This window comes from Procambarus clarkii, chromosome 54, assembly GCF_040958095.1.
Source record: "Procambarus clarkii isolate CNS0578487 chromosome 54, FALCON_Pclarkii_2.0, whole genome shotgun sequence".
Classification (NCBI taxonomy): Eukaryota; Metazoa; Arthropoda; class Malacostraca; order Decapoda; family Cambaridae; genus Procambarus; species Procambarus clarkii.
Window position 1 is genome coordinate 14,686,156 of NC_091203.1, and position 144,179 is coordinate 14,830,334.

The following is a 144,179-nucleotide window of genomic DNA, read 5'->3' on the forward strand; positions in this document are numbered from 1 at the left end:
AGTTGAAGACGAGTGCAGAAATCTAAAGGACGAGACTTAAGGACAGGTTTACGAAGAAGAAAAGATTGGGGAAGATGAAGACCAGAGCTAACAGAAGAAAAGTGGGGACCCAGTACGGAAGCGACCTGCAACGGGTCTGCCAAAAGAGTATCATGGAGGTGAAGGACCGGTGAAACATCGGGAACGAATTTACCCGCTATCTTGCGGATACGATTCCAGATCTGGGCCAGAGGAGTTTCGGACGTAATTGTTGAGACATAAGATGCCCAACATTCACGTTTAGCCGTAGGGATGGCCCTACGGGCCACTGCACTCGTTTTCCGAAAGAAAAGAAAAGAATCGGTCGTCTGCCTACAGCGGTGCCTCTTCCAGGCTGCACGCTTACAGCAGACAGCCCGAGCACAGTCCGCATTCCACCAGGGAACGCACTTCCGTGGACCCCGAGAGGAAGAGCGAGGGATAGAGCGGAGGGCAGCGTTGAAGACAGTGTCATGAAAAAGGAGGAGAGCGCGAGAGAGAGGCCGAAGGGAGAGGTCAGAGAGAGTAGCACTGGGGGTAAATAGGATCCAGTCCGCCTTAGCAAACTGCCACCTAGGGAAAGAGAGGGAAGGGCGAAAAGAGAAAAAGGAAACAAGGATGGGGAAATGATCACTTCCATGGAGGTCATCAACAACCTGCCACGTGAAATCTAAGTAAAGAGAAGAAGAGCAGAGAGAAAGATCAGGACAAGAAAGGCTGCGAGTCCGAGAGTCCAAATGAGTGGGCTCACCAGAATTCAGAAGAGACAGGGAAGAAAAGAGGAGAAACGGCTCAAGAAGGCGACCCCGGGTATTCGTCAGAACGTCACCCCAAAGAGAATGACAATTGAAGTCACCCAGCAGGAGCACAGGCTTCGGCAAGGAGTCTAGGTGGTGTTTCAAATCAGGAAGAGAAAGCGGGTCACTCAGGGGGAGATAAATGGAACAAACTGTGTACCATTTCCCCACAAAGATACGAGCAGCAGAACAATGGAGAGGCGAAGGAAAAGGTAAAGGAACAAAGGGAACATCAGCACGAATCAAAAGAGCAGAAGAATTAGAAACCCCAGCAACGGCTGGGGGGAAGGAGAGAAAGGAATAGCCACGAAAACGACCAGGACGAGCACCAAGCATCGGCTCCTGGAGGCAGACACAAAGGGGCGAAAACCGCGAAATCAGAAGTAGGAGTTCGAGGAAATTGGCGTAATAACCTCGAACGTTCCATTGAAGAATGGACAACGACGAGAAGAGAAAGGACAAAAGCAGAGAACAAGGAAGAAACAAAGGCGAAAGAGCAACAGAGCACGTTAAAGAATATCAGGGTCGGGATCAGGGTCAGCAAAGTCAGGGTTAGGGGGCATGGGTAAACTGAGCAAAGACGGAGGGAAGGAAACGGGAGAACAGATCAGAGGTGGGCGGGCGGGGTCCGGAGGAGGAGGAGGAGGAGGAGGAAGAGGAGACAGCGGAGAGGAGCAGTCAAGGACAGCAGCAGGAAGAGGGGTAGAAAGAGGGGAGCGTACCTCAGCAAGGACAGCAACCGAGAGGGAAGCGGGGGCTAAAGAAGCCTCCATAGGAGGAACAGGGGGCGCAACCACCGAAATGGGAGGGGAAGGAGCGAGAGAGGCAGAAGTAGGGGCCGAGGAAGCAAGCGAAACCTCCTTACCCGCCGGGGAGGAGGAAGGAGAGGAGCCAGGTTTACGATTCTGACTTAAAGAGACAGGTGTCCCAGCAACCACGTACTGGGCAACGGATTCTAGCGTCTCAACAGGAAAAGCTGAACGAGAGCACACATGACGGCCGTTTGGAGAGCGATGGACATCAGCCCTCACCGACAGGCGGGGGGAGAGTCAAGAGACGGAGGGGAAGGACGGGAAGGAGGAAAGGAGGGAGACGAGGAAGAAGACACAGGGAACACGACAGACCGGGTAGAAAGAAGGGGAACCCCAGACAGAGGACCAGGAGGTAGATCCTTCGGGAGAGAACCCAAAGGAACAGAGGAGGGGGCAGTGGGCGTATCAGGGTCCAAGGCCCGGAAACGGTTGTGAGTCTGAGGAAGGCGGGAAGGACGAGGAGAGGAAGAGCGCAACACTGGAGCATAAGAGATATTAGCATAAGGCGGGCGCCGGCGAACCTGGGGTCTCGCTTCCGGAAAAGATAAACGCTCCCGGTGCTTCAAGTTGAGGACGGCTGCCTCAAGCTTGTAAAGGACACTCACGGGAGAAGGTAGGATGGGCCTCACCGCAATTGAGGCAACGAGCAATGGGAGAAGTGCACTCCGACTTAGAGTGACCTTCGCCACCACACAAAGGACAGAGAGAGTGTCCCAGAGCAGCGGAGGGCACCATGCCCAAACCTCCAGCACTTGTTGCAGAGCCGAGGAGAAGGAATGTACTCCTGGACAGAGCACCTGGCACCATCAAGAATGACAGAGGGTGGAAGGGTCCTACCATCAAAGGTAATATTCACAACCCGGAGGGGTTGACGACGACTACCACGAGGGGGACGAGTAAACGTGTCCACCAGGAGAATAGAATGGCCCTGGGCAGCGAGGATATGTCGAATATCATCGGGGCAGTCGCGCAGGTCCCGAACACCGGTCGCAACATGGGGCGGGAGCAGAATAGTGCAAACACTGGCATTCAACTGAGCGTTCTTAGAGACCCGAACAGGGGTCTAGCCAAGGCAGGATAAGGCAGCCAAGCGGGAAGCAGCATCCTGAGGAGCAGCAACGACACGTGTACCGAGACGAGTGGGGTTGAAAGTAATGGAGGCATCCACGGAATCAATGATGTCGATGGAGGGAGAAATCGTCAGGAGGCGCAGAATCAAGAGGGAGGAGATTAAAATATTTGGCCCACGAAGCGGGACCAAACAAGGCTTGATACGTAGCAGAAAAGGAAGGAATCGAGCGAGGGCGGCCGTGACGAGGACGGCGGTGAGAAACCCCAGAGAGAGAGGGGTTAAAAGGCACAGTAGTTACAACTAGAGAAGGAGCCGCGCCAGGGGACGAGGTAGTAACCACTGGGGGCTTGGGGCTCGACCCAACCACTGAGGGAGGGGAGCCAGGGGAAGGAGTCAGAGAGGCCAAAGGAGGAGTAAGGTCGGGGCCCAATGCAGCGGAGGCTACAGAGCCCGGTCTTCCAACACGGACTGACTCGGGGGTTTGGTTGCCCACCCCACGAGCCTGAGAAGGTAAATCGGAAACAGCCGAAACAGGGGTCATCATTATTACGAAAAGAAAAATTCATTCACGAATGTGCCCCCACACCCACCATGGAGCCACAATTAGAGGCAGGACACCCAACAAGAAGCTATCGCCGATCTTGCCGGGGCCTCCTAGGGGTGCGTCGTGAGTATACGCCCCACAAACGCCACCTTAAGAAACCGACAGTCCGTCAAGATCGGGTTCAGTGACGAAAGGGGGATTGGCTGTAAAAGGTTTCCCTCGCTTTCGACGTCGGGTACTACGGGTGCAAGAGTATGCCTCATCAAGCACCCGGTTGTCAAAATAGAAGTCCAAGGGAAGAACCATAACAAACAAAAGGTCGGCAGGAAACGGCAAGCAGATAGAAGAGGGGGGAGAAAAACGAAACAGAAGGAAAAGGAAAAGGTGCCCAGCAGAATTGGAGAGGACGGCAGCAGGAGCACAAGGCTACAGAAGGACAAAGGTTGTCCCAAGGAGCAACACACTCCGGCAGCCGCCCACCAAGCCCCCCTAACGGCAACAACGAGCTGAACAGGGAGAGGGGCCGTCAAGTAGAAGCTCAAAGCCCATTTTCACCCAAGCATTTCTAGTTTCATTCAGTTTTGCCACTAACGCGTCCCTGCGAATCACGCAATGAATTGCGATACAATTTGGCGAGACCGCTTGGATTTTCTTTACAATACCATTGATTACACCGACCAAAGCTTTTGCATCATCAGTAGTAACCGAATTGCATTTTGACCAGTCAATGCCCTCTTTAATAATGAAATCGTTAAGTTTATATAATGTGTGCCGTTTCTATGCCCAGTTAGAGGCAGCACAAATAATGTTCAGCAATGGTTCTCTCTTCCAAGTCTGGAAACAGACAGTAAACAATCAGTGCTTCTTTTACGTCTGGTTTCATCCAGTCGAATGCCAAACGAAGTGGCTAGACAATTTAACAAACTGTTCCTTCAGGTCATCTGCTAACATCACAGATCGACGACTTATTGTAGTACCAGAATCCACTTCACTGCATCTTTCCCTCCATATATTATGTCAGCTGCTACAAGACACGACAGTACAACATTTTCAAGTTCAGTGAATGGCTTTCTCAAGAAGTGTTTTCATCTTTAGAGAAGCAAGAGTAAGTGCTTTCATCCCGCCAAACACACCGAAACTACGACGTTGGTACAACGTTCGAACAAGTTTTAACACTTAACCAGTTATAACAACCAATATAGCAAGTTTTAACAACGTCCTCATACGTCAAACACGTTAAGCCAAGATGTAACAACTTTATTACAAGTTGTAACAAGCGGAAAATATATACAGTTTCGGTTTGTGTTTCCAGGTACGACAGATGGCATTACTAATTAAAGGTTACCGTTTATATATATATATATATATATATATATATATATATATATATATATATATAATTATATATATATATATAATCTAAAATATAAGTTTGTCCACCGTTTAAAGTGATCGCACAAGTATAGACCAAGTAACCCTAAGTGTTCTGTAGTAACTTAAATTCCTCAGTATAATGTATTTTAAGTTCAAAAAAGTTTATGCACCAAAACCAATTTAAGTAAAAAAACAGTGATGGTTTATAACATAATTTTATTTCAGCAAATACAATAAATTAAGCATAGTATCTGGCGGTGGTGGAAGTAACCGTAGTAGTTACAATTTGGGTGATAGTAGTTACTATATCCTGCACTAGTTCTTGGGTAGATACCACAGGGACCGTCTGGATCTGCAAATGCATACATTATTGACGTTTGTGTAATAAAGGTATCGCACACTGTCACAAGTTAGAGGCTACATAGTTACCTCATGAGTGACAGCCACGTGGGTGATGGTCTGCCAGTATTTAACAGTATCTGTTGTGGTGACGAACTGACTGTAGACGGAGACCATTGTGCTCACTGGGTAGACCCCCACCGTAGCCGTCACCAACACTACCGGTGTGGAGGTGACCCTTATCACAGAGGTCACCGTCTGTGGCTGCTGGGGAACAAACTCCCATTGGGTGGTTATCTGGGTGACTGTCAGGGTGATCGCCGTCTGCTCAGTAACCCAGACGTCAGAGGTTGTAGTTTCCCGCAGAGTGTGGGGTCAGGGTAGTCTGCAATATTATACACCATTAACAAATGTTAAAGTATTAATAACATGTTGGTTAAGAAAGGTAAAGCCAGTGTTACCAACCTCAGTGGTGACGGTGGAGGTTGTGGGGGTGACGACTGGCAGGGGCGCATGGGTGCCGTAAGGTTGGTACGCCTGACCCTGGATCTATTGGGAAGCAATATTTTAGTCCCTTTTGAAATATTTTGCTTATTATGTCCAAGAGTACAGAGCAAAATGTTAATTACCTGGGCGATATAACCAAGGAAGAGTAGAGCAAGTGCCATCATCTGTACCGAAGAAGAAAGTTTGTAATTAGATGCCAGACGCAATATTAGCTACCATGATCAAAGCCATCAGATTTTCTCAAAACTTGAGCACACTACAGGTAAGTCATGTTTAGACAACGAATGCAAGAAAGTTTTTAAACCATTAGTATGAAATTTTATGTAAATAGGATTTTTGAAAATAGTAAATATATTAAAGGTTGTTGGGAAGGTCGTCAGGAGTTTGAAGGGGTTGGGGGGGGGGGTATGAGCCTATGCAGAAGAGTGTTTAGGAAAGGATTTGCATGTGCCTAGAAATCAGATCATGTTCAGTTCAAAAGGTACAATATCGTGGCTTTAGTGTTAACCAATCCACTAGAAATTGAGGAGACTACGTCGTTTGTCAGTCCTGGACCATTATCAGGTCTTGACAAGATGAGGGAGGCATGGCCATTGATCAAGGCAAGAGGGGAGGAAGGCAGGGTGTAAAATTGGGTGCAATAGAAGAATGGGTATGAAAAATAGTTGGCGATGCGTAGAGCACTGAGGAAAATGGGAATAACAGAAGGAGGATTGTAGGAAAAGACATCTTACATGCGGTCTTTGCAAACCCATGTATAGAGGTAGGAATATGGACAGTTATGAACACGAGGAAAAAGGAGGGAATTAGATTCCTACTCAATTTTGAAACTGAAGGAGGCAGATTGTTAATATAAAAGGAAAGGCCATTGAAAGGTTAAGGTCATGAGGCCATAAAGGAACGATATCATCAACATAGCGAAGCCAGAGAGGGACGAGTATCAACAAAGGGAAGAATAGTTTCGAAATATTCCATGTTGAGATTGGCAAGAACAGGGTGAAAGGAGAAACCCACAGCGACATTGAAGTTTGAGATTAGCATTTACATTTTAAAGAGAAGGCGTTAGTCAACAAGGCATCTGATTAAGAAAACTTAGTAGAAAGAGGGCGAGGAAGTTCCTCGGTCGCCTTCCAAGGAAAGATTACATCAAAGTCAACTAGCTACATCAGGACTTTGTATTTTATAGAAGGGTTGCAAGTGCAGTCTTTCTCTGAAGTTCTGAGTGAGTGACGAAGGTGGGCAAGAGAAAGTGCCAAGATGAGGCATCAGTTACAGCTAACCAGGAGGCCAGAGGATAGCCGACGGCCCCCCCTCCCACCTTTAAAAATAAATGCTAGGACAAAGGAGCACAAGGTTTACGAGGCATAGGTAGACCATAGAAATACTTTAGAGAAGGTCAGATGAAACTTTACAAGATCGAAGTGAGGTGGACGAAGACTAGATAGCCATCTCAGTTTGCGGTTGCGGAAAGTTTAAAAGCGATCCAAAGGGGTATAGGTGCGAGTCAGAGCACGTCATTTGCTTTTCATGAGGTAGTCCACACGGTCAAGGACATACAGAATCGCCTTTGTTGGAAAGATAAGATGCGTTATATTTCAGGGATGCAAGGGCCAACTAGAAGCTACGAGGAAGGTGGCGATTTAAAGAAAAGCAATAGTCAAGAATGGAGATAAGGGTCCCCTAAAAACAGTCTGAATGATTATTCTAGTTAGAATTTACAATGCCATCAAAGGAACCGAGGTCTGTCAATGTGGGCTGGGGAAGTAGAGAAAAAAAAAAATTACGAAAAGTTCTTGCAGAGGGATTAGAGAAGGGAAGAAAGGCTGGCAAAAATACTTATCCGAAGGACTGAAATTTAACGTTGAAGTTATCACAATCTACTTTATACTGGTCCAGGACGAACCAACTGTCCAATTTCTAGCGTGTTTGGTTAACAGATCATGTTCGTTATAAACACTAGTGTTTAGAATATTCTATTAAATCGGCTTAGCCTTTTTATCAGAAATTTATATTATCTAGTAAATATTTGGTATTTAAACGCAAGAGCCGTGTTAAATGTTTAAGCATTTCATTAATCAATTGTTTGAAAAATTTTAAAGAGCAAAAAAGTACCTCTAGTACAGTTTAGTCACTCAAATTGCATTTACAAATATTCAAGTCCAATATCATATACTCTGGGCTTAAACCATTTAGGTTCAATGACCGATCGATATTATTCTGGCGAAGAACGCAACTTTTAGTTAATAGAAGCTGCCAATTAAAAGCTGTAAAACCCATTTTAAAGCGACTTGCTAGGTTATCAGAGGTTATATTAAGCCACCTTAAATTATAGTAAATATTTCGAAACAAATAACGTTGCCGTGGCTCAGCAATGCATCTGCTTTGCAGAGCCACAGCAACCTCTGTCGCCCAGTCCTACCCACCATTCGCCCTGTCACCCGTCTCCACGGCCTCCCCACTCCACTTTACCTCCCCACAATCCCAAACTCTTCATCGTACCCCACTATTACCCCCTCCCTTGTCCCCTCATCCTCCCCACTACCACTTCTGTTCCCTCATCATCCCCACTCCCTCGTCCGATGCCTTGCTAAATGGTTTGATGTTCATCAGAAAATTTGGAACAAAGTAATCTCATGTTCATCACCGAAATAAGAAAGACAGTTAAAAAATTAAATGTAATTAAACAATTTAAGAATAAACTATGCCCACGATATGAACAGTTAACATGTCAATTCCAACGCAATTCACACAAGTCAAAACGAAAATAAATCAAAATCAGAGACTTCAATCAATGCGATCAGAAACAAATAGAATTGCAACATTTACAATAGCAAGCGTGTTGCTCTTGCATCAAACAGATGGTACTGTTCACAAAATTTTTCCCGTCACAGGCGTGACATCTATACTTACGAAATTGACGGTATGGTAAACAGATCAGTTCCAACACAATCAGAAAATAATTTAATAAAATTTCATCTAAATTAATGAAAATAAAATTTATCAGTGACATCGGAAACATTGAAGTTGAATACTCGACATTTAGTATAGAGCGAGTGTTATGTGCAACAGACAACGCAGTTTTTTTAAAACGCATGTTTTTACCAGTCACTGGGGTGGCATTTTTATAGTAGGTATATAAAAATACGTACGTACTCGTATGCAACGTTGTGTTAAAGTTTCAAAGCAATCGGTAATGAGGTTGAGGATTTCCTTCGAATGAAAAACATGGTTTCAGAAAATGCATTTTTTTTTCCCCCAACAGACGTTACATCTATATAAAATTCCTATAAAACCTGGCTTGATGCAAATACAACTGAAAATTCCAAAGCAATCTTTAGAACTTTTGGAGATTAGCAATTTTGAACAAACAACATTTTCATTTATGTAGATTTAGTCTGCAATCGAGTAGGGCTTTATCATTTAAGTTTTATTATACTTATAAAGTAACAAACTGCGCTACATCCATTTTAAATCTATATTACTACATTTTGGGGAGAAGTCACGTAGTGATAGTTTCAGGATTTTGAAGAATAACCATGTTACTAATGGTTAAATAAGCTTGCTAGGATTACGCCCGACTACTAGTGGTCAGACTCATTGTTCAAGACAATTTAATTTGAAAAATGCATTACCATTTTAATCATGGTGAATTTGTACTACAAAAACTGTAGACCCAATTAAATACTATTAACTATAAATTACTCATGGCAACTACATCATTAAAAATATTACTAATAAAGAATAGAATCAATGCATGTTAAACTATCAATCCCCGATTTTTGTTTTTACAGTAAACACACAACGATATCCTTAAATAAGTTAAAATTTACAATAAACTCGAGACTAACCTTTCACAACACTTAAAGCAGGACAGAAGGTACCACACAGATAACAGTCAACTGACTGAAGGTTGAAGGCGGGCTGGGCACCTCGTTGACTCAACACCAAACATTTTAGAGGAAAGGTAGAACGTTCTCCACAAAAGCTGCTACGACACCATAACAGCGCCATCTATTGACTGAACTGTCAGCTACGCTCCCAGTGGAACAATATGGTGTGAAGACTCACGGAGCTTCAATATTGATTTATTGTGATCATTTCCAATAAATCTTTGCGTTTCTATTTTATAATTATGTTAAAATATTAATTTTATTTGCAGCCTTTCTATCGCGTTACTAATTATAAGCAAAAATATTAGTTTTGCTTAAAATATATTCTTTAGTCTTAGAATTTTTGATTATGAGTAATTGAAACACCGTAGCCCAAAATGTATATAGATGCTACTCATGGCCTACACTCACATATTGAGAAATAACACCGTGGCTTTAAATTCATATACTCAACACACTAGGTCTACACTCACATATTGAGAAAGCGCATTGTAGGCCTCAAAGCCTATATTTACAACCGTATGCCTACTTGTCTCCAATATTAGATATATGCGAACTGGGTTCACACATTTCGACGATTACCTCCAGTTCTCATCTTCCTCCCTCTTATCTTACTCTTAAGCCCCTTCTTGAATCTTGTCCCTTCAATTTTCACACATATCTGCAGCTCCCCCTATAATGACATTTTTTCTCTTCCGAAACTCCAGTCTGCCCTGGCCCTCTGCAGTTCGACGGCAGCGGACTCAGATGACATTACTTTTGGGATGCTTCTCTATCTTCCTCTATGCACTTTTCATCAATTACTGAATATTTATAGACATATCTGGAAGTCGTCGTCAGTCCCTGAGGACTTGCTTGAGGTTATTCTTCCTATTCGGAAACCAGGTTCTCTTGGAACATTCCATTAGGACTTCAGCCCTATTGCTCCAATGCGTTGCATCTGCAAACGTTTTAAATGTGTAGTCCATGACCGTCTGATGTGGTTCTTAGAATGCTATCAAATACTCTCGCCTTTTTAATTTGGCTTTCACAAGTGTCGCAGCACGACTGATGTCTTGGTGTACTTCGAGGTCAATATTTCTACTGCCTTTGCTGCGAATACCTCCTTTGTTGCTTTAATTTTTGACATGGAAAAGGCAAATGACACCACCTGGAGATACCATATGGTGTCCAAACTCCATCCTTCTGGCCTTCGTGGTAATTTTCCACTCTTCTTATAAAAGTAAGTAAGTAATTATCAAAAGAAGGCACCAAACCGGGTAGGCTATGTAGCACGATCAAATGTGCGGAATAATCAGAGGGCTCTAAATATCACCAAGGATGCAAATATGAGAACTGAAACGCATAAGGCGAAAGATATCAAAAGTATCCGATTCCCCAAGAATGCTATCAAGGGACAAGCAACCGCGAGGGATGGTCGGAAAACGAGACACACGCTCGTCCCGAAAGTCATTATATTCAACAAGGATATGCACGACCGTAAGAGGGACAATGCAATTAGGACAATAAGGAGTTGTGCGGCGCTCCATTAAGTGACCGTTTGTTTAGCGTGTATGGCCAATACGCAACCTCGCCAGAGCCGTTTCCATCGCCGGTTACGGTGGAAGGAGGACGGGCATGAGGACACACTACTCTTAAGAGTACGCGCTTTGTTACCAGTAACAGAAGACCAACAATCCTGCCAACGGGTAAGGATGGAGGAATGAATAGTTGGATAAAAGTCGGAATAAGGAATAACTTTACGGGAGATGGGACAAGAGCAGACAGCTACCCTAGCGGAAGCATCCGCACACTTATTTAAAGAGACGCCAATATGGCTGGGAACCCAGCAAAACTCAACTAACTTAAATTTACTGGAAATAAGCAACAGCCAATGCTGAATCTCGACAACTACTAGATGGAACAGATTAAAGGACCTGAGAGCCAAGAGGGCATTTCGAGAGTCAGCGACAACTATAAAGGAAGATTGAAAACGAGAAAGCAGGAGACGAAGAGCATAGAGAATAACATAAAGTTCCGCTGTGAAGATGCGAGTCTCCGGAGGTAGGCATCACATTTAAGTGCCGTCAGGAAAAACAAGTCTATACCGTCCACAGAATTAAACCAATTGATGAAGATGGGAATGGAGGGAAAGTGAGGAAAAAACTGCTCAAGGAAAAGGCGTTTCAGAACCGTAGGAGGAGTAAAAGCTTTAGTGATGCGGGTTAAGGATGTACAAAACTTCGGAAGATGGACTCTCCACAGGGGTAAGAAAGGAACAACACGAGGAGAAATATTAGAAATATGAACTGAAAGAGAATCCTGTAAGCGAGATAACCCGGACAGAAAGAGAGAGGTGGTGAAGAGGAACAGGAACCACGGGAGGGGTACAAGTTAAAGTATGACAGAGGCGAGAAGAAGGATGTTGTAAGGCCGGCGCAAGATAGCGAAGAAAGTAGCGATCACGGCGGTCCTGGAGAGATAGGAAGCCAGTGTCAACTACAAGCTGAGGACGGGAGTCAAACGAAAGGCACCAGAGCTGAGGCGCAACCCAATGTGGTGCAATGCATCAAAACGGTGAAGATTAGAAGGAGAAGCAGACGAGTAAGCAGGGCAACCATAATCGAGTTTTGGCAGGACGAGAGAGGAATGTAAAGCAAGGAGAGTGCGCCTATCCGCTTCCCATGAAGTATTTGAAATACCTAAACGAGGGTAAGGGCCTTGGAGCATTCAACTCGAAGGTAAGAGTTATGGGGCGACCAAAACAAACGAGTGTCAAAGATTAACTCCAAAAGCTTAATGGAATCCTTGTACACAAGGGGGGTGACCATAAAGTGACAAAGAAGGACGAAGAGAAACGTCCACACGTTTACACGCTTCCGAGTAAAATGCATAGCACAATTCTTAGACGCAAAGAAACTGAAACCATTATTGGTGGCCCAAGACGACACGGCATCAATCGCAAGTTAAAGCCGCCGTTGAGGGAGAGGCGAATTATCACCCTGACAGCAAATTGTAAGATCGTCGACATAGAGAGCAACCCGTTCTCTCACTTTCGTATAGTCAATATTGACTTATTAAATACGTGCATATGTGACATACTAAAGATACTAGTTTACCTTGAAAAGCTTCATAGAAAACACCGACCTTGCCTAACCTTCTTAGTATGTTAAGATTAGCATCTTATTGCTTCGTAATTACAATTATTACTTAACCTATTATAGGTATAGGTTAAGTAATAATTGTAATTACGAAGCAATAAGATGCTTATCTTAACGTACTAAGAAGGTTAGGCAAGGTCGGTGTTTTCTATGAAGCTTTTCAAGGTAAACTAGTATGTTTAGTATGTCACATATGCACGTATTTAATAAGTCAATATTGACTATACGAAAGTGCGAGAATGGGTTGTAGGGAGCGGAGAAGACGCCAGAAGGAAATGAGGAAAGAAGACCATAGAGGGAAACCAGGAAAAGAGTAGTGCTCAGAACACTACCTTGGGGTACACCCTCGTATTGCTGAAAAGTGGTAGAGAGAGTGGTACAAAGCCTCACTCGAAAGGAACGATGAGAGAGAGCAAGCTTTGGAGAAAGAGAGGGAGATTACGACGAAAGACAAATGAATGAAGTTCGGACAGAATATGATATCGCCAAGTGGTGTCGTAAGCCTTTTCCAGATCAAAAAAGACGGCAACAATGGAGGTCTTCGCAGCAAAAGCAGTACGAATATAGACCTCCAAGTTCACCAGGACATCTGTTGTGCTGCAGTACTTGTAAAAAACAAATTAAGAAGGGGAGAGGTGGCGATAGTGTTCTAAGAACCACATCAGACAAACGTTAACTATACGTTCAAAGAGTTTGCAGACACAACTCGTGAGGGGCAATAGGGCGAGAGTCCTTAGAGGTTATCCCCAGAGACCTTGGTTTCCGAACAGCAAAGACAACGGCCTCGAGCCAGTCCTCAGAGACTGATGACGACTCATAGACCCGATTAAACAGACTCAGTTAATACTGAGACGTGTACGGAGGGAGATGGCGAAGCATCTCAAAATGAATGCCATCGGAGCCCGCCGCCGTAGAACCGCAGAGGGCCAGGGGTAAACTAAAGTTCAGAGGGAGAGAGAAGGGATCGCTATAGTGAAGTCGAAGATGAGTGCAGAAATCGAAAGGACGAGATTCAAAGACAGGATTTCGAAGAAGGAAAGATTGAGGAAGATGAGAACCAGAGCTAACAGAAGAAAAACGGGAACCAAGTTCAGTTGTGACCTGCAAAGGGTCCGCCACAAGAGAACCATGGAAGTGAAGGACAGGCGAGACATCGGGAACGAACTTACCCGCTATCTCGCGGACACTCTTTCTCTGTGGCAGAGGAGTTTCGGACGTATTGGTGGAAACATAAGACTTCCAACACTCACACTTTGCTGTATGTATGGCTCTAAGGGCCACCGCACTCACCTTCCAAAACAAAAGAAAAGAATCAGACGTCTGCCTGTTTCGGTGTCTCTTCCAGACTGCACACTTACATTGGACAGCTCCCTTCAGCCCGATAGGCTGAAGGGAGAGGTCAGAGAGAGCAGCACGGAGGGTAAGTAGGTTCCAGTCTGCTTTAGCAAACTGCCACCTAGGGAAGGAGAGTGGAGGGTGAAAAGAGAGAAAGATAACATGGATGGGGAAATGGTCATTGCCATGGAGATCATCAAGAACTCGCCACGTGAAATCGAAGTAAAGAGACGACGAGCAGAGAGAAAGATCAAGACAGGAAAGGGTGCAAGTCCGAGAGTCCAAATGAGTGGGCTCGCCAGAATTCAGAAGAGACAGGGAAAAAGAGATTGAGCGATTTGAGAAGGCGACCCCAGGTGTTTGTCAGCACATCACCACAGAGTCTACGTCAACAATTAGAATCACCCAGCAGGAGCACAGGCTCCGGCAAGGAGTTCTGTAGGTGTTTAATATCGGAAAGAGAAAGCGAGACATTTGGGGGGAGGTAAATGGAACAAACCATTTACGCACAAAGACACGTGCAGCAGAACATTTGAAAGGTGACGGAAAAGTAGGGGAACGAAGGGAACATCAGAACTAATCAAATGAGCAGAAGAGAATCAGGCACCAGCAAAAGCTGGGGAGGAGGAGAGAAAGGAATAGCCATGGAAGATACCAGGAGAAGCACCAAGCATCAGTTCCTGGAGAGACACAAAGGGCCGAAAACTGCGAAATCAGAAGTGGGAGTTCATGGAAATTGGCGTAATATCCGCGAATATTCCATTGAAGAATAGACATCGACAAGAAGAGAAAAGACAGCAACAGAGGACAATGAAGAAATAAAGGGGAAAAAGGAACACAGCACATTAAAGAAGCGCAGGATCAGGATCAGCGAAGTCAGGGTTAGGGGGCATGGGTAAACTGAGTAAGGATGGAGGGAAGGGAGCGGGAGGACAGACCAGAGGACGACGAGTGGGGTCCGGAGGAGGAGGGGGAGGAGGAGGAGGAGGGGGGCCAACCGAAGGTCAAGGACAGCAGCAGGAGGGGCAGAAATCTGGGAGTGCACCTCATCAGGAACAGCAACCGAGAAGGAAGCAGGGGCCAAAGAAACCTCCATAACAGGAACAGGGGGCGCAACCACCAAAACGGGAGGGGATGGAGCACGAGTGTCGGTGGTAGGGGGAGAGGAAGAAAGTGAAGCCTTCTCACCCGCCGGGGAGGAGGAATGAGAGGAGCCAGTCTTTGCTTCTAACTCAAAGATACAGGCGTCCCAGCAACAATGTACTGGGCAACAGATTCAAGCATCTCAACAGGGGAAGCAGAACGATTGCAAACAACACGATGGCCGTTGGGAGAGTGACGGACATCATCCCGCACTGACAGGAGGCGTGGAGAGCCAAGAGACGGGAGAGAAAGATGGGAAGGAGGATCTGAGGGAGACTTGGATGCAGACACAGAAGACAAGACAGACTGGGAAGAAAGAAGGGGAACCCGAGACAGAGAACCATGAGGAGGACCCTTCAGAACAGAACTTAAAGGAACAGAGAAGGCAGTGGGCGTGTCTGAGTCTAAGGCCCAGAAACGGTTGTAAGACTGAGGAAGGTGGGAACGACGAGGAGAAGAAGAGCGCAACACGGGAGCATAAGAGACACCAGCGAAATGGGGGAGATGGCAAACATGGCGCCTCGCCTCAGAAAAAGAGAAACGTTCCCGGCTGCCTCAAGCTTGTAATGTATACATGCGCGGGAGAAGGTAGAGTGGGCCTCACCACAATTGAGGCCGTGAGCCCTCCGACTTTAGAGAGAACTTGGTCCCCACACAAGGGACAGAGAGTGACAGTACTGGAGCACCGGAGGGCACCATGCCCAAACCTCCAGCAATTATTACATACCCAAGGAGATGGAATGCACTCATGGACGGAGCACCTGGGACCTGCAAGAATGACTGAAGGTTGAAGGGTCCTATGATCAAAGGTAATGTTCACAACCCGAAGGGGCTGAGGGCGACGACCACGAGGGGGACGAGTAAACGTATCTACCTGGAGGACAGTAATGGTTCTGGGCTTCGAGGATATGCCACATATCTTCGTGGCAGTTCTGTAAATTCCTAACAGCGGTTGCAACATGGGGGTGGAAGGAGAATAGTGCCAGCACTGGCTTTCAACCGAGCGTTCATGGAAACCCGACCAGGGGTCTTGCCATGGCAGGATAAGGCAGCCAAGTGGGTGGCTGCATCTTGAGAAGGAGCAGCAACGACACATGTACTGAGACGGGTGGGGTTTAAAGTAACAGAGGTATCTACTGAATCAACAAGGTGCCTATCTAGGGAGAAATCATCCAGAGGGAGGAGATCAAAGTATATGGCCCACATGGAGGGACCAAACAAGGCCTGGTATGCATCGGTATTGGAAGGGATCGAGCGAGTGCGCAGTGGCGTGGACGGCGTAGAGAACCCCCAGAGAGAGGGGGGGGGTTAAAAGGTGCAGTAGTCACAATGAGAGACTGAGCCATGTCAGGGAACGAGGTGGTCATCACTGGGGGCTTGTTACTCGCCCCAACCACAGTGGAAGGAGGGGAGCCGAGGGGAGTACTCAGCAGGGTTAAAGGAGGAGGAAGGTCGGGGCCCAATGCAGCGGGGGCTACAGAGCCCGGTCTTCCACGGGCTACAGAACATGGTCCGACTTGGGGGCTTGATCCCCCACCCAATGAGCCCGAGAAGGTATAAGAGGAACAGAATGAGACATGAAACGAAATTTAATATTTTAAATCACGAATGTGCACCTATACCCACCACGGCGCCACAATTAGAAGCAGGATCAATCTTGCCGGGGGCCCTCTAGGGGTGCGACCTGAAAATATGCCCCACAAACGCCACCTTAAGAACCGTCAGTTACGTCAAGATCGGGTTCAGTGACGAAAAGAGGATTGACAATAAAAGGGTCCCTTTGTTCTAGACGTTGGGTACTACAGTTCTACAGGTGCTGGAGTATGGCTCCTCAAACACCCGGGCATCAAAAGAAAAGAAGGCCAAAAGAATAATCAAAACAGGCAAAAGGTCGGCGTGAAATGACAATTACAAAGGAAAAGAGAGGGGGGAAGAAAAACGAAACAAGGAAAAGGAAAAGTCGTCCAGTAGAATTCGTGAGGACAGCAGCAGGAGCATAAGGCCACAAAGGGACAGATGACTGTCCCATGGAGCAACACACTCCGGCAGTCGCTCACCAAGTCTGCTCATGGCAGCAACGGGCCGGACAGGGAGGGGGAGTATGTATACAAGATATGATCAGTGTGTAGGAAAATATAACCAGAGACGTAGAAGCTCAGCTGTGGGAGCGTTCTCTGCGGCATCTGAGTCCGGAGATCATGCCTAGCATTGGGATAATTAGCTCATTTTTTGTCACACATTACTTATTTAGAGCGTTATTTTGTTCTTGTTTCTTTTTCCTTTACCACTTGAAAACGTAGAATTTTACGTTTCACTTGCAAGATTCTTTCTCTGTTCCGGTTGCCAACATTTCTCCTCATGTCGTTCCATCCTTGCCCCCCATGGCGGGTCCCACTTTTAAAGTTTTGCAAAACCTTGACCCATATGGCAAAGGATTCTACCCTTCCTACAGTTCTGAAACACCTATTCCTTGAACATTTTTCTTCACACTCCCACTAAGTTTACCGACGGTGTAGGCTACTCTCTTGTATTTACTGATCAAACCTATATGAGACTCCCGGAGCCTAGCATCTTCACACCAGAACTTTATGCAATTTTGTATGATCATGGTCGTCGTAGGTGACTATCGCAATTCCAACATGGTTCTGGAGTAGTTTAATCCTATCGATCCTTAACGTTGTCGAAATTCAACAGTGGTTGTTTCTCATCTCCAGCAGATAAGACAGTCTTGTTTTGCAGGGTTCCCAGCCATATTGGTGTTTCCATAATTTAGCGTATCGATGCAGCCGCTAAGGAGGCTACCCACACTTGTCCTATTTTCTGCAAAGGCGTTCCTTATTCCGGGTTCTACCCAGTCATTCATTTCTCAATCAGTGCCCGTAGGCTGGGTCGTTGGTCTTCTGTTGCTGATAAGGAGGTGCGTGTTCTTAAGTGTAGCGTGTCCCCATGGCCTTCCTCCTACCACCGTAACAGGCGGTGTGATACGGCTCTGGCGAGGTTATGTATTTTCCATACATGTTAAACTCACTGTTCTTTTTTGTCCAAACTGCATTGTCTCTCTTATGATCGTGCATATCCTTGTTGAATGTCTTGACTTCCAGGATGTGCGTGTATCTTGCTTCCCAACTATCCCTCGCGGCTTCCTGTCCCTCGCGGTCTCCTGTCCCTTGATACAATCCGTGGAGAAGCAGATATCTTTGATATCGCTCGCTTTAGGCGCCAATTGTGCTCGTGACCCAGTATGTTTCTGTGAATAATTCAATTTCTCCCACCCTACCCATCAACATTGGTGTTCCTCGGGGCAGCATACTTGGCCCTCTCCTCTTTCTCATCTACATTAATGACCTTCCAAATGCCTCCCAACACCTCAAACCAATTCTATTTGCTGACGACACAACCTTCATTTACTCCAGTCCTGACCTCCTTGCTCTAAATGCCACAGTAAATACTGAGCTAAATAAAGTCCATCTTTGGCTAACTGCCAACAAACTCACTCTTAACATTGACAAAACTTTCTATATTCTGTTTGGCAATAAATCCTCTAATCAAATAAATCTCAAAATAAACAATACCCAAAATTGTAACAAATTAGTTGGCAAATTCCTTGGCATTCTCATTGACCACAAGCTGAATTTCCAGGGACACATTCTAAATATATCAAAAAAAGTTTCAAAAACTGTTTGCATTCTTTCTAAGATCAGATATTATGTACCCCGCCCTGCCCTGGTGACTCTATTACTCCCTCATCTATCCATATCTCAACTATGGTATTTGTGCTTGGGGTTCTACTACCCAAAATCATTTACGTCCTCTAATTACTCAACACAAAGCTGCTATTAGGACAATATCCAACTCTGGCCCCAGACATCACTCGGTACCCCTACTCAAATCTCTGAATATGTTAGATATTAAGTCACTGTACATTCTCTCATGTGTATTATACATATATAAAACGCTGAACTGTAATGCCAATCCTGACCTCAAAAGCTTCATAGAAGGTTGTAACAGAACCCATGAGCACCACACCAGAAATAAATACAGTTTTGATATTCCTAGAGTACGACTTAATCAAACTAGAAATGCTCTACCAATCAAGGGACCCAGAATGTGGAATGACCTTCCTAACCATGTTAATTAAAGACTGTACCTCTCTCAACCAGTTTAAGATAAAATCGAAGCTATACCTAATAAATTCCCTGTAACCTACCTTACCCCTCTATTGTCAACCAATGTCTGTTTTTTTTTTTTTAAATGACGCTGTATGTCGACAGAATTGTATTTGCGCTGCTTTTTCAGCCATGTTCCCCCCGTTTTTATTTTTTTTTTATTTCTTCTCAACTCATTTTATTCTATATGCTCAATTAGTATTAGGCTTTAGTCATTTAAGTTTTTCATGCCCGAAACGCTTTGCATAATAGTGGTTTTAGGAATTGTATGTACTAGCCCTATCTATAAATCCATCACTCTTTGTAAAATCTCTTGTATGTATGAACTTTACCTAAATAAACATTTGATTTGATTTGATTTGATTTGATTGATTTGATGTAGGAAAATTTAAAAATGTTAACAGGTACATTGAAAAAAAATTGAAAAAAAATAGTAGGTACATTAGGGTAAAATTTGAGGATTATCAACAGGTACATTGTATCATAATTTTAGGATTATTTCTATGTACATTGTAGTAAAATATGGGTTTAACCACTCTGCTGCTCGGGCTAAAAATATGGCAGCCCTTCCCCCCCCCCACTCTGTGAGCCGGAAATATATTCTTGTCATTTTTTTTTTTAATATTAAATACGCTCCCCCTGATCACATATGTGTAATAAACAAATCGAAATTGTACTTACTTTGGCCGCAATGGGGTCCGGAAAAATGGCGTGTAACGTCATTATTTGGTGGTCACGCGATGCGTAGACTCTCGGAGCCAGTCATGCACCAGCTTCAACTTGCGGGAGTTGCCACAGATAATTTTATATTCATTTTTTTCATACATTTCCAAATGCATTTGTTTTGTTTTTCTTGCAAACCCTATGTATAGTGACCACGTACACAATATTATGGCAGTAGAACATCCGTACCGTCCCAAGACACTGTGTTATATGCATCACAAATGTCTCAACTTATATTGCTCATATTTCCAATGTTTCATGTTCATTCATGTATATTTACAACATATTTACACTCTATATACTATCACACACTATATACATTCACCATCAACACACTCAGAACTCTGCGAGTGTGTAATATGCAGCGAAATAGTCGACAGGGCATTGTAGAACTTTGCGATCAACGCACCAGGTGGAGATTCATCATTGCTTGCGTTCTTTATGTTGAGTGTTCTTGCATACAACACAGGCACGTTTACCCTTGTCCCGTGATGCTGTGCCTGGCATATATTGGAGTTTGTGTACACCGAACATCTCGTTACCCCTCATTCTGTCTGGAACTGCGTGTGGCATTGTTGTTGGCACCCCACACGTTGGAACAGAGCCCTCCTTCCCATTCTTCACGAAGTAGTTGTGAAACTAAAGAAACACTGAATGTCCATATTGGGAGTCTCTTCTTGATTTCACTAGATACATGTTGACACAGTTGAGCACTGCAACAGCAATTAGGGGGAAAAAGAATTTTTTCCTCCACTTCACAGAGTTCCACACGCACTCGACGGCACTGAGCATCAAGTCACATTTATCTACGAGGCACATGTTCACGTTTATTCTATGACACAGTCGGGTTTATATATTGGGAAGTGTGTTTGAAAGTGCACTGTGCCACTGTCCAACATAGAACCTGTGTCAATTGTTGTCAACATATTCACCTCTCGTTTGTCCCTCCACCGCACTGATAACATCTTGTCACACTTTCGCTGCTGGCAATCACCCACTGCAATACCTATACCAAACACTAGCATTTCCCTCCTGTGGACTTTCACAGTGCCATATAAGCCGGTGTTGTTGTCAAGGAGGAATTCAGTCAACAAGGGGCTGGTATAGTAGTTGTCAGTGAACAGTATATGCCCCTTGTTCAGCAACCGTTCCATGAGGGTTTTGACTACACTGCCGGAGAACCCGTGTGGCTCTTGTGCTTGTATGTTTACGTCTGTACCTGAATACAGCTTCATGTCCATGACGATACCAGTTTCGCAGACGCTGAGCACGAAAATCTTTAGTCCAAACCGGTGCCGCTCTGATGGGATGTAATGCTTGAATGCAAGTCGTCCCTTGAAGAGGACTAACGATTCATCAATCACCACATTCTGTCCAAGTACAAAATAGTCACAGAACTTGCCTTTCATATCACTAAAAACCTTCCGCACCTTCCAAAGTCTGTCGTGTCTGTTCTCATTTTCATTGTTTTCAAAGTGCAGAAACCTGAGAAGCAGCAGGAACCTATCACGTGACATGTACCTGTTGAACACGGGGGATGGAACAAGGCTGTCTTTGTTACAATATTCCTGGATGACGTGCTTCTCAGAGTGTTTCATTATCATGCTCAATGCAAGAAACACGCAAATTTTGTCATTTTCGGTGTCCTTCCATCGTGTCATGTGAAAGGCAAGTAAAATGCCAGTGTCTATGAGCGTATCTGTTCGTCTCAGTCACGAGATGGTTCTTGAATTCGTTATTCAAATAAGGCAAAAAATAGTCGATTTCAGCCATATCATCACCTGTATAGGGGAATAATGGTGTCACACCAACAGTGGTACCATCAAAAGTTGGAATTAGTGGATCAAATCTCTCACAATCTTCCCACACAAGTACACCCGAGGGTTTGGTTTTGGCGCCAAAACCACGGCCAACACCACCACGAGCACCAAAAACATCGCTCCGTCGTCTTGTGCTAGACTCGCGTATAGGTATGGCAGAAGATGAGGCTGTTCTGCGTATCGTATCGTAGGTCTACCACGAACACCTAATGTGTGAGGGGAACACTATCGTCATTGTCCTCTGGTAACGTCGCATTGTCCTCCAAAAAAACCTAGCCCGAATATCAGCCAGAGTCATGTTACCGAAGAAGGCACCCAGTGCAACAAACTTACGAACGTCGTAGGCACGAGGATTCACCGCAGGCTGGCTGGACCGAATAACTCTGAAGACGACCTGGTAGACCAGAACCCTGCAACAGGGAAGAAGGGAAACTTGGATCATCCCAAAGCGCGTCTCCGGCTGTCAAGGCCGTCGTGCACAGGTAACAGTGGAGAGTCACAACCGGACACAACACATGATGTACCCCTGGCCTAAACAACCAAGCATCTACAATCAAGGACCCCTCCAGAAATCCAGAAAGCGGCAGTCTCATTTTTCGTCAGAAAAGAAGGAGACGGCTGCAAACGAACAAACCTACCACCAGGAGCAAAAAAGCAGAAACAGAAACGAGCATGAAACTCCCTCGCCCCGACCCTCAGACGCCAATGCCAACAGGAAAAGAGCCTTGGAAAAACTATCCTGAACCAAAGGGGCTACCCCAAACCATGAAGGGAAAAAGGAGAGCACCCTGTCCAACGACCAGGACGGCTCAGGCGGCGCATAAGCAGGCCTGAGGTGGAACAACACATGAGACATCTTGTGTAATGGTGCAGAAGAAGCATCAACGCCGAACGCAAGCTGCAGCCGCTCCGCCAGTGCCGCACAATACGAGGCGACAGTATTCAGCATAAGTTGACGGTCCTGGAACAGCCACGAAAGGAAGGACAAGACAATCCTATTAGAGACCGCAGTAAACCAACAAAGGATAAGAAATAACGGAAGGTCTACCAGGAAACTTCATGCTGCCAGAAGGACCACCAGGAAACTTCATACTGCCGCCGAGACGAAGCATACAGGTGAGACACATTCTACAAAGCCGCACTCTAACCCTACTTGAGGGGTGATAGACTCAAGTCAGAAAGACCAGACGCGAAGACTCGGGGAGAAGATCGAACCAGCCACGTAACGGACCGTACTGATTTGCTGAAAGAAGTGGAGCCGTTGGAAGACTCTTGGATTCGGACACTGAACAACCAGCGCTTGAAACCAAGGCTGGGCCGGCCACCAAGGGCCAGAAGGACAACTCTCGCTTGATAAGTCTCTAAGCAAGCTAGAACCAGGAGGAACAGCAGAACCAGGCGACAGAGGTACAGGTAATCCCACCTCGACCAGTCCTGCTAAAAGGCACTGTCTACAAAAGCCTCACAGTCGGACGCAACATACAACGGGAGACACCTCGACCTGGCCAACGCGAAGAGGTCCAACGAGGGGGTAGAAATAGCGTAACCTACTCTATCCTTTTGAGATGTAGTTTTTGTCACAGCATATGTACTTGAACTAGAAGAGGTCCAGTTCCGGAGGCCCATACATCTGGTAGAGCCAACTGAACCAGTCGGCATTGACCATCCATTTTGTGAATGGGGGCTGGGGGGATCCAGGGGGTGTCTGGGGGGCGAATGGGGTCTGGAGGGGTGCATGGGGGGGGGGGTAAATGGGGGCTGGGCATCTAGGAAGGTATGTAGGAAGATCTGTGGTAGGGCCTGGGTAGGAAGGGCATACTGTGTAGGTAGGTCTGGAGTAGGAAGGGCATACTGGGTAGGTAGGTCTGGAGTAGGAAGGGCATATTGGGTCTGAAAATTAGGGAGGGGTCTGAGAGGTATAGGGGGGTTGAGAGGTAGTATGAGGTTGAGAGTCAGATAGAGGGTGAGAGGTTGGGGGGGGGGGTGAGAAGAATAGAGGTGGTTGAGGGGTAGAAGGGGTAGATGGAGGGAGGGGGTATATGGAGCATGGATAGTGAGAGTGGAAGAGAGGTTGTAAAAGTCAGAGAAACTCAGGAGTAGGTGTGGGCATTGGGGCAGAAAGGGGGGAAGAGAGAAATGGAGGAGGAGGTGAGGGGTACCCCCGTCCCCCATTGGGGGTCCATGTGACCCCCTTGCAAGAGGAGGGGGTCACGTGGAAGGAGAGGTAAGGGCTGGGCGGGTTTTGGGGGTTGAGGGGATGAGGGCTGGGCGGGTTTTGGGGATTGTGGGGATCAAGGGGTCCTTGGAATGTGGGATAAAGCAGATGGATTTGAATGCAATGGGGTCAGAGGAGGTGTTGGGAGATAAGCAGGGGCAGGGGATGAGAGGGCTGATTTCGGGAGGATATGACCTGGGAAGCAAGTGTGGGTTGGTTAGCACGGGGTGGGGCATGGGGTGGGTTAGCACTGCGGTGGGTAACTACGCCCAAATAGGAAGAGTTGTGTCGTGGAGGTCGGCTCGCCCTGTGGGCTGTTTATTTTTTATCATGTATCTGTCATTATAAATGTTGTAATATTTTTCCCTACCTCTAAGTAAATGTTTGTGTTGCAGTATGTAATCCACTGGCTCTCCATTAGTGAACTGTACCTGGACAGGTATTTTCTTGTTACAGTTGTAAGCACGAATGTGGCGGTGGATTTTCACCTCATTCCATGCCATCTCGGCTCTTATATCTCTCAAGATCCTGCTGTAACTCAAAATCTTCAATCTCCATCCTTTCCTGCCTCGATGCTGCCTTGGCTTCGAGTAACCCATGACGTATGATTGACCTCCTCCTCAGTGAAGCACAGTCATGCTGTCGCCCTTTCCCTGGACACTCCCCATCTCCTCTTAAACTCGCTCCTCCATCCCTCACTACTCCCCCTTTCCATGCCATGCTTCTCTTATTCCTGCCAAATTCAGTTGCAAGCCAAGTTATTTCACTTTCCCATGCTACCCTGCTCTTTCTGATTTCTTCTTTTTTTCTTGAGTATAGTCCATAAACTCTTGTTTTTGTCTCTGAACCTCATCCTGTATCTTATTAAAGATTTTACTTTTAATCCCATTGATTAGATCCACTAACCAAACATCCCTCTTCTCTACAAACTTCCCAATTATCTTGTCCACAAACCTATCCTCTTCCTCAATCATAATACTTCTGGACCTAGACGCCCTTCCTGACCTAGTCATTGCTATAACCAACCTTACCCACAGGGGTTCAAAGTCTCGAAGCGTCTCCCCACGTGGTGTAGTAAGGTTGCTGCTTGGGTGAGGTCACGTTGGTCCCAATTTGAGGCTGTGAGGTCTCACATTCAGTGTGAGGTCTGTTCCACTCCTCACACTGCCACAATGCGTTCAACAATTATTTTCAATTACTCCATTTCTACTATTTTTCTTCACTACCTTATGGTTTTAATCAAATTCCAAGTTTTTCATTCACTCGTATACACTTTTTCACTTCGAAGTAGCCTGATTATCCCTCCCACTTCACTAGTGACCCTGGAGCTCCCAACCCCACGTCCATCCAACGAGCAGACACAACACAACTGTGTGTGTGAGAGTTTGTGTGTGTGTTAGTTTCTTTTGTGTGTGTGTGTGTGTGTGTGTGTGTGTACTCATTGACTCTTGGATCCCGCTTTTCTAGCTATCAGTTGTTTCCAGCAATGACTCCTGTCCCATTTCCATATCATACCAGTTTTAATATTTTGAATAGAGTTTGCTTCCACAACCTGTTCCTTAAGTGCATTCCATTTTTCCACTACCCTCTAGCTAAAAAAATACTTTTTAACATCTCTGTGACTCATCTGAGTTTCCAGCTACCACCCATGTCCCCTCGTTCTGTTACCATTACGTGTGAACATTTCATCTATTTCCACTTTGTCAATTCCCCTGAGTATTTTAAACTTTCCTATCACATCCCCCCTCTCCCTTCTTTTTCTTGTGTCGCAAGATTCAGTTTTTCTTCATATCCCAACTCTGGGACAAGCCTCGTAACTCTGGGACAAGCCTCGTCACAAACTTCTGAACTTTTTCCAGTTTCCTTATGTGTTTCTTCAGGTGGGGACACCATGATGACGCGGCATACTCTAGAACTGGTCTCATGTAAGCAGTGAAAAGCACCCTAAAGGCTTTCTCACTAAGGTTTCTGAATTATGTTCAAACTTTCGCCAGTGTAGAGTACGCTGCTGTCGCTATCCTATTTATATGTTCCTCAGGAGCTAGATTAGGTGTTACATCCACTCCCAGGTCTGTGTAAATGTGTGTACTCAACTATTTGTACTCACCTGTTTGTCCTTGCGGGGGTTGAGCTTTGGCTCTTTGGTCCCGCCTCTCAACTGTCAATCAACTGGTGTACAGATTCCTGAGCCTACTGGGCTCTATCATATCTACATTTTAAACAGTGTATGGAGTCAGCCTCTACCACATCACTGCCTAATGCATTCCATCCGTTAACTACTCTGACACTGAAAAAGTTCCTTCTAACGTCTCTGTGGCTCATGTGGGTACTCAGTTTCCACCTGTGTCCCCTTGTTCGCGTCCCACCAGTGTTGAATAGTTTATCCTTGTTTACCCGGTCGATTCTTCTGAGGATTTTGTAGGTTGTGATCATGTCTCCCCTTACTCTTCTGTCTTCCAGTGTCGTAAGGTGCATTTCCCACAGCCTTTCCTCGTAACTCTTGCCTCTTAGTTCTGGGACTAGTCTAGTGGCATACCTTTGGACTTTTTCCAGCTTCGTCTTGTGCTTAACAAGGTACGGGCTCCATGCTGGGGCCGCATACTCCAGGATTGGTCTTACATATGTGGTGTACAAGATTCTGAATGATTCCTTACACAGGTTCCTGAAGGCTGTTCTGATGTTAGACAGTCTCGCATATGCCGCAGACGTTATTCTTTTTATGTGGGCTTCAGGAGACAGGTTTGGTATGATATCAACTCCTAGATCTTTCTCTCTGTCCGTTTCATTAAGTACTTCACCTCCTATTCTGTATCCTTGTGTCTGGCTTCCTGTTTCCACTGCCTAGTTTCATTACTTTGCATTTACTTGGGCTGAACTTCAACAGCCATTTGTTGGACCATTCACTCAGTCAGTCTAGGTCATCTTGTAGCCTCCTACTATCGCCCTCAGTTTCAATCCTCTTCATAATTTTTGCATCATCGGCAAACATTGAGAGAAACGATTCTATACCCTCTGGGAGATCATTTACATATATCAGAAACAGTATAGGTCCAAGGACTGACCCCTGCGGGACTCCACTCGTAACGTCTCGCCAATCTGAGCCCTCACCCCTCACACTGACTCGTTGTCTCCTGTTGCTTAGGTACTCCTTTATCCAATGGAGTACCTTCCCTTTCACTCCACCCTGCATCTCCAGCTTTTTCACTAGCCTCTTGTGTGGCACTGTATAAAAGCCTTTCTGACAATCCAAAAATATGCAGTCTGCCCACCCTTCTCTTTCTTGCCTTATTTTTGTTGCCTGGTCGTAGAATTCAAGTAACCCTGTGAGGCAGAACCTGCCATCCCTGAACCCATGTTGATGCTGTGTTACAAAATTCTTTCACTCCAGGTGCTCCACTAGCTTTCTTCGCACAATCTTCTCCATCAGCTTGCATGGTATGCAGGTTAGGGACACTGGCCTGTAAAATCAGTACCTCCTATCTATCCCCTTTCTTGTATATTGGGACTACATTAGCTGCTTTCCAAATTTCTGGCAGTTCCCCTGTTGCCAGTGATTTGTTATACACTATGGAGAGTGGCAGGCACAGTGCTTCTGCTCCTTCCTTTAGTATCCAAGGGAAGATTCCAGCTGGGCCTATAGCCTTTGTCACATCCAGCTCTAGTAAACACTTCCTTACTTCCCCGCTGGTAATCTAAAACTCTTCCAGTGGTTCCTGGTTAGCCATTCCCTCTCTTATCTCTGGGATTTCTCCTTGCTCTAAGGTGACGACCTCCTGGAATTTCTTATTCAGTTCCTCACGCACTTCCTTGTCGTTTGTAGTGAATCCTTCTGCCCATATCTTTAATTTCATAGCCTGTTCCTTTACTGTTGTTTTTCTCCTGATGTGGCTTTGCAGCAATTTAGGCCGAATCTTTGCCTTGCTTGCGATGTCATTTTCGTATTATCTTTCTGCCTCTCTTCTCATCCTGACATATTCATTACTGGCATTCTGGTATCTTTCTCTGCTCTCCTGTGTCCTGTTATTCCTATAGTTTCTCTATGCCCTTTTACTTTGCTACTTAGCTAGCCTACATCTGTGATTAAACCATGGGTTTCTCATCTTCATTTCACTGTTTTCCTTTTGGGCTGGGACAAACTTGTTTGCTGCGTCCTTGCACTTTTGTGTGAAGTAGTCCATCATATCTTGGGCCGTCTTTTCCCTGAGCTCTGTTTCCCATGCTATATCTGTTAGGAATTTTCTTATCTCCTCATAGTTTCCCTTTATGTATGCTAACCTTTTGGTTTCGGTATCTCTCCTCGAGTTCAATAACCCTTCTTCAATCAGGTACTCAAACACCAATACACTGTTTTCGCTCATTCCTACTGGGGCCTCAAAACCGATTTCCCTTATGTCAGAGTCGTTCAGGGTGAAGACCAGGTCGAGTCTCACTGGTTCGTCATTTCCTCTCATCCTTGTGGGTTCTCTGACATGCTGGGTTAAAAAGTTTCTAGTCACCACCTCCAGTAGTTTGGCTCTCCACGTATCCTCGCCTCCATGCGGTTCCTTGTTCTCCCAGTCAATCCTTCTGTAATTGAAGTCCTCCATCATGAGCAGGTGAGATCTGTTTCTACAGGTAGCAGAGGCTTCCCTCTCATTTATAGTGTTAACTGCCATGTTGTTGTTTTCGTACTCTTGACTGGGTCTTCTGTCATTTGGTGGAGGGTTATATATTACTGCTACAACTATTCATGGTCCTCCCATTGTCATGGTGCCTGCTATGTAGAGTCTGAAACCCTCACAGCCCAGGATAGCCATCTCCTTGAAACTCCATTCCTTTCTCATGAGTAGGACCACTCCACCTCCTCCCCTACCTTCCCTCTCTTTCCATATTACTGTGTACTCCTGGGGAAACATGGCATTCGTTATGATTCCAGAAAGTTTTATTTCAGTGAGTCCGATTACATCTGGGTTCATTTCTTGTGCTCTTTCCCTAAGTTCACTTGCCCTGCTTGTGATCCCATCTATGTACTAGCACAATCGTGTGTGTGTGTGTGTGTGTGTGTGTGTGTGTGTGTGTGTGTGTGTGTGTGTGTGTGTGTGTGTGTGTGTGTGTATGTGTGTGTGTGTGTGTGTGTGTGTGTGTGTGTGTGTGTGTGTTTGTGTGTGTGTGTTGTCACGGGGGGTGGGCCGGGGCTCTGCTAGCACTCGGCTGCTAGGGGCTCAAAAGGCCGAATACTCAGCCCCTCCGACTCCCGGCATTCACCGGAGTCTCCTTGGTCACACAGGAGAGGACCAACAATGCCCACCTCCGCAGGTCTTTGCTTCCACCACAAAAGGGGGTGCCACTGATTCACCCTGGAAGTCCTTCAGTCAAACACGGGGAAACTACTGTTAACAGTTCCGGCCTAGACCTGTGGAGGAGTGAAGGAAGACTCAGGCTTACCTTATAACCATAATCTCCCCGAGTTTTGCCTGCCAGACAAAAAGGTTGCAGGAACTCCTTTCCTGCCTGTCTTCTCTATCTTCTTCTTAACAAGGTCGCAAGCTGGGTTATTATATCTGCACCCCAGCAATGCAGTTCAGTGGGTGTATTATATATTGTTTGTAGCCAGAAGATTGCTACTCTCATAGATCTGCTATTAGACTGTCGGCCCAGGGTACTCTCCCAGGAAGGTCTGTGTGGCTTTACCTCTCTCTAGCCACTACGTTACTAGTTGCCACCATCAGGCACTGATACTGATCGGATGGCTAAGGGTACACTTTTATATAAGTCTGTGCTGTTTTTTTTACCACTCTCCAGGCAATAAGAACCTCTATAGAGAACGTAGTGTTCCCTAGGTGGTACTATAATAACCTTCGTGTATGCTCATAGAGAAATATTCTAATGGAGGCACACTTAAACACAATGATAAAAGTGTGAATTTACTGATGCAAATTACATGATCACACATACAATCACAAGTAATACATGAATATGAAAATAAGGATAATAAATCTGGAGATCGTCAGCCTCTTCTTCCACGACCTCCAACGCTCCTTCAACTGGGCAGAAAGACAGGAGTCCCACACTCTCTCACAGGAGGGCCTCTTCACCACGTCGGCGCCTCTTCTTCACTGTCCTGCCATCCATACACACTGTCCCCTCTGACAGTCCTGGACACAAGCTGCCTTGCAGCCTATTCTGCTACTAAAGTATTAATCTCCTATTGCCACATACATAAGTAAATATTGTGGCCTACTAGCCTACTCACCTACTCAATACTAGCCTACTCACACAAGGGGTAATGGGAGGGAAAATGATCTACCTTACATTCCTGGCTCAGGACGCCTGTCCCTCGATGGTGTGAGGTACCCACGCTTCCTGAGTCGATCCTTGACGATCCAGGAACATTCCACAGGTCCTCAGGTGTCGTGGAGCCTTCGCGTCGTCGCCGTTCCAATCCCTGAGATTCAGCTACCCCAATCCTGGTACATCGATGGGCACTGAGCTAATCACTATTTTCCCACACTTGCCCCTTCCACAAGGCGTTGCTCCTTGTCCTAGGAACGGTCGTCAACCAAAACCCTCAGTGGATGTGATCCGGTCACAGCTAGGCCTGCCCGCCACATCTTTCCAGGCCCTCAATGTCTAGCGTCGCCGCCCAGCGTCGTCGCCGAATATTTTCCAAGTTTGGCACTCTTTTGCTCAATAAACTTGGTTCCTTTTTGCTTCCCAGAAGCGCGGGGTCTACAATACATAAGATGGGCTGCAATAGCCAGCTCTAATCCATTAAGAAAGGCTTGTAGAGTCTCAAATCCTTGAGAGCTGACCGAGGTACGTCCTCTCGCCTTCACAGTCAGGTCAACTCTGACGTTGGCGCCGCTCGGGGCACTCGGTGACGTCATGGCGGGCCCTGGTTGGTCGCATGCGACCTAAGTCGGCCAATCCGCGATCGGCTAGTGTCCCTTCCAAAACGTCATATCAGCAGTAGGGGATACTCTTTCATTTTATATCAGGGCGCCAATTTCCCCTTACTTACAACTTATAATGTAACTTTCTCCCTTAACTGGCAGCCGGTCTGCTCGCCACATATATCAATAGACTCCCTGAACCTCAGAGAATCAGTAGGGAGATCTGATATGACTCTTAAAGCAGGCAAACGAAGGAAATAGGAGAGGGCACCGTAACATACCCCTCCCCTTAAAATAAGAGTCATATCGGAAGAGCAGCACTCAAGAGGGCAACCTATACTCTTGCTCCCTCCGTTCCTGAAGTGTCACTCCTCCAGTTAGTGACGTGGCTCGTACCACCTTGCCAATTACTTGCCTCATTATATCTCCACCTCGCATAGGACCGGGTGTGATGGGTGTTCCCTGAACACCTACAAGAAATCCTCTCTCCGTGGCTACGAGTGTACTCCAATGGCTCGTTACCACTGTAAGATTCAGTGCATGCAGCGCTTCCACTGTGTCATGCACTCCGAGATAGTCTTGCACTTCCACTGCATCCTACAGGTAATCCATGTTTCCTCTGTGACGGTAAAGCGTTGGTGTTCGGCTGTTTTAAAAGCTAGGGGCAGGGCCTCATCACATGACAAAAAAAAAAAGAAAAGTTGGTCCTTTCGTCTGTGGTAAGGTAATGGGAAGACACATAAAACACAAGTATATAAACAATGAAATTTTAATTACTCTAGAAAACAAGACATGAATAAAGGCAATCTGATAAAAATATGCAGGATAAGTCAACAAACAAAATAACATGAATAATCACTGGCAAATGAAAAGTTACGCTAAGACAAGTAAGTTACAGTGATAGCAAAATAAAATATGAGTGCTGGAATACTGGCTTCGAGCTGCCACCTCCCTTAGTACACGAAAGCCAAGGCTTAGTCTACCAGCGAGAGATGTCAACTGCATGGAGCACTGAGATATTCTGACGAGACTGGCGCACTGCAGCCCAGACGTCGACTTGTGGTGGTGGCGGAGGGCAGGGGCGACGAGACACCAGCCAATCAGCAACAGGCAGGCAGAGGATGAGCAGTTAGCTGGTTACGGCGGTGGCCAGGTGTGCTGGGTACGATTTGCTCTCTGGGCAAAACGTTTGGCGATACTTGGTGAACGTATCTTGTATATAGTATCTTGTATTTTGACGTAATTATGTAGGGAAGAGCAGGCTCAATCTCTCTTGAAAGAGATTATCGTCACGCCTCTCATGAGCTCCTCTTCGCCAATCTTCTCTCTTCTCGGTTCCTCTTCTCCCATAGGTGCGTTGTCTCCTCACAGTGGCACTGGTCACCTGTACTCCATCCAGCAGCTTCCCCTCTTCCACACTAGGCTTTTGCGATGGCCCAATGCCCCTCTGGTTAGTCTGGCGCCTACCCTGAGTGTACCTATTCCCTGCTTTCTTCGTATTGCCTTTCCTATACCATTCGCTCCTTCGTTCCCGACGAACATTTTCACCCCTCTATAAGATTCTCTTCCCTGCAGACGTCTTCTTCGGTTCGTGGTTGGGCTCATCTACCTCCCTGTGGCTCACCTCACCACGGTGGTTCATCTTGCACCTACCACTATTCATCTGGCTGGCATAGGGTGCACTGCGTCGTGGCTCCTCCACTCTGCCCTTCACTGCCGTTCGCTCATCCACCGAGCTTACTTTATTCGCGTTCCTGTGTGGAGGGAGTGCGGTTTGCAGTCTCTTCACCGCCCCAGGCGTTTGTACAGCTGCTCCTCGCCACTCCTCCACACGCATCATCAGGCTTAGTCGGAGGTCCTCGTTGGGGTTTTCCACGACCTCTCTGCACTCTCGCCCTCGTTGTCGTCGTCTCTGGCGACGTTTCCCCTGGCGAAGTCGGCTACCTCACTACCATCTGGAACGACCGATACCTCACCTGGCAGGGTTGTACCGCTGCTTGCAACATAGGCACTCCTGGCCCAATCGGGTTGTATCCTGCCTCCTCCGAGGTCATTACCCAGCACCATCTGTACATGCTCTAGGGGTAATTTAGGGGCTACAGCTACTATAGCTTTCTCGACTCCGCAGTCGGCAATCAGCTGTACTTCGTGAAGTGGCAACCTGTATTCCTCCCCCACACTGCGTATCCTCACCACTCCCACAAGGGAATCATTAAATTCCTTGGGGAGAATACTCCTGGTTACCATACTTATGTCAGCACCCGTATCTCGAAGAACGGCAACCTCCACTGAGTCTGACTTTCCAAACTTCACGTTGGCCCCGAAAACGAAGGGATGTTCACCCAACTTCATTTCCCAACCATTCACGTTGGGTCCACTATAATATGAGGTGTGAACAAACACTCTCTCCTCTTCCAACATTAGTCCTATATTCCTTTGGTGCTCCTCACACTCGCGGGCATAATGTCCTCTCACACCACAGTTGAAGCATCGGCTGCCTCCCCTGGGCGGCCACTCGCCAGTCCCCCTGGCGGTACCACTTGCAGACGTTCCCTGGGTCTTCCTTGGACTCCCTGTCGTCGTGTCCGGGACTGCAGCACTTGCTCCCGAGCTAGGTCCACTGCTCACAGCTTGGGGCTTCCTTCCCGCGTCCCTTGAGCTCTTGAACCGGGTTACGTCATCGGGCACACTACTCTTGGGAGAGTCCCCACCCGTCCTCACTCCTCCTGAACTCCTAAGGTTCCCTCCCGACCTGGGGTAAGGCGAGTGTCTGGGTGGCCCCTCCCTCCTGAGATGTAGTGCCTCCTCCTGCATGTCGGCTCGGTCCGCTGCAGCCTTCAGGTCCTTAATACCCGCTTCTCTCACCCTTACTCGCAACTCAGGATGGAGCACTGACATAAACCTCTCCATCACTATCAGTCGTTTGATATCATCCGCCGGTCTGCCAGACCGGCTGCGACTCCGCTTCCTCCGCCTTCAACCATCGTAGGAATTTCCGTTCCATATCCCTGGCGGTCTCGGCGTAAGACTTCCCCGACGCTCTTGTACACTCTCTGAACCGCTTCCGGTACATCTCCGGAGTCAGCCGGAATAAGTGGAGCACCGCATTCTTAATCACGTCGTAACTAGTACACTCCTCTAGGTCCAGCATGTTGTATGCTTCCCGGGGCCTCACCAGTCAACCTGCCCTGGACCAGAGCAGCCCAATCATCTTCCGGCCACTCCTTCAGAGTTGCTATCCGTTCAAAGTGTTCGAAGAACGCCTCAGCTTCTTGTGGTTTGAACGTAGGTAAGTCACGTTCCCTTACCTTGAGGTCATCCCGCCGTGCAGGTAGTGGGGGCAGCCCACGCTCAATGCGACGCAATTCGACTTCTTTCTTTGCCTTTATCTCCTCCAGTCGCAGTTGTCTCTCTCCTTCTTCTCGCTGCAGCCGAGCTTCTCGCTCACGCTCCTCTCGCTGCAGCTCAGCTGCACGTTCCTCTCGCTTCAGCTCAGCTGCACTCTCTGTCTGCAATAATATTGGAGACAAGTAGGCATACGGTTGTAAATATAGGCTTTGAGGCCTACAATGCGCTTTCTCAATATGTGAGTGTAGACCTAGTGTGTTGAGTATATGAATTTAAGGCCACGGTGTTATTTCTCAATATGTGAGTGTAGGCCATGAGTAGCATCTATATACATTTTGGGCTACGGTGTTTCAATTACTCATAATCAAATATTCTAAGACTAAAGAATATATTTGAAGCAAAACTAATATTTTTGCTTATAATCAGTAACGCGATAGAAAGGCTGCAAATAAAATTAATATTTTAACATAATTATAAAATAGAAACGCAAAGATTTATTGGAAATGATCACAATAAATCAATATTGAAGCTCCGTGAGTCTTCACACCATATTGGTCCACTGGGAGCGTAGCTGACGGTTCAGTCAATAGATGGCGCTGTTATGGTGGTCGTAGCAGCTTTTGTGGGGAACTTTCTACCTTTCCTCTAAAGTGTTTGGTATTGAGTCAACGAGGTGGCCAGCCCGCCTTCAACCTTCAGTCAGTCCACTGTTGTCTGTGTGGTACCTTCTGTCCTGCTTTAAGTGTTGTAAAAGGTTAGTCTCGAGTTTATTGTAAATTTTAACTTAATTAAGGATATAGTTGTGTGTTTACTGTAAAAAAAAAAAAATCGGGGAGTTGATAGTTTAACATGCATTGATTCTATTCTTTATTAGTAATATTTTAATGATTTAGTTGCCATGAATAATTTATAGTTAATAGTATTTAATTGGATCTACAGTTTTTGTAGTACAAATTCACCATGATTAAAATAATGAATTTTTAAAATTAAATTGTCTTGAACAATGAGTTTGACCACTAGTGGTCAGGTGTAATCCTAGCAACATAATTTAACCATTAGTAACGTGGATTTTCTTCAAAATCCTGAAACGGTTATCACTACGTGAATTCTCCCCAAAATATAGTAAAATAGATTTAAAATGGATGTAGCGTAGTTTACTTCCAAAGTATAATAAAACTTAAATGATGATAAAGCCCTACTCGATTGCAGACTAAATCTATATAAATGAAAATGTTAATTTTGTTCCAAATTGCTAGTCTCCAAAAGTTTCAAAGATTACTTTGAAATTTCCAGTTGCATTCGCATAAAGCCAGGTTTTATATACATTCTATATAGATGTCACCTGTTAGGATAAAAAAAAAACATGCTTTTTCTGAAACAATTTCTCATGGTTTTTCATTCGAAGGAAATCCTAGAAACCTCTTTACCGATTGCTTTGAAACTTTAACACAACGTTGCATTTGAGTACGTATGTCTTTTTATATACCTACTATAAAAATGCCACCCCAGTGACTGGTAAAAAAATGCGTTTTAGAAAAACTGCGTTGTCTGTTGCACATAACATTCACGCTATACTAAATGTCGAGTATTCAACTTCAATGTTTCCAATGTCAATTAAAAAAATTTATTTTCATTAATTTAGATTAAATTTTATTTTATTCAATTATTTTGTGACGGTGTTGGAACTGATCTGTGTTTACCATGCGTAAGTATAGATGTCACGCCTGTGACGGGAAAAATTATGCTGCTCTTAACAGTACCATCTGTTGCACGAGAGTAACACGCTTGCTATTGTTAATGTTGCAATTCTATTTGTTTCTGATCATTGATTGAAATCTCGGATTTTGATATATTTTTATTTTGACTTGTGTGAATTGAGTTAGAATTGACCTGTTAACAATACTGTTCATTTCGTGAGCATAGTTTATTCTTAAATTGTTTAATTACATTAATTTTTTAACCGTTTCTTATTTCAGTGATCACTTTATTCCAAATTTTCTGATGGGAACATCAGACCATTTAGCAAGGCATCGGACGAGGGAGTGGGGAATGGCGATGACGAGGGAACAGAAGTGGTAGTGGGGAGGATGAGGGGACAAGGGAGGGGGGTAATGGTGGGGAACGATGAAGAGTTTGGGACTATGGGGTGGTCAAGGGGACGGTAGAGTGGGGAGGCCGTGGAGACCGGTGACGGGGCGAATGGTGGGTAGGACTGTGGGACAGAAGGTTGCTGTGGCTCTGCAAAGCAGATGCATTGCTGAGCCACGGCAACGTTTGGCCGGGTAATGTTAGCATTCATAATGTAAAAGTTAATCTATTCTTTTTGCATTTTCTGCCTATACTTAAATTTGCATTGTCGTACTAATTAAATGTTTCGAAATATTTACTATAATTTAAGGTGGCTTAATGTAACCTCCGATGAGAACCTACCAAGTAGCTTTAAAATGGTGTTTACAGCTTTTAATTGGCAGCTTCTATTAACTAAAAGTTGCGTTCTTCGCCTGAATAATATCGATCGGTCATTGAACCTAAATGGTTTAAGCCCAGAGTATATGATATTGGCCTTGAATTTTGTAAATGTAATTTCAGTGACTAAACTGTACTAGAGCTGATTTTTTGCTCTTTAATATTTTTCAAACAATTACTTAATGAAATGCTTTAACATTTAACACGGCTGTTGCGTTTAAATACCAAATATTTACTAGATAATATAAATTTCTGATGAAAAGGCCAAGCCTATTTAATGGAATATTCTAAACGCTAGTGTTTATAACGAACATGATCTGGTAACCAAACCACACTAGAATTTGGAGACGGTTGGTTCATCCTGGACCAGTATAAAGTGGATTAAAATAACTTGAACGTTCGATTTCAGTCCTTCAGATAAATATTTTTGCCAGCCTTTCTTCCCTTCTCTACTCCCTCGGCAAGAACTTTTCGTATTTTTTTTTCTCTACTTCCCCTGGCCCACATTGTGACATAGACCTCGGTTCCTTTGATAGCATTGTAAATTCTAACTAGAATAATCTTTCACTGTTTTAGGAGACCCTAATCTCCAATCTTGACTATTGCTTTTCTTTAAATCACCACCTTCGTCGTAGCTTCTAGTTGGCCCTTGCCTCCATGAAATATAACTCATCTTATCGTTCCAACAAAGGCGATTCGGTATGTCCTTGACCGTGTGGATTACCTCATGAAAAGCAAATGTTGTGCTGACTCCACCTATACCCCCTTTGAATCGCCTTTAAACTTTCCTCAACCGCAAACTGAGATAGCTCTCTAGTCTTCGTCCACCTCACTTCGATCTTGTAAAAAAATTCATCTGACCTTATTTCTATGGTCTACTTAAGCCTCATAAACCTCGTGCTCCTTTATCCTATCATTCATTTTTAAAAGGGGGGGGGGGTGGGCGTCGGCTATCCTCTGGCCTCCTGGTTAGCTGTAACTCGGATGCCTCATCTTGGCACTTTCTCTTGCCCATCTTCATCACTCACTCAGAACTTCAGAGAAAGACTGCACCTGCAACCCTTCTATAAAATAGTCCTGATGTAGCTAGTTGACTTTGATGTAATCCTTCCTTGGAAGGCGACTGAGGAACGTCTTCCTCACCCGCTTCCTACTAAGTTTTCTTAATCAGATGCCTTGTTGACTAACGCCTTTTCTTTAAACTGTAAATGCTAATCTCGAACTTCAATGTCGCTGTGGGTTTCCCCTTTAACCCTGTTCTTGCCAATCTCAACATGGAATATTTCGAAACTATTCTTCCCTTTATTGATACTCGTCCCTCTGGCTTCGCTATGTTGATATCGTTCCTTTATGGCCTCATGACCTTGACCTTTTAACGGCCTCTCCTTTTATATTAACAATGACTCCTTCAGTTTCAAAATTGAGTAGGAATCTAATTCCCTCCTTTTTCCTCGTGTTCATAACTGTCCATATTCCTGCCTCTTTACATGGATTTGCAAAGACCGCATGTAAGTTGTCTTTTCCTACAATCCTCCTTCTGTTATTCCCATCTTCCTCAGTGCTCTGCGCATCGGCAACTATTTTTTTTCATACCTATTTTTCTATTGCACCTAATTTTACACCTTGCCTTCCGTACCTTTTTCCTTGTTCTAGTTTTCCTCTAGAATTTAGGTGTCCTCCCCTCTTGCCTTGATCAGTGAATATGCCTCCCTCGTCTCGTCAAAAGACCTGATAATGGTCCAGGACTGACAAACGACGTAGTCTCCTCAATTTCTAGTGGTTTGGTTAACGCTAAAGCCACGATATTGTACCTTTTGAACTGAACATGATCTGATTTCTAGGCACATGCAAATCCTTCCCTTTAACACGCCTCTGCATAGGCTCATACCCCCCCCCACCCCCTTCAAACTCCTGACGACCTTCCCAACAACCTTTAATATATTAGACTGTTTTCAAAAATCCTAATTTACATAAAATCTCTACTAATGGTTTTATAACTTTTTCTTGCATTCGTTGTCTAAACATGACTTGCCTCTAGTGTGCTCAGTTTTGAGAAAATCTGATAGCTTTGATCATGGTGGCTAATATTGCGTCTGGCATCTAATTACAAAGTCTTCTTCGGTACAGATGATGGCACTTGCTCTACTCTTCCTTGGTTATATCGCCCAGGTAATTAACATTTTGCTCTGTACTCTTGGACATAATAAGCAATATATCACAAGGGACTAAAATATTGCTTCCCAATAGATCCAGGGTCAGGCGTACCAACCTTACGGCACCCATGCGCCCCTGCCAGCCGTCACTCCCACAACCTCCACCGTCACCACTGAGGTTGGTAACACTGGCATTACCTTTCTTAACCAACCTGTTATTAATACTTTAACATTTGTTAATGGTGTATAATATTCCAGACTACCCTGACCCACACTCTGCGGGAGACTACAACCTCTGACGTCTGGGTTACTGAGCAGACGGCGATCACCCTGACAGTCACCCAGACAACCACCCAATGGGAGTTTGTTCCCCAGCAGCCACAGACGGTGACCTCTGTGATAAGGGTCACCTCCACACCGGTAGTGTTCGTGACGGCTACGGTGGGGGTCTACCCAGTGAGCACCATGGTCTCGGTCTACAGTCAGTTCTTCACCACAACAGATACTGTTAAATACTGGCAGACCATCACCCACGTGGCTGTCACTCACGAGGTAACTATGTAGTCTTTAACTTGTGAAAGTTTGAAATACCTTTATTACACAAACGTCAATAATATATGCATTTGCAGATCCAGACGGTCCCTGTGGTATCAACCCAAGAGCTAGTGCAGGATATAGTAACTACCATCACCCAAATTGTAACTACTACGGTTACTTCTACCACCGCCAGATACTATGCTTAATTTATTGTATTTGCTGAAATAAAAGTATGTTATAAACCATCACTGTTTTTACTTTAAAAAATTTTATGCACCAAAACCAACTTTAACCTAAATTACATTAGTTATACTGAGGAATTAAAGTTACTACAGAACACTTAGGGATATTTGGTCTATACTTGTGCTTTCACTTTAAACGGTGGACAAACTTGCATTTTAGTTTATATATTATGTATAAAATATATAAGGGCTGTGACTACTTCAAAAGATGCTTTCTCGTGGCTGAAGATGTAATGACGAAACACCATATCGGAGCATTTGGAAACTACGAAATTCTGGTCTCATCTGTACCATTATCAGGACGTACTATGTTAAGTACTCCTAGAACACAATGATATAGAATAGTGCTCTTCAACCTGGGTATACAATCCCCCCTTAGTGGTAGAGATTAACTAGAGGTTGGACAACTGGTTGGGGGAGAGCTTCACCTGCACATGTTTGAATAATAGAATCTCTCTCAATCTCTCTCTCATTTCTTACAATACCTAACTGATTGCATATTTACCTATTGTAATATCAATTAAAAGTACTAAAAGATAGTTGGCAATCCTGAGCCTGCAAAACCTGTTACAGTTAATGCAGTAGTTGATACAAGTTTTAAATAGAGGGAGCTGCATCACTGGACCCAAGAGGAAAGAGGCTAACAAACAAAAGAATCGCATAAAAAGCGACGATGACATGATGAAAATTGTATTTAGATGCGTCCGGCTAGTACATGAAGCCTCGAAACACTTTACACCAGTAAAGTGCTAATTTTGTAATGCCACGTAGTGATGAAAATGGTGTTGCACTATAAATGCCGTGAAAGTTTTTAAGTTACTATAATGTATATCTATATATTATATATATATAATATACAATAGTTATGTATATACAAACATATATCTAACCAAAAAAACAAATGTTTTGGGGTAATTTTAGAAGCATACTTCAAGCAACACCCCCTGCTCAGCTCGTTGTTGCCGTGAGGGGGGCTCAGTGGGCGGCTGCTTGAGTGTGATGCTCCTTGGGACAGTCCTGTCCTTTTCTAGCCTTGTGCTCCTGCTGCCGTCCTCTCCAATTCTGCTGGGCACCTTTTCCTTTAACTTTTGTATAGTTTTTCTCCCCCCCCCCCCCTTCTATCTGCTTGCCGTTTCCTGCCGACCTTTTGCTCGTTCTGGTTCTTCCCTTGGACTATACGTTTGTGGGGCGTATACTCACGACGCACCCCTAGGAGGCCCCGACAAGATCGGCGATAGCTTTTTGTTGGGTGTCCTGCCTCGAATTGTGGCTCCATGGTGGGTGTGGGGGCACATTCGTGAATGAATTCTTCTTTTCGTCAAGATAACCCCTGTTTCGGCTGCTTCTGGCTTACCTTCTCAGGCTCGTGGGGTGGGCGACCAAGCCCCCCCGAGTCGGTCCGTGTTGGAAGAACGGGCTCTGTAGCCTCCGCTGCATTGGGCCCCGACCTTGCTCCTCCTTTGGCCCCTCTGACTCCTTCCCCTGGCTCCCCTTCCTCCCTCTGTGGTTGGGTCGAGACCCAAGCCCCCAGTGGTGACTACCTCGTCTCCCTGGCGCGGTTCCATCTCTAGTTGTAACTACTGCGCCTTTTAACCCCCCTCTGGGGGTTCTCACCGCCGTCCTCGTCACGGCCGCCCTCGCTCGATTCCTTCCAGTTCTGCTACCTATCAGGCCTTGTTTGGTCCCGCTTCGTGGGCCAAATATTTTGATCTCCCTCTTGATTCTGCGCCTCCTGACGATTTCTCCCTCCATCGACATCTCGTTGATTCCGTGGATGCCTCGATTACTTTCAACCCCACTCGTCTCGGTACACGTGTCGTTGCTGCTCCTTCTCAGGATGCTGCTTCCCGCTTGGCTGCCTTATCCTGCCTTGGTGAGACCCCTGTTCGGGTCTCGAAGAACGCTCGGTTGAATGCCAGTGTTGGCATTCTGCTCCCGCCCCATGTTGCGACCGGTGTTCGGGACCTGCGCGACTGCCACGACGATATTCGACATAACCTCACTGCCCAAGGTCACTCTATTCTCCAGGTTGACACGTTTACTCGTCCCCCTCGTGGTAGTCGCCGTCAACCCCTCCGGGTTGTGAATATTACCTTTGATGGTAGGACCCTTCCACCCTCTGTCATTCTTGCTGGTGCCAGGTGCTCTGTCCAGGAGTACATTCCTTCTGCAACAAATGCTGGAGGTTTGGGCATGGTGCCCTCCGCTGCTCCGGGACTGTCTCTCTCTGTCCTTTGTGTGGTGGCGAAGGTCACTCTAAGTCGGAGTGCACTTCTCCCCAGGCTCGTTGCCTCAACTGCGGTGAGGCCCATCCTACCTTCTCCCGTGCGTGTGTCCATTACAAGCTTGAGGCAGCCGTCCTCAACCTGAAGCACCGGGAGCGTTTATCTTTTCCTGAGGCGAGGCGCCATGTTCGCTGGCTCCCGCCTTATGCTAATATGTCTTATGCTCGCGTGTTGCGCTCTTCCTCTCCTCGTCCTTCCCGCCTTCCTCAGACTCGCAACCGTTTCCGGGCCTTGGACCCTGATGCGCCCACTGCCCCCTCCTCTGTTCCTTTGGGTTCTCTCCAGAAGGATCCTCCTCCTGGTCCTCTGTCTGGGGTTCCCCTTCCTTCTACCCGGTCTGTCGTGTCTTCTGTGTCTTCTTCCTCGTCCCCCTCCGATCCTCCTTCCCATCCTCTTCCTCCATCTATCGGCTCTCCCCACCGCCTGTCGGTGCGGGCGGATGTCCATCGCTCTCCTAACGGCCGTTGTGTGTGCTCTCGTTCGGCTTCTCCTGTTGAGACACTGGAATCCGTTGCCCGGTACGTAGTTGCTGGGACACCGGTCTCTTTAAGTCAGAAATGTAAGCCTGGCTCCTCTCCTTCCTCTTCCCCGGCGGATAAGAAGGCTTCGCTTTCTTCCTCAGCTCCTCCTTCTGGCTCTGTTGCTCCTTCCCCTCCCGTTTCAGTGCTTGCGCCCCCTGTTCCTGCTATGGAGGTTTCTTTGGCCCCTGCTTCCCTTTCGGTTGCTGCTCTTGCTGGGGTGCGCTCCCCTCTTTCTACTCCCCCTCTTCCTGCTGCTGTCCTTGACTGCTCCTCTCCGTTGTCTCCTCCTCTTCCTCCTCCTCCTCCGGACCCTGCCCGCCCACCTCTGATCTGTTCTCCCGTTTCCTTCCCTCCATCTTTGCTCAGTTTACCCATGCCCCCTAACCCTGACTCTGCTGACCCTGATATTCTTTAACGTGCTCTGTTGCTCTTTCGCCTTTGTTTCTTCCTTGTTCTCTGTTTTTGTCCTTTCTCTTCTCGTCGTTGTCCATTCTTCAATGGAACGTTCGAGGTTATTACGCCAATTTCCTCGAACTCCAACTTCTGATTTCGCGGTTTTCGCCCCTTTGTGTCTGTCTCCAGGAGCCAATGCTTGGTGCTCGTCCTGGTCGTTTTCGTGGCTATTCCTTTGTCTCCTCCCCCCCAGCCATTGCTGGGGCTTCTAATTCTTCTGCTCTCTTGATTCGGGCTGATGTTCCCTTTGTTCCTTTACTTTTTCCTTCGCCTCTCCATTGTTCTGCTGCTCGTATCTTTGTGGGGAAATGATACACAGTTTGTTCCATTTATCTCCCCCCCCGAGTGTCCCGCTCTCTCTTCCTGATTTGAAACACCACCTAGACTCCTTGCTGGAGCCTGTGCTCCTGCTGGGTGACTTCAATTGTCATTCTCTTTGGGGTGACGTTCTGACGAATACCCGGGGTCGCCTCCTTGAGCCGTTTCTCCTCTCTTCTTCCCTGTCTCTTCTGAATTCTGGTGAGCCCACTCATTTGGACTCTCGGACTCGTACCCTTTCTTGTCTTGATCTTTCTCTCTGCTCTTCTTCTCTTTACTTAGATTTCACGTGGCAGGTTCTTGATGACCTCCATGGAAGTGATCATTTCCCCATCCTTGTTTCCTTTTTCTCTTTTCGCCCTTCCCTCTCTTTCCCTAGGTGGCAGTTTGCTAAGGCAGACTGGACCCTATTTACGCTCAGTGCTGCTCTCTCTGACCTCTCCCTTCTGCCTCTCTCTCGCGCTCTCCTCCTTTTTCATGACACTGTCTTCAACGCTGCCCTCCGCTCTATTCCTCGCTCTTCCTCTCGGGGTCCACGGAAGTGCGTTCCCTGGTGGAATGCGGACTGTGCTCGGGCTGTCCGCTGTAAGCGTGCAGCCTGGAAGAGGCACCGCCGTAGGCAGACGACCGATTCTTTTCTTTTCTTTCGGAAAGCGAGTGCGGTGGCCCGTAGGGCCATCCGTACGGCTAAACGTGAATGTTGGGCATCTTATGTCTCAACAATTATGTCCGAGACCCCTCTGGCCCAGATCTGGAAGCGTATCCGCAAGATAGCGGGTAAGTTCGTTCCCGATGTTTCACCGGTCCTTCACCTCCATGATACTCTTGTGGCGGACCCGTTGCAGGTCGCTTCCGATCTGGGTTCCCACTTTTCTTCTGTTAGCTCTGGTCTTCATCTTCCCTAATCTTTCCTTCTTCGTAAACCTGTCCTTGAGTCTCGTCCTTTAGATTTCTGCACTCATCTTCAGCTTCCCTATAATGATCCCTTCTCTCTCTCTGAACTTCGTTCTGCCCTGGCCCTCTGCGGTTCTACGGCGTCGGGCTCCGATGGTATTCATTATGAGATGCTTCGCCATCTCCCTCCGAGCACGTCTCAGTATTTACTGAGTCTGTATAATCGGATCTGGGAGTCGTCGTCAGTCCCTGAGGACTGGCTCGATGCCGTTGTCCTCCCTGTTCGCAAACCGGGGTCTCTGGGTACTTCCCCTAAGGACTTTCGCCCTATTGCTCTCACAAGTTGTGTCTGCAAACTCTTTGAACGTATGGTTAACGTTCGTCTGATGTGGTTCCTGGAACACCATCACCACCTCTCCCCGTTCTCAATTTGGTTTCTGCAAGTGCCGCAGCACGACAGATGTCCTGGTGAACTTGGAGGTCTATATTCGTACTGCTTTTGCTGCGAAGACCTCCGTTGTTGCCGTCCTTTTTGACCTGGAAAAGGCTTACGACACCACTTGGCGATATCATATTCTATCTCAACTTCATTCTTTTGGCCTTCGTGGTCATCTCCCTCTCTTTCTCCGCAGCTTTCTCTCTCGTCGTTCCTTTCGGGTGCGCCTTGGTATCGCTCTCTCTCCCTCTTTTCAGCAATACGAAGGTGTGCCCCAGGGTAGTGTTCTGAGCACTACTCTTTTTCTGGTTGCCCTCAATGGTCTTCTTTCCTCTCTTCCTTCTGGTGTCTTCTCCGCTCTCTATGTCGATGATCTTACCCTTTGTTGCAAGGGTGATGATTCGCCTCTCCTTCAACGCCGGCTTCAACTTGCAATTGATGCCATGTCGTCTTGGGCCACAGGTCATGGCTTCAAGTTCTCTACTTCTAAGACTTGTGCCATGACTTTTACGCGGAAACGGGTTGTTCTTCGTCTCTTTATGGTCATCCCCTTGAATACAAAGATTCCGCGAAGCTTTTGGGGTTATTCCTTGACACTCGTTTGTCTTGGTCTCCCCATATCTCTTACCTCCGTGTTGAGTGCTCTAAGGCCCTTACCCTCCTTCGGGTCTTGTCCCATACTTCTTGGGGGGCAGATAGGCGCACTCTCCTTGCTTTACATTCCTCTCTCGTCCTGTCTAAGCTCGATTATGGTTGCCCTGCTTACTCGTCTGCTTCTCCTTCTACTCTTCGCCGTTTTGATGCTTTGCACCATACTGGGTTGCGCCTCAGTTCTGGTGCCTTTCGTTCGACTCCCATCCTTAGCTTGTATGTTGACACTGGCTTCCTGTCTCTCCAGGACCGCCGTGATCGCTACTGTCTTTGCTATCTTGCGCGGTCCTTGCAACATCCTTCATCTCGCCTCTGTCGTGCTTTAACTTTTACCCCTCCTGCGGTTCCTGTTCGTCTTCACCACCTCCCTCTTTCTGTCCGGTTATCTCGCCTACAGGATTCTCTCTCCGTTCGTATTTCTGATGTTTCTCCTCGTGTTGTTCCTTCTTTGCCCCCGTGGAGGGTCCCTCTTCCGCGGTTTTGTACTTCCTTGACCCGTATCACTAAAGCTTTTACCCCTCCTACGGTTCTAAAACGCCTTTTCCTCGAGCACTTTTCTTCTCACTCCCGCTCCGTTTCTGTCTTCACCGATGGGTCTAAGTCAGCGGACGGTGTTGGCTACTCTGTTGTTTTTCCTGATCGCACTTATATGTGTCGCTTGCCTCCAGAGACTAGCATCTTTACAGCGGAACTTTATGCTATTCTCTATGCTCTTCGTCTCCTGCTTTCTCGTTATCAGTCTTCCTTTGTGGTTGTTGTTGACTCTCGTAGTGCCCTCATGGCTCTCGGGTCCTTTAATCCTGTTCATTCAGTAGTTGTCGAGATCCAGCATTGGCTGTTTCTTGTTCACAGTAAATTTAAGTCGGTTGAGTTTTGTTGGGTTCCCAGCCATATTGGTGTGTCTTTAAATGAGCGTGCGGATGCTGCCGCCAAGGAAGCTGTCCGCTCTTGTCCCATCTCTCGTAAAGGTATTCCGTATTCCGACTTTTACCCGGTTATCCATTCCTCCGTCCTTACCCGTTGGCAGGCTTCTTGGTTGTCTGTTACTGGTAACAAACTACGTACTCTTAAATGTTGTGTTTCCTCGTGGCCGTCCTCCTCCCACCGTAACCAGCAGTGCGAAACAGCTCTGGCGAGGTTGCGTATTGGCCATACTCACTTAACCCATGGTTACTTGATGGAGCGCCGCCCTGCTCCTTATTGTCCTAATTGCATTGTCCCTCTTACGGTCGTGCATGTCCTTCTTGAATGTCCTGACTTCCAGGACGAGCGTGTGTCTTGCTTTCCGACCGCCCCTCGCGGTCACCTGTCCCTCAATAGAATTCTCGGTGACTCGGATACTTTTGATATCGTTCGCCTTATGCGTTTTTGTTCTCGTATTGGCATCCTTGGTGATATTTACCGCCCTCTGATTATTATGCGCATTTGACGGTGCTACATAGCCTTCCCGGTTTGGCGCCATCTTTTGATAATTACTTACTACTTTAAGCAACAGTCAACCTTTAAGTAGTAATGCCAGCTGACATCCCTGGAAACACAAACCGAAACTGCCTCTATTTTCCGCTTGTTACAACTTGTAATAAAGTTGTTTCATCTTGGCTTAACGTGTTTGACGTATGAGAACGTTGTTACAACTTGCTATATTGGTTGTTATAAATGGTTAGGTGTTAAAACTTATTCGAACGTTGTACCAACGTCGTAGATTCGGTGTGTTTGGCGGGATGAAAGCACTTACTCTTGCTTCTCTTAAGATGAAAACACATCGTTCTTGAGAAAAAAAGCCATTCACTGAACTTGAAAATGTTGTACTGTAGTGTCCTGTAGCAGCTGACATAATATATGGAGGGAAAGATGCAGTGAAGCGGATTCTGGTACTACAATAAGTCGTCGATCTGTGATGTTAGCAGATGACCTGAAGGAACAGTTTGTTAAAAAATTATGTCTAGCCACTTCGTTTGGCATTCGACTGGATGAAACCAGACGTAGAAGAAGCACTGATTGTTTACTGTCTGTTTCCAGACTTGGAAGAGAGAACCATTGCTAAACATTATTTGTGCTGCCTCTAACTGAGCATAGAAACGGCACACATTATATAGAAACTTCACGATTTAATTATTAAAGAGGGCATTGACTGGTCAAAATGCAATTCGGTTACTACTGATGGTGCAAAAGCTATGGTCGGTGCAATCAATGGCGTTGTAAAGAAAATCCAAGCGGTCTCGCCAAATTGTATCGCGATTCACTGCGTGATTCACAGGGACGCGTTAGTGGCAAAACAACTTAATGAAACTAGAAATGCTTAGGAGAAAATGGGCTTTGATCTTCTACTTGACGGCCCCTCTCCCTGTTCAGCTCGTTGTTGCCGTTAAGGGGGCTAAGTGGGCGGTTGCCGGAGTGTGATGCTCCTTGAGACAGAACCTTTGTCCTTCTGTAGCCTTGTGCAACTGCTGCTGTCCTCTCTAATTGTGCTGAACGACTTTTCTTTCTGTTTAGTTTTTCTTCTCCTATCTGCTTGTCGTTTCCTGCCAACCATTTGCTTGTTTTGGTTATTCCTTTGGACTTCTTCTGTTTTGAAGAAGTCTCCTCCTAGTTTGTAGAGTATGCCTCCTCAAGCCTGAGTGCTTGAGGAGGCATTCTCTTGCACCTGTAGAACTGTAGTACCCAACGTCTCGAGCGAGGGGAACCTTTCATTGTCAATCCCCCCTTTCGTCACTGAACCCGATCTCTACGGACTGACGGTTCTTAAGGTGGCGTTTGTGGGGCGTATACTCACGACGCACCCCTAGGGGGCCCTGGCATGATTGGCGATAGCTTCCTGTTGGGTGTCCTACCTCTAATTGCGGCTCCATGGTGGGTATGGGGGCACATTCGGGGATGAAATTCTCTCTTCGTATTTGTTGTTGAATATTTCTCTTGTACCCTCTCAGGCTCGTGGGGTGGGCGACCAAGCCCCCGAGTTGGACTGTATTGGAAGACTGGGCTCTGTAGCCCCCGCTGCGTTGGGTCCCGACCTTGCTCCTCCTTTGACCCCTCCTAACTTCTTCCCTCAGCTCCCCTCCCTCCTCTGTAGTTGGGTCGAGCCTCAAGCTCCCAGTGGTGACCACTTCGTCCCCTGGCACAGCTAAACCTCATTGTGACTACTGCATCTTTTATCAGGCCTTGTTTGGTTATGGCCCAAATAATTTGATCTCCTTTCTCTTCTCGTCGATGTCTATTCTTCAATGGAACGTTTGGGGTTATTACGCCAATTTCCTTGAACTCCAACTTCTGATTTCGCGCTTTTCTCCCCTTTGTGTCTGTCTCCAGGAGCCGATGCTTAGTGCTCATCCTGAATAGTTTCTTGGCTATTCCTCTCTCTTCCACCCCATCCCTAGCTCTTGTTGGGGCTCCTAACTCTTCTGCTCTCTTGATTGGCTCTGATGTTCTTTTTGTCCCCGTACTTTTTCCTTCGCCTCTCCATTGTTCTGCTGCTCGTATCATTGTGGGGAAATGGTACACCGTTTGTTCCATTTATCTCCCCCCCCCCTAGTATCCTGCTTTCTCTTCCTGTTCTGAAACACCTGCTGTACTCCTTGCCGGAGCCTGTGCTCCTGCAGGGTGATTTCAATTGTCGTCATTCCCTTTGGGGTGAAGCTCTGACGAACACCAGAGGTCGCTTTCTTGAGCCGTTTATCATCTTTTCTTCCCTGTCTCTTCTGAATTCTGGTGAGCCCACGCATTTGGACTCCCGGAATAGCACCCTTTCCTGTTTTGATCTTTATCTTTGCTCGTCTTCTCTTTACTTAGATTTCACGTGGCAGGTTCTTGACCTCCATGGCAGTGACCATTTCCCCATCCTTGCTTCCTTTTTCTCTTTTCACCCTCCACTCTCCTTCCCTATGTGGCAGTTTGCTAAAGCGAACTGGAACCTATTTACCCTCAGTGCTGCTCTCTCTGAGCTCTCCCTTCTGCCTCTCCCTCGCTCTCTCCTTCTTTTTCATGACACTGTTTTCGAAGCAGCCCTCCACTCTATTCCTCGCTCTTCCTCTCGGGGTCCACAGAAGTGCGTTCCCTGGTGGAATGCAGACTATGCTCGGGCTGTCCACTGTAAGCGTGCAGCCTGGAAGAGACACCGCCGTCGGCAGATGGCCGATTCTTTTATTTTCTTTCAGAAGGCAAGTGCGGTGGCCCGTAGGACCATTCATACAGCTAAACGTAAATGTTGGGCATCTTATGTCTCTACCTTTACGTCCGTAACTCCTCTGCCACAGATCTGGAAGCGTATCCGCAAGATAGCGGGTAAGTTCGTTCCCGATGTTTCACCGGTCCTTCACCTCCGTGGTACTCATGTGGCGGACCCGTTGCAGGTCGCTACCGAACTGGGGTCCCACTTTTCTTCTGTTAGCTCTGGTCTTCATCTTCCCCAATCTTTCCTTCTTCGTAAACCTGTCCTTGAATCTCGTCTTTTAGATTTCTGCACTCGTCTTCGACTTCCCTATAACGATCCCTTCTCTCTCTCTGAACTACGTTCTGCCCTGGCCCTCTGCAGTTCTACGGCGGCGGACTACGATGGCATTCAATATGAGATGCTTCGCCATCTCCCTCCGTGCACGTCTCAGTATTTACTGACTCTGTATAATTGGATCCGGGATCGTCGTCAGTCCCTGAGGACTGGCTCGATGCCGTTGTCCTCCCTGTTCGCACACCAGGGTCTCTGGGAACATTCCCTAGGGACTTTCGCCCTATTGCCCTCACAAGTTTTGTCTGCAAACTCTTTGAACGTATTGTTAACGTTCGTCTGATTTAGTTCCTGGAACACCATCATCTCCTCTCTCCTTCTCAATTTGGTTTTCACTAGTGCCGCAGCACAACAGATGTCCTGGTGAACTTGGAGGTCTATATTCGTACTGCTTTTGCTGCGAAGGCCTCCGTTGTTGCCGTCTTTTTTAAACTGGAAAAGGCTTACGACACTGGCGATATCATATTCTATCCCAGCTTCTTTCTTTTGTCCTTCGTGGTCATCTCCCTCTCTTTCTCTGCATCTTCCTCTCTCGTCGTTCCTTTCGGGTGAGGCTTAGTACCGCTCTCTCTGCCTCTTTTCAGCAATACTAAGGTGTGCCCCAGGGTAGTGTTCTGAGCACTACTCTTTTTTCCGGTTGCCCTCAATGGTCTTCTTTCCTCACTTCCTTCAGGCATTTTCTCAGCTCTCTATGTCAATGATCTTACCCTTTTCTGTCTTGGGGAGCGGATAGGCGCACTCTGCCTGGTTTACATTCCTCTCTCGTCCTGTCTAAGCTCGAGTATGGTTGCCCTGCTTACTCGTCTGCTTCTCCTTCTACTCTTCGCCGTCTTGATGCTTTGCACCATACTGGGTTGCGCCTCAGTTCTGGTGCCCTTCGTTCGATTCCCGTCCTCAGCTTGTATGTTGACACTGGCTTCCTATCTCTGCAGGACCGCCGTGATCGCTACTGTCTTCGCTATCTTGCGCGGTCCTTGCAAAATCCTTCCTCTCGCCTCTGTCGTGCTTTAACTTTTACCCCTCCTGCGGTTCCTGTTCCTCTTCACCACTTCCCTCTTTCTGTCCGGTTATCTTGCTTACAGGATTCTATTTCCGTTCGTATTTCTAATATTTCTCTTCGTGTTGTTCCTTCTTTACCCCCGTGGAGAGTCCCCCCTCCGCAGTTTTGTACATCCTTGACCTGCATCACTAAAACTTTTAACCCTCCTACGGTTCTAAAACGCCTTTTCCTTGAGCACTTTTCTTCTCTCTCCCACCCCGTTTCCGTTTTTACCAATGGGTCTAAGTCTGTGGACGGTGTTGGCTACTCTGTCGTTTTTCCTGATCACACTTATATGTGTAGCTTACCTCCGGAGACTAGCATCTTCTCAGCGGAGCTTTATGGTATTCTCTGTGCTCTTCTTCCCCTGCTCTCTTGTTGTCAATTTTCCTTTGTAGTTGTTGTTGACTCTCGTAGTGCCCTCATGGCTCTCGGGTCCTTTAATCTGGTTCATCCAGTGGTTGTCGAGATCCAGCATTGGCTGTTTCTTGTTCACAGTAAATTTAAGTCGGTTGTGTTTTGTTGGTTTCCCAGCCATATTGGTGTCTCTTTAAATGAGCGTACGGATGCTGCTGCCAGGAAATCTGTCCACTCTTGTCCCATCTCTCGTAAAGGTATTCCTTATTCCGACTTTTACCCGGTTAACCATTCCTCCATCCTTACCCGTTGGCAGGCTTGTTGGTCGTCTGTTACTGGTAACAAACTACGTTCTCTTAAAAGTTGTGTGTCCTCGTGACCATCCTCGTACCACCGTAACCGGCGATGGGAAACGACCCTGGCGAGGTTGCGTATTGGCTATACTCGCTTAACTCATGGTCACTAGATGGAGCGCTGCCTTGCTCCGTATTGTCCTAATTGCATTGTCCCTATTATGGTCGTGCATATCCTTGTTGAACGTCTTGACTTCCAGGACGAGCGTTTGTCTTGTTTTCCGACCGTCCCCTCGGTCGCTTGTCTGTCGATAGTATACTTAGTGACTCGGATACTTTTGATATCGTTCACGTTATGCGTTTCTGTTCTCGTATTGGCATCCTTGGTGATATTTAGCGCCCTCTGATTTTCCCCCACATTTGATGGTGCTACATAGCCTTCCCAGTTAGGTGCCTTTTTTTGATAATTACTTACTTACCTCTACTTGATGATGTTGTCAAAATGGTTAATCATATCTGTGCACATGCAAAAAAAGTATAGAATGTTTCCTAAGTTGTGTAAGGATATGGAAGCTAATTTCACAAAACTCCTTCATACTGAATGGTTGGTTATCTTTGGGTAAGGTTCTTAGATGAATGTTTGAATTGAGAGAGCATCTGTGTTTTCTTTACTGAGGAAGAAAACCCCATGGCAGTTGAATGTCAGGATGTGCTCTGGTTGGCAAAATTGTCTTACATGGCTTCAATCTATGAACATTCGAACAACTTAACATCAGTCAGCGTGGCAACGGTAGATATATTTTTACAAATATAGGGAAAATAAATGCATTTAAACTGACGGTGGAAAAAGTAGAGAAGTAACATAGAAAAGAGGGGCTTTTCTGATTTTGAATTATATGATTCATTTATGAGAGAATGTGGCTGGGAACATGGTATGCGGCAACAGAGCAGACACTGGAGGTACATTTGTCACACTCAGTTATCAGACACCTTACTTTAATGCAAGAAAACCTTGACTTCTATTTCCCAGACAGTAAGAATGACCAGCTGACCTCTAACATATGGATGTTTATTTCCTTCACAGATGACGGAACTGATCATTGTGATGCTCTTTTGGAGCTTTGAGCAGATTATTCACAAAAAGCATTTTTCATGACATTTAACCATTTCATGGATTTCTGGCTTACCCTGCTTGATATTGCAGAATACAAGAATCTAGTTGAGCAGGCAATAGCCATATTTGTACAGATGCCAACATCATATTTGTGTGAGCAAGTGTTCTCTAGTTTAGTTTTTGTGAAGACAAAGAAAAGGAATGCAATCCTGAGCTTGGGTCCTCTCATGCGAATTGCACTTGAAAATCGTCTGACACCTCAATTCAACCTAATAGCAGACAAAGTGCAACAGCAGCCAAGCCACTGATTTTTTTTAAAGGATAAATATTTGTTTTATTTATTTGATACCGTACGAAATATAACAAACATTGTCTGCAGTTTTACTTTAGTGAAGGAAAATGCATCTAAATGGCATGCTTAATGTTATCTTGTGTATTTTGAGCCTCTTAGTTTGAGATTATGAGCATAAATATATAGATGAATATGTAAAAGTTAAATAAAAATAACAGAAACTGCTTTTTTTCTGTTTACATAGTCATAGAAATGAGATATGAAACATAGATTTTAAATATTAAAAACGTGAGATTTTTAATGAGATTTTTTGGGGTGGGGTGGACCGCTTCTACTTAATCACCACTAAGGGTGGACGACATTAAAAAAGATTGAAGACCACTGATTTAGAATGATTACGACAATCTGCATTCCTTTTTCGTAATTCTTAATAAATTGGCAGTAAAGAGACGGATTACATCTTTTTCCTGATTAGGAATTAAAGTTTAAAAAAATCTGTTTTTTAATGCAAATGGATTTTTTCACAAATGCTTAACTAAATTCGAATACAAATCATACTATCTATATAAAATGTATAAATGCTTATTTGTTAAAAATCGCTAATCGCTGAAAGTTCTTCACCAATTGCTTTGAAATTTTCAAACAATGTTACATTGGCATCTGAGCGGGTTTTCATGTACATACTATATTGATGTAAGGTCTGTAATGCAAAAACCTTTTTTTTTAAAGTTGTTTTTCATTTGACAGAAACTTTGAAACCTTTATACTGATTGCTTTGAAATTTGGCAACCTTGCATTTGAATAGACGTGTGTTATTATGTACCTCCTATATACATGCCACAACTGCGACAGAAAAAATCATGCTTTGTTTTGAAAAACAGGGCCATCTGTTGGACGAAATAACAACACACACGCTATTTTAAATATATTATGAATCCCATTTATATGTTTCAGATTGCATGATAAATTGATTTTTACAGCCTGTCCTTCAAAAATGGGGAGGTAAATGTAACAGCCCCATAAGTGCAGTTATGTACTATGCATGGAAGTCAGGAATTGTACTTATTAACACTTAGCATTAACTCGTACTGTCAAATATATTGTGAATATTTGAGTTTACCTGAAAAGCTGAATATAAAACCATGACCTAACCTAACTCTCTTAGTTTTTGAAGATTAGTATTTTATTGCTTTTTAATTACAATTACTACTTAACCTATAGCTATATTGATATTAGTTATTACAATAAGTAAACCAAACTAAAATATTTCTAAATTGTACGTAAAGTAACTCAGGATATTTTAAAACTTTGTATAAAATCTGTACTGTTTAATAAAACTGAAAAAAATCGATATTTAAAATTTGTGAAGAGCGAACTGAACTTTAAAACTTCATCCTATAATTCTGAGTGTCTTAACAGAAAACGAGGAGAATTAAATAGGGAGGTAAATGTAACAGCCCCATATGTGCAATTATGTATTATGTATAATAGTCAGGAAATGTACTTATTACACTTAGTATTAAAACGTACTGTCTATTCGGAAGATTTGTTGGAATTTTCATAGATTTTGAATTATTTTCATTTTGATTTATTTTGTGTGACATTGTTGGAATTGAGCTGTTGTTTACCATACCGTTAATTTCATAAGTACAAGTATAAATGCCACATCTGTGGCAGGTTAAAACACGCTTTTTTAACAAAATGCATAATCAGTTGCACGTAAGAGCAACTTGCGCTATACTAAATGTTACGATTCCATTTCAATGTTTCCAATTTCATTGATCAATTGAATTTTCAGATTTCGAATTTTTTAATTTTGATTGAATTATTTGGTGACATTGCATTGGAATGGAGCGGCTTGGTTTACCCTACTTTTCATTTCGTGAGTATATTTAATTTTTTTATTTTTTTTATTTCGTTTTTAATTGTTTTTCTTATATTTCAGTGATTGGGACATCAGATCATTTGGGGATGCATCGGACGAGGGAGTGGGGAATGGTGGAGGGGACGAGGGAGTTGGGGATGGTGAGGACGAGGGGACAGGGGGAGTTAGAGAATGGTGGGACTGAGAAGCGGACAGGAGAGTGAGGGAAGGTACGGAGGACAAGGGAACAGGGGAGGGGGGGGGGGAATGGAAGGTAGGACGAGGGGACGAGTGGGGTATGGTTGGGAGGACGAAGGGACATAGTGAGGAATGGTTGGGGGGACGAGAGGACAGGGGAGGGGGAATGGTGGGGAGGACTGTGAGACAGGGGGAAGGTTGTTGTGGCTTAGCAAAGTACATGCGTTGTTGAGCCACAGCAACGCCCGGCTGGGTACAGCTAGTATATACATATATTCTCTCCTGGGGAAAATATTTTTCGAAAATCGAAGTCATATATGGAAGATAGTCGTCTTCTTTTTAATTCTCCATATTCATAATTTACATTTTCTTCAACATACATTATAAGTGTGGGGAACCTGTAGTAAACCAGGGATAGATTCACGAAGCAGCTACGCTAGTACTTACGAACGTGTACATCTTTCCTCAATCTTTGACGGCTTTGGTTACATTAATTAAAGTTTACAAGCATGAAATCTAACCAATAAACTGTTTTATAAACACCTTCCTGGTGCTTTGGAGCTGATTAACCGTTTAATAATTTTAAACAAAACAGCCCGTTAAAGACTGAAGTCCATTACATCCAGCGATCGACCCCCACGGACGCATTCATAAATTTTAAGATGCTGTTCATTCAAAACGGGAATTTTATCATATATAAATTAATATAATATATAAACATATTGTGCATATATAGGCATAGGTTATGCTAAGTTAGGAGTTTAGATTCAGTTGGCGATTATTTGTATTTGTAGTCAGTGGGTTAAGCATTTAAAGTTGTGGTTCAAACAAAATAAGTTGGTGAAGCATTTGTTCCGGAAGTGTTCGATCAAACTCGGTTGAGTCGTTTGTGAACAGTTTTTAATTCATAAACGGGGTTTGGCGGGTGCATGGAACCCAATTTGGGTGTTTATTTGGAGGACGGGCTGAACAAAGGCGGAAGATTGAACATGTACAGACGAGAAGTCACAATAATGTGGCTGAATTATGTTGAACAAACCACACACTAGAAAGTGAAGGAACGACGACGTTTCAGTCTGTCCTGGACCATTCTCAAGTCAATTGTGATGAGGGCATGTTGTTTAAGATTGAGGTACTGGGAACCAAAAGTTCCAAGTAGCATGGGCTATGGTGAGCCAGTAGTGTACTTACCTGGCACAAGAGCGGGGCTGTAACTTTGATGAGGGAATGATGATGAAGATTAAGCCACCCAAGAGGTGGCACGCTCATGAATAGCCCGTAAGTGGTACAATTTTTTTTTCTCATTATTCTGAGTTGGCATTTAACCATCAAGCTGTTATCGCGGGGGAGGATACTGCTTCACAGTCTTTATGAGAGTGTCCAGCTGCTGAACACCTTTGTTGACCAGGAGAGTGGCTGTGTTGATGGCTTCAAGGTTGCCACTGCATGATTCAGGAACTCTTAAAGCTCTTCTAAGGTCTTTGGTTGCTTCACATTCCAGAAGATAGTGAAGTAATGGCTTTTCTGTGACAGTTTGGCAGAAGATGCACTCTCTCTGTCGGGGTTCACCAGTCTCCCAGTTGCATGTGTAACCTAGACGTAGTCTATATAACCTAACTGCTATTTCCCTGTGGATTCCTTTTGGGATATTTAACCTTTCTAATTTGGTTGCCTGAAGATACCATGTTGCAGATGACGAACTTTCAGCTATTCTCTGGTGCAGGTAGGCTTTGTTGAGATGTGAGAGTTTTTTGGTGATGATGTTTTTTATGTTCTCTAGGCTGGGTTGAATTGTTTTATGTATCACTGAATGACGAGTTGCCAATTTAGCAATTTCATCAGCTTTTTCATTTAATGGGATTCCAATATAGGATGGGATCCAGTTTAAAGTTATGATGAGTCCTTTGCCTTTAGCGACTGCTCCAAGATACAAAATGGTGGTAGAAATTTCCACATTATCTTTCCACTGTTTTTGTCCTAGTACTTGAAGTGCAGCTTTTGAGTCTGTGTGTATGATTGCATTTTGAGTGTTTTGTGCAATCACATATGCGAATGCCTGTTGTATGGCAAACAGCTCAGTTTGGGTTGATGATACTAGTCCTCCCAGTCTCCAATATGCCTGTACGCTGGCCATGCAAAGAGCAGCGCCAGCACTCTCATATTCTGTGTCCACCGATCCGTCTGTGAAGATGTGGGTGGCTCCTGCTACTGCTATGATCTACATTTGCTCTTCTATTATGCGCCTTAGGATTGTCGGATCATAGGCAGCCTTTTTCATTGGGAGACTTTCTATTACTATTTTGAAAGTAGGCTCTTCCCACGGCGCGGAAGGAGTGTAATTTGGGTGTGGATGATCACCCTCTCTATCAAGAATCATGTTTTTTAAATGTAGTCTGTTTAGGACATTTCCTGCTCTTGCAACCCAAGAGTTTCCATTGTTTTGGCCTAGTCCAACCACCAAGGCCTGCCGTACTGGGATTGGATCAGAAGAAATAATTATCTTACTGACAATTGTAGCTGTGCTTTGTGATATTCTTTCTTGTAGAGAGGGCAAACCCGTCTCCAGTCTAAGAGTTTCAAGCCTGGTCCACATGGGGGCTCCCAGTGCGGCTCTCATAGCATTGTTTTGGGCAACTTCAAGCTTTTTCCACTGTTGGTGTGATAGATTTGTGAGTGCAGGTGCGGCATAATCGATCACTGATCTGACTGCCTGTACATAGTATGTGCGAAGGACTTGCAGATTGGCTCCTCCAGAAAGGGTGGTCAGCGACCTGAGAATTGCCGTCCGGGCCGCAGTTCGCACTCTCAAGTAAGTGACCTCAGCATTAAAATTCATGTGTGTGTCCAGGATGATTCCTAGATACTGATAGGTGTCGATCCATTCAATTGGTTGACCCTGTACTGTGAGTTGGATGTTGGGCTTCGCTATTTTTATGGGCATAGCCTTTGACTTTGAGGGGTTGAGTTTGATCCCAATCTGTTTTGCCTCTTTACTGATGCAGTCTAAGCATTTGGGTGCAAGGCACGCCGCATCCCTTCCTTTTATGATGATGACAAAGTCGTCCACGTAGTTTAGCAGCCTGCAGTGATGTGGAAGTTTCAACCTCATTATTCTTTCCATTAAACAGTTGAAGTTAGAAGAGGGCTGAGAATACCTCCTTGCGGTGTACCACTTTCATGTCTTTTGTACTCAGAGACTGTGCTATGAAGTTTTACTCTTGCTTCTCTGTTTATGAGACAGTTTTTGGTCCAGGAGAGCAGGTTGCCTTTGACCTCTTTGTCAATGAGGCAGCAGAGAATAGCTAGGGCGCTAGCCAGTTCAAAGGCTTTTTCGAGGTCCAGCAATATCAGCATTCCTGGTCTGTCATTCAAGTGGACTAACAGAGTTGTAATACATTCCACTGTGCCAACCCCTCTTCTATAGGCATACATATCATGGTGCAGTTTAGGCATTTTCCACTCCAGTCTGTTGAGTGCCATTCTGTCAGCCGTCTTGCCTGCACAGCTTTGGAGAGAGATAGGCCTGGGATTAGCTGGATCTTTGGGTTTTGGGATCGGCACTATGTCTGCTCTATTCCAAGCAGAAGGTCTAGTTTGAGAAGTCCAGGCTAAATTAATTAACTTTAGGTATGCAGCGTCTCCCTCTGGGCCGAGGTTTCTAATCATTTTATAGGTTATTTTGTCGGCTCTGTTACGTACTCCTAGCAGAATACGTATATAAATTTAAAATAACTTGTTTTATTATATCATTGCCTGTATATGTACACACATTGTGTTTTGTAAATTGTCGTATGGTGTGGCAGTGTTAGTGGAGACAGGAGCGGGGTTGCGTTGCACACGTCTAGTACCTGTTTGATTCCGGAAGCTGGACCTGTTCAGTTTGAGAGTTCCAGATGTCACTTTTATTTAGTATATAAAATTGTTTATATACTGTAATTAAACAGGTGGCATTGTACTTATATATTTTGTAAGTAACTATTATCTGTAATTTGCATTCCTGTGTGTTTTGAGAACAAGTGGTTGTTCAATTAGTTTAAAATATTAAAAAGTCCTTAGTTTCCATCCCTCATCCTGGGATGAGGCAGACGGGAGGTGAGAATGTGGGTAGCGCCAGAGCGAGAGTTCAGTAGCTTCGGGGAACCAGGAGGAGTAACATGTAGGAGATAAGTCTTTACATTCATTTTGTGCCATAGTTTATTTTGTTATATTTAGTGATATGACAATACTTTCATTTATACTATAAGTTAACTTAACCATCTGTGTTTTGATATTATACTGTCTTGAATATATATCTATATAATATTTTGTATCTATTCTTCAGTCCTAAAGGAAGAGTTTTATTTATGTGCTCATTACTTATCAAGGGGTTATACTGGTGACGCGCTTTAGAGAGCAGCAGTGGTATCCCTAGACGTAATTAAAGCTTGGCTGCTGTAGGGTCACGAGCCGTAACGAACGATAGGTAACAAAGAGTTATGGGGGCCTGTGCCGGGAAATATTGTTCCCACTTAACCTTAATTATGCTAATCTAACCTTGCCTTCCTAGGTACCATTGTGTCAAGTGTCTGTGTGTCAAGTAACAACGTTTCACGATTTTGAGGTAAGTCATCCTATATATTTTGTTTGTGCAGTGAGGCCAAGCGAATTTTCAGTGTGGTGACAATTTTACAGTGAAGTGTAGTGCAGTGCCATTGTTTTTAATTATTGTTGTGGATCAAGTGCCAAGTGTTAGTAACGATGGAGGAGAAAGTTGCAGCGTTGGTGGCTCACCCAGACTTTGAAAGGATTCAGAGCCTTAAAAAGACTGAGTTAATACAAATGGCAAATCAGTTGGATTTGACCGCCAACAATAGAATGGTTAAAGCCCAAATATTGAAAGTCATTGTGACACATTTTGTTGAGAATAGGGAGTTAGATGAAGAAATTCTAGAGGAGTTAAGAGAGGAGTCGAGTGATCAGATGACGTTAAAGCGTCTTGAGTTAGAAGCGCAAATAGCCAATGCTAAGCTTGAAGCTCAAAAAGAACAGAGAATATTAGAACTTGAAGCTCAAAAGGAACAAACTAGGCAATTAGAGATTCAACAACAAATGGCTGACACTAACTTCAGGCTTGAATCACAGCGTATGGCAGCTGGGCATGGAAATACTAGTAATGTTTCAATAAATAGTGATAATAATCCCATCAGGACGCATAAGTATATAGAGTTACCAAAGTTCAATGAGGAGGATCCTGAGGTTTTCTTTGCACATTTTTATAAAATTGCCATCAGTATGAACTGGCCAAGGGATCAGTGGGTAGCCATTATACAGTCTCAATTTAAGGGGCGTAGTCAGGAGGTTTTCACATCCCTACCTGACGCTCATAGCTTTGATTACGAATTTGTAAAGAAAAGCATCTTAAATGCTTATCAATTAAATCCAGAGGCACACAGGCAAAAGTTTAGAAATCTAAGGAGGACAAGTGATCAGACAATAGCAGATTTTACTCGTCAGAAGACGAATTTTTGTAACAGATGGTTAAAGTCACTTTCAGTCACTGATTTTGATGCTTTAAAGAATCTTCTTATAATGGAAGAAGTATTGTCATGTCTCCCAGACCAGTTGTCTACTTTTATGGCAGAACAAAAGAATGTAACAGACATTTATGAGCTGTCAAAGCTCGCGGATGAGCATGAGTTGTTGACTAAGGCCCAGTTTACGGCCACTTCACCTAAGTCTAGTCGTAGAGTAAATTATAATGCTCCCCGAACTCCTTATCAGAATCCATCCAGTCCTAGTACTCCAGTTACTCCCATGAGCTCTCCTCTTACAAAACCTAACCCTGCTACTTCATTGTCAGGAATGTCAAATAATAATAAGGTTATTTCTAAACCTACAGTTGGTTCTACCAGTGTGTCCACTGTAAGGTCCTGTTCCCATTGTAAGAGAAAAGGCCATGGAATTCATTCATGTTTTATATTGCACCCTGAGTTACGACCAACTGGTCTCATTTATTGCAGAGGTGTGCAAAATAAACTTACTAATAAACATGTAACTGTAAACCCCAATTAGGTGAAACAGTATTCACCATATATGTCTTCAGGTGAAGTTTTGTGTATTAATGGGAAGTGGAAGCCAGTGATTATTCTTCGTGATACAGGTGCTTCCCAAACCATAATTTCATCCAGTATTCTTTCTGATGTTGAAAAGAGAGAGACTGGAAAGTTTGTTGTTCTTCAGAGTGTTGCAGGATGTAAAACTGTACCTCTAATAGACATTAATTTCAGATCCACCATTACACCACGTTTATGCACTGTGGGTGTTAGTACACAGTTGCCCATCCCAGGTGTGGATGTTATATTGGGTAATGATGTGGCCATAAATCATGTTGTGGGTGAGAATGATCCCCGTTTGTGTAAACAGCCAGTTGCAGACCATGTTTATTCTGCCTGTGCTGAAGTTAGTTCTATGAATGAACCTGTTGTAGAAGATGCTTTGTCCATTCTACCTGTGCTGATGTCAGTACTATTATAAATCCAGTTGTCAGTTCTGATGTTGTTACTCAAGCATTTGTTCCAGTAACCAGTACCCCTTCAGTGGAGAAGTGGGATGTGGTTGTTCCAGATTCCTGTGTGGCCGATTTAGTTGTTGAGAGTAAGCCTGATACTATGACTCTGCTTTATTCCGATAAATTGGGAAAGGATGTCCATGTACCATTGTCTTGCCCGCTCACTACGAACGTTGTGCCAGGAGTTGAGAGAAACTTAAAAGCCACGACTCTGTATTCCAGCCAAGTGAATGGTTTAGGACAAGATGTTGGGTTGGCAGAAGTATTCCCGCTCACTCCAAGTTTAGAATCAGTTGTCGAGAGTAAGTCCGTTGTAGAGGCCCCGCCTCACCCTAGTCAAGGTGATATAATAGGGGAGGAGGTCAAACTACCTGTTACTTGCCCGCTCGTTTCAGATTCCCTTCATTTAAGTGCATTGAGTAGAACTGACCCTAAGATTTCAGAGAGAAGCAAGGAGACAGTCTGTACTGTAGATCCAGTTTTGGAGAGTGTGGGAAAGCAGCCAGAGGATCAGCTTCTGTTGAGTAGATGGAGACCCATTGAGCCTCCCTCTTCAGTTGTCTGTGAGGATGTGACCCAGCTTGGTAGTGATATTATTGATTGTGAGCAGACAGTACTCCAAGCAGCTCCAGAAGTCATGGGAGGAAATTTTGGTAAAATCATTAAGAGTGGTAAAGTAGCAATTGGATCTAAGTTCCGGAGTTGTGATTCTTATTCCATGTGGAGTAAGTATTTCTCATTGTGTACATTGAGTCAGAGTGTGTGTAGGATGTTGAAATCTACTTTTATTCTGCAGGAGCCATTTTCTTGTGAAGTAATGGACTGTGGGACATCTTTGTCAAGCCTTGTGGTTGAGCAGAGAGAGTTTACTCAAGTAGGTTGTGCATCCAGTTCTGAGGAAGTGGTGAGTTATGCTGGAGCAGTGTCTCTATATTCAGATCCAATTAATTTTAATGCAAGAGTGATAAACGTGTATGTTCCACTCAAGTGTGGGGTTGACTTTCAGAGTCATATTGGAGTTGACTTTCAGAGTCATATTGTGGGTGAAAGATTAAATCATACTGGGGAGCAGATGTTTGAGGCTCCAGGTGTGCATTTCAAGTTGGGGGATAAGGTTATCCTACCTAGAGTTAATCATTGTGAAGGGTTTCAGATTGTCCTTGGGTGTTTCCCAGGTAATCTGCTGTTCATCTTCAAGATGTTAAGACCCTTAAACCTCTTGGTTGATTGGTTGTCATCAGACGTAAATCACTTGGGAAGTGATGGTGAGGGTTGTAAAGTTTTCGGCATGTTTTATTTAGTCTTTTGGAAGACTAGACGGTTGATGAAAGTGTGTGTTGTGTTCAAGTTCACCATCAGGGGGTGTGAACTTGTCTTGAGAGTTATGATTGAGATATGGTGCCTAGGCATATGCCTGTTTTCTTTCACTGATCGTTATGACAGAGTTATGAGGAAATTGATTTCTGTGTTCCTTATGGATCATCTGAGTCAGTTCGATCAGGTAGTCTTTGCACTTATCTTGGGTTGTATTTCTTGGTTTGAAGGTCAAAGGTTTGCTAAGTCGGTGTGTTGTGTTTCGGAAGGTTCTATGAAGGGGAAAGTCTTATGCATAATTGTGAGGTTTAATGCTAATTTCTCTAATTTTAGTATCCATTGGGCGAGAGTATGTGTTCCACAGAGGATCAAGAGTGATGAAGAGCAGATGTCTGTGTCAGAGCATACCCAGGAGAAGTCCCAAATCTACTCAACATCCAGTCAGCTTCAGTTAAGCAGTTCAGCTCCAGAAAAAGGGAGTAATGGAAAGTGGAGGCTGTCTTGGAAAAATTCACCATGTGGAAGAGGAATCACATGGAAAAATGAAACTGATCTTAGAGAAATAGTAGAAACATATGAAAAGCAAAATTGCCATGATAACTGTGTGAAAGCAGCTACCTTTATTGACAATTCTATTCATGCTACTAATGATACTGTTGTAGATAGGAGTGTGAAATATGATCTGAAACAAAGTGAAATAAATGAGATAGTACCCTGGAGAGATAAATTTGCATACTCCAGTGACACATATGTAGAACATAGTCATAAGACTGAAATTTCTGAGTTTCCTGTAAGACTATATTTGGAGTGTTTTCATATTTGTCCAGAAATGTGTTCTTATTACTTTTACATGTTTGGTGTAATAAATACCATAAATCTCAAGTGTCATACATTTTACTTTGAAAAAATGCCATTGATCTTCAATCTATTGCATTTTTTTTCTTGGAGGTGGAAGTGTTACGTACTCCTAGCAGAATACGTATATAAATTTAAAATAACTTGTTTTATTATATTATTGCCTGTATATGTACACACATTGTGTTTTGTAAATTGTCGTATGGTGTGGCAGTGTTAGTGAAGACAGGAGCGGGGTTGCGTTGCACACGTCTAGTACCTGTTTGATTCCGGAAGCTGGACCTATTCAGTTTGAGAGTTCCAGATGTCACTTTTATTTAGTATATAAAATTGTTTATATACTGTAATTAAACAGGTGGCATTGTACTTATATATTTTGTAAGTAACTATTATCTGTAATTTGCATTCCTGTGTGTTTTGAGAACAAGTGGTTGTTCAATTAGTTTAAAATATTAAAAAGTCCTTAGTTTCCATTCCTCATCCTGGGATGAGTGGGATGAGGCAGACGGGAGGTGAGAATGTGGGTAGCGCCAGAGCGAGAGTTCAGTAGCTTCGGGGAACCAGGAGGAGTAACATGTAGGAGATAAGTCTTTACATTCATTTTGTGCCATAGTTTATTTTGTTATATTTAGTGATATGACAATACTTTCATTTATACTATAAGTTAACTTAACCATCTGTGTTTTGATATTATACTGTCTTGAATATATATCTATATAATATTTTGTATCTATTCTTCAGTCCTAAAGGAAGAGTTTTATTTATGTGCTCATTACTTATCAAGGGGTTATACTGGTGACGCGCTTTAGAGAGCAGCAGTGGTATCCCTAGACGTAATTAAAGCTTGGCTGCTGTAGGGTCACGAGCCGTAACAAACGATAGGTAACAGGCTCCAGGGGATGTATCCTTGGAGTTTTTCTTAGCCCGATTGAGCTCATCCAGTGTGAAGGGGGCATTAGTGTCAGAGACTTCTTCACATGCTCTAAGGATTCTGTGCCACCTTTCTTCCTCTAGTCCGGTCTGTACTGCTAATACATCTGGTGGAAGTTGATTGCTGGCTGCTCTCTCTGCAAACCTGGTTGCCAGTACTTCGGCTTCCTGTTGAAGATCCTTGGGGTGTGGAGCTTTAGGTGTTTTATTCCCTTTGGCTCGGTGAATTTGCTGCCACATCTCTCCGAGAGAGGTGTGTTCATTCAGGTGTGAACACCATTCCAACCACTTTTGTTCTTTTATTTGTCTGGTCTCTCGATGCACATGTTCCTTGACCTCACAAAGTAAGATCCTGTTGCGGTTACTTGGCTGCTTTTTGTATAGCTTTCTTATTCTGTTGAGTCTATGGTTCAGTTCTTTGACACGTTCGCAATAGTACCAATGATCTTTATGGTGTCCGGTGGACTGTTTTTTCAGTGGGATTGAGTGGTTGGCTGCACTTTGAATCGCTTTGACAAATTCCTGTTCTGCCTGATTAATGTCTTCGGGAAGATCATAGTTTCTTTGCCACTCTGAAATGAGGTTTTGAAATCGGTCCCAGTTTGCTAAAGCAAAGTTCCAGGCTTCAGATGGAGGCGGAGGTGGGGTGGGTAGGTCTAACTGAAGATCAATTTGGACCCCATAGTGGTCGCTTGTGAGTGTGGGCTCAACTGACCATGTTGCTGCATCTCTTAGGGCGGTTGAAACGAAGGTTAGGTCTAATCTGCCTCCTTGGATGTGGGTAGGTTCATTCTTGTTTAGCATTTGTATTTCTGGAAGCTGGTCCAGTAGATGTGTAATGTGAATGCCGGCTTCATTTGTTCTGTAGAGCCCAGTGCCAATCGATGATGGGCATTAAAATCTCCACAAATCATTGTGTTTGTTGTTGTCGCGTGTCCAAATAACACAGAGAGATCCATTTCGGCATGTGAAGACCTGTACACACTGAACACTTCAAGTTTGTCGTGTCTTAGCTCAATGGTAACTCCCATTACCTCTGTCCCTGCTCCACAGTTGGGTGGGCTGGTTATGGACTTGGAGATCAGGTCACATTTTACATAGATTGCACATCCCCTGGATTGCCCATTGATCCATGGAAGGAAGAAGCTTCGATAGCCTGAGATTTTAGGTTCTAATCCGGCTCGAAGCAAGCTCTCCTGTAGTATCAGGATGTCTATGCCCTTGGTTGCTGTTATGCATTGCAAGTGTTGCAATTTAGTGCGCAGTCCTTGCGCATTCCATTGCAGGATCTTTAGACCTCTAGGTTCTTGGAATTTGCTGATAATTCCGTGGTATCCATGGAGTCTGATGAACACGCCATGGAAGTTGCAATTGGTGTATAGGTTCTTAGTGGACCTGAAATTGACTCATCAATGTCGCTTTCCGACGAGCTGGACTCTGTTTTTTATGGGGGTGTCTCCTGCCCTGCTGTCTTGACGGTGTGGATATTACATCTTCGAATTTCTTGAGCTTGTGCTCAATTGTCTTCCGAGTCTCTGTGGTTTGCTTGATTCCATGTGATGACAGCAGACTTTCGATCAACTCAGTGACCAAAGTTTTGAGCATTAGCCAGAGAGCGTCCAGTTCAGTGGGAGCACCATTTAATGCTGTGCAGGTTTGGGGCCTAGTAGCTTTTAGACCCTTCTCGGTGGTAACTTTGACACTGGAATTGCTACTCCTATTGGCCCCAGTGTGCTTGCTGGATAAAATGGGAGGCCGACTGCTTTGAACATGATTCTTGTGTCCTCCATCTTTCTTTTTGTCCTGTACAGAGGTCTTCTCACCCTTCACCATTGCCGATGGTGAAGGGCCGTGTGCCCCCTCTTCCTGAGTGGGTAGACCCCACGCGGTTTTAGTGGGCATGTGAGCTGGTATTCGTTTTGGTGGGGGTTTCGGCTCCGCTGTAGGCGTGGTGGGGTTCGTTTGAAGCCTTTTGAGCCTTTCAGGGCATTTCAAGTTCCAGGCATGATGTGCCTTGGAAAAATTTGGGCATTTTGCCTGAACAGGGTGGTTTGTCTTGAGTTTATAAATACATGTTTTTGTGTCATGGGGCTGGCTGCAGACTCCACACCTCACTGGGCGTTGGCAGCCATCTTTGTGATGCCCAAATCTTTGACATCTGAAGCATCTTAGGGGTTCTGGGGTGTAAGGCCTGTGTTGGAACACGCCCCAGATTCCAAGGTCAAGTTTCTCCGGGATCCGTCCTCTTACTGTGAGAAGGACTTGTCGAGTTTCCTGTTTTGTGGTTCGTATTTGGCATCTCTCTGCTGACACCACATAGTTCAGCTTTTCGAGATGGCCAAGGGCCATATGCAAGGGATAGTGGAGGACAATGATTTTACTTATTTTATCCTCTGGTTTCAGTTCCTCACATTTTGCGTAATTTTTTAGAATCGTCGAGAATTGTGTCGACCCACACATACACCTCCACCATCTCCTTAGTAGAGCTATTTGGAAATTTGACATAGATATGTCTACCTGTCTCAGATCCTGTCTGTACTAGGCTTTTCCTTACCATGTGAGTAGTAGCGCCTTTGTCACGGAAGATTTTCGCCGATTTCCCGTTAACATTTCCGTCCACCACCTCAAGGGTCCAAGCTAGTGGACCCTGTCCAACGTTGGGATGTTTCTTACCACTTGAGCTCACACCTGCTATGTAGCCTGATTTCGGTTTTACCTTGCAATCAGCTGCACGATGACCTGGCTTAAAACAGCGGTAGCACTTGTGCACATGTTTGTTGGAGGAGTTTCCCTGCTTCCCCGACACACCAGTCTTAAGCTTAGCTCCTTCGCCATTACCTGTAGCATGATGCTACTCGTGCGGCTTAACCCCTTTCATCTGTCTCCTGGCCCCAGCCCACAGATCAGCTTGCTTGGCCATAGAGAAATTTGACACAATTTCTTGCTCTTTGAGCTTGACACGTAGAGACGATTCGCATGCTTCTAAGAACTGTTCACGAATCATCAGCTGATAGAACCCCATGCTCCCAGGAGCAGTCTTCATGAGTTCACAGTAACGGTTTAGACTTGATTCTAACCGCTGTAACATTAACACATGTCTCTCCTTTTTGCAATTGAGCCCTACGGAAATTCTCTAGCATCCGGTCTGCAGTGATGCCAAAACCGTTCAGCAGCGCTGTTGTCAATGCCTCGTAATCTCCGCGCTGGTGCGGACCCAGACTGTGGTAGATAGTTAGTGCCCTACCCTTTAACAATGCACTAAGAGTGAGTGCCCACTTTGATCTTTCCCACCCGCAATCATCGGCGTGACCTTCGAAAAGCTTGATGTATGCACCCATCGAGTCGTCCCTCTCATCAAAGTTAGCTAGTTCAGGTAGTTTGACAGTCTTACCTTGTTCAACGTTAGTCTCTGTTGAACAACCACTTGTCTGGTCATCCTGCTTTGCTTGCAACTGCATGTAATCTATGCGTTCAGTACTTTCTCGGTTCTGCTGATCAGTGCAGCGTTTGTTCTCTCTCTCCTGCTGATCAGTCCACAGTTTGTTTTCTCTGTCCTGCTGATCAGTCCAGAGTTTCATAACTTGCTCTGCTACTTTATTCCCTTCGAATCCCAACTCCCTAACCTGGTCGCGGTATTCCTCTAAGGTGAATAATTGCGAGCCTACTCATTGAGTTGGTGTCGTCCACAAGGACCTTTTGGGCCGAGATTCTTCCCCCATAGAATCCCCCTTAACGAAGTATTTAAAGGGCTAGATTCCCGCGTGACTCCGCTTTCTTCCGCAGCGCGCGTGATTCTAGTGGCATCATTCTCGGTGATGTCACCCACAGGGGTCTCTACCTCCAAGTTGTCTCTCACTGGGGTCTCCCCCACTGTGTTATGTCTCACCGGGGTCTCACCACCGGTAGCCTCATCCAGTATGATGAGACTCGTGCACGCCACCTCAGCACTACCCTGCATGTGTGCTAGTAGCATCATCTCTTCCACGGCTCTCCTGTGCTGTTCCACTCGTTCCTTACACTCTAGCTCAGTAAGTGTCGTTGTCGTCAGGTCTACGAGTGGTCAAGGCTTGGTGAAGATGCAGGTAGCGCTGTTTGTACTCTCCACACTCATACATACTGGTGGTGTGTGTACCTAACAGGGTGTTAAACGTCCTCTGAATACTGCTCGTCACTTTTGAATTTTCAGGGAAAATTTAAGTGCGAAATTTTACTGTACGACCTAGCTCATAAATTCCAACTAAGCCAATCATGTTGGGCGTCAGATGTAGGGGTGTTCTCTTTTCCATTCACAACTGCATTGCTTACGTCGCCAATGTACATGTGGCAGACGCTTCACAAAACTGTCGGAATTAGCAGAATAGAAAATACGACAGCAACCGTACAGGGCCTGGGAGCAAGGTCGAGTTAGAGTCCTTGAGGGTCTCTTCTCAGACTAGCTTCACCTGGTCCTGCTCCATGTTGATCGTTGGAATCTCCTCAATGATTTAACACTTTAAGGGACTCCTAGGGTCCTCATCACATTTATAGTTTAGTGAATTAGGCAACTCGGTGTTGAAGACACCTAGTGCTGAAGGCTTGAGTAATGTTGGCAGTATTCAGAAGTGGTTCAACGGAAACACCGCATAAAGGTTAACAGTAGTTTATTTACTAACTTAACCACTAATACAAAGGGTGTTTGATTTACTTTAGATTAGCGTCAGAAAGGCTATGGTTGTATTAGCGAGACTCTTGACGTCGGGCTAATCGACTCTGATCCACTCGTGGTGAAACACCTAACTTAACACAGTTGACAGTCAATCATTAACACTAACACAGTTGACAGTCAATCATTAACACGGCAACCTAACTGCTGGTATGCAAAGGGATCACAAGAGTTCCAACCGGATACTCGGTAATGATGATATGCAATAAACACAAATACACTGTCAATGGGACAGGTAATAACATGCACAATAATATCACACAATAACTAAATGTGTGGTGTATGTGAAGCTCACATTCACAGACGAGTGAAATGCCGTGATACCACACAGATAACACGCATACACTGTCGATTCACCTATAACCTGTGACAGGTATAATAAGGTGAGAACTGTGGTTGATACCTCAGATTAACACAGACACAATAAAACAATGACAAGATCTTGTACTTACAGATAAGGTACCTTTCCTTACTCACTCACTCACTCAGGAACATTTATGCAAGAACTCGTAGGTGGCCTGACAGCTGGTTTCGCTCGTAGGCACGGAGGGTACTGCAGGAGGGAGTACTGTATGTCTACAGACACACGCACACACTCTTGGCACTGACGGTGAGTAAGGGTGGTGACGTCACGTGGTACAGTGAGGGCGGCGGCAGCTGCAGGTTATATGGTACCATGCACTACACTGTACACTGTGGTACAGGTACACTGTGGGTAAAGTCACACACAGATTACAAAGGCGGCGGCACTGCCTTAGTTCACTCTAAGTCACTCACTACGATCTTTTTCACCAGGGGTTACCTGATACCTGTCTGTTTCGCTCTGGAGATTTGTCACTTTAGGCTTCTGAACAATATATTCACATTCGTGATTCTAGGCGAGTGTGGGTATATTTTTTAAACGCTGAGTTAACTTGACGGTGAGGAATGGATGGTGTTCAGTCTACTGGCCGATAGACAGAACAGAACACGTCCTCTGGGTAAGGGCTCCTTCACTTGAATACTCTACAAGGGCTGCCAGGCATCTCGTGGCACACAGCACAAAAGAGTTACAATTTGACCAATAGCATTGCAGCAAATGAGCAGGAACCAATCATATGGACCGTTCGATGATCAGTAGCAGGAGTGACGTCATGAGCACGTCACGACCACGTCATAGCTGTTATTCTCCATCACGCCGGTTGAGGTTGACTTCAGGGTCACACTGTCGCCTCGCAGGCGTCCCCTCTACTCTTCTCACGGTTCGCACCGGCCAATGTACTCATTGACCCTTTGTGGCAAGTATGCTTAACTCCCCTGTATCTACTTCCTGCCTGGACATACGGCGGCCTCCGTATTATGAAAGTGTTCCTGGTTAAGTGGGCATTCTGGAGATACCCAACATGCCAGGTCACTATCCAGGGTTAAGAGAGATAGGCCTTTGTGCACGAAGTTCGGTGCACTGTGAACTGCAATGAGCCATTCTAGTCAGCTGTGGGAGAATCTTGAGAGACCATTCTCTGACACTGCGAAAGGGAAGAATCAACAGAAGTTTAGCTCATTTATTATGCACCCCATACCCATCTTGTGGGCGGTAATGGAAAAGGTTACAGAGGCACATAATGGGCTCAGGGACTGAACCCCACAATTCATTTAACTAAGCAAGTTATAATCTTGATGAGCTAGTTACAAAATTCAGTGTAAGTCGTCACATCAACAATGGGTTCGAGATCGACCACAAGTATAGTTTCTAAATTAAGCAACAGATATATGAGGAGAGTTAGTGTCATAAATGAAATGTTTGTCCTTCACACCGCCCCCCATCCAATGGGCAGCGTTGGATAGATTACAATCACTTAGTTCCTACCTATAGTTAGCAAACAGGGGTTATTTGGCTAAAATTTCTGGTAGCAGATAATTTTGAATGAAATATTTACACATCGTTGGAACATTGGGTATAGAATTGTTTCTGAATTCACGTATCTTTTCGCACTACATTACATAGTGACGGAAGGTGTGCGAATAATTTTGTTAACAGAGTTTACATTTGGTCAGGTCTACATCAGCAGATAATGAGAATTCCCACAGATACTTGTAACCGAGTCTATGTCGAGCAGTAGTATCATCTAGAAGTCTGCTGATATTATTGGATGAACCATAGATGTGTTGCTCCTCTTGCATGATAGTTTGATGATAGATGGAAATACCGGTGTCGATTTCACTTTGCCTCAGATCCACAAGATCTTGTTGAAGTTCTCGATGTACTGCTGTTCTCAGATTGTTCATTGACAATCCAAGGTTACACTCAACGGATCCTTTAAAGGCAGATTCTTTGGCTAACTTATGATCTATCATGCATTCGGAGACCAACATGAGATGGAGACCACATGAAATGGACTCTATTACCATCTATATAAATAAAAATGGAAATGTTCGTTTGTTCAAAATCGCTAATCTCCGAAAGTTCTTCACCAATTGCTTTGAAATTTTCACACAACGTTCCATTCACATCCGGCTAGGTTTTTATATACATACTATATAGATGTCACGTCTGTGGCGGTAAAAAACAAGCTTTTTCTGAAAAACTGTGTTTTGCATGTGTTTTTCATGTGAAGGAAATCTTCAAAATCTCTTTACCAATTGCTTGGAAATTTTGACACAACGTTGCATTCGAATAGGCGCATCTTTTTATATATCTATTATATATATGCTTCACCTGTGACAGGAAAAAAACATTCTTTTTTTGAAAAACAGCTCCATCTGTTGGACGTAAGAGTAATACACTGAAATATCTGAAAGTTCTTCACCGATTGCTTTGAAATTTTGACACAATGTTGCATTCGAATAGGCGCGTCTTTTTATATACCTACTATATAGATGCCACACCTGTGACAGGTAAAAACATGCGTTTTTGAATAACAGCGCCATGTGTTGCACATAATAGCAACATGCACGCTATACTAAATATGTCACGAATTCCATTTCAATGTTTCCGATTGCATTGATAAATTTTATTTTCATAGATTTCGATTTATTTTATTTTTAATGAATTATTTTGTGTTACATTGGTTGGAATTGAGTTGTGTGTTTTACCATACCATGCACTTTGTAAATATAAGTTTAGATGCCACAACTGTGACAGGTAAAACTATGCTTTTCTTGAAAAACAGCGCCACTGTTGCATGTAAGTGCTATACTAAATAATTTTCATAGATTTTGATTAATTTTCATTTTGATTTAATTATTTTGTGTGAATTGCATTGGAATTGAGCCGAGTTGTTTACAATAACATTCATTTCGTCAGAATGGTTTATTTTTAATTTTTTCATATTTTCATTTATTTTTTTAACTCTTTTTCTTATATTTCAGTGACGGGAACATCAGATCACTTGATGTTCCCAATTTTCTGATGGGAACATCAGACCATTTGGGAAGGCATCGGACGAGGGAGTGGGGAATGGTTGGGATGACGAGGAGACGGAAGTGAGAGATGGTGAGGATGACGAGGGGACTAGGGAGGGGGTAATGGTGGGGAAGGAAGAGAGGATGGTGGGGACTAGGTGATGGGGGAATGGAGAATGGTGGGGAGGACAAAGAGGACGGTGGAGTGGGGAATTGTTGGGAGGCTGAGGAGACGGGTGAGGAGGGAATGGTGGGGAGGACGGGGGGACAGGGAAGGTTGCTGTGGCTCAGCAACGCACATGCATTGCTGTACCACAGCAGCGCGTGGCCGGGTGCGGCTAGTCCTTAATAATTTTATTGTATTTGTGTCTAGCTTCGGACACGAGCATGTTACAGTTATGTCTTAAAGAGTTAACAGAAATTAAAGATGGTAAGGAGTCACAATTAATGTATCAAGTTTGGAGACTTGTACACATTTCAGTGCAAGGAGCCAGGCAAATAGTTCGGTCTAGAGGGTAGAGGCCCAGTTGTTTATACGGATTCCCCACTCAAAGTACAAGCCATCGCCCATTGTCAGGACAACTGCACTTCCAGATGCACCCGTGGTGCGATGTAGGGAACCATCAGTGTATATGATTTGTGAGAGAGAATGCTCTGTGGACTGAGCATCAATATTGCTTAAGGCGTTGAGCTTTTCTTCAAGACGAAGCTTGGGCTGATCTCTAATTTGCTTCTTGGTTGGAAAGGGAGGGATTAAAACTGGAAAGGGTGTAATTTCCCACGGTGCAGGAAAGTGCCGATGTTGGTACAAATTGTGAACCTGATACATTCTGAGTTGAGTTCCAGTTTTAGTTATCCATTTGGAACAATGCTGATCTTCAATAAAGAAAATCTAGAGGGCTTCTGTGCAAGGGTTAGGATGAGTTAGCCTAAGAATTTTTATACAAATTTGACAGTTAATTTCAGTAACACGATCAACAACGCTCGGAATATTAAGTTCATTTCCCATATTAAGTATCTTTGTGATACGAGGGCACCCAAGGATTATCTTCAAGGCTTCGTTCTGCAATTTTTCAAGCTCTCCAAGCTTTCTTTCAGGCATAAAAATAAGCAGACGTGCAGCATAATCCAGTAAAGGTCTGATGTATGCAAGGCACATCATTTTGACAGGTCTGACAATGGCACCATAGCCTGAGTGATAACCTGCAACAGTCTTGAGAGCTCGGAGCCTCTCTTTATACTGACGACAGTCTGAATACAACAGGACCATACAGTGGCACCTCAAGGCCAAGGCATTTGAATCTGTTTACATAGTCAAGCTGGGAGCCATCAGACAGTTGCATTTTGCGAACAGCTCCTCCCTGCCTTGGTGGGCGCCGATTTAGTATCTTTGTTTTCTCTGCTGAGATATCTAAACCTAGGTCTTGACATGAGTCTAATACAGAGTTAAGAGTGTTCTGCGTGTTAGCATACCCAGTAGTGTGTATCATTATGTCATCAGCATAGTTAATGATGTGGACATTGGGGTTGCTCGGTACAGAGTTTAACAGCGTGTTTATTAAGATATTAAATAAGGTAGGACTGAGGACACCTCCCTGCGGGGTACGTAGTTCAAAGTCTCTTGTTACACTCCTATGCCCTATGCTTATGTTGGATAAGTGACCCCTGATCCAACAAAGAAGCCGACCACCAATTTTCATTCTTGCAAGCTCACTCAAGATAACATGACTATTTGCAATATCAAAGGCAGACTTAAGATCTAGGAAGGTGGTGTATATCACTTTTCAATGTTCAGGGTAAAAAGGTGGTGATGCAATGATGCACACTCTTTCCATGCATAAAGCCATTAATCTGGGGGGGATAGCATGGTTCTTATTCTATGGAGGAGACGGTCTAGAATCATTCTCTCGAATGTTTTGCAAATGCAGCTAGTAAGGGAAATTGGGCGGAAAACATTGTCTTGATTTGGCTTGGGAATTGGAATGATTATACTGTTGGTCCTAGAGATAGGAAGTTCCCCAGTAACATAGCTCATATTATACAGCTCAAGCAGGTTATTCCCTGGTACTAAAGGATATAGACGCAATATGTCATATGTGATACCATCTTCACCGGGAATTTGGCTTTACCTTTGTTTAGAGCCGCGAGTAATTTAAACTCAGTAAATGGCACGTTGCATTCATCTTCCTTGTGGAGCATGAAGTCAACGAGCCTTTCTCTATCTCCGTAACCAGCATTTAATCTGAACTGTGTGTCTGGGGGAGCTGGGCCCGCTGCCATGGAACCGCAGACGGCCAGGGCAGACTGAAGTTCAGAGAGAGAGAAAGAAGGGATTATAGGAAAGGCGGAGAGGAATGCAGAAATCTAAGGGATGAGATTCAAGAACAAGCTTACGAAGAAGGAAGGATTGAGGAAGATGAGAACCAGAGAGAACATTCGAAAAGTGGGAGCCCAGTTCGGTTGCGACCTTCACTGGGTCCACTTCAGGAGTACGATGGCGTAAAGCACCGACAAACACATCTGGAATGAATTTACCTTTAATCTTGTGGATCTTCTTCCAGATCTGCGGCAAAGGAGTATCTAACGTAATGGTGGAAACAAGATTACCAACTCTCACGTTTAGCTGTACAGATGGTCCTAAAGGCCACCTCACCGCATTTGCTTTTTGAAACAAAATAAAAGAATCAGCCGTCTGCCGGCGTCGGTGTTTCTTCCAGGCTACACGCATACAGTGGACAGCCCGAGCATAGTCCGCATTCCACCAGGGAATGCACTTCCGCGTGCCCCGAGAGGGAGAGTGAGGAATAGAGCGGAGGGCAGTGTCGGAGACGGTTATGAAAAAGGAGAAGGGCGCGAGGAAGAGGTAAAGTGGAGAGGTTAGGTTAGGTTAGGTTAGGTATACACTGTAACTGGCACTCAAACACTTCACCTAGAGCCGTATTCTTCAATATTACAAAGACAATGAAACGCACGTCCACCTCTGACGACTGCGGCAACTCAAGTGGCGTTACGACCTCATGCTAGCATCACGTCACGTCACCAAAATAACGACATATTATTTCCACTAACATCGATAAGATGCCAAACCTCTACCTGTATTCTTAAATCACTCACTGACATTTATTATATTTTCTCTGTCCTTCCAATTTCTGGTCAGATATGCAGAATAACTCATCAGATAGGCTCCTTCCTCCAGGCTACCTGGGGTCATTACATAAGAAACAGCCAAAATTAAATTTCGACTACCACATGATGGAAAGGATTAAAGAACTTCAGAGCCACGAGGCACTGCAAGAGTCAACTACAACAACAAAGGAAGATTGACAATGAGAAAACAGTTGACGGAGAAGATACAAAATTTCATAAAGTACTGCCATGAAGATGCTAGTTTCTTAGGGCAGGTGAGACATATACGTTTTGTCAGGAAATATAACGGAGTAGCCTACACTATCGGAAGACATAGACCCATCTGTGAAGAATGAAATGGAGTTAAAGTGTGAAGAAAAGTGAGCAAGGAACTTGCATTTCAGAACTGGAGAAGTAGTAAAAGCTTTTGTCATACTGGTTTTACAAAACACAGAAAGAGTTTTGGGGCATCCATGGGGACATCCTTTGCTCTGTGGAGGGTGCCGCCATGGGGGCAAGGATGGAATGACACGAAGAGAAATATTGGTAACACGAACGAAGACAGAACCTTGCAAGCGAGACAGTCGTACAGAAATGGAAGGTGGTGAAAGGAAACAGGGCCCACAGGAGGGGTAATGGTAATGGAACGACATAAGCGAGAGTGAGAAGGTTGCAGGGACCGCGCAAAGTAGCGAAGACAGTAGCGATCACAGCGATCCTGTAGACAGGATGCTAGTTTCAACATTCAAGCTCTGGGTTAGAGTCGAACGAAAGTCACTAGACCTGAGGTGTAACCCAATATGATGAAAAGCGTCAAGATGAAGAAAACTTGAGGGAGAGTCAGACGAGTAAGTAAAACAACCATAATCGAATTTAGACAGCACGAGAGAGGAATGTAAGGAGAGGAGTGTGTGACTATCAGCTCCCCAGTAGGTATAGGACAAGACCTTAAGTAATTTAAGGCGCTTGGAGCATTTAACTTGGAGGTAAGAGATATGTGGCGACCAAGACAAACGAGTGTCAAAGAATAACCACAGAAGTTATTTGGTGTTGAAGAAGAAGAAGAAGTTGAGGTGTTTGAGAGGAAGTTTCTCAACACCTCAAACCAATTTTATTTGCGGATGACACATCCTTCATTTTTTTCCAGCCCTGAACCTCTTGCTCTAAATGTCACAGTGAATACTGAACTAAATAAAGTCCATCTTTGGCTATCTGCTAACAAACTCACCCTTCACATCGACAAAACTTTCTATATTTTGTTTGGTAATAAATCCTCAGATCAAATTAATCTAAGAATAAGTAAGTAAGTAATTATCAAAAGAAGGCATCAAACCAGGAAGGCTATGTAGCACCATGAAATGCGCAGAATAATCAGAGGGCGCTAAATATCACCAAGGATGCCAATACGAGAACAAAAACGCATAAGGCGAACGATATCAAAAGTATCCGAGTCACCAAGGATTCTATTGAGGGACAGGTGACCGCGAGGGGCGGTCGGAAAGCAAGACACACGCTCGTCCCGGAAGTCAGGACATTCAAGAAGGACATGCACGACCGGACGAGGGACAATGCAACTAGGACAATAAGGAGCAGGGCGGCGCTATCAAGTGACCATGGGTTAAGCAAGTATGGCCAATACGCAACCTCGCCAGAGCTGTTTCCCATCGCCGGTTACGGTGGTAGGAGGACGGCCACGAGGAAACACAACATTTAAGATTACATAGTTTGTTACCAGTAAAAGACGACCAAGAAGCCTGCCAACGGGTAAGGACGAAGGAATGGATAACCGGGTAAAAGTCGGAATATGGAATACCTTTCCGAGAGATAGGACAAGAGCGGACAGCTTCCTTGGCGGCAGCATCCGCACGCTCATTTAAAGACACACCAATATGGCTGGGAACCCAACAAAACTCAACCGACTTAAATTTACTGTGAACAAGAAACAGCCAATGCTGAATCTCGACAACTACTGGATGAACCGGATAAAAGGACCCGAGAGCCATGAGGGCACTACGAGAGTCAACAACAACTACAAAGGTAGACTGACAACGAGAAAGTAGGAGACGAAGAGCATAGAGAATAGCATAAAGCTCCGCTGTAAAGATGCTAGTCTCCTGAGGTAAGCGACACATATAAGTGCGATCAGGAAAAACAACAGAGTAGCCAACACCATCCGCAGACTTAGACCCATCGGTGAAGACAGAAACGGAGCGGGAGTGAGAAGAAAAGTGCTCAAGGAAAAGGCGTTTTAGAACCGAAAGAGGGGTAAAAGCTTTAGTGATACGGGTCAAGGAAGTACAAAACCGCGGAAGAGGGACTCTCGAATGGGGCAAAGGAGGAACAACACGAGGAGAAACATTAGAAATATGAACGGAAAGAGAATCATGTAGGCGAGATAACCGGACAGAAAGAGGGAGGTGGTGAACAGGAACAGAAACCGAAGGAGGGGTAAAAGTTAAAGCACGACAGAGGCGAGAGGAAGGATGTTGTAAGGACCGCACAAGATAGCGAAGACAGTAGCGATCACGGCAGTCTTGGAGAGACAGGAAGCCAGTGTCAACATACAAGCTAAGGACGGGAGTCGAACGAAAGGCACCAGAACTGAGGCGCAACCCAGTATGGTGCAAAGCATCAAGACAGCGAAGAGTAAAAGGAGAAGCAGACGAGTAAGCAGGGCAACCATAATCGAGCTTAGACAGGACGAGAGAGGAATGTAAAGCAAGGAGAGTGCGCCTATCTGCCCCCCAAGAAGAATGGGACAAGACCCGAAGGAGGGTAAGGGCCTTAGAGCACTCAACACGGAGGTAAGAGATATGGGGAGACCAAGACAAACGAGTGTCAAGGAATAACCCCAAAAGCTTCGCGGAATCTTTGTACTCAAGGGGATGACCATAAAGTGACAAAGAGGGACGAAGAACGACTCGTTTCCGCGTAAAAGTCATGGCACAAGTCTTAGAAGTAGCGAACTTGAAACCATGATCGGTGGCCCAAGACGACACGGCATCAATTGCAAGTTGAAGGCGGCGCTGAAGGAGTGGCGAATCATCACCCTGACAGCAAATGGTAAGATCATCGACACAGAGAGCGGAGAAGACACCTGAAGGAAGAGAGGAAAGAAGACCATTGAGGGCAACCAGAAAAAGAGTAGTTCTCAGAACACTACCCTGGGGCACACCTTCGTATTGCTGAAAAGAGGCAGAGAGAGCAGTACCAAGGCGCACCCGAAAGGAACCACGAGAGAGAAAGCTGCGGAGAAAGAGAGGGAGATGACCACGAAGGCCAAAAGAATGAAGTTGAGATAGAATATGATATCGCCAAGTGGTGTCGTAAGCCTTTTACAGGTCAAAAAGGACGGCAACAACGGAGGTCTTCGCAGCAAAAGCAGTACGAATATAGACCTCCAAGTTCACCAGGACATCTGTCGTGCTGCGGCACTTGCGGAAACCAAATTGAGAAGGGGAAAGGAGGTGATGGTGTTCCAGGAACCACATCAGACGAACGTTAACCATACGTTCAAAGAGTTTGCAGACACAACTTGTGAGGGCAATAGGGCGAAAGTCCTTAGGGGAAGTACCCAGAGACCCCCTGTTTGCGAACAGAGAGGACAACAGCATCGAGCCAGTCCTCAGGGACTGACGATGACTCCCAGATCCGATAATACAGACTCAATAAATACTGAGACGTACACGGAGGGAGATGGTGAAGCATCTCATAATGAATATCATCGGAGCCCGCCGCCGTAGAACCGCAGAAGGCCAGGGCTTAACGAAGTTCAGAGAGAGAGAAGGGATCATTATAGGGAAGCTGAAGACGAGAGCAGAAATCTAAAGGACGAGACTCAAGGACAGGTTTACGAAGAAGGAAAGATTGGGGAAGATGGAGACCAGAGCTAACGGAAGAAAAGTGGGAACCCAGTTCGGAAGCGACCTGCAACGGGTCTGCCACAAGAGCATCATGGAGGTGAAGGACCGATGAAACATCGGGAACGAACTTACCCGCTATCTTGCGGATACGCTTCCAGATCTGGGGCAGAGGAGTTTCGGACGTAATTGTTGAGACATAAGATGCCCAACATTCACGTTTTGCCATATGGATGGCCATATGGGCAACCGCACTCGCTTTCCGAAAGAAAAGAAAAGAATCGGCAGTCTGCCGACGGCGGTGCCTCTTCCAGTTTGAACGCTTACAGCGGACAGCCCGAGCACAATCCGCATTCCACCAGGGAACGCACTTCCGCGGACCCCGAGAGGAAGAGCGAGGAATAGAGCGGAGGGAAAGCGTTGAAGACAGTGTCATGAAAAAGGAGGAGAGTGCGAAGGAGAGGCAGAAGGGAGAGATCAGAGAGAGCAGCACTGAGGGTAAATTGGTTCCAGTCCGCTTTAGCAAACTGCCACATAGGAAAAGAGAGGGAAGGGCGAAACGAGAAAAAGGAAACAAGGATAGGGAAATGATCACTGCCATGGAGGTCATCAAGAACCTGCCACGTGAAATCTAAGTAAAGAGAAGAAGAGCAGAGACAAAGATCAAGACAGGAAAGGGTGCGAGTCCGAGAGTCCAAATGAGTGGGCTCACCAGAATTCAGAAGAGACAGGGAAGAAGAGAGGAGTAACGGCTCAAGAAGGCGACCCCGGGTATTCGTCAGAACGTCACCCCAAAGAGAATGACGACAATTGAAGTCCCCCAGCAGGAGCACAGGCTCCGGCAAGGAGTCCAAGAGCTGTTTCAAATCAGGAAGAGAAAGCGGGACACTCGGGGGGAGATAAATAGAACAAACTGTGTACCATTTCCCACACAAAGATACGAGCAGCAGAACAATTGAGAGGCAAAGGAAAAAGTAAAGGAACAAAGGGAACATCAGCGCGAATCAAGAGAGCAGAAGAATTAGGAGCCCCAGCAACGGCTGGGTTTGGGGGGGGGGGGGAGAGGAAGGAATAGCCACGAAAACGACCAGGACGAGCACCAAGCATCGGCTCCTGGAGACAGACACAAAGGGGCGAAAACCGCGAAATCAGAAGTTGGAGTTCGAAGAAATTGGCATAATAACCTCGAACGTTCCATTGAACAATAGATATCGACGAGCAGGGAAAGGAGTATAAAGTAAACAGAGAACAAGGAAGAAACAAAGGCGAAAGAGCAACACAGCACGTTAAAGAATATCAGGGTCAGGATCAGGGTCAGCAAAGTCAGGGTTAGGGGGCATGGGTAAACTGAGTAAGGATGGAGGGAAGGAAGCGGGAGAACAGACCAGAGGTGGGCGGGCGGGGTCCGGAGAAGGAGGAAGAGGAGGAGACAACAGAGAGGAGCAGTCAAGGATAGCAGCAAAAAGAGGGGAAGTAGAAAGAGGGGAGCGCACCTCAGCAAGAGCAGCAACCGAAAGGGAAGCAGGGGCCAAAGAAACCTCCGTAGCAGGAACAGGGGGCGCAAACACTGAAATGGGAGGGGAAGGAGCAACAGAGCCAGAAGTAGGGGCTGAGGAAGAAAGGGAAGCCTTCTTACCCGCCGGGGAGGAGGAAGGAGAGGAGCCAGGCTTACGCTTCTGACTTAAAGAGACTGGTGTCCCAGCAACTACGTACTGGGCAACGGATTCCAGTGTCTCAAAAGGAGAAGCTGAACGAGAGCACACACGACGGCCGTTAGGAGAGCGATGGACATCCGCCTGCACCGACAGGCGGCGGGGAGAGCCGATAGATGGAGGAAGAGGATGGGAAGGAGGATCGGAGGGAGACTAGGAAGGAGAGACAGGAAACATGACAGACCGGGTAGAAAGAAGGGGAACCCCAGACAGAGGACCAGGAGGGGGACCCCTCAGGACAGAACGCAAAGGAACAGGAGTGGGCAGTGGGCATATCAGGGTCCAAGGCCCGGAAACGGTTGTGAGTCTGAGGAAGGCGGGAAGGACGAGGAGAGGAAGAGCGCAACACGCGAGCATAAGAGATAGTAGCATAAGGCAGGAGCCGGCGAACCTGGCGTCTCGCCTCAGGAAAAGATAAACGCTCCCAGTGCTTCAAGTTGAGGATGGTTGCCTCAAGCTTGTAATGGACACACGCACGGGAGAAGGTAGGATGGGCCTCACCGCAGTTGAGGCAACGAGCCTGGGGAGAAGTGCACTCCGACTTAGAGTGACCTTCACCACCACACAAAGGACACAGACAGTCCCGGAGTAGCGGAGGGCACCATGCCCAAACCTCCAGCACTTGTTACAGAGCCGAGGAGAAGGAATGTACTCCTGGACAGAGCACCTGGCACCAGCAGGAATGACAGAGGGTGGAAGGGTCCTACTATCAAAAGTAATCTTCACAACCCGGAGGGGTTGACGGCGACTACCACGAGGGGGACTAGTGAACGTGTCTACCTGGAGAATAGAATGGCCCTGTAAGTAAGTAATTATCAAAAGAAGGCACCAAACCGGGAAGGCTATGTAGCACCATCAAATACGCAAAATAATCAGAGGGCGCTAAATATCACCAAGGATGCCAATACGAGAACAAAAACGCATAAGGCGAACGATATCAAAAGTATCCGAGTCACCAAGAATTCTATCGAGGGACAGGTGACCGCGAGGGGCGGTCGGAAAGCAAGACACACGCTCGTCCTGGAAGTCAGGACATTCAAGAAGGACATGCACGACCGTAAGAGGGACAATGCAACTAGGACAATAAGGAGCAGGGCGGCGCTCCATCAAGTGACCATGGGTGAAGCGAGTATGGCCAATACGCAACCTCGCCAGAGCTGTTTCCCACCGCCGGTTACGGTGGAAGGAGGACGGCCACGAGGAAACACAACATTTAAGAGTACGTAGCTTGTTACCAGTAACAGACAACCAAGAAGCCTGCCAACGGGTAAGGACTGAGGAATGGATAACCGGGTAAAAGTCGGAATACGGAATGCCTTTACGAGAGATGGGACAAGAGCGGACAGCTTCCTTAGCGGCAGCATCCGCACGCTCATTTAAAGACACGCCAATATGGCTGGGAACCCAACAAAACTCAACCGACTTAAATTTACTGTGAACGAGAAACAGCCAATGCTGGATCTCGACAACTACTGGATGAACTGGATTAAAGCACCCGAGAGCCATGAGGGCACTACGAGAGTCAACAACAACCACAAAGGAAGACTGACAACGAGAAAGCAGGAGACGAAGAGCATAGAGAATAGCATAAAGTTCCGCTGTAAAGATGCTAGTCTCCGGAGGCAAGCGACACATATAAGTGCGATCAGGAAAAACAATAGAGTAGCCAACACCGTCCGCTGACTTAGACCCATCGGTGAAGACAGAAACGGAGCGGGAGCGAGAAGAAAAGTGCTCGAGGAAAAGGCGTTTTAGAACCGTAGGAGGGGTAAAAGCTTTAGTGATACGAGTCAAGGATGTACAAAACCGCGGAAGAGGGACCCTCCACGGGGGCAAAGAAGGAACAACACGAGGAGAAACATCAGAAATACGAACGGAGAGAGAATCCTGTAGGCGAGATAACCGGACAGAAAGAGGGAGGTGGTGAAGAGGAACAGGAACCGCAGGAGGGCTAAAAGTTAAAGCACGACAGAGGCGAGAGGAAGGATGTTGCAAGGACCGCGCAAGATAGCGAAGACAGTAGCGATCACGGCGGTCCTGGAGAGACAGGAAGCCAGTGTCAACATACAAGCTAAGGACGGGAGTCGAACGAAAGGCACCAGAACTGAGGCGCAACCCAGTATGGTGCAAAGCATCAAGACGGCGAAGAGTAGAAGGAGAAGCAGACGAGTAAGCAGGGCAACCATAATCGAGCTTAGACAGGACGAGAGAGGAATGTAAAGCAAGGAGAGTGCGCCTATCTGCCCCCCAAGAAGTATGGGACAAGACCCGAAGGAGGGTAAGGGCCTTGGAGCACTCAACACGGAGGTAAGAGATATGGGGAGACCAAGACAAACGAGTGTCAAGGAATAACCCCAAAAGCTTCGCGGAATCTTTGTATTCAAGGGGATGACCATAAAGTGACAAAGAGGGACGAAGAACAACCCGTTTCCGCGTAAAAGTCATGGCACAAGTCTTAGAAGTAGAGAACTTGAAGCCATGACCTGTGGCCCAAGACGACACGGCATCAATTGCAAGTTGAAGCCGGCGTTGAAGGAGAGGCGAATCATCACCCTGACAACAAAGGGTAAGATCATCGACATAGAGAGCGGAGAAGACACCAGAAGGAAGAGAGGAAAGAAGACCATTGAGGGCAACCAGAAAAAGAGTAGTGCTCAGAACACTACCCTGGGGCACACCTTCGTATTGCTGAAAAGAGGGAGACAGAGCGGTACCAAGGCGCACCCGAAAGGAACGACGAGAGAGGAAGCTGCGGAGAAAGAGAGGGAGATGACCACGAAGGCCAAAAGAATGAAGTTGAGATAGGATATGATAACGCCAAGTGGTGTCGTAAGCCTTTTCTAGGTCAAAAAGGACGGCAACAACGGAGGTCTTCGCAGCAAAAGCAGTACGAATATAGACCTCCAAGTTCACCAGGACATCTGTCGTGCTGCGGCACTTGCGGAAACCAAATTGAGAAGGGGAGAGGAGGTGATGGTGTTCCAGGAACCACATCAGACGAACGTTAACCATACGTTCAAAGAGTTTGCAGACACAACTTGTGAGAGCAATAGGGCGAAAGTCCTTAGGGGAAGTACCCAGAGACCCCGGTTTGCGAACAGGGAGGACAACGGCATCGAGCCAGTCCTCAGGGACTGACGACGACTCCCAGATCCGATTATACAGACTCAGTAAATACTGAGACGTGCTCGGAGGGAGATGGCGAAGCATCTCATAACGAATACCATCGGAGCCCGCCGCCGTAGAACCGCAGAGGGCCAGGGCAGAACGAAGTTCAGAGAGAGAGAAGGGATCATTATAGGGAAGCTGAAGATGAGTGCAGAAATCTAAAGGACGAGACTCAAGGACAGGTTTACGAAGAAGGAAAGATTGGGGAAGATGAAGACCAGAGCTAACAGAAGAAAAGTGGGAACCCAGTTCGGAAGCGACCTGCAACGGGTCCGCCACAAGAGTACCATGGAGGTGAAGGACCGGTGAAACATCGGGAACGAACTTACCCGCTATCTTGCGGATACGCTTCCAGATCTGGGCCAGAGGGGTTTCGGACGTAATTGTCGAGACATAAGATGCCCAACATTCACGTTTAGCCGTACGGATGGCCCTACGGGCCACCGCACTCGCTTTCCGAAAGAAAAGAAAAGAATCGGTCGTCTGCCTACGGCGGTGCTTCTTCCAGGCTGCACGCTTACAGCGGACAGCCCGAGCACAGTCCGCATTCCACCAGGGAACGCACTTCCGTGGACCCCGAGAGGAAGAGCGAGGAATAGAGCGGAGGGCAGCGTCGAAGACAGTGTCATGAAAAAGGAGGAGAGCGCGAGAGAGGGGCAGAAGGGAGAGGTCAGAGAGAGTAGCACTGAGGGAAAATAGGGTCCAGTCCGCCTTAGCAAACTGCCACCTAGGGAAAGAGAGGGAAGGGCGAAAAGAGAAAAAGGAAACAAGGATGGGGAAATGATCACTTCCATGGAGGTCATCAAGAACCTGCCACGTGAAATCTAAGTAAAGAGAAGAAGAGCAGAGAGAAAGATCAAGACAAGAAAGGGTGCGAGTTCGAGAGTCCAAATGAGTGGGCTCACCAGAATTCAGAAGAGACAGGGAAGAAGAGAGGAGAAACGGCTCAAGGAGGCGACCCCGGGTATTCGTCAGAACGTCACCCCAAAGAGAATGACGACAATTGAAGTCACCCAGCAGGAGCACAGGCTCCGGCAAGGAGTCTAGGAGGTGTTTCAAATCAGGAAGAGAGAGCGGGACACTCGGGGGGAGATAAATGGAACAAACTGTGTACCATTTCCCCACAAAGATACGAGCAGCAGAACAATGGAGAGGCGAAGGAAAAAGTAAAGGAACAAAGGGAACATCAGCCCGAATCAAGAGAGCAGAAGAATTAGAAGCCCCAGCAATGGCTGGGGGGGGGAGAGAAAGGAATAGCCACGAAAACGACCAGGACGAGCACCAAGCAATGGCTCCTGGAGACAGACACAAAGGGGCGAAAACCGCGAAACCAGAAGTTGGAGTTCGAGGAAATTGGCGTAATAACCTCGAACGTTCCATTGAAGAATGGACAACGACGAGAAGAGAAAGGACAAAAACAGAGAACAAGGAAGAAACAAAGGCGAAAGACCAACAAAGCACGTTAAAGAATATCAGGGTCGGGACCAGGGTCAGCAAAGTCAGGGTTAGGGGGCATGGGTAAACTGAGCAAAGACGGAGGGAAGGAAACGGGAGAACAGATCAGAGGTGGGCGGGCAGGGTCCGGAGGAGGAGGAGGAGGAGGAGGAGGAGACAACGGAGAGGAGCAGTCAAGGACAGCAGCAGGAAGAGGGGGAGTAGAAAGAGAGGAGCGCACCCCAGCAAGAGCAGCAACCGAAAGGGAAGCAGGGGCCAAAGAAACCTCCATAGCAGGAACAGGGGGCGCAAGCACTGAAACGGGAGGGGAAGGAGCAACAGAGCCAGAAGGAGGAGCTGAGGAAGAAAGCGAAGCCTTCTTACCCGCCGGGGAAGAGGAAGGAGAGGAGCCAGGCTTACGCTTCTGACTTAAAGAGACCGGTGTCCCAGCAACTACGTACCGGGCAACGGATTCCAGTGTCTCAACAGGAGAAGCCGAACGAGAGCACACACGACGGCCGTTAGGAGAGCGATGGACATCCGCCCGCACCGACAGGCGGCGGGGAGAGCCGATAGATGGAGGAAGAGGATGGGAAGGAGGATCGGAGGGGGACGAGGAAGAAGACACAGAAGACACGACAGACCGGGTAGAAGGAAGGGGAACCCCAGACAGAGGACCAGGAGGAGGATCCGTCGGGAGAGAACCCAAAGGGACAGAGGAGGGGGCAGTGGGCGCATCAGGGTCCAAGGCCCTGAAACGGTTGTGAGTCTGAGGAAGGCGGGAAGGACGAGGAGAGGAAGAGCGCAACACGCGAGCATAAGAGACATTAGCATAAGGCGGGAGCCGGCGAACCTGGCGCCTCGCCTCAGGAAAAGATAAACGCTCCCGGTGCTTCAAGTTGAGGACGGCTGCCTCAAGCTTGTAATGGACACACGCACGGGAGAAGGTAGGATGGGCCTCACCGCAGTTGAGGCAACGAGCCTGGGGAGAAGTGCACTCCGACTTAGAGTGACCTTCGCCACCACACAAAGGACAGAGAGACAGTCCCGGAGCAGCGGAGGGCACCATGCCCAAACCTCCAGCACTTGTTGCAGAGCCGAGGAGAAGGAATGTACTCCTGGACAGAGCACCTGGCACCAGCAAGAATGACAGAGGGTGGAAGGGTCCTACCATCAAAGGTAATCTTCACAACCCGGAGGGGTTGACGGCGACTACCACGAGGGGGACGAGTAAACGTGTCCACCTGGAGAATAGAGTGACCTTGGGCAGTGAGGTTATGTCGAATATCGTCGTGGCAGTCGCGCAGGTCCCGAACACCGGTCGCAACATGGGGCGGGAGCAGAATGCCAACACTGGCATTCAACCGAGCGTTCTTCGAGACCCGAACAGGGGTCTCACCAAGGCAGGATAAGGCAGCCAAGCGGGAAGCAGCATCCTGAGAAGGAGCAGCAACGACACGTGTACCGAGACGAGTGGGGTTGAAAGTAATCGAGGCATCCACGGAATCAACGAGATGTCGATGGAGGGAGAAATCGTCAGGAGGCGCAGAATCAAGAGGGAGATCAAAATATTTGGCCCACGAAGCGGGACCAAACAAGGCCTGATAGGTAGCAGAACTGGAAGGAATCGAGCGAGGGCGGCCGTGACGAGGACGGCGGTGAGAACCCCCAGAGGGGGGTTAAAAGGCGCAGTAGTTACAACTAGAGATGGAACCGCGCCAGGGAGACGAGGTAGTCACCACTGGGGGCTTGGGTCTCGACCCAACCACAGAGGGAGGAAGGGGAGCCAGGGGAAGGAGTCAGAGGGGCCAAAGGAGGAGCAAGGTCGGGGCCCAATGCAGCGGAGGCTACAGAGCCCGTTCTTCCAACACGGACCGACTCGGGGGGGCTTGGTCGCCCACCCCCACGAGCCTGAGAAGGTAAAGCAGAAACAGTCAAAACAGGGGTTATGACGAAAAGGAAAATTCATTCACGAATGTGCCCCCACACCCACCATGGAGCCACAATTAGAGGCAGGACACCCAACAAGAAGCTATCACCGATCTTGCCGGGGCCTAGGGGTGCGTCGTGAGTATACGCCCCAAAACGCCACCTTAAGAACCGACAGTCCGTCGAGATCGGGTTCAGTGATGAAAGGGGGATTGACAATAAAAGGTTCCCCTCGCTCTCTACGTCGGTTACTACAGTTCTACGGGTGCAAGAGTATGCCTCCTCCAGCACCCGGGCGTCAAAATAGAAGAAGTCCAAGGGAAGAACCAGAACAAAAGGTCGGCAGGAAACGGCAAGCAGACAGGAGAAGAGGGGGGGGGGGGAGAGAAAACGAAACAGAAGAAAAAGGAAAAGGTGTTCAGCAGAATTGGAGAGGACGGCAGCAGGAGCACAAGGCTAGAAAAGGACAGGACTGTCCCAAGGAGCATCACACTCCAGCAGCCGCCCACTAAGCCCCCCCTCACGGCAACAACGAGCTGAGCGTTTTGCTTGAAGTATGCTTCCAAAATTGCCAGAAATCATTATTTATGTGTTTTTTGGTTAGATATATGTATATACATAACTTTTATATATAATATATATAGGTATACATAGTTACACTATAAATGCCGTATAAGTTTTGAAGTAGCACCATTTTCATCACTACGTGGCATTACAAAATTAGCACTTTACTGGTGTAAAGGGTTTCGAGGCTTCATGTACTAGCCGGACGAATCCAAATACAATTTTCATAATGTCATCGTTTTCGTCGCTTTTTACGCGATTAATTTTTTTGTTAGCCTCTTTCCTCTTGGGTCCAGTGACGCAGCTCCCTCTCTATTTAAAACGTCTTTTGTTGTATCACCTACTGCACTAACTGCAACAGGTTTTGCAGGCTCAGGATTGCCATCTATATTTTAGTACTTTTAATTGATATTACAATAGGTAAATATGCAATCAGTTAGATATTGTAAGAAATGAAAGAGACACTTCCATTATTTAAACATGTGCAGGTGAAGCTCTCCCCCACCCAGTTGTACACCCTTGAGTTAATCTCTGCCACTGTAAGGGGGGATTGTCTACCCAGGTTGAAGAGCACTATTCTACATCATTGTGTTCTAGGAGTACTTAACATAGTACGTCCCGATAATGGTACAGATGAGACCAGAATTTTGTAGTTTCCAAATGCTCCGATATGGTGTTTGGTCATTACATCTTCAGCCACGAGAAAGCATCTTTTGAAGTAGTCACAGCCCTTATAACATTATGTATAAAATATATAATATATATTATATACATGTATAACTAAAATGTACGTTTGTCCACCGTTTAAAGTGATCGCACAAGTATAGATCAAATAACCCTAAGCATTCTGTAGTAACTTTAATTCCTCACTATAACTAATGTAATTTAAGTTTAAGTTGGTTTTGGTGCATAACCTTTTTTAAAGTAAAAAAAATCGTGATGGTTTATAAAATACTTTTATTTCAGCATATACAATAAATTAAGCATAGTATCTGGCGGTGGTGGAAGTAACCGTAGTAGTTACAATTTGGGTGATGGTAGTTACTATATCCTGCACTAGTTCTTGGGTAGATATCACAGGGACCGTCTGGATCTGCAAGTGCATATATTATTGACGTTTGTGTAATAAAGGTATCGCACACTTTCACAAGTTAAAGACTACATAGTTACCTCGTGAGTGACAGCCACGTGGGTGATGGTCTGCCAGTATTTAACAGTATCTGTTGTGGTGAAGAACTGACTGTAGACCGAGAATATTGTGCTCACTGGGTAGACCCCCACTGTAGCCGTCACCAACAGTACCGGTGTGGAGGTGACCCTTATCACAGAGGTCACCGTCTGTGGCTGCTGGGGAACAAACTCCCATTGGGTGGTTGTCTGGGTGACTGTCAGGGTGATCGCCGTCTGCTCAGTAACCCAGACGTCAGAGGTTGTAGTCTCCCGCAGAGTGTGGGTCAGGGTAGTCTGGAATATTATACACCATTAACAAATGTTAAAGTATTAATAACATGTTGGTTAAGAAAGGTAATGCCAGTGTTACCAACCTCAGTGGTGACGGTGGAGGTTGTGGGGGTGACGACTGGCAGGGGCGCATGGTTGCCGTAAGGTTGGTACGCCTGACCCTGGATCTATTGGGAAGCAATATTTTAGTCCCTTGTGAAATATTTTGCTTATTATGTCCAAGAGTACGGAGCAAAATGTTAATTACCTGGGCGATATAACCAAGGAAGAGTAGAGCAAGTGCCATCATCTGTACCGAAGAAGCTAGTTTGCAATTAGATGCCAGACGCAATATTAGCCACTATGATCAAAGCTATCAGATTTTCTCAAAACTGAGCACACTAGAGGCAAGTCATGTTTAGACAACGAATGCAAGAAAAAGCTTTGAAACCATTAGTATGAAATTTTATGTAAATTAGGATTTTTGAAAACACTCAATATATTAAAGGTTGTTGGGAAGGTAGTCAGGAGTTTGAAGGGGATGGGGGGGGGGAGGTATGAGCCCATGCAGAGGAGTGTTAAAGGGAAGGATTTGCATGTGCCTAGAAATCAGATCATGTTCAGTTCAAAAAGTACAATATCGTGGCTTTAGTGTTAACCAAACCACTAGAAATTTAGGAGACTACGTAGTTTGTCAGTCCTGGACCATTATCAGGTCTTTACGAGACGAGGGAGGCAAGGTCATTGATCAAGGCAAGAGGGGAGGACACCTAAATTCTAGAGGAAAACTAGAACAAGGAAAAAGGTACGGAAGGCAGGGTGTAAAATTGGGTGCAATAGAATGGGTATGAAAAAAAATAGTTGCCGATGCGTAAAGTACGGAGGAAGATGGGAATAACAGAAGGAGGATTGTAGGAAAAGACAACTTACATGCGGTCTTTGTAAACCATGTATAGAGGCAGGAATATGGACAGTTATGAACACTAGGAAAAAGGAGGGAATTTGATTCTCTCAATTTTGAAATGGAAGGAGTCAGATTGTTAATATAAAAGGAGAGGCCGTTAAAAGGTTAAGGTCAGGAGGCCATAAAGGAACGATATCAACATAGCGAAGCCAGAGGGACAAGTATCAATAAAGGGAAGAATAGTTTCGAAATATTCCATGTTGAGAGTGGCAAGAACAGGGTTAAAGGGGAAACCCACAGCGACATTGAAGTTAGAGATTAGCATTTACAGTTTAAAGAGAAGGCGATAGTCAACAAGGCATCTGAGTATATAAACTTTAGTAGGAAGCGGGTGAGGAAGACGTTCCTCAGTCGCCTTCCAAGGAAAGATTACATCAAAGTCAACTAGCTACATCAGGACTTTGTATTTTATAGAAGGGTTGCAGGTGCAGTCTTTCTCTAAAGTTCTGAGTGAGTGACGAAGGTGGGCAAGAGAAAGTGCCAAGATGAGGCATCCGAGTTACAGCTAACCAGGAGGCCAGAGGATAGCCGACGCCCCCCCCCCCCTTTTAAAAATGAATGATAGGATAAAGGAGCACGAGGTTTATGAGGCTTGGGTAGACCATAGAAATACTGAGGAGAAGGTCAGATGAAACTTATTACACGATCGAAGTGAGGTGGACGAAGACTAGAGAGCTATCTCAGTTTGCGGTCGAGGAAAGTTTAAAGGCGATGCAAAGGGGTATAGGTAGAGTCAGAGCACGACATTTGCTTTTCACGAGGTAGTCCACACGGTTAAGGATATACCGAATCGCCTTTGTTGGAAAGATAAGATGCGTTATATTTCAGGGAGGCAAGGGCCAACTAGAAGCTATGAGGAAGGTGGCGATTTAAAGATAAGCAATAGTCAAGAATGGAGATTAGGGTCCCCTAAAAACAGGGGAAGATTATTCTAGTTAGAATTTACAATGCTATCAAAGGAACCGAGGTCTATGTCAGAATGTGGGCCAGGGGAAGTACAGAAAAAAAAAAAGTACGAAAAGTTCTTGCCGAGGGAGTAGAGAATGGAAGAAAGGCTGGCAAAAGTATTTGTCCGAAGGACTGAAATCGAACGTTGAAGTTATTTTAATCTACTTTATACTGGTCCAGGATGAACCAACCGTCTCCAAATTCTGGTGTGGTTTGGTTAACAGATCATGTTCGTTATAAACACCAGTGTTTAGAATATTCCATTAAATAGGCTTAGCCTTTTCATCAGAAATTTATATTTTCTAGTAAATATTTGGTATTTAAACGCAAGAGCCGTGTTAAATGTTTAAGCATTTCATCAAGTAATTGTTTGAAAAATATTAAAGCAAAAAATCAGCTCTAGCACAGTTCAAGTCACTCAAATTACATTTACAAAATATTCAAGTCCAATATATACTCTGGGCTTAAACCATTTAGGTTCAATGACCGATCGATATTATTCAGGCGAAGAGCGCAACTCTTAGTTAATAGAAGCTGCCAATTAAAAGCTGTAAAAACCATTTTAAAGCGACTTTCTAGGTTCTCATCGGAGGTTATATTAAGCCACCTTAAATTATAGAAAATATTTCGAAACATTTAATTAGTACGACAATGCAAATTTTAAGTATAGGCAGAAAATGCAAAAAGAATAAATTAACTTTTACATTATGAATGCTAACATTAACCGGCCAAACGTTGCCGTAGCTCAGCAATGTATCTGCTTTGCAGAGCAACAGCAACCTTTTGTCCCCAAGTCCTACCCACCATTCGCCCCGTCACCTGTCTCCACGACCTCCCCATAGTCCCAAACCCTTCATCGTTCCCCACCATTACCCCCCTCCCTTGTCCCCTCATCCTCCCCACTACCACTTCTGTTCCCTCGTCATCGCCATTCCCCACTCCCTCGTCCGATGCCTTGCTAAATGGTCTGATGTTCATCAGAAAATTTGAAACAGTGATCTCATGTTCCCATCACTGAAATAAGAGAGAGTTAAAAAATTAATGTAATTAAACAATTTAAGAATAAACTATGCTCACGAAATGAACAGTATTGTTAACAGGTCAATTGTAACGTAATTCACACAAGTCAGAATGGAAATAAATCAAAATCCGAGATTTCAATCAATGTGATAAAAAAAAATAGAATTGCAACATTTACAATAGCAACCGTGTTGCTCTTACATGCAAGAGATGGTACTGTTAAGAAGAGCATAATTTTTCCCGTCACAGGTGTGACATCTATACTTACGTATGGTAAACACAGATCAGTTCCAACACCGTCACAAAATAATTGAAAATAAAATATAATCTAAATTAATGAAAATAAATTTTATCAATGACATCTGAAACATTGAAGTTTAATACTAGACATTTAGTATAGCGTGAATGTTATGTGCAACAAACAACGCAGTTTTTCTAAAACGCATTTTTTTTTACCAGTCACTGGGGTGGCATTTTTATAATAAGTATATAAAGAGACGTACGTACTCAAATGCAACGTTGTGTTAAAGTTTCAAACCAATTGGTAAAGAGGTTTATAGGATTTCCTTCGAATGAAAAACCATGAGAAACATGGTTTCAAAAAAATACTTTTGTCCTAACAGACGTAACATCTATATAGAATGTCTATAAAACCTGGCTTTATGCGAATGCAACTGAAAATTTCAAAGCAATCTTTAGAACTTTAGCGATTTTGAACAAACAACATTTTCATTTATATAGATTTAGTCTGCTATCGAGTAGGGCTTTATCATTCAAGTTCTATTATACTTTGGAAGTAAACTACGCTACATCCATTTTAAATCCATTTTACTATATTTTGGGGAGAATTTATGTAGTGATGACAGTTTCAGGATTTTGAAGAAAATCCATGTTACTAATGGTTAAATTAGCTCGCTAGGATTTCGCCTGACCACTATTGGTCAGACTCATTGTTGAAGACAATTTTATTTGAAAAATATTTTGATCATAGTGAATTTGTACTACAAAAACTGTAGATCCAGTTAAATACTATTAACTATAAATTATTCATGGCAACTAAATGATTAAAATATAACTAATAAAGAATAGAATCAATGCATGTTAAACTATCAATAACCCCGATTTTTATTTTACAGAAAACACACAACGAATAAAATAAGTTAAAATTTACAATAAACTCGAAACTAACCTTTTACAACACTTAAAGCAGGACAGGAGATACCACACAGACAACAGTGGACTGACTGAAGGTTGAAGGCGGGCCGGGCACCTCGTTGATTCAACACCAAACACTTTAGAGAAAAGGTAGAAGGTTCCCCACAAAAAATGCCAAGACCACCATAACAGCGCCATCTATTGACTGAACCGTCAGTTACGCTCCCAGTGGAACAAAATGGTGTGAAGGATAACGGACCATAAATTTGTATTTATTTGTATAATTTCAAATCAATCTGAGCGTTTCTATATTATACAAATATTGAAATAATTTTTGTTCCAGTTTTTTATCACGTTTCTGATTATAGCAGCAACACAATAATTTTTTGGATGGATTATTTTCCTTTGTGTTAGAATATTTTATTATGAGCAGTTCTAACACTGTAAGCCTAAATGTATTTATATACTACATTAGGCCTACTCTCACATTTTGACAGATCAATTCCTGTAAATTTAATGAACGTAAATGTGTATCAAATATGAATATAATATAAATTAAATTAAAATGCATTATTCACAAATGTCTGTATATCTACAGTTAGGTTAATTTACTCAAATGTACAGTAATTTGGTAACATAGTCGATGAATATAAAGTTATTGATCATTTCACACATTGCTTGAGTCATGTTACCTGTTGCTCTGGTCATGACACCCGTTGCTCTTGTCATGTCCCCTACTCTAAATGGACCACAAATTATACTGAAAATAAATAATACCCTATTTATCATATGTGACAAGATCGTAATGTTTATATAAACACAAATCCCGCGTGAAACGTAAACAATAACATTACCCTTCTTATTGGGCAAGCCCAGCGTTGCCTACTATTGCAAACCATGCCTTGCCTACTGTGGTAAGCCCAGTCTTGCCTACTATGGCAAGCTGAGCCTTGCCTACTATGGCAAGTCCAGCATTGCCTACAATGACAAGCCCAGCTTTGCCAACTATGGCATGCCCAGCCTTACCAACTATGGCAAGCCCAGCCTTGCAAACTAAGCAAGCCCAGCCATGCCAACTAGGCAAGCCCTGCCTTGCCAACTATGGCAAGCCCAGCCTTGTCAACTATGCCACGCCCAGCCTTGTCAACTAGACAAGCCCAACCTTACCTAATATGGCAAGCCCAGCCTTGTCAACTAGGCAAACCTAGCCTTGCCTACTATGGCAAGCCCAGCCTTAGCAACTATGGCAAGCCCAGCCTTGTCAACTTGAGCAAGCCGCACTTGGCCAACTTGTGCAAGTTGAGCGTAGTGCAGGTCTAGGACAGGTCTCCGCTGATAAAGCGCTTCAATATAATATACTCCAGCCTGCTCAGTATGTTGGAAATTTCCAACTCCGAATACAACACTGTTGTATTCTCATCACTTATTACTAACTCTACTAATTATTGTAGTAAGTAAAATTAACACCACGTAGAATTCTCATGTACTAATAATTTCATCTGTGCAGTAGGCTAGAATTCTCACGTCATCCGACGCCAGTATTGCGTCAGATTTCCTTACAATAAACACATTATATCCAATGTATCTGAGAATTAAATTCGATTCTCTATAACCAAGGCATTCTGTGTGATAACTAATTACAGATAAATTGACTTCCAACTAAGAGCCGAATAGAGCGTTGGAGTCATAGCGATTATCGAGTAATAAAAGTTAACGTCACGAGTGAATGCCATGGTGAGACATTAATTCCTCTCCCTTATACGTTTACTATCACTAAACTGGCAAATAATAATATTTCCCTCTTCTAAATAATAAACCCGTCCAGTCTCCAACATTTCAAGCATAAATGCGAGAAATATTAATGTTCATGACAATAATTTGGTTAATGAATGCGGGACGCGGCGTGGGTGAGGAGGACCAAGCCAGTACACGTGGAGGGAAGCTCTGAGGCAGACCTACCCATATTGTGCTCACGAGGAGACGCCATTGCCCAGCCATCAGGGTAGACGTTATCCATCCTCAGATGAATGTCGCCACTGTGAGGCGTGAACAACTTTGCAGATAATATCTTCAACTGGTGCTGGTGTAACATAAGGAACCTTTTTAATCTGGTTCTTGACTACACGTGACCGGCCAGTGAAGCGCGCCATTATCCAGGATAGGCTGAAGCCAGAGCCTGGGGACGCGAATTTCGGCAATCTTAAAACTTATACAGTGCCCATATTAGCTAAGTATCTTATCTTTATTTGATGCATCTGGTAAAGTGTAGTGTAGTAGCTGGGTGATTGACCGTGATGACGCATGATAACACCAAACCACAGGTGATTACTTATTATCACCTGTAACTCTTAAATTCTTGAATATAGAGATTCAGTAGTTTAATTAGTTGCTACTGTAAATATTTGTCTTGCAGCCCGTGAGAAGAATTCTCCCTGCCGCCTTCTCCCATGTTAATCCATCCCATTCGTCAGCCAGCCGAGCCCAGGGATTTAGAGGAAGCGTCGTGGCTTACATAAAGGAATCGTCTTTAAGCTAAGATTCTTTATATTCATTCATGAAATTTTCTGAATTACTTATATGCAGAATTCCTCTGGATTAACATGTGTTTATTGTGACTATCATTATTATACTTATAATCTATGTTCCCATTCATGGTAATGACATTAGTTTCACTATAATTCATAGGATTAGCTTATTATAATTTGGATTAGTGAACGAACCACACTAGTTCCTGGACGTACTGACTTTCAGTAATAACCCCCCAATGTAGGTGTTTGAGGGTTTGATTCATTTAATTATACAGCCCATTAATTATTTCTATGATCATATTCTCTAGTATTTTATCCATAGTTACTGGTTCATCTAGGAATTATCTAATGATCAGAAATTCTCAGTTTCCCTCTTTACTATAAAAGCGGGTGGTCCTTCGTAATTTAATTTACTACATTAATATTTAAATAATCAGATTCAAGCCCCAAATGTCCCACACATTAAGCCTTTATGACAATGAACTCGTGGATCAACCTGGACGCCTGGCAAATGGCGGTCGTCTGTGTTATATCTTGTTTATCATGGCATTTGTTGGTATACACATATAGGTAATCTTAATGGGTGCCCGGTGGTTCCCTGGGTCGACTCGGGTACTGGGCTGGTTCCAAAAGATTGCACCAATTATGTGTTGGGAGCCCTGGTCGACCCTATGGTAGAGTCCATCTGGGCACCAAGAGGTTGGTTGATTCTCGTAATCCATCCTATCATTTTTCTGGCTGAAGCAATACTTGCTGGGTTATGCTCCCTAAACGTTAGGTCGTCGGACATCATTATTCCCAAATCATTGACATGCTGTTTTCCTACTATGGGCAGATTCGATTGTGTTTTGTACCCTGTATTATGTTTAAGATCCTCATTTTTGCAGTATCTGAGTACCTGGAATTTATCACCGTTAAACCTCATGTTATTTTCTGCTCCCCAATCGAAAACTTTGTTAATATCTGTTTGTAGTTTATCAATGTCTTCAACAGAGGTAATTTTCATGCTGATTTTTGTATCATCTGCAAAGGCTGACACGAAGCTGTGACTTGTGTTTTTGTCTATATCTGATATGAGAATAAGGAACAGCAGTGGTGCCAGGACTGTACCTTGAGGTACAGAGCTTTTAACTGCGCTCGCACTCGATTTTACTTGATTGACTGTTACTCTTTGTGTTCTGTTCGACAGGAATTTGAGTATCCAGCGTCCTACTTTACCAGTTATACCCATTGACCTTATTTTGTGTGCAATCACTCCATGGTCACATTTGTCGAATGCCTTGCAAAATCTGTGTACACGACATCTGCTTTATGTTTTCCTCTAATGCCTCAGTGATTTTGTCATAGTGGTCAAGTAGCTGTGAGAGGCATGATCTTCCTGCTCTAAATCCATGTTGGCCTGGATTGTGGAGGTCATTGGTTTCCATGAATCTAGTGACCTGACTCCTGATCACTCTCTCAAATACTTTTATTATGTGGGACATTAGTGCAACTGGTCTATAATTCTTTGCCAGTGCTTTGCTACCACCCTTGTATAAAGGGGCAATGTCTGCTGCTTTAAGCGCATCTGGTATCTCCCCTGTTTCCAAGCTCTTCCTCCACACTATACTGAGTGTCTGTGATACTGGCATTTTGCATTTCTTTATAAATATTGAATTCCATGAGTCTGGACCCGGGGCTGAGTGCATGTGCATATTGTCATTTTCTCTTTCAAAATCTGCCACGCTCGTGTTGATATCAGTTATATTTACAGGTGTTTGAGTATCATTCATAAAGAAATTGTCCGAATCTTCTACTTTCATTCTGAGTATCGGAGTGCTAAACATGTCCTCATACTGCGTTTTTAGGATTTCACTAATTTCTTTGTCCTCCTCAGTGTATGAACCTTCACTAATACGAATAGGTCCAATACTGGCAGTGGTTTTCGCTTTTGATTTAGCATATGTGAAGAAATATTTTGGGTTCCCCTTTATTTCTTGAATTGCTTTCTGTTCTAGTTGACTTTCTTCAGTCTGATAGGAATGCTTCAGTCTCTGTTCGATTTCTTCAATCTACCTGTTTAAATTATTTCTTCTCTGTATGGAGAGTCGTGTCTGCTCAAACATTTCCGTTAATTTCTTCCTTCTTTTGTAATGTCGTCTGCGTTCGCTTTCAACATTGGACCTCTTTCTGGCTTTCCTCAAAGGAACATGTTTCAGACAGACTTCATATGCTTCAGAAGTCAGTTTTTCTATTCCTTGTGTAGGATTATTATTTCTTAGAACATTTTCCCATTGAATGTTTGAAAGTTCCCCGTTTATATTCTCCCAGTCTATCCTCTTATTATTAAAATTGAATTTATTGAATAGCCCTTCTCGCTTTTTGTTTCTCTTGGGCGTACTACCATTAGTAATGTTAATTTGCACTTCAATGAGCTTGTGGTCCGAGTACGTAGTGTCTGAGACAGTAATGTCTCTGATTAGCTCCTCATTGTTCGTGAATATCAGGTCCAGCGTGTTTTCGTTCTTAGTTGGTTTTGTAATCTGCTGACTGAGCGAGAATTTGTCACAGAATCTCAGTAGTTCTCTGACCTGTGGTTCGTTATTTCCAGGTTGGCTTCCTGCTATGATGTGATTGTTTACTATTCTCCTTTTTCAACTGAAGTCTCCAAGGAAGATGATATCTGGTACTGAGTTTGCTAGATTATCTAGGATAACCAAGGCTATCAAGGATAACTCTATTTTGTGGATCTGTTCAGTGAATTCCTCAACTGTTGCATCTGGCGGTTTGTATATTAAAATAATAAGTAGATTCATATTTTCTACCTTGATTCCAAGTACCTCTACCACCTCATTGGACGAGTTCAGGAGCTCTGTGCCTGCCAGCTCCTCTTTAATATACAGACCTACTCCTCCACTTGACCTAATTACTCTGTCACATCTATGTAGATTATAATTCGGAATCCACATTTCACTATCCATGTGGTCTTTTGTGTGGGTTTTCTGTAAATGCACCAAATATTGAGTTCGATTCTATTAGGAGGCCATTTATGATCTTAATTTAACTTTATTTCTTGATTTTGGTTTCAAGCCTTGTATGTTTGCAAATATGAATGATTTCCCACATTGCATGTCACTTTTGGTGGGCTTTGGTAGTTCTCCCCCCCCCCACTCTACCCCGGTCTAGGGTGTGTTGTTTTGGAAGGGATTCGTCCAGTTTTGGTAGTAGGACGGGTGTTGTGTGATGTAGTACCTGTGTGTTTGTTGATAATTTGTATTCCAGTCTTGTGGGTATCTCCCTTCCCCTCTGTAATCCTGTAGTGGTTCCATCTGATTGTTCCTCTCTCTTATATTTACTACTCTGTTTCTGCCTTCCTCTAAAAAAATTCAAGTAGTGTCATATTGATCTTCCCGTCTATAACGCTGTGTCCCTCTCACGTGGAATTTCTCCCTTCCCCTCTGTAATCCTCTAGTGGTTCCATCTGATTGTTCCTCTCTCTTATATTTACTACTCTGTTTCTGCCTTCCTCTAAAAAAATTAAGGTAATGTCATATTGATCTTCCCGTCTATAACGCTGTGTCCCTTTCACGTGGAATTCCCAACACTGAAGATTGTAGCATCTTTTGTCCCTAATTGAAAATTGACATAATTTAGGGTGAAAGTATCTACACCCTGTTCCAAAACGGCATGTACCCCTCGCCAACATGTTCCAGCATTTTCGAGGATGCAGAAAATTGCATTTTGCTCGTAATTTTCCTTATTTGCATATTCCTTTAGCGTAGAATTTGCAAATATGTTCCGGTTTGGCGTTTTTCAAGGTACTTATACCTGTGTCTGTCTTGTCTACATCTTTATTGGAGCCATCCCCGTCTTTCGTCCCAATTCCTTTATTTATGCACTCTGTCTCACTGTTGCTCTTATCGTTTATATTACCTGGCTCTGCAATATTGCTGTTATTTTGAACCACAATACCCTCTTCCTCCACACTACTGCTGCGATTCTCTAAACTATCTGTTCCTGAGTTTGTTTTTCTTTTTATTTGTAAAACAGAGCAATTACAGCGTACAGTAACCATATAACAGGAAAACACAGAAGAACAAAGAATGCAGAATAACAACAACACATAACACGTAACACAGATCAACATAACACAAAAGTGAAAACAAAGAATAACATAAAACTCAAAAGAACACACACACACACAAACAGAGCAGCATTACCCAGATGGGGCGTGCCAAAAGCCTCAGGAATGACAAAAGCGCACAAAGAGCACAAGAAAACCAAGGGTAAACTATAAACAACGAATATACATATACACAATAACACAAACTAACACAAACACAAAACACACGCACCATGCGCCACACCACACAACAGCAGACAACACACCACAGAATCGAGAACATAATAACAGAACATGGTAATATAACACTGGAAATACAACATAGTAAATAAAATGCAGGAAAATCACAAGGGAATACAACAAAGCAATACACAGCACAGTACATAGATCAAAAGAAACAGAACACATTTGCTTTACATAGTAAAATATCAAAATAAAAAATAAGAATTAAAGAATCGGTATAATACAAACCAACATTGGAACATAGAACACAATAAATAGGACACAGATAATAAAACAAATCGTAAATAAGCATAAACAAAAATGGAATCTTACACATAGGTAACAATGAAATACAGGCAAATAAGAAAAAAACACTAGAGCATTTTAACCCAGCTAGGTAAGAAAACAGAAAAAAAAGGAACCCGTATCACATAGCTCAACAAAACAACGAAAGAAATAAAGTAAACAAAGCAAGAACTACACACACAGTCAATCATAATCATATTTATCCGGATAGAAACGACGAGGGTACTTCTTCCTGTAGGCATCCCACTGTGCCCACAATTCCATAGGCGCGTTAACGTGACTACGTGACCCTCGCGGTCGATGCATGAAGTCAGGAACATCCAGCTCGGCACCCTCCAACACGGAGGCGGTAGGCACGGGAAGAGGCCGCACAGAGGGCTTTGATACAGACGGTGGAACCACACGGGACTGAAGCACAGGAGTCGGCCGGACACAGGCCGGCAACATAGCGGGCGGAGTCGCAGGGGACGCAATCACAGAGGGCGATGGGGCAGGGGCCGACACCACAGGGGACGGAATAACAAAGGACGACTGAGCAGAGGGCAAAGGCGTGGAAGGCACAGACATGGACGCCAGAGGCACGGAGGCTGCCGGAACAGAAGCATTCGTAAGAACCGGCACCAAGCCCCTACCCTCTCTCGCAATCTCGGCCTGTGCCACAACCTCCCAAGCCGGGGAACCAGCAACCAGTGACGCGGAGGCAGCCGGAGAATACACCGGACCAGGGCCAGGCGACAACCCCAACACAGGACCCATCACTGCTGCAACACGACCCACAGGAGCCGCAGGCACTCCAACAGCGTCGCACACATCACCATCCCCAGAAGACGAAGCTTGAGAAATATAAGAATTTTGCACCAAGATTGTAATGTTTTGTTGAATTATCTGCAGGTGTCTTGCAAATTGTCTATACAGTATACCTAGGTCATAAAAGTATTTGTGTGTACGTCTGATACCATACTACTTGTGAAGGAGGAAATGTATATGTTTACCTCTCAGAATGTTTGGTAATGTGTTTATTTGTGATGTGTGTCTATGTATATATTAACACGTTGTACTGAATGGGGTGAGAATAGCTTGAGCAACCTCATCCCTTTGTGTGTATTTTACCTCAATAAACTTATTTCAATTTCAATTTCAATTTCAGAAGACGAACTCCCGGAGTCCTCAAATTCCCAGACGTCGGCCCAGGCCGCATTACGAGGCGGAGATAGACTCAAAGCTTGCCGCGAACGCTTGGACACAGGTCACAGATCGTCGGAACTATCACCTCCGCTAGGAAGCACCGTAGCAGAACCGCTGGTTGCCCGCGCAACTCCCCTCAGCGCACGATCACTCAACATTGCAGCCTCAACAACCCGGGGAACAGGACCACACGCCGCAGGAGACATCACAGTGCACACGTCGACACGGGTCGAAGACACAGCTGCCGCAGACAGTACAGGTCGAGGCGCAGCCTCGACGTCCGGAGTCACGAGACCACACACCACAGGAGACACAACTGGAGACTCGACTGGAGACGAGGCAGGCAGGGGAGGCTGAGGTGCGGGAGCCGGGGATGCACTTGCTTCCACTCCGACACCCACAGCCACATCGAGGCTGGCATCAGAGACCGGCAACGGGGCACCAGAGGACTGGGAAGTAACACTTTCCACAGCAGCACCTTCCGACAGGTCCGAGACTGCCAACGGGGGAATGTCACATCCCGCAGCTTGATGGCCCGAGAGTCCGCACCGGTAACACGTCCGGGGCTGACCCCATAGAACACGCATACCATGAAGCCCAGGAGCTGGAGAGACGAAGGGATGGAGTCCTTCAAGCACAGCGCCACAGTGCGGGTCCCATTCGGGATACCCTTCCACCGCCCGGAGGAGACTGCATTCATTCGGACACTCAAGACCCGCCCATACCGGGTAAAATGACACTGGAGAAGAGAGTCAGGGAACTCAAAGGAAGCACCATGAACTGCCACATAGGTAGTCTCACTGCACCTGTCCGACACTATCACCGAACCACCACCCTCAGGCAGAGTAAATGTCCTCCCGTCATAGCGTTCCACAAAGTCACGATACACAGCCGTAGAACAGAATTTCACAACAGCTCGATGCTCGGGTACAAGTTGAACGCCACATCCGTCCGCAACATGTCACTCATCACCACCTCAACTGCCGGATAAGACGCTGGGCCAGTAAATTCTAGGCCAATGAAATCCCTCCGCTTCACAGGGGGGAGGGGGGCCGCCATCTCTCCAGCCGCCACGGCCCCAAGGGTCCGCTCACACACACAAACTACCACGGAACAGCAAACCAGGAGCTCACAGGCGACACGTCCACCTCCGCCCAGAGCTAGGCAAACACTTATTCCTGAGTTTGGGTCGTTATCCAATGTTGTCTTTTCCCAGTCCGCATATATCACTGGTAGCTTTTCTGTGAATGATAATCTCTGTGACTCGGGAATGTTTTTCATCAGTTTAGTTATGTTCTCCAACATTAATCTGTCATCTTTGCAAACCCAGTAAATTCCTTGCCTTTTTGTGCATCCTGGAGATAATTCTGCACAGCACAGGTGAAATCTTATGTTACAGATGCAACACTTGACGCCTACATTACGTTTTCCCAATACTCCCAAACACTTACCACACCTCTCCATTGTCTGATGTAATGTATTGTTACTGTGCTTCACTGTATGGATCACTGTGCTACTGGATGGATGCTACTGTGCTTCACTGTATGGATCACTTGTTGATGTCAGTCCTTTTAACTCTATATAAAATTATATGTATATATTTATATATTTAATATTTATAATATTATATGTATACTGTATATTTGTACTATTATGTATGTTATTTTGTGCAAACTTTATGGCAGGTACTTAGCGTAGGGTATCGAAGCTGGTCCCCGGTCGGTACAGGTGACCTCTTGTTGTCCCAGGTTGATGTCGCCAGTTTCCAGTTACTCGATTTATAACACTGATTTATTCTTTGCTTGTATTCTTGCAAGGAATTTTCTGCCTAATTTCCTGCTTGCAATGGTACTCACTCACTTTATTACTAATTCCTAGATCCACATTTCCATATTACACTATATATTTTCCGTATTTTATTACCGTGGGACTGCCCAGGGGTAGGCCTCGTGGGTTGTGTAAACACAGCCTAGCTGATGCCGCCTCTTGCCACTATTCTATTTTTCCAGTATTCTATATTTATAATATTCTATGCACGATTTTCCTACACTTCCAACTCAGCCAGACACCTTCCAACGATCTCGTGATGATTACCATCGTATACGGTAATCATCACGAGATTACTATGAACGAAGTTTATATACAACGATAAATGGTGTACACTTTTTGGTGAATATTCCTTGGCCATTTTCCTTATATTCTGAAATTATATTTGCTACAAGTATATATATATATACTGTGGTATATGCTGACAATCCACAGAGAAATGGGAAAGGAAGATGAACGTTTCGGCCGATCAAAGTTGTTGTCAACACCAGACTGACTAGAAGAAAACCTTTCGGTTTTCTCTGTGGATTTTCCGCATACAAATGATCAGTGTTTCATGATCGACAATTGCATCATGGTATAAATATCATGGGATGAGAGGGGGACAGACATGTGGTGAGCAGGGTCCTACACATCAACCAATTTTAACGTGTATAACGATGCCTGAGCCAACCAAGACTTGACTTGTGTAGGTATGAATACCTGCTGAAGGCCGCGAGGGTGACAAGAAGAAACGTTTCTCCTCCATTCCATCAAAATCAACGTAGAAAAGGGCGTTGTGTGGGCTTTGCGGACGGCGAGGCAGGGACAGTGTATGGGTGAGGGCCGTCGTCCCAGTGCCCCCAACACCTGCCCCCAGGCGGGGAGGGGGAGTGATGGGGAGGCTGTCAAGCAGCCTACAGTAATGTTAGTTGGGAGTTAGTGCGTTCCCAATCAAATTCGGTGAGTGTGATGTTAAAACAAAATGCACTAGTGATTTCCTGAGTGTTGAAATTTGTGTAATAAGTGTGACGGTGACCTCCCTCATATTCTCCTAGTTGTTCTTGCGGGGATTAAGCTCTGCTCTTTCGGCCCGCCTCTCAACTGTCAATCAACTGTAAATATTACTAACTAAAGGTTTTTTCCACACTCACGCACACACACACAAACCCAGGAAGCAGCTCCGTAAAGCTGTCTAACTCCCAGGTACCTATTTACTGCTTGGTAACAGAGCATCAGGGTGAAAGAAATTTTGCCTATTTACACACGGAAATCACAATAGTGTTATGATGTGATTTCTGTGTGTAATGAAGTAAGAGCGAAGAGGTAGAACGGTCTATTGACATAGATCAAGTGCATGGGGGGAACTGTAAAATTCTGGTTTGTCTTGGAGAGGCTGCAGTACCTAAATAAATTCAGTAGAATTTCTGGTTGAAATTCTTATACCATGTCGTAGCTCAGTCGATTAAGGCAGCGTCTGGAACGCTCTCGGACGTAGGTTCGAATCCTCGTCACGTCCCTTGTGGATTTGTTCATTTGCCCATTTGTTTCTACCTGGTCTGAGAATCAAACCCCGACCACAGAATTAGGGTCATGCGCGCTGTCCACTCTGCTACCAGACCCCTGTACCCCCTCCACTACCCCCCCCCCCCCGGCCCCCAGCACAGCCCACCCGCCATCTTCCCTCACCCCGCTACCTGCGCCTGACCCAGCCGCTCATCAACCACCAGCCTACCCACACACTGTGCAAGGACCATGCCCCAGGAAGGTAATGCTTGCCTTGGTACACTCTTCTCGGGAAGACGAGAGTGCACTCAATGGGCAGCCAGTCATCAGGACATCTAGGCATGGCACGTGTTGCACCTGACACAGCCCCCTTCAATCCAAGAGGGGGAACGCCCAAGTGGAAACTGACGAGTGTGTGACAGACAGTTTTGTCTTGTTGCTGATGGAACTAGCTGCCAACATTCTGCCAATTCAGGACAACAACAACAGCAGGTGACAACAGACAACCTGCTGCAGCAGCGAGAAACAATACCTCTCTCAACTTTATTTCAGCAGACAATCTGCCTTGAAGCAGTCAAAGTGACGTCCACAAGGACCTTGCCCCACATCCCTAAGGTTGCCCGTCATCACGCAGCAACCATACTCACCATTCTGCTGACAGAGATCAACAATGCTCCTGGAACCACTGGAGTATAAAACAATCTTCTACTAATTGGGAATGCATGCCTGGCATTACCGCCGAGGAGAGATAAGTCATTAGCAACCTCAGTAATTAGGGTTCTTAATTAACATATTAATTATATATATTAATATGTTAATTATTATACATATTAATTTTCAACATATTAATTTATGTTGAAAAACATAAATTAATAATTGAGTCGCAACATGGTTTTATAAATGGCCGTTCATGTTTAACAAATTTGTTATCTTTTTATTCTAGCATTGTTGAGGCAGTTGATAGTGGTAAGGATTGCGATGTTGTATACCTTGACTTTAGCAAAGCTTTTGATACAGTGCCACATGAAAGACTGATTAAAAAGATAGAGTCTCATGGTATTGGGGGTGCTATATTAAGCTGGATTAGGGCATGGCTATACCAAAGGAAACAGAGAGTTAGTATAAATGGAATAAAGTCAGAGTGGGAAAATGTTGTAAGTGGAGTGCCTCAAGGCTCTGTCCTGGGACCTCTGTTGTTTATAATATATATAAATGATTTAGATTCAGGTTTGAGTAGCAACATTTGCAAATTTGCCGATGATACGAAAATCGGTAGGGAAATTAATTCGGAGGAGGACTCACTATCACTTCAAGTTGATCTAGATAGGGTTTTGAAATGGTCAAAGGATTGGCAGATGCAGTTTAATGCTGATAAATGTAAAGTTCTGAGGTTAGGTAATGATGATAGAGTTACAAGATACGAGCTAGATGGTGTTGTGATTGCGAAGTCGGATTGCGAAAGGGATCTGGGAGTTATGATTAGTAAGAATTTAAAACAAAAGGATCAATGCATAAATGTTCGTAATAAGGCAAATCGGACACTTGGATTTATTAATCGCAGCGTTAGTAACAAGACACCTGGTGTGGTTCTCAAGCTATATCTTGCTCTAGTTAGGCCCCATTTAGATTATGCAGTTCAGTTTTGGTCGCCATATTATAGAATGGATATAAATTCACTTGAACGTGTCCAGCGTAGGATGACTAAGTTAATTCCCCAAATTAGAAATCTTTCATATGAAGAAAGATTAACAAAGCTTAAGTTGCATTCACTGGAAAGGCGAAGAGTTAGGGGTGACATGATAGAGGTTTACAAGTGGATGAATGGACATAACCGGGGGGATATTAATAGGGTATTAAAAGCATCAACACAGGACAGAACACGAAACAATGGATATAAATTGGATAAGTTTAGATTTAGGAAAGACTTGGGTAAATACTGGTTCAGTAACAGGGTTGTTGATTTGTGGAACCAATTGCCGCGTAACATTGTGGAGGTGGGGTCCCTCGATTGTTTCAAGCACGGGTTGGACAAGTATATGAGTGGGATTGGGTGGTTATAGAATAGGAGCTGCCTCGTATGGGCCAACAGGCCTTCTGCAGTTGCCTTTGTTCTTATGTTCTTATGTTCTTATGAATTTCCCAGAGAAGATAACCTGGTCCACCTCCCCCCTCGTGCCAAGAACACCAGCCACAAGACGACCAACAATAGCTCACCCGAGAACCACAAAATAAGAGTACAGATCACCAGGAAAGTAAAAAAGGGCAATACCACATGTGCCATCAGAATCATAACCAGCGATGACACTATTGCCCCCAGGAACACCACGACAGCACAGACTCTACAAGACAAAAACCCACATAGAGCTCCAGACAGTAGCGGTGATCCCCAGAAAAAGAATACTGGCATAGAACCCTTGACTGTTCGAGAATCTGAGGTGTACAAAGCAGCCATGTCTTTTCCATTAGATTCAGCAGGGGGTTTTACAGGCCTACGACCCCAGCACATCAAACAAATGCTGAACCCGGTGCTTGGAGATGCCGCAAAGGACCTTCTAGTGGAACTTATCAGATTCTCCAACATGTGTTTGGCTGGCGGCGTCCCTGAGGACATCCGGCCTCTCTTTCATAGAGCCGCACTCTGCCCTCTAAAGAAGAAGAAGAATATGAGAATCGGGCCCATTGCCGTTGGTACCACCGTCCGACGCCCCATAGCTAAGGCTGCAGTGAAATGTATCAGCCAGGAAGCAGCCACCTTGCTGAAACCTAATCAGCTCGTGTTTGGGATTCCCCTAGGTTGTGAAGCTGCAGCACATGCAGCGCAGGCTTACATTGCTGATCCCTCGGCCCAGAAGGCACTAGTAAAGATTGACTTTAAAAATGCCTTCAATCAAGTCAGAAGAGACGCAGTCCTCAGGGCTGTACACAACCATTTCCTTTCCCTTTACCCATTCATCCGATCGTGCTACATTGGGACTCTAAGTTTCTTTTTGGGGAGCATGAAATAGACTCCTGTGAAGGTGTCCAACAAGATGATCTCCTTTTTTTGTTTAACTATCAAAGAGGTCACTGATAGTCTGACAAGCAAGCATCTGGTACCTGAATGATGGCATTCTTGCCAGCACCCCCGGATACCATTTTGGAGGATATAAGGAGGAGCAAGGAGCAGCACTGGGCCACATTCTCAATGAATCCAAATGAGAAATAGTCTCCCGCATTCAAAACATCATTGGCCATATAAAAAATGTTCTTCCAGATATTCTCGTTGTCGAGCCACCTGACTAGACCCTCCTGAGAGCCCCCATTGGCTCGCAAGCAATCGAGGAAGTCCTGGATGCAAAAATCAATGATCTAAGGAAAATGCTGGATAGGAGTGACAAGATTGATGCCCATGATGCTCTTCTCCTCCTCACAAGATGTCAATCTCTCCCTAAGTTGACTTATTTTTTGAGGTGTTCTCCATCCTACAGCAGCGCTAAATTAAATGTGCATGACACGCTTCTGAGGTCCATGCTGGTGAAATTCCTGAACCTTCCATTGGATGACTATCAGTGGGAGCAAGCAACCCTCTCTTTTAGACTTGGCGGCCTTGGTGTCCGCACAGTCTCTCAGATTGCTCTACTAGCCTCTCTTTCCTTCTCCCATGCATTGCACGACCTTGTATGAGATATCCTACCTGAACCCCTGAGTCATTTAGCAGGAATACGCAATCCTTCTTTCACTGAATGTTCAAATCAGTGGGATGCTCTTGCAGCCCTAGCACCCATCATAGATCCATCAAAAAACACAATCAGTCCAGCGGGGACCATCCACTTGTGGAAAATTATTGCTGATGCCATGCTCCATGCCGCAACATCAGACAAGGAGAAAGCCCTCCTCAGAAAGTGCGTTCCCCAATGCAGGAGACTTCCTCCTGGCAGTACCCTTGTCGGCAATGGCACGTGTCTAGATCCAGAATCCCTTCGTGTAGCAGTGGCTCTCCACCTTGGTGCCCCAATTCACACTGAATACAAGTGTATTTGAAACAAGGTGGAAGCAGACCAATATGGCCTGCATAGGTTGCATTACGGAAGCACAAAGGGCTGGCATGCAAGACACAACGAAGTCAATGACATCATCAAGAGGAGCCTTGTCTCAGCTCAGTCCCCAGTAGGGAGAGAGAACCTCGCATCCTAGGGGACCAAAACACAGATGACCCTGCCCTTCGCACTGATTGCATCACTATATACCCCTGTAAAAGGGACAAACAGTTGGTGTGGGACTATACATGTGTATCCACCCTGTCTGACACCTATTTACACTTCTGTGCTGATCAAGCAGGCGGGGCGGCCAACCACAAAGAAACAGTAAAATCAGTCAATTACAGGCGATTTGAAGGCCAATACACATACGTTCCCATTGCATCTGAGACGTATGGCCCCAGGGGTAAGAGTGCCATGAGATTTCTCAAAGAATTGGGCTCCAGGATCATTGACGTCACCAGAGACTTAAGGGCTGCCAGTTTCTTGTTTCAGCGCCTCAGTGCAGCGATCCAGAGGGAACGCCTGCTGCATCCTCGGTTTCTGTCTGGAAACGGAGGAGCTTCAAGAGATCCATAACCTTTAAACACTAAATGTATTAACCAATGTATATCTTGTAACCTTTATATATAAAATAAAGCACAAAAAAAACACAAAAGGAAGGGGTGGTAGGAGAAAAGCACATATAAACTGTATTGGAGGGGACCTAAACATTCCCTCTAATGCGTTATGTGTGGTTTCCTCCGAGGCTAAGGGGTTCTCTTCTTCCAGCCAGAGGTGGTACTCCCTTCCTTTAATACAATTAAATATATTAGGTTAACAACTCTTTCATAAAATTTTATAACATAGATGTGATTTTTATTAATGATCTACAGATTTTGAACAACATAAAGTATGAATAATTATGTCAGTATATGCTCTCTCAGCTTCGTCGTCTTAAAGAGGGCTTTTCAAGGTGCGGGTCCCCACTAATTACTGAGAATAAAATACCTCCCGTCCTCAGGCCAAATCCAATACCATGATAAACCAAATCCCTCTTAAAACCACCTGGATAGTTATCTAGATATTTGTAATAGTCTGGAAGCATATTACAGATACATTAATAGTCTACATGTAAGCCTTCGTCCTGAACAGATTATTCTCAAGTTATAATTTTCATGTAATAGAAATCGTTGGTTTAGAATATAAAAAATGTATGCTGAAAATGTTTTCTTTGAAAAATTTAATTTTCTGTAAACAGAATTTGCCGGTACACTCAAACAGTTACCGAATTATATATATATCACATTATCCTCAATAATTTATAATATTAACGTAACTAAACGTAATGAAACCTAACCTAACCGAACCCACTTTTAGTCTAAAGTAACCTTAATTAAACCTATACATAGATAATGAGTAGATAATAGCACAAATTTTAAATTGTTCCCAATTTATTGCCTTGAGAGGGATCTCCTCCCTGAGGACAGGCTGATAGAATAAATGAGAATTTGAGGTATGAATACATATAATATTATTATTTCCCTTATCATAAAAAATATAATTGTTAAACTATAAAATAAAACCACTAATAATAAAGAACCTGGAGGAGGCCTGGTCGATGACCGGGCCGCGGCGACGTTGAGCCTCGAAATCATCACAAGGTAAAAAACCTTGGCATTGTTAAAAAAAACATCAACAGAGGTTTAATGAACGAGAGCGAGGGGAGGCAGGCAAAACGTGATTCATACACGTACTGGACAACGAGGACGTTCCACACACCTACGTCTTTGAAATGAACATGAAAATAAAAATCTATTTATTATTCTTATACACAAACAGCCAGTTGAAACAGTTGAGGAATTCACTAAGGAGATACACAAAATAGAGACAATTCTTGATTACCTAACAAATCCAGTACCAGATATTATTATTTTTGGAGACTTCAATATACCCAGTTTAAAATGGAGACTAGTAAACAATAACATTATAGCAGGAAATCAACCTGGAAATAACCAACCACAGGACAGAGAACTACAGAGATTCTGTGACAAATTCTCTCTCAATCAGGAGATTACAGAACCAACCAAGAACGAAATTGCGCTGGACCTGATATTCACGAACAATGATGAGCTAATCATAGATATTACAATCTCAGACACTACATGCTCGGACCACAAGATCATTGAAGTGCAAACTAACATTAATCTCGGTAATAGGCCTAAGAGAAACAACAAACGAGAGAGGTTATTCAATAAATTAAATTTTAATAATAAAAGGATAAACTGAGAGAAAATAAACAGGGACCTTACAAACATTAAATGGGAAACTGTTCTAAGTAATAAAAATTCTACACAAAGAAAAAAAAATGAACTTCTGAAGCATATGAAGTCTGTCTAAAACATGTGCCTATGAGGAAAGCCAGAACGAGGTCGAACGTAGAAAGATAACGCAGATGACACTACAAAAGAAAAAAATAACGGAAATGCTTAAGCAGACACGACTTTCCAAACAAAGAAAGAATAATTTAAACAGGGAAATTTTAGAAATCGATTGGAGACTGAAGCATTTATATCAAATTGAAGAGAGTCAACTAGAACAGAAAGCAATTGAAGAAATAATAAAAAAAAAAAAATATTTCTTCACATATGCTAAATTAAAAGCAAAAACCACTGCCAGTATTGGACCTATTATGTACAAGTGAGGGTTCATACACAGAGGATGACAAAGAAATCAGCGAAATCCTAAAAAAAAAACTTTGAGGACATGTTTAGCATTCCAAAAAACAGCATGAAAGTGGAAGATCTGGACAACTTCTTTATGCGTAATTTTCAAACCCCTGTAAATAAACTGATATTAACACGTGCATGACAGATTTTGAAAAGGAAATTGACAACATGCCCATGCACTCAATCCTCATGGAATTATATTTTTATAATAAAATGCAAGGTGTCAGTAGCGTAGGCACTCAGTATTGTGCAGAGGAAGAGCTTGGGCACGGGGGAAATACCAGATGCGCCTGAATCACCAGACAATGCCCCTCTACACAAGGGAGGGAGCAATGCACTTGGCAAAGAATTATAGACCTGTTGCACTAACGTCCCAAATAATAAAGGTATTTAAGAGGGTGACCCGGAGTCAGATCACTAGTTTCAAGGAAACCAATGACCTCCACAACCCAGGCCAACATGGATTTAGACCGGGAAGATCATGGTTCTCACAGCTACTTGACCATTACGAAAAAATCCTTGAGGAATTAAAAGAAAACAGAATGCAGATGTGGTATACACGGACTTTGCAAAGGCTTTTGATAAATGTGACTATGGAGTGATAGCACATAAAATGAGGTCAGTTGGAATAACTGGTAAAGTAGGACGCTGGATACTCAGTTTTCTGTCGAACAGAACACAGAGAGTAAGAGTCAACCATATAAAATCGAGTCCAAGCGCAGTTAAAAGCTCTGTGCCTCAGGGTTCAGTCCTTGCACCACTGCTTTTCCTTATTCACACATCAGACATAGATGCAAATACAAGTCACAGATTCGTATCATCCTTTGCAGATGACACAAAAATCAGCATGAAAATTACCTCTGTTGAATACATTGAAAAACTACAAGCTAATGTTAATAAAGTTTTCGACTGGGCAGCAGACAATAACATGATGTTTAACAGTGATAAATTCCAGGTAATCAGGTACGGTAAAAATAAGGACCTTAAACATAATACAGGGTACAAAACACTATACACAGAAATCATAATAGCTTGATGCATTAAATGAACAAATCCACAAGGGCCGTGACGAGGATTCGAACCTACGTCCGAGAACATCGGTAACCTCAGTCGGTAAAGGCAGCGTCTGGGATGCTCTCGGATGTAGGTTCGAATCCTCGTCACGGCCCTTGTGTATTTGTTCAGGGTACAAAACAATCAAATATGCCCATGGTAGGAAAACAGCATGCAAAGGATTTGGGAATAATGATGTCTGACAACCTAACGTTTAGGGAGCATAACCAAGCAAATATTGCGTCAGCCAAAAAAAATTATAGGATGGATTACGAGAACTTTCAAATCCAGGGATCACATCAGAATGGTTGTTTTCTTCAAATTACGTGTTCTGTCCCGTTTTGAGTACTGCTCAGTACTCACTTCCCCTTCAGAGCAGGTGAGATGGCTGAAATAGAGTGAATATATTGAACTTATACGGCATAGATAGACGCGATAAAGCACCTAAATTATTGGGAACGTCTCAAAGCTCTCCAAATGTACACACTAGAATGGTGAAAAGAGAGATATCAAATAATATATATGTGGAAAACATTGGAGGGGTCCAGGTCCCAAATCTAAACAGTAAATAACAACATACTGGAGTGAACGATATAGAATAAAATGTAAAATAGAACCAGTAAAGAGCAGGGGGTGCCATAGCCACAATCAGAGAAAACTGTATAAACATCAGAGGTCTTTGGATGCTCAACATCCTCCCAGCGAGCAAAATAAATATGGCCGGAACAACTGTGCGACATCTTCAAGAGAAAACAATATAGTTTTCTTCATGGAGTGCCGGACTAACAGGGCTGAGGGGGATATGTGGACCTGTGGGCCACTCCAAACAACGGCCTGGTGGACGAAACTCTCTCGAGTCAAGCCTGCCTTGGGGAGTAAAAGAACTACCAGAACCCCATCAAGCAGGTATGAGTTTTGTTGTTTACGAACTTCCAAAGTATAAAGTGATCATTTTTTAAGTTACATTAAAGATTATGCCTTAACCCTGAAAAAAATGTATCATTAATCGCTGTATTAATGGATCTCAGTCATTAACGCCTCCTTGTACAACAGAGAAAGATAGACAGACAGACAGACAGACAGACAGACAAACTTGCAGGTGAAAATGTGACGATTTTGGGAGAGGCATCTGTGTCTGAATCCTCTTCTGAACTCCTTGCCAAGAAAAAAATTTTGTGGAGGCAACAAAGCGAAGAATTTTTGAAGTATAGCTTTATTAAGTGCGAATGGAAAAACGAGAATCCAGGCCCCAGTGTTATTTGCAGTGAAGTTCTTGCAGCTATCAAGCTTGAAACCATCAAAATTCAAATCCTACCTTAAGACAAAGCTTGCTGAGCTCATTGGAAAACCTGTGGAAAATTTTCAGGGAAGAAAAGACCAAATGCATTTTTCAAATATATTTCTAAGTAAACCAATCACCTTAAAGATAAAGTGTAACTGGCAACCTATGTAGTTGTTTGTCGCTTAGCAAAATAGAAAGCGATGTATTACTAGGGAGAAAACCTATCCTTCCAGCCAATCTGAATATAGTGAGTACAGTTCTTGATGAAAAGTGGGCAGAAAACGATCACACGTATCCCTGACAGTAATAATAAAAACATGTACTCATAAATGTTTGCTCATTTATAACTGGGAAAATATACATAAAACGAACAGTACATTAATTACATGAGTCACAATGACAGAAAAGCAGTAGACATTGTCATTATCTAAATCAGAAACTTAATTGGTAACAACTTCTCCAAATCATTTAAATGCTGACTACACTTAACTGAAGGTGTATACAATTTAGACTCTTATACAGGTGCATAAGAGTCTAAATTGAAATTTACATTATAGGTATAAAGTGAGTGACATTTTGCTAAGAATCTGAAAGATAATATATTGTAAAGGCACAATATATCACAAAATCAGGATGATGATGAGACATCTATCAACAGACCCATTAAAAACTAATCATACCATGACGATGTATATATTTGCACACCTCAACATTCTGCATTAACAGATTCTGATGATATTCTGCCTGAAAATTTCCCCAAACACACAATTCATACAGCATCGATTTTTGCATAGTTGGACTGGAAATGCTTGCCAGTAATCCATATCTTGGCGACATTAGCTCCTTATTCATCCCAAATATCCAGCTGGGGATCTCCCGGCAATCATTTCTGACGCGATGTGTTATCCTGTACTGTAGACCCGCTACCATTAATAATACCACTAACCCTAAGTGGTTAGCTGTCATATTTAACAAACATTTTCTCTAAGCTCAAATAACTTGATCTATAACAGCACGGGAGGGAAAATGATGTATTCAAACACAGATGAAGATATTCAAGAGATCAGTAATGGTTTTGCAAGCAGGTCTTACGGCAGACAAACCTGTTTACGACAGGTTCTCGAGTCCCGCGAGACTTTTTTTTGTTTTTTGTCACGGACAATAATATGGTGTTTAACGAAGATAAGTTCCAGCTCATGCGCTTTGGAAAAAATGAAAATATAAAAACGGAAACCACGTACAAAACTCAGGCAAATCATAACATAGAACGAAAAGGCAATGTAAAGGATCTGGGTATACTCATGTCGGAAGACCTTACCTTTAAAGAACACAATAAAGTAGCCGTCACAACTGCAAGAAAAATGACAGGTTGGATAACAAGAACTTTTCACACTAGAGATGCTATACCGATGATGATACTTTTCAAAACGCTTGTGCTCTCTAGAGTAGAGTACTGCTGCACAATGACAGCACCTTTCAAAGCTGGAGAAATTGCTGACCTGGCGAGCGTGCAGAGATCCTTTACTGCTAGAATCCACTCAGTAAAACATCTAAACTATTGGGACCGACTAAAGAGCCTAAAACTGTACTCCCTTGAGCGCAGGCGGGAGAGGTACATAATAATTTACACGTGGAAAATATTAGAGGGGCTGGTCCCAAACCTGCACACAGAAATAACATCACATGAGACCAGAAGACATGGCAGGATATGCAGAATACCCCCGTTGAATAACGGAGGTGCAACTGGTACTCTGAGAGAGAACTCTATCAACATCAGAGGTCCGAGACTGTTCAACACGCTTCCACTACACATAAGGGGCATAACTAGCTAACCCCTCACAGTGTTCAAGAGAGAACTGGATAAGCACCTCCAAAGGATACCCGATCAACCAGGCTGTGACTCATACGTTAGGCTGCGAGCAGCCGCGTCCAACAGCCTGGTTGATCAGTCCGGCAACCAGGAGGCCTGGTCGACGACCGGGCCGCGGGGACGCTAAGCCCCGGAAACACCTCAAGGTAACTCAAGGTAAGGTGACATTATGGACTCATATTTGTTTAATATTTGTTTTTATATAGGAAGTTAAACACGGTAAAATAAGTGAAAACATTGTAATTAATGAAGTTATCCACAAACTATTTAACACGACATAATTAAGAAACAAAGATCTTTTCCAATAAATAAAGAAAGTCAATGATGTAATGTTAGAGGGAAGGGGAATGCAATAGTACCACTTTCTCCTGTAGTTGGCGCACTCGTCAATAGATGGCACTATTAGGCCGGGCGAGCGTTGGGTTGGGTGTTACATGATCTATATATTTTATAGAGCTTTCCTATCCTTCTTCCATAGTCTCTTGTTAGTGCGTATGTTTATAGTGTGTGGGGAAGGCAACGAGTCGGGCCACCTTCCTGCATTTGTTATTCAATCCCCAACTTTTTGAGGTGAAAATATTCTCTCCGTGCTTCAAGGTTTGTGTATAAAAGGATAGTTATTGTTATTTGTTTAAATCCATGAATGTTATGGAACCGGTGTTGTGTGACGTTAGTTGGTGTTTTACTTTTCTTCCACAATGAAGGTGGTATCTGGGTGGTTTGTGTTTAGTCCTCTTATATTCTCAGTATACTCTCCCACAGATAATTTGTTCAAATATACTTAAAAAGCTATAGGAAATGCAAGCTTAAGTTTAATTAACACCTAATAATTGGAGGTAAACTAAATAGTGTTCACTTTAATTGATCGTCTGTCTTTTTACACTTAAGGTAAATTATAACCACCCTCCAGCACTTCTTGATCAAACTTGTACAGCATCAGATGATTTTATTGATTTAACTTTCATGCAGCAACTTTTCCTTCTCTAAGATGTTTTCCTGTTCCTGGGTACTATTAATATGGACGACCCTGGTAATATCTCAAAAGCTAGTCGTCGCACAACTTCCTACCGTGAGTAAACGTCGCCTTCCAATTATGTTTACGAAAATTAGATTTTAATTTGCCTAAATCGCGGGGGGGGGGGGTCCATACAAGTCACGAATGTCGTGCTAGCGTAGTCGCAGCCTAAACAATTCTAACTTTGTTATATTGATATTAGTATACAATGTTCCTTCTGAATTTTAAGACTAAATTGTTTTGTTGGTTCATATATTGTGTAATAGATCTCTCATTCCTAAATAATAAGGTACTAGTACCACTAAAAAGTTTAGTCAAATCATAGCATTATCATAACGCTTTTACTGTAGTAAAATTTAAAAAAAAAACATTAGAAAATTATACCAATGGTTAAGGCCCTTCTCGACCATGAATGCTAAGTGGTAAAGGGTCACATTAAGGCTTGTAACGAGTCTAATGAATTGTTTCCATTATTCACTATGGGTGGAAGATGAACAATTGGCCTTTACAACCAACTATTTGGTACTGCTTAAATTTAACCTTACAGGTATGTAACATCTAGCGCATACTTTTATAAATGTGTAGATTTTGTTAAATTTTTGGAGCGGTCTTTTGGTTTACTTTACTGTACTATAAGACTTGTATAGCCACTACGGCGCACCAGTGCCTGTACGCAGCTCCTAGACCTGTGATTTCTTTGTAATTTTAAGACTTGCAATGGCGTATTTACATGTACCTTTTAAATGGTTCGCCTTCCTCTAACCCATCAGCCTGGCTCTGGTTATGGCAGTCAGACCAAAGGTGCGGCTAGTACCAGCTCTCAGGGGTCATCGGGTCAACTAGGCAGCGGTCCAGTTGTAGGTGGCGGCCCGGGCGTCGGCAGCGGTCCACTTTTGGGTGCTGGATTAGGCCTTGGCAGCGGTCAAGGAGTGGGTATTAACCTCGGCCAAGGCATCGGCGGCGGTCCAGTTGGCAGTTCTGGCCAAGGAGTAGGCAGCGGTGACAGGGCTGGACAAGTTAGCAGCGGGCCTCGAGCTACCTCTGGCAGCAGCGGTCCGGCTCCTTACGCTGGTGCAAGGTATGGCAGTCCTCAAGTGAGCAGAGTGGATGCACTATTTAACCCCACTGTCACCCAGCTCTTCACCATCGACCGCTTCGTCACCCTCACTGATCAGGCTTTCCAGAGTGTGGCTGTCACCCTCACTTCCCTCACCGTCCAGACTGTAACCACTGGAACACGCGCGGTGAGTACTTGGTATGTATTGTGATAAACGATGGTTTGGACGCTGACCTTGGACTAGTTTAAGTATTCTTTCACAGGTGGCACAGACGCCGGTGGATGACCGCGTAGCCCTCCAGACAACGGTAGTTGTCAGACCTTCGACACTAACGGTCACGTACGTGCAGTCGGACTTCAGGATTGTGACTGAAAGGTCTTTAGACTACGGGACAATCGCCCACACCTCGTACGTAATCATGCAGACTACCTACACTACTACTGCTACCCAAGTGTAAGTTCGATGCCAGATCTACAGTATTGTACTGTAACTGCCAGTCTCTTCATTACTTAAAAGAATAACTACTAATTGTCCAATTTACTCCCCACAGGCTGTCGTACACGACAACGTTGGTGAGAACAAACATAAATACTAAGAGCACAGTGTTCACAGACTACCGCACAGTCACCGACACGGTCCTCGTCCCCGGAGCCCGCTACGGTTATAGACAGCTCTAGCACCTTCATCCGTTCTAAGATTTTTAAAGAACGTAATATTAAACATATTTAACATTATCGGTCTGTATGGTCTATTAAACTTTATTCAAGAATTGTTCTTTTTAATAGGTAACTTTGTGTCCACAGTAAATGTCTGTTTGCCTGTTCCAAAATTTGTTAAGCAGTTGGTAAGATGGAGTAGATACTTATAAGCTGTATTCTAATGGTTCCGATAGTGCGTGTTATACATGGAAATATATCCTGGGCGGGATGTCTAGTAAACAAACTAAATATTCGGCAACTCGAACCATAGAGATGGTCAGTGATCCCACGAAACACATCGCAGGAAAGTCGTGAAAACGTAACGGCCACAGTGCTAAAGGAGAAAACTGACTATTAATGTAAGACTAAATTATATAAGGTACTTAAAGCTTTAATGGCAGCCTTTTTAGGCTATCTATAAAACTGATACTCGAAGGTTGACTACCTGGTAAATAAGTCTTAAGAGGATACTTTCATCACTGACTATGACTTGGGTGCAGATGCACGAGGGTGGGGGGGGGGGGGGAACGTGGTGGTCTGCTGGACCTCTTAATACAGTAAATTGAAAAAAAAAGTTAATCAAAAATTAAAATTAATATGCTCATTAAATTCGACCATTTCTCTGGAAAAGTGTCAACTTTCTGCAGTTCTTTAACTGCATATCTCTTCACTTAATTCCTACAGCCACCCTACCTTCAATAGGTGGTAACTTAACATTGTCACCCCCTCCCCTCTCAGCTCGTTGTCGCCGTGTGGGGGCTTGGTGGGCGGCTGCCGGAGTGTGATGCTCCTTGGGACAGTCCTGTCCTTTTCTAGCCTTGTGCTCCTGCTGCCGTCCTCTCCAATTCTGCTGGGCATCTTTTCCTTTTCCTTCTGTTTCGTTTTTCTCCCCCCTCTTCTCCTATCTGCTTGCCGTTTCCTGCCGACCTTTTGCTCGTTCTGGTTCTTCCCTTGGACTTCTTCTATTTTGACGCCCGGGTGCTTGAGGAGGCATACTCTTGCACCCGTAGAACTGCAGTACCCGACGTCGAGAGCGAGGGGAACCTTTTATTGTCAATCCCCACTTCGTCACTGAACCCGATCTCGACGGACTGTCGGTTTCTTAAGGTGGCGTTTGTGGGGCGTATACTCACGACGCACCCCTAGGAGGCCCCGACAAGATCGGCGATAGCTTCTTGTTGGGTGTCCTGCCTCTAATTGTGGCTCCATGGTGGGTGTGGGGGCACATTCGTGAGTGAATTCTTCTTTCGTCAAGATGATTACCCCTGCTTCGGCTTCTTCTGGTTTACCTTCTCAGGCTCGTGGGGTGGGCGACCAAGCCCCCGAGTCGGTCCGTATTGGAAGACCGGGCTCTGTAGCCTCCGCTGCATTGGGCCCCGACCTTGCTCCTCCTTTGGCCTCTCTGACTCCTTCCCCTGGCTCCCCTCCCTCCTCTGTGGTTGGGTCGAGCCCCAAGCCCCCAGTGGTGACTACCTCGTCCCCCTGGCGCGGCTCCTTCTCTAGTTGTTACTACTGCGCCTTTTAACCCCTCTCTCTCTGGGGGTTCTCACCGCCGTTCTCGTCACGGCCGCCCTCGCTCGATTCCTTCCAGTTCTGCTACCTATCAAGCCTTGTTTGGTCCCGCTTCGTGGGCCAAATATTTTGATCTCCTCCCTCTTGATTCTGCGCCTCCTGACGATTTCTCCCTTCATCGACATCTCATTGATTCCGTGGATGCCTCCATTACTTTTAACCCCACTCGTCTCGGTACGCGTGTCGTTGCTGCTCCTTCTCAGGATGCTGCTTCCCGCTTGGCTGCCTTATCCTGCCTTGGCGAGACCCCCGTTCGGGTCTCGAAGAACGTCCAGTTGAATGCCAGTGTTGGCACTATTTTGCTCCCGCCCCATGTTGCGACCGGTGTTCGGGACCTACGCGACTGCCACGACGATATTCGACATATCCTCGCTGCCCAGGGCCATTCTATTCTCCAGGTGGACACGTTTACTCGTCCCCCTCGTGGTAGTCGCCGTCAACCACTCCGGGTTGTGAAGATTACCTTTGATGGTAGGACCCTTCCACCCTCTGTCATTCTTGCTGGTGCCAGGTGCTCTGTCCAGGAGTACATTCCTTCTCCTCGGCTCTGCAACAAGTGCTGGAGGTTTGGGCATGGTGCCCTCCGCTGCTCCGGGACTGTCTCTTTCTGTCCTTTGTGTGGTGGCGAAGGTCACTCTAAGTCGGAGTGCGCTTCTCCCCAGGCTCGTTGCCTCAACTGCGGTGAGGCCCATCCTACCTTCTCCCGTGCGTGTGTCCATTACAAGCTTGAGGCAGCCGTCCTCAACTTGAAGCACCGGGAGCGTTTATCTTTTCCTGAGGCGAGGCGCCAGGTTCGCCGGCTCCCGCCTTATGCTAATATCTCTTATGCTCGCGTGTTGCGCTCTTCCTCTCCTCGTCCTTCCCGCCTTCCTCAGACTCACAACCGTTTCCAGGCCTTGGACCCTGATGCGCCCACTGCCCCCTCCTCTGTCCCTTTGGGTTCTCTCCCGAAGGATCCTCCTCCTGGTCCTCTGTCTGGGGTTCCCCTTCCTTCTACCCGGTCTGTCGTGTCTTCTGTGTCTCCTTCCTCGTCCCCCTCCGATCCTCCTTCCCATCCTCTTCCTCCATCTATCGGCTCTCCCCGCCGCCTGTCGGTGCGGGCGGATGTCCATCGCTCTCCTAACGGCCGTCGTGTGTGCTCTCGTTCGGCTTCTCCTGTTGAGACACTGGAATCCGTTGCCCGGTACGTAGTTGCTGGGACACCGGTCTCTTTAAGTCAGAAGCGTAAGCCTGGCTCCTCTCCTTCCTCTTCCCCGGCGGGTAAGAAGGCTTCGCTTTCTTCCTCAGCTCCTCCTTCTGGCTCTGTTGCTCCTTCCACTCCCGTTTCAGTGCTTGCGCCCCCTGTTCCTGCTATGGAGGTTTCTTTGGCCCCTGCTTCCCTTTCGGTTGCTGCTCTTGCTGGGGTGCGCTCCTCTCTTTCTACTCCCCCTCTTCCTGCTGCTGTCCTTGACTGCTCCTCTCCGTTGTCTCCTCCTCCTCCTCCTCCTCCTCCTCCTCCTCCTCCTCCTCCGGACCCTGCCCGCCCACCTCTGATCTGTTCTCCCGTTTCCTTCCCTCCGTCTTTGCTCAGTTTACCCATGCCCCCTAACCCTGACTTTGCTGACCCTGATCCCGACCCTGATATTCTTTAACGTGCTCTGTTGGTCTTTCGCCTTTGTTTCTTCCTTGTTCTCTGTTTTTGTCCTTTCTCTTCTCGTCGTTGTCCATTCTTCAATGGAACGTTCGAGGTTATTACGCCAATTTCCTCGAACTCCAACTTCTGGTTTCGCGGTTTTCGCCCCTTTGTGTCTGTCTCCAGGAGCCGATGCTTGGTGCTCGTCCTGGTCGTTTTCGTGGCTATTCCTTTCTCTCCCCCCCCCCAGCCATTGCTGGGGCTTCTAATTCTTCTGCTCTCTTGATTCGGGCTGATGTTCCCTTTGTTCCTTTACTTTTTCCTTCGCCTCTCCATTGTTCTGCTGCTCGTATCTTTGTGGGGAAATGGTACACAGTTTGTTCCATTTATCTCCCCCCGAGTGTCCCGCTCTCTCTTCCTGATTTGAAACACCTCCTAGACTCCTTGCCGGAGCCTGTGCTCCTGCTGGGTGACTTCAATTGTCGTCATTCTCTTTGGGGTGACGTTCTGACGAATACCCGGGGTCGCCTCCTTGAGCCGTTTCTCCTCTCTTCTTCCCAGTCTCTTCTGAATTCTGGTGAGCCCACTCATTTGGACTCTCGAACTCGCACCCTTTCTTGTCTTGATCTTTCTCTCTGCTCTTCTTCTCTTTACTTAAATTTCACATGGCAGGTTCTTGATGACCTCCATGGAAGTGATCATTTCCCCATCCTTGTTTCCTTTTTCTCTTTTCGCCCTTCCCTCTCTTTCCCTAGATGGCAGTTTGCTAAGGCGGACTGGACCCTGTTTTCCCTCAGTGCTACTCTCTCTGACCTCTCCCTTCTGCCCCTCTCTCGCGCTCTCCTCCTTTTTCATGACACTGTCTTCGACGCTGCCCTCCGCTCTATTCCTCGCTCTTCCTCTCGGGGTCCACGGAAGTGCGTTCCCTGGTGGAATGCGGACTGTGCTCGGGCTGTCCGCTGTAAGCGTGCAGCCTGGAAGAAGCACCGCCGTAGGCAGACGACCGATTCTTTTCTTTTCTTTCGGAAAGCGAGTGCGGTGGCCCGTAGGGCCATCCGTACGGCTAAACGTGAATGTTGGGCATCTTATGTCTCGACAATTACGTCCGAAACCCCTCTGGCCCAGATCTGGAAGCGTATCCGCAAGATAGCGGGTAAGTTCGTTCCCGATGTTTCACCGGTCCTTCACCTCCATGATACTCTTGTGGCGGACCCGTTGCAGGTCGCTTCCGAGCTGGGTTCCCACTTTTCTTCTGTTAGCTCTGGTCTTCATCTTCCCCAATCTTTCCTTCTTCGTAAACCTGTCCTTGAGTCTCGTCCTTTAGATTTCTGCACTCATCTTCAGCTTCCCTATAATGATCCCTTCTCTCTCTCTGAACTTCGTTCTGCCCTGGCCCTCTGCGGTTCTACGGCGGCGGGCTCCGATGGTATTCATTATGAGATGCTTCGCCATCTCCCTCCGAGCACGTCTCAGTATTTACTGAGTCTGTATAATCGGATCTGGGAGTCGTCGTCAGTCCCTGAGGACTGGCTCGATGCCGTTGTCCTCCCTGTTCGCAAACCAGGGTCTCTGGGTACTTCCCCTAAGGACTTTCGCCCTATTGCTCTCACAAGTTGTGTCTGCAAACTCTTTGAACGTATGGTTAACGTTCGTCTGATGTGGTTCCTGGAACACCATCACCTCCTCTCCCCTTCTCAATTTGGTTTCCGCAAGTGCCGCAGCACGACAGATGTCCTGGTGAACTTGGAGGTCTATATACGTACTGCTTTCGCTGCGAAGACCTCCGTTGTTGCCGTCCTTTTTGACCTAGAAAAGGCTTACGACACCACTTGGCGTTATCATATCCTATCTCAACTTCATTCTTTTGGCCTTCGTGGTCATCTCCCTCTCTTTCTCCGCAGCTTCCTCTCTCGTCGTTCCTTTCGGGTGCGCCTTGGTACCGCTCTCTCTCCCCCTTTTCAGCAATACGAAGGTGTGCCCCAGGGTAGTGTTCTGAGCACTACTCTTTTTCTGGTTGCCCTCAATGGTCTTCTTTCCTCTCTTCCTTCTGGTGTCTTCTCCGCTCTCTATGTCGATGATCTTACCCTTTGTTGTCAGGGTGATGATTCGCCTCTCCTTCAACGCCGGCTTCAACTTGCGATTGATGCCGTGTCGTCTTGGGCCACAGGTCATGGCTTCAAGTTCTCTACTTCTAAGACTTGTGCCATGACTTTTACGCGGAAACGGGTTGTTCTTCGTCCCTCTTTGTCACTTTATGGTCATCCCATTGAATACAAAGATTCCGCGAAGCTTTTGGGGTTATTCCTTGACACTCGTTTGTCTTGGTCTCCCCATATCTCTTACCTCCGTGTTGAGTGCTCTAAGTCCCTTACCCTCCTTCGAGTCTTGTCCCATACTTCTTGGGGGGCAGATAGGCGCACTCTCCTTGCTTTACATTCCTCTCTCGTCCTGTCTAAGCTCGATTATGGTTGCCCTGCTTACTCGTCTGCTTCTCCTTCTACTCTTCGCCGTCTTGATGCTTTGCACCATACTGGGTTGCGCCTCAGTTCTGGTGCCTTTCGTTCGACTCCCGTCCTTAGCTTGTATGTTGACACTGGCTTCCTGTCTCTCCAGGACCGCCGTGATCGCTACTGTCTTCGCTATCTTGCGCGGTCCTTGCAACATCCTTCCTCTCGTCTCTGTCGTGCTTTAACTTTTACCCCTCCTGCGGTTCCTGTTCCTCTTCACCACCTCCCTCTTTCTGTCCGGTTATCTCGCCTGCAGGATTCTCTTTCCGTTCGTATTTCTGATGTTTCTCCTCGTGTTGTTCCTTCTTTGCCCCCGTGGAGGGTCCCTCTTCCGCGGTTTTGTACATCCTTGACTCGCATCACTAAAGCTTTTACCCCTCCTACAGTTCTAAAACGCCTTTTCCTCGAGCACTTTTCTTCTCACTCCCGCTCCGTTTCTGTCTTCACCGATGGGTCTAAGTCAGCGGACGGTGTTGGCTACTCTGTTGTTTTTCCTGATCGCACTTATATGTGTCGCTTGCCTCCGGAGACTAGCATCTTTACAGCGGAACTTTATGCTATTCTCTATGCTCTTCGTCTCCTGCTTTCTCGTTGTCAGTCTTCCTTTGTGGTTGTTGTTGACTCTCGTAGTGCCCTCATGGCTCTCGGGTGCTTTAATCCAGTTCATCCGGTAGTTGTCGAGATCCAGCATTGGCTGTTTCTCGTTCACAGTAAATTTAAGTCGGTTGAGTTTTGTTGGGTTCCCAGCCATATTGGCGTGTCTTTAAATGAGCGTGCGGATGCTGCCGCTAAGGAAGCTGTCCGCTCTTGTCCCATCTCTCGTAAAGGCATTCCGTATTCCGACTTTTACCCGGTTATCCATTCCTCAGTCCTTACCCGTTGGCAGGCTTCTTGGTTGTCTGTTACTGGTAACAAGCTACGTACTCTTAAATGTTGTGTTTCCTCGTGGCCGTCCTCCTTCCACCGTAACCGGCGGTGGGAAACAGCTCTAGCGAGGTTGCGTATTGGCCATACTCGCTTAACCCATGGTCACTTGATGGAGCGCCGCCCTGCTCCTTATTGTCCTAGTTGCATTGTCCCTCTTACGGTCGTGCATGTCCTTCTTGAATGTCCTGACTTCCAGGACGAGCGTGTGTCTTGCTTTCCGACCGCCCCTCGCGGTCACCTGTCCCTCGATAGAATTCTTGGTGACTCGGATACTTTTGATATCGTTCGCCTTATGCGTTTTTGTTCTCGTATTGGCATCCTTGGTGATATTTAGCGCCCTCTGATTATTTTGCGTATTTGATGGTGCTACATAGCCTTCCCGGTTTGGTGCCTTCTTTTGATAATTACTTACTTAACATTGTCAGTGGCTCGGTGTTCAGTCTTCAGTAATGAGTGACTCCCTCGCTCTTCCTGTTGTGACGGTGCGCAAGTGTACTGCAACCCTGTGCATCCACTTTGCAGAGACCCGTGTATTCTTCGGTGGTAGATGAAAGGGTTGAGCGTATCCAGCACAAGTGGATCCTTTAAAACAAACGCGCTTTATTTGCTGGGGGTCCCCCGTCCCCATCCGGCCCGTTGGCGCCGTGAGGGAAGCTTAGTGGACAGCTGCTGGAGTGTGATGCTCTGTGGGACAGTCCTCTGTCCTTTGGTGGCCTTGCACTCCTGCTGCTGTCTTCTAATGGTGCTGGATCGCTTTTCCTTTAACTTTTTTGTTTCGTTTTTCTCCCCCCCCCCCTCTTCTCCTATCTGCTTGTCTTTTCCTACCGACCTTTTGCTTATTTTGGTTATTCCTTTGGACTAATTCCACTTAGAAGCCTGGGTGCTTGAGGAGGCATACTCTTGCACCCGTAGAACTGTAGTACCCGACGTAGAGAGCGAGGGGAACCTTTTATTGTCAGTCCCCCTTTCGTCACTGAACCCAATCTCGACGGACTGTCGGTTTCTTAAGGTGGCGTTTGTGGGGCGTATACTCCTCCACCCCTCCTAGGGGTGCGTATACGCACCCCTAGGAGGCCCCGACAAGATCGGCGATAGCTTCTTGTTGGGTGTCCTGCCTCTAATTGTGGCTTCATGGTGGGTGTGGGGGCACATTCGTGAATGAATTCTTCTTTTCGTCAAGATAACCCCTGTTTCGGCTGCTTCTGGCTTACCTTCTCGGGCTCGTGGGGTGGGCGACCAAGCCCCCGAGTCGGTCCGTATTGGAAGACCGAGCTCTGTAGCTTCTGCTGCATTGGGCCCCGACCATGCTCCTCCTTTGGCCTCTCTGACTCCTTCCCCTGGCTCCCCTCCCTCCTCTGGTTAGGTCGAGCCCCAAACCCCCAGTGGTGACTACCTCGTCCCCTGGCGCGGCTCCTTCTCTAGTTGTAACTACTGCGCCTTTCAACCCCTCTCTCTCTCTGGGGGTTCTCACCGCCGTCCTCGTCACGGCCGCCCTCGCTCGATTCCATCCAGTTCTGCTACCTATCAAGCCTTGTTTGGTCCCGCTTCGTGGGCCAAATATTTTGATCTCTTCCCTCTTGATTCTGCGCCTCCTGACGATTTCTCCCTTCATCGACATCTCATTGATTCCGTGGATGCCTCCATTACTTTCAACCCCACTCGCCTCGGTACACGTGTCGTTGCTGCTGCTTCTCAGGATGCTGCTTCCCTCTTGGATGCCTTATCCTGCCTTGGCGAGACCCCCGTTCGGGTCTCAAAGAACGCTCAGTTGAATGCCAGTGTTGGCACTATTTTGCTCCCGCCCCATGTTGAGACCGGTATTCGGGACCTGCGCGACTGCCACGACGATATTCGACATATCCTCGCTGCCCAGGGCCATTCTATTCTCCAGGTGGACACGTTTACTCGTCCCCCTCGTGGTAGTCGCCGTCAACCCCTCCGGGTTGTGAAGATTATCTTTGATGGTAGGACCCTTCCACCCTCTGTCATTCTTGCTGGTGCCAGGTGCTCTGTCCAGGAGTACATTCCTTCTCCTCGGCTCTGCAACAAGTGCTGGAGGTTTGGGCATGGTGCCCTCCGCTGCTCCGGGACTGTCTCTGTCCTTTGTGTGGTGGCGAAGGTCACTCTAAGTCGGAATGCACTTCTCCCCAGGCTCGTTGCCTCAACTGCGGTGAGGCCCATCCTACCTTCTCCCGTGCGTGTGTCCATTACAAGCTTGAGGCAGCCGTCCTCAGCCTGAAGCACCGGGAGCGTTTATCTTTTCCTGAGGCGCGGCGCCAGGTTCGCCGGCTCCCGCCTTATACTAATATCTCTTATGCACGCGTGTTGTGCTCTTCCTCTCCTCGTCCTTCCCGCCTTTCTCAGACTCACAACCGTTTCCGGGCCTTGGCCCCTGATGCGCACACTGCCCCCTCCTCTGTTCCTTTGGGTTCTCTCCCGAAGGATCCTCCTCCTGGTCCTCTGTCTGGGGTTCCCCTTCCTTCTACCCGGTCTGTCGTGTCTTCTGTGTCTTCTTCCTCGTCCCCCTCCGATCCTCCTTCCCATCCTCTTCCTCCATCTATCGGCTCTCCCCACCGCCTGTCGGTGCGGGCGGATGTCCATCGCTCTCCTAACGGCCGGCGTGTGTGCTCTCGTTCGGCTTCTGTTGAGACACTGGAATCCGTTGCCCGGTACGTAGTTGCTGGGACACCGGTCTCTTTAAGTCAGAAGCGTAAGCCTGGCTCCTCTCCTTCCTCTTCCCCGGCGGGTAAGAAGGCTTCGCTTTCTTCCTCAGCACCTCCTTCTGGCTCTGTTGCTCCTTCCCCTCCCGTTTCAGTGCTTTCGCCCCCTGTTCCTGCTATGGAGGTTTCTTTGGCCCCTGCTTCCCTTTTGGTTGCTGCTCTTGCTGGGGTGCGCTTCCCTCTTTCTACTCCCCCTCTTCCTGCTGCTGTCCTTGACTGCTCCTCTCCGTTGTCTCCTCCTCTTCCTCCTCCGGACCCCGCCCACCCCCCTCTGATCTGTTCTCCCGCTTCCTTCTCTCCATCTTTGCTCAGTTTACCCATGCCCCCTAACCCTGACTTTGCTGACCCTGATCCCGACCCTGATATTCTTTAACGTGCTCTGTTGCTCTTTCGCCTTGGTTTCTTCCTTGTTCTCTGGTTTTGTCCTTTCTCTTCTCGTCGTTGTCCATTCTTCAATGGAACGTTCGAGGTTATTACGCCATTTTCCTCGACCTCCATCTTCTGATTTCGCGGTTTTCGCCCCTTTCCTTTGTGTCTGTCTCCAGGAGCCAATGCTTGGTGCTCGTCCTGGTCGTTTTCGTGGCTATTCCTTTCTCTTCCCCCCCCCCCAGCCATTGCTGGGGCTTCTAATTCTTCTTCTCTCTTGATTCGTGCTGATGTTCCCTTTGTTCCTTTACTTTTCCTTCGCCTCTCCATTGTTCTGCTGCTCGTATCTTTGTGGGGAAATGGTACACAGTTTGTTCCATTTATCTCTCCCCGAGTGTCCCGCTCTCTCTTCCTGATTTGAAACACCACCTAGACTCCTTGCCGGAGCCTGTGCTCCTGCTGGGTGACTTCAATTGTCGTCATTCCTTTGGGGTGACGTTCTGACGAATACCCGGGGTCGCCTCCTTGAGCAGTTTCTCCTCTCTTCTTCTCTGTCTCTTCTGAATTCTGGTGAGCCGACTCATTTGGACTCTCGGACTCGCACCCTTTCTTGTCTTGATCTTTCACTCTGGTCTTCTTCTCTTTACTTAGATTTCACGTGGCAGGTTCTTGATGACCTCCATGGAAGTGATCATTTCCCCATCCTTGTTTCCTTTTTATCTTTTCGCCCTTCCCTCTCTTTCCCTAGGTGGCAGTTTGCTAAGGCAGACTGGACCCTATTTACCCTCAGTGCTCCTCTCTCTGACCTCTCCCTTCTGCCTCTCTCTCGCGCTCTCCTCCTTTTTCATGACTGTCTTCAACGCTGCCCTCCGCTCTATTCCTCGCTATTCCTCTCGGGGTCCGCGGGAGTGCGTTCCCTGGTGGAATGCGGACTGTGCTCGGGCTGTCCGCTGTAAGCGTGCAGCCTGGAAGAGGCACCGCCGTAGGCAGACGACCGATTCTTTTCTTTTCTTTCGGAAAGCGAGTGCAGTGGCCCGTAGGGCCATCCGTATGGCTAAACGTGAATGTTGGGCATCTTACGTCTCAACAATTACGTCCGAAACCCCTCTGGCCCAGATCTGGAAGCGTATCCACAAGATAGCGGGTAAGTTCGTTCCCGATGTTTCACCGGTCCTTCACCTCCATGATACTCTTGTGGCGGACCCGTTGCAGGTCGCTTCCAAACTGGGTTCCCACTTTTCTTCTGTTAGCTCTGGTCTTCATCTTCCCCAATCTTTCCTTCTTCGTAAACCTGTCCTCGAGTCTCGTCCTTTAGATTTCTGCACTCATCTTCAGCTTCCCTATAATGATCCCTTCTCTCTCTCTGAACTTCGTTCTGCCCTGGCCCTCTGCGGTTCTACGGCGGCGGGCTCCGATGGTATTCATTATGAGATGCTTCGCCATCTCCCTCCGAGCACGTCTCAGTATTTACTGAGTCTGTATAATCGGATCTGGGAGTCGTCGTCAGTCCCTGAGGACTGGCTCGATGCCGTTGTCCTCTCTGTTCGCAAACCGGGGACTCTGGGTACTTCCCCTAAGGACTTTCGCCCTATTGCTCTCACAAAGTGTGTCTGCAAACTCTTTGAACGTATGGTTAACGTTCGTCTGATGTGGTTCCTGGAACACCATCACCTCCTCTCCCCTTCTCAATTTGGTTTCCGCAAGTGCCGCAGGACGACAGATGTCCTGGTGAACTTGGAGGTCTATATTAGTACTGCTTTTGCTGCGAAGACCTCCGTTGTTGCCGTCCTTTTTGACCTGGAAAAGGCCTACGACACCACTTGGCGTTATCATATCCTATCTCAACTTCATTCTTTTGGCCTTCGTGGTCATCTCCCTCTCTTTCTCCGCAGCTTCCTCTCTCGTCGTTCCTTTCGGGTGCGCCTTGGTACCGCTCTCTCTCCCTCTTTTCAGCAATACGAAGGTGTGCCCCAGGGTAGTGTTCTGAGCACTACTCTTTTTCTGGTTGCCCTCAATGGTCTTCTTTCCTCTCTTCCTTCAGGTGTCTTCTCTGCTCTCTATGTCGATGATCTTACCCTTTGTTGTCAGGGTGATGATTCGCCTCTCCTTCAACGCCGGCTTCAGCTTGCAATTGATGCCGTGTCGTCTTGGGCCACAGATCATGGCTTCAAGTTCTCTACTTCTAAGACTTGTGCCATGACTTTTACGCGGAAACGGGTTGTTCTTCGTCCTTCTTTGTCACTTTATGGTCATCCCCTTGAATACAAAGATTCCGCGAAGCTTTTGGGGTTATTTCTTGACACTCGTTTGTCTTGGTCTCCCCATATCTCTTACCTCCGTGTTGAGTGCTCTAAGGCCCTTACCCTCCTTCGGGTCTTGTCCCATACTTCTTGGGGGGCAGATAGGCGCACTCTCCTTGCTTTACATTACTCTCTCGTCGTGTCTAAGCTCGATTATGGTTGCCCTGCTTACTCGTCTGCTTCTCCTTCTACTCTTCGCCGTCTTGATGCTTTGCACCATACTGGGTTGCGCCTCAGTTCTGGTGCCTTTCGTTCGACTCCCATCCTTAGCTTGTATGTTGACACTGGCTTCCCGTCTCTCCAGGACCGCCGTGATCGCTACTGTCTTCGCTATCTTGCGCGGTCCTTGCAACATCCTTCCTCTCGCCTCTGTCGTGCTTTAACTTTTACCCCTCCTGTGGTTCCTGTTCCTCTTCACCACCTCCCTCTTTCTGTCCGGTTATCTCGCCTACAGGATTCTCTTTCCGTTCGTATTTCTGATGTTTCTCCTCGTGTTGTTCCTTCTTTGCCCCGTGGAGGGTCCCTCTTCCGCGGTTTTGTACATCCTTGACCCGTATCACTAAAGCTTTTACCCCTCCTACGGTTCTATAACGCCTTTTCCTCGAGCACTTTTCTTCTCACTCCCGCTCCGTTTCTGTCTTCACCGATGGGTCTAAGTCAGCGGACGGTGTTGGCTACTCTGTTGTTTTTTCTGATCGCACTTATATGTGTCGCTTGCCTCCGGAGACTAGCATCTTTACAGCTGAACTTTATTCTATTCTCTATGCTCTTCGTCTCCTGCTTTCTCGTTGTCAGTCCTCCTTTGTAGTTGTTGACTCGCGTAGTGCCCTCATGGCTCTCGAGTCTTTTAATCCGGTTCATCCAGTAGTTGTCGAGATCCAGCATTGGCTGTTTCTTGTTCATAGTAAATTTAAGTCGGTTGAGTTTTGTTGGGTTCCTAGCCATATTGGTGTCTTTAAATGAGCGTGCGGATGATGCCGCCAAGGAAGCTGTCCGCTCTTGTCCCATCTCTCATAAAGGTATTCCATATTCCGACTTTTACCCGGTTATCCATTTCTCCATCCTTACCCGTTGGCAGGCTTCTTAGTCGTCTGTTACTGGTAAAAAAACTTCGTACTCTTAAATGTTGTTTCCTCGTGGCCATCCTCCTGCCACTGTAACCGGCGATGGGAAACAGCTCTGGCGAGGTCGCGTATTGGCCATACTCGCTTAACCCATGGTCACTTGATGGAGCGCCGCCCTGCTCCTTATTGTCCTAGTTGCATTGTCCCTCTTTTGGTCGTGCATATCCTTCTTGAATGTCCTGACTTCCAGGACGAGCATGTGTCTTGCTTTCCGACCGCCCCTCGCGGTCACCTGTCCCTCAGTGCAGTTCTTGGTGGCTCGGATACTTTTGATATCGTTCGCCTTGTGCGTTTTTGTTCTTGTATTGGCATCCTTGGTGATATTTAGCGCCCTCTGATTATTCCGCACATTTGATGGTGCTACATAGCCTTCCCGGTTTGGTGCCTTCTTTTGATAATTACTTACTTACTTCTTTAACATGCTGTGTTCCTTTTTCACCTTATTTTCTTGTTTGTTCTCTGTTCCTAACCTTTCTCTTTTTGTCGATGTCAACTCTTCAGTGGAACATCCGTGAATATTACGCCAATTTCCTTGACCTCCAACTTCTAATTTCAGTTTTCGCCCCCTTTGTGTCTGTCTCCAGGAGCCGATGCTTGGTCCTCGTCTATGTCGCTTCAGTGGCTACTCTTCTCTTTTCTCTTCTCCCCCCCCCCCTCCCCTCGTTGTTGCTGGGGCCCATAACTCTTCTGCTCTCTTGATTCTCTCTGATGTTCCCTTTGTCCCCTAAATTTTTTCATGGCCTCTCTACTGTTCTGCTGCCCGTGTCTTTGTGCGTAAATGGTACACGGTTTGTTCCATTTATCTCTTCCCCCCCCCCCCCCCCTATACTACTTTCTCTTCCCGATCTTAAACACCTAGACTCCTTGCCGTAGCGTTTGCTCCTGCTGGGTGATTTTAACTGACGTCATGCCCTTTGGGGTGATGTGCTGACAAACAGCCGGGGTCACCTCCTTGAACCTTTCATCCTCTCTCCTTCCCTGTCTCTTCTGAATTCTGCTGAGCCCACTCATTTGGACTCTCGGACTTGCTTCCTTTCCTGTCTCGATCTTTCTCTGTGCTCGTCATCCCTTTACTTAGATTTTGAGTGGCGGGTCCTTGATGACCTCCATGGCAGTAACCATTTTCCTATCCTTGTTACCTTTTCTCTTCTCACCCTCCTCCCTCCTTCCCTAGGTGGCGGTTTGCCGAGGCTCACTGGCGCCTCTTTACTCTCCGTGCTACTATTTCCGACCTCTCCATTCTGCCTCTCCCTCGCAATCTCCTCCTTTTTAATGACACTGTCTTTGACGCTGTTCTCTGTTGTATTCCTCGCTCTTCCTCTCGGGAAATGCGGAAGTGCGTTCCCTGTGGAATGTGGACTGTGCTCGGGCTGTCCGCTGTTGTCGTGACGCTGAACCCCAATTCATTCTGAACACAGCGATTTCACAACACATGACACCTTGTCTCAGCAACCGTTTCTACCACCGTGTACTTCTACACACACCAGACCCTTGAGGTGTACCACTAGATTTGTACAGGAACACAATGAGGGAACATATGGAAGGTATTTAAAGGCCGTCGGGTTTTCTCATTTAATTACAAAGAAAAGACTCTGACAAATAATAATATATTAACATATTCTAATTAGTTAAATAAACTCCCAATACCCATAAACCACTTGACTTCAGCAGTCACCACCTACACTCGTAACTTCCGCCCAAGTCCCTAATACTGAATGATTACTACAGCGCTCCACACCCGGTTATTCTTACATTCAATACTCACATATTGCAGACTTAACTTGGTCACTAAGATCACATCAGGCTCCAGCATAGCTGTCTGCTACACTTCATTGCTGCCACAGACAGAGATCCGGAGGATTTGCAAGTTCCACTACCACAACCAGACTGTCTTCAGCCAGCCATCCCCTCCCTGTCCAGCTCGTTGCTGCCGTGGAGGGGCTTGGTGGGCGGCTGCCGGAGTGTGATGCTCCTTAGGGCGGTCCCCTGTCCTTTTGTAGCCTTGTGCTCCTGCTGCTGTCCTCACAAATTTTGCTTGATTCCTTTTCCTTCTGTTTCGTTTTTCTCCCCCCTCTTCTCCTATCTGCTAGTCGTTTCGTGCCGACCTTTTGCTTGTTTTGGTTATTCCTTTGGACTACTTATATTTTGACGCCTGGGTGTTTGAGGAGGCATACTCTTGCACCTGTAGAACTGTATACCCAACGTCGTGAGCGAGGGGAACCTTTTATTGTTAATCCTCCTTTCGTCACTGAACCCACTCTCGACGGACTCAAGGTTCTTAAGGTGGCGTTTACTCACGACGCACCCCTGGGGGGCCCCGACAAGATCTGTGATAGCATTTTGTTGGGTGTCCTGCCTCTAATTGTGGCTCCATGGTGGGTGTGGGGGCACATTCGTGAATGAAAGTTTTTCCTCGTTTTCATGGCAGATAATGTTTCCCTTGTACCTTCTCAGACTCGTGGGGTGGGCGACCAAACCCCCAAGTCGGACTGTGTTGGAAGACCAGGCCCTGTAGCCCCTGCTGCGTTGCGCCCTGACCCCATGACTACTCCCCTCAGCTCTCCTCTCTCCTCTGCGGTAGGGTCGAGTTTCCAGCCCCCCGTGGTGACCACCTCGTCCCCTGGCACGGCTTTATCTCTCATTGTGACTACTGCGCCTTTTACTCCCTCTATCTGGGGATTCTCAACGCCGTCCTCGCCATGGCCACACTCGCACAATCCCTTCCCATAATAATATTTACAACGCCTTGTTTGGTCCCGCTACGTGGGCTAAATACTTTGATCTCCACCATCTGGATTCTACTCCGCCTGGTGATTTCTCCATCCATAAACACCTTGTTGATTCAATAGATGCCTCTGAGTCTTTTCACTCCAACAGTCATGGTATGCGTGTCGTCGCTGCTCCTTCTTAGGATGCTGCTACTCGCTTAGCCGCTTTGTCCTGCATTGGAGAGACCCCTTGTTCGGGTCTAAAAAAAAAACTCGGTTAAATGCCAGTGTTGGCACAGTTCTCCTCCCACACCATGTTGCAACTGGTGTTCGGGACCTCAAAGATTGCCATGAGAATATTAAACATATCCTCGAAGCCCAAGGCCATTCTGTCCTCTAAGTGGACACATTTACTCGACCGCTCGTGGTCATCGCCGTCAGCCCTTTCGAGTTGTAAAAATCACCTTTGATAGTAGGGCCCTTCCGCCCTCTATTATTCTTACTGGTACCAGATGCTCCGTTCAGGAGTACATTCCCTCTCCTAGACTTTGCAATAAGTGTTGGAAGTTCGGGCACGGTGTCCTCAAATGCACCAGTACTGTGTATCTATGCCCCATGTGTGGGGACGATAGTCATTCTAAGTCCGAGTGAACTTCTCCCCAGGCTCGCTGCCTTAATTGCAGAGAGGCCAACCTTACCTTCTCACGCTCGTGTATACACTACAAACTCGAGAAAGCCGTCCTCAACTTGTAGCACCATGATCGTCTGTCTCTTCCTGAAGCGAGATGCCAAGTTCATCGTCTCGCCCCTTTCGCGGGCGTATCCTACGCTCGCGTGTTGCGTTCTACCTCTCCTTGTCCTACCCACCTTCCTCAGTCTCACAACCGTTTCCAGGCCTTAAACCCGACCACACCCACCACCTCCTCCCCTATTCCTTTGCTTCCTGTCCCGGAAGGCCTACCTCCTGGTTCTCCATCTGGGGTTTCACCCTTCCTACCCAGTCCTCCATATCTTCTTCCCCATCTCCCCCACTCATTCTTCCCGGCCCTCCCCTCCCAGTCTCTTGACCCTCCATGCCACCTGTCTGCCCGGGTTGATATTCATCATCCTCCCAACAATCGTCGTGTTGTTCGCTCCCGTTCCTCTTCTCCTGCTGAGACCATTGAGTGTCGCCCGATACGTTGTTACTGGAACGCCTGTGTCTTTGAGTCATAAACGTAAGCCTGGCTCCTCTCCTCCTTCCTCTCCAGCGGGTAAGAAGGTTTCGCTCTCTTCCTCGCCCCCTCCCTCTGACTCTGTCACAACGTCCCCTCCCATTTCAGTGGTCGGACCCCTATCCCAGATATGGAGGTTTCTTCCACCCCCGATTCCCTCTCGGTTGCTGCCCTTGATGAGGTGCACTCCCTGATTTCTCTCCCCCCTCCTCCAGCTGTCCTTGCCTCCCCCTGTCAGATGTCTCCTCTTCCTCCGGACCCCGTCAGTCTGCCTCTGGTCTGTTCTCTCGCTCCCTTCCCTCTCTCCTTACAAAGTTTACCCATGCCCCCTAACCCTGATTTTGCTGACCCTGATCCTAAGATTCTTTAATAAACTGTGTTCTTTACCTTTATTTCCTGCATGTTCTCTGCTACTCTCCTTTCTCTTTGATAATGTCTATTCTTCAGTGGAATATTCGAAGATTTTATACCAACTTCCATGAACTCCAACTTCTAATTACTCAGTTTTCACCACATTGTGTTTGTATCCAGGAACCAATGCTTGGTGCTCGTCCTGGTCACTTTCTTTTTTGGTTATTCCTTTTTTTCTCTCCCCCCCCCCCAGCTATTGCTGGGGCCCATAACTCTACTGCTCTCTTAATTCGTTCTGATATTCCCTTCGTCCCCCTACTTCTTCTGTCACCTCTCCATTATTCTGCTGCCCGTGTTTTTGTGGGTAAATGGTATACAGTCTGTTCCGTTTATCTCCCTCCAAATGTCCCGCTTTCCCTTCCTGATCTTAAGCACCTCCTGGACTCCTTGCCAGAGCTGGTGCTCCTTTTGGGTGATTTCAACTGTCGACATTATCTCTGTGGTGATGTTCTGACAAACACCCGAGGCCGTCTTCTCGAACCGTTCGTCCTCGCTTCTTCTCTCTCTCTTCTGAATTCTGGTGAGCCCACTCATGTGGACTCTCGAACTCGCACCCTTTCCTGTCTTGATCTTTCTCTCTACTCGTCGTCCCTTTACTTACATTTAACGTGGTAGGTTCTTGATGACCTCCATAACAGTGATCATTTACCCATCCTCGTTTCCTTTTTCTCTTTCCACCCTCCGCTCTCCTTCCCTAGGCGGCAGTTTGCCAAGGCTGACTGGTGCCTATTCACCCTCTGTGCTACTCTCTCTGACCTCTCCTCTCTGCCTCTTCCTCGTGCCTTCCTTCTTTTTTATGACACTGTCTTCAACGCTGCCCTCCTCTCTATTCCTCGCTCTTCCTCCCGGGGCACACGGAAGTGCTTTCCCTGGTGGAATGCGGACTGTGCTCGGGCTGTCCGCTGTAAGCGTGCAGCCTGGAAGAAACACCGCCGCCAGGAGACGGCTGATTCTTTTATTCTGTTTCGGAAGGCAAGTGCGGTGGCCTGTAGGACCATCCGTACAGCTAAACGTGAGAGTTGGAAATCTTATGTTTCCACCATTACGTCCGATACTCCTCTGCCGCAGATCTTGAAGAAGATCCGCAAGATTGCGGGCAAGTTACCTTGAGGTTACCTTGAGGTGCTTCCGGGGCTTAGTGTCCCAGCACCCCGGTCGTCGACCAGGCCTCCTGGTTGCTGGACTGTTCAACCAGGCTGTTGGACGCTGCTGCTCGCAGCCTGACGTATGAGTCACAGCCTGGTTGATTGGGTATCCTTTGGAGGTGCTTATCCAATTCTCTCTTGAACACTGTGAGGGGTCTGCCAGTTATGCCCCTTATGTGTGGTGGAAGCGTGTTGAACAGTCTCGGGCCTCTGATGTTGATCGAGTTCTCTCTCAGAGTACCTGTTGCACCTCTGCTTTTCAACGGGGGTATTCTGCACATCCTGCCATGTCTTCTGGTCTCATGTGATGTTATTTCTGTGTGCAGGTTTAGGACCAGCCCCTCAATTATTTTCCACGTGTAAATTATTATGTATCTCTTCCGCCTTCGCTCAAGGGAGTACAGATTTAGGCTCTTTAGTCGGTCCCAGTAGTTTAGATGTTTTACTGAGTGGATTCAATCAGTAAAGGATCTCTGCACGCTCTCCAGGTCAGCAATTTCTCCAGCTTTGAAAGGGACTGTCATTGTGCAGCAGTACTCCACTCTAGAGAGCACAAGCGTTTTGAAAAGTATCATCATCGGTATAGCATCTCTGTGTTCCAGTTCGTTCAAGTTCAAGTTCGTTCCAGATGTCTCTCCGGTTCTCCACCTCCATGGAACTCTTGTGGCAGATCCAGTGAAGGTCACGATCGAACTGGGGTCTCACTTTTCTTCTGTTAGCTCTGGTTCTCATCTTCCTCCATTCTTCCTTCTTTGTAAGCCTGTTCCTGAATCTTATCCTTTAGATTTAAACACGCATCTCAACTTTCCCTATAACAATCCTTTCTCTCTTTCTGAACTTCAGTCTGCCCTGGCCCTCTGTGAATCGTAGAGCGGGCTCGGATGATGTTCATGATGAGATGCTTCGCCATCTCCCTCCGTGCACGTCTCACTATTTACTAAGTCTGTATAACCAGGTCTGGGAGTCGTCGTCAGTCCCTAAGGACTGGCTCGATGCCGTTGTACTCCCTATTCGGAAACCAGGGTCTCTCGGTACGTCCCCTAAGGACTTCTGTGCTATTGCTCTCTCGAGTTGTGTTTGCAAGCTCTTTGAGCGAATGGTAAATGTCCGTCTGATGTGGTTCTTGGAACACCATCACAACCTCTCTCCTTCTCAATTTGGTTTTCGCAAGTGTCGCAGCACGACTGCCAAGCACTTGCTTGGCACCTCTCTTCCTTCAAAGCTTTCTCTCTCGTTGTGCCTTTCGAGTTAGGCTTGGTACCACTCTCTCTGCCTCTTTTCGGCAGTATGAAGGTGTGCCCCAGGGTAGTGTTCTGAGCACTACTCTTTTTGTGGTTGCCCTCAATGGTCTTCTTTCCTCTCTTCCTTCAGGTGTCTTCTCAGCTCTCTATGTCGATGATCTTACCCTTTGCTGTCAGGGTGATGATTCGCCTCTCCTTCAACGCCGACTTCAACTTGCGATTGATGCCGTGCCGTCTAGGGCCACCGATCATGGCTTCAAGTTCTCTACTTATAAGACTTGTGCCCTGTCTTTTACTAGGAAATGGGTCGTTCTTCGTCCCTCTTTGTCACTTTATGGTCATCCCCTTGAGTATAAAGATTCCACGAAGCTTTTGGGGTTATTCCTCGACACTCATTTGTCTTAGTCGCCCCATGTCCTACTACTCTCTCTGCCCCTGGTCGGCAATATGAAGGTGTGCCCAAAAGTAGTGTTCTGAGCACTACCTTTTTCTTGTTGCTCTCAATGGTCTTCTCTCCTCCCTCCCTTCTGGCGACTTCTCCGCTCTCTATGTTGACAATCTTACCCTTTGCTGTCGGGGTGATGATTCGTCTCTCCTTCAACAGCGGCTTCAATTTACGATTGATGCCGTTTTGTCCTGGGCCACCGATCATGGATTCAAATTCTCTACGTCTAAGACTTGTGCAATGACGTTACTCGGAAGCGTGTCATTCTTCGTCCCACTTTGTCACTTTATGGTCTTCACCTTGTGTACAGGTATTCTGCTAAGCTTCTGGGGTTAATCTTTGTCACTTGTTTGTCTTGGTCGGCCCATATCTCTTACCTCTGCGCATAATGCTCTAAGGCCCTTTCCCTCTAAAGTTTTTTCCCATACTTCTTGGGGGCAAATAGGCGTACGCTCCTCTCTCTTCATTCGTCACTCGTCCTGTCTAAACTCGATTATTGTTGCCCTGCTTACTCGTCCACTTCTCCTTCTACTCTTCACCGTTTTGATGCTTTGCACCATGCTGGGCTGCGCATCAGCTCTGGTGCCTTTCGTTCAACTCCTGTTCTCAACTCGTATGTTGACATTGGCTTCCTATCTGTACAGGACCGCCTTGATCGCTACTGTCTTTGCTATCTGGCGTGATCCTTGCAACGTCCTTCCTCTCTCCTCTGTTGTGCTTTGACTTTTACTCCTCCTGTAGTTCCTGTTCCTCTTCCCCAACTCCCTCTTTCTGTCCGGCTGTCTCGCTTACAGGACTCTCTTTCCATTCGTCTTTCTCATATTTCTTCTCGTATTGTTCCTTCCCTGCCCCTGTGGAGGGTCCCCCTATCAAAGTTTTGTACATCCTTGACCCACATAACTAAAGCTTTTACTCCTCCTACGGTTCTTCACCGCCGTTTTCTTGAGCACTTTTCTTCACACTTACGCTCTGTTTCCATCTTCACCGATGGGTCTTAAGTTTGCGGACAGCGTACTCGCCTATTTGTACTCACCTGTTTGTGCTTGCGGGGGTTGAGCTTTGGCTCTTTGGTCCCTTCTCTCAACTGTCAATCAATTGGTGTACAGATACCTGAGCCTACTGGGCTCTATCATAACTACATTTGAAACTGTGTATGGACACAGCCTCCAGCACATCTCTGCCTAATGCATTCCATCTGTTAACTACTCTGACACTTAAAAAGGTCTTTCTAACGTCCCTGTGGCTCATTTGGGTACTCAGTTTCCACCTGTGTCCCCTTGTTCGTGTACTGCTAGTGTTGAATAGTTTATCCTTCTCTACCCTGTCAATTCCCCCTGAGGATTTTGTAGGTAGTGATCATGTCTCCCCTAATTCTTCTGTCTTCCAGTGTCGTGAGGTGCATTTCCCACAGCCATTTCTCGTAACTCATGCCTCTTAGTTCTTGGACTAGTCTAATGGCATACCTCTGAACTTTTTCCAACTTCATCTTGTGCTTGACAAGGTAAGGGCTCCATGCTAGGGCCGCATACTCCAGGATTGGTCTTACGTATGTGGTGTACAAGATTTTAAACGATTCCTTACACAGGTTCCTGAAGGCTGTTCTGATGTTAGCCAGCCTCGTATATGCTGCAGACGTAATTCTTTTTATGTGGACTTCAAGAGACAGGTTTGGTGTGATATCAATTCCTAGATCTTTCTCTCTCTCCTTTTCATTAAGTACTTCATCTTCTATTCTGTATCTTGTGTCTGGCCTCCTGTTTCCACCGCCTAGTTTCATTACTTTGCATTTACTCTGGTTAAACTTTGGCAACCATTTGTTGGACCATTCATTCAGTCTGTCTAGGTCGTCCTGTAGCCTCCTACTATCATCCTCTGTTTCAGTCCTCCTCATAATTTTTGCATCATCAGCAAACATTGAGAGAAACGATTCTATACCCCTCTGGGAGATCATTTGCATATATCAGAAACAATATTTGTCAAAGGATCAATGTTGTTATATATACCAATATAAACCCATATTTAAAGACCCCTGCGAGACTCCACTTGTGACGTCACGCTTATCCCAAGACCTCACCCCTCAGAGTGACTCATTGTCTTCTGTTACTTAGGTACTTCCTAATCCAACGAAGTACCTTCCCTTTCACTCCTGCATGCATCTCCAGCTTTTTCACTAGCCTCTTGTGTGGTACTGCATCAAAGGCTTTTTGACAATCCAAAAATATGCATTCTGCCCACCCCGCTCTTTCTTGCCTGATTTTTGTTGCCTGATCGTAGGATTCAATTAGCCCTGTGAGGTAGGACTTGCCATCTCTGAACCCATGTTGATGCTGGATTACAAAGTTCTTTCGCTCCAGATGTTCCACTAGCTTTCTTCTTCCACACTACTTGTAGATTAGTGTGGGCTACTCCATTGTTTTTCCTAATCGCACTTATATATGTCGCCTCCCTTCAGAGACTAGCATTTTCACAGCGGAATTTATGCTATTCTCCATGCTCTTCGTCTCTTGTTAATCCTCCTTTACGATTGTAGATGACTCTCGTAGTGCCCTCGTGGCTCTCGGGTCCTTTAATCCTGTCCATCCAGTAGTCGTCGAGATTCAACATGGGTTGTTTCTTATCTCTAGCAAATTTAAATCCATAGTTTTGCTGGGTTTCAAGCCATATTAATGTTTCTTTAAATGAGCGTGTGGATGCTGCCGCTAGAGAAGCTATCTGCTCTTGTCCCGTTTCCCGTAAAGGTATTCCTTTTTCCAACTTATACCCGGTTATTCATTCCTCTATCCTTGCCCGTTGGCAGGGTTGCCAACGGGCAAGACTTGCCAATAGGCTTCGAATGTTGACTGCCTTTTGGAAGGTATTTGATGTAAAAGAGTGGACAAAGTGTCTTGGCGTTCTGCAGTGTAATGTATATTGGCAAGGTGAAAGTAGCATAGTAACAACACATTGCTGCCTTTCACCACGGTGAAAGGCACCACGGTGAAAGGTGAAATTTGTTTGCAAGTACAAAAAAGTGACCTGACTCCATAATGTTAGAGGTTAAGATACTGTGGTTGCCAAGAACCTTGCATAGGTCAACAAAGTTAACTTTGTTAGCGAAGTAACTTCGTTACTGTAATGCTTGATAGTCGCACCCTCCCATCTTGCAGGTGCCTGAAGCTATATTCAGGAATAGTTCCTTTCTGAGCCTATGCAATTGGTGCTGGAAGTTCTGGCATTGAGCCTAGAAATTTGATTTTTGTTTTCCTCCTGTTTGCTTCTTCTAACCATTCTAGGAAAGCATGGTTGTGCTCACTGCATAAACTGTTGTGGTGCCCAATCTGTTGTGTTTTTGTCCTGTCTCTTGTTAGGTGTCCTTTCCTCTAATTGTGGCTCCGTGGTGGGTGTTGGGGCACACTCGTGAATTAAAGTATTACCTCTCGTTTTCATGTCGCTGAATACTGTTCCTCATATGACTTTTCTGGCTCGTGGTGTGGGCGACCAAGCCCCCCGAGTCGGACTGTGTTGGAAGGCCGAGCTCTATAGCCCTTGAGACGAGCAATCATTCACTGGGGAAACACATGGGGCCAGATCGTGTCCCTCATGAAAAACGTTCGACTACTCCACCGGGGCAAAGAAAACACATGGGTCCAGATCGTGTCCCTCAGGAAAAATGGTCAACTACTCCACCGGGGTAACGAAAATACATGGGGCAAGATCCTGTCAATCAGGAAAAGCAAAACGGACACGTTCTGGCCCGGTTTACACTACTACGGAAGAAGACTCGCTATCACTTCACGTTGATCTAAATAGGGTTTTGAAATGGTCAAAAGATTGGCAGATGCAGTTTAATGTTACATAAGAACATAAGAACATAAGAACAAAGGTAACTGCAGAAGGCCTATTGGCCCGTACGAGGCAGCTCCTATTCTATAACCACCCAATCCCACTCATATACTTGTCCAACCCGTGCTTGAAACAATCGAGGGACCCCACCTCCACAATGATACGCGGCAATTGGTTCCACAAATCAACAACCCTGTTACTGAACCAGTATTTACCCAAGTCTTTCCTAAATCTAAACTTATCCAATTTATATCCATTGTTTCGTGTTCTGTCCTGTGTTGATACTTTTAATACCCTATTAATATCCCCCCGGTTATGTCCATTCATCCCCTTGTAAACCTCTATCATGTCACCCCTAACTCTTCGCCTTTCCAGTGAATGCAACTTAAGCTTTGTTAATCTTTCTTCATATGAAAGATTTCTAATTTGGGGAATTAACTTAGTCATCCTACGCTGGACACGTTCAAGTGAATTTATATCCATTCTATAATATGGCGACCAAAACTGAACTGCATAATCTAAATGGGGCCTAACTAGAGCAAGATATAGCTTGAGAACCACACCAGGTGTCTTGTTACTAACGCTGCGATTAATAAATCCAAGTGTCCGATTTGCCTTATTACGAACATTTATGCATTGATCCTTTTGTTTTAAATTCTTACTAATCATAACTCCCAGATCCCTTTCGCAATCCGACTTCGCAATCACAACACCATCTAGCTCGTATCTTGTAACTCTATCATCATTACCTAACCTCAGAACTTTACATTTATCAGCATTAAACTGCATCTGCCAATCCTTTGACCATTTCAAAACCCTATCTAGATCAACTTGAAGTGATAGTGAGTCCTCCTCCGAATTAATTTCCCTACCGATTTTCGTATCATCGGCAAATTTGCAAATGTTGCTACTCAAACCTGAATCTAAATCATTTA

At 45.6% G+C, this 144,179-nt stretch overlaps 3 protein-coding genes and 1 long non-coding RNA gene across 7 annotated transcripts; 2 read left to right on the top strand and 2 right to left on the bottom strand.

Annotated features, from left to right (window-relative positions):
• Positions 1–4,816: 4,816 nt before the first annotated feature.
• On the bottom strand, positions 4,817–93,868 carry LOC138352626 (uncharacterized). Of its 3 annotated transcripts, none has more exons than XR_011222843.1 (5): positions 93,810–93,868; positions 5,586–5,627; positions 5,422–5,505; positions 5,047–5,341; positions 4,817–4,969 (listed from the first exon to the last, which is right to left on the bottom strand). It is a non-coding gene; the product is annotated as an uncharacterized lncRNA (long non-coding RNA). The 3 variants fall into 3 exon arrangements; XR_011222842.1 differs by lacking the exon at positions 93,810–93,868 and adding an exon at positions 9,312–9,439; XR_011222844.1 differs by lacking the exon at positions 93,810–93,868 and adding an exon at positions 9,253–9,346.
• Positions 34,765–39,516, top strand: LOC123748145 (uncharacterized). Its single transcript, XM_045730337.2, has 5 exons — positions 34,765–34,869; positions 38,709–38,750; positions 38,829–38,912; positions 38,993–39,286; positions 39,364–39,516. Exons 2-5 carry the CDS (start codon positions 38,709–38,711, stop codon positions 39,475–39,477), a joined length of 534 nt encoding a protein of 177 aa, XP_045586293.1. The 5' UTR covers positions 34,765–34,869; the 3' UTR covers positions 39,478–39,516.
• LOC138352625 (uncharacterized) lies at positions 89,189–92,593 on the bottom strand. The gene is made up of 5 exons (XM_069305123.1): positions 92,507–92,593; positions 89,957–89,998; positions 89,793–89,876; positions 89,419–89,712; positions 89,189–89,341 (listed from the first exon to the last, which is right to left on the bottom strand). The coding sequence occupies exons 1-5, from the start codon at positions 92,576–92,578 to the stop codon at positions 89,228–89,230; spliced, it is 606 nt and encodes a 201-aa protein (XP_069161224.1). The 5' UTR covers positions 92,579–92,593; the 3' UTR covers positions 89,189–89,227.
• Positions 93,869–116,820: 22,952 nt separating the features above from the next.
• LOC123771288 (uncharacterized) lies at positions 116,821–119,201 on the top strand. Of its 2 annotated transcripts, XM_045763768.2 has the most exons (5): positions 116,821–116,956; positions 117,348–117,428; positions 118,145–118,618; positions 118,695–118,885; positions 118,983–119,201. In XM_045763768.2, the coding sequence occupies exons 2-5, from the start codon at positions 117,348–117,350 to the stop codon at positions 119,107–119,109; spliced, it is 873 nt and encodes a 290-aa protein (XP_045619724.2). In that variant the 5' UTR covers positions 116,821–116,956; the 3' UTR covers positions 119,110–119,201. The 2 variants fall into 2 exon arrangements, with proteins under 2 accessions (XP_045619724.2, XP_069161222.1); XM_069305121.1 differs by lacking the exon at positions 116,821–116,956 and having other exon boundaries at positions 117,329–117,428.
• Positions 119,202–144,179: the final 24,978 nt, after the last annotated feature.

Bases quoted from the DNA above. Each gene is read 5' to 3' on its own strand.
- LOC123748145 (XM_045730337.2), top strand. From the start codon at position 38,709: ATGATGGCACTTGCTCTACTCTTCCTTGGTTATATCGCCCAG. The intron at 38,751-38,828 runs GTAATTAACATT...GCTTCCCAATAG, and splicing joins TCCTTGGTTATATCGCCCAG to ATCCAGGGTCAGGCGTACCA. The intron at 39,287-39,363 runs GTAACTATGTAG...ATGCATTTGCAG, and splicing joins ACGTGGCTGTCACTCACGAG to ATCCAGACGGTCCCTGTGGT.
- LOC123771288 (XM_045763768.2), top strand. From the start codon at position 117,348: ATGTTTTCCTGTTCCTGGGTACTATTAATATGGACGACCCTGGTAATA. The intron at 117,429-118,144 runs GTGAGTAAACGT...CTAACCCATCAG, and splicing joins TCGTCGCACAACTTCCTACC to CCTGGCTCTGGTTATGGCAG. The intron at 118,619-118,694 runs GTGAGTACTTGG...ATTCTTTCACAG, and splicing joins TAACCACTGGAACACGCGCG to GTGGCACAGACGCCGGTGGA.
- LOC138352625 (XM_069305123.1), bottom strand. From the start codon at position 92,578: ATGAACATCAGACCATTTAGCAAGGCATCGGACGAGGGAGTGGGGAAT. The intron at 89,877-89,956 runs GTAATTAACATT...GCTTCCCAATAG, and splicing joins TCCTTGGTTATATCGCCCAG to ATCCAGGGTCAGGCGTACCA. The intron at 89,342-89,418 runs GTAACTATGTAG...ATGCACTTGCAG, and splicing joins ACGTGGCTGTCACTCACGAG to ATCCAGACGGTCCCTGTGAT.